This window comes from Melanaphis sacchari, unplaced genomic scaffold (assembly GCF_002803265.2).
Source record: "Melanaphis sacchari strain LSU unplaced genomic scaffold, SCAv2.0 Contig44_pilon_pilon, whole genome shotgun sequence".
In the NCBI taxonomy this organism is placed as follows: Eukaryota; Metazoa; Arthropoda; class Insecta; order Hemiptera; family Aphididae; genus Melanaphis; species Melanaphis sacchari.
In genome coordinates, this window is record NW_020271295.1 from 1276052 (window position 1) to 1393734 (window position 117683).

The 117683-nt window shown below is 26.0% G+C and overlaps 3 protein-coding genes across 7 annotated transcripts; 2 read left to right on the forward strand and 1 right to left on the reverse strand.

Annotated features, from left to right (window-relative positions):
* Positions 1-15511: 15511 nt before the first annotated feature.
* LOC112597916 (putative mediator of RNA polymerase II transcription subunit 26) lies at positions 15512-101053 on the reverse strand. Its single transcript, XM_025344151.1, has 7 exons — positions 99603-101053; positions 93301-93521; positions 71378-71564; positions 63092-63309; positions 56610-56701; positions 16881-17073; positions 15512-16299 (listed from the first exon to the last, which is right to left on the reverse strand). The coding sequence occupies exons 1-7, from the start codon at positions 100385-100387 to the stop codon at positions 16034-16036; spliced, it is 1962 nt and encodes a 653-aa protein (XP_025199936.1). The 5' UTR covers positions 100388-101053; the 3' UTR covers positions 15512-16033.
* LOC112597917 lies at positions 35393-54513 on the forward strand. The gene is made up of 3 exons (XM_025344152.1): positions 35393-35617; positions 50115-50789; positions 53792-54513. The coding sequence occupies exons 2-3, from the start codon at positions 50127-50129 to the stop codon at positions 54323-54325; spliced, it is 1197 nt and encodes a 398-aa protein (XP_025199937.1). The 5' UTR covers positions 35393-35617; positions 50115-50126; the 3' UTR covers positions 54326-54513.
* Positions 101054-105031: 3978 nt separating the features above from the next.
* On the forward strand, positions 105032-112925 carry LOC112597927 (far upstream element-binding protein 3). 5 transcript variants are annotated; one of them, XM_025344172.1, is made up of 16 exons: positions 105032-105488; positions 107319-107421; positions 107497-107679; positions 107759-107888; positions 107958-108078; positions 108143-108316; positions 108383-108436; positions 109042-109128; positions 109814-110020; positions 110110-110248; positions 110321-110478; positions 110541-110712; positions 110995-111131; positions 111678-111929; positions 112142-112430; positions 112569-112925. In XM_025344172.1, exons 1-15 carry the CDS (start codon positions 105405-105407, stop codon positions 112427-112429), a joined length of 2289 nt encoding a protein of 762 aa, XP_025199957.1. In that variant the 5' UTR covers positions 105032-105404; the 3' UTR covers position 112430; positions 112569-112925. The 5 variants fall into 5 exon arrangements, with proteins under 5 accessions (XP_025199957.1, XP_025199956.1, XP_025199959.1 ...); XM_025344171.1 differs by having other exon boundaries at positions 112609-112925; XM_025344174.1 differs by having other exon boundaries at positions 111687-111929; positions 112609-112925.
* Positions 112926-117683: the final 4758 nt, after the last annotated feature.

Below are 117683 nucleotides of genomic sequence, written 5' to 3' on the forward strand. Positions count from 1 at the left end.
TTGATAAATTCAATAATACTAATGCAATACTGTATCAAGAAAAAATAAAATAAATATTCTAAAGTATAAAAATAAGTATGTCTATTTATTATAAATGGTATATTAGATATTATTTTATAGTTTTATTACAATTTTAATTTGATTTCAATTTTTTAAATAATCTTTTAAACAACTTTTAATATTTATTTTATTCTAACAAAAATTGTTTTTTTTTTTAACTATAGCTTTTTAAATATTTATGTTTCATAATTTTAACTACCAGCTGTTTTATTTTTATTTTACTTTCAATTTCTTATTTGTTTTAATTAGTTATAATTTTATTTTATTTTTATATAAAAAAAAAACCCGTATTATCTTCACAGTTATTATTAAAACACATTAATGTAAATTAAAGTGGATTGATTTGAAGTTCAGTGATCTGTGATATTTGGTTTTAATCATTTTAATAATACAATTATATTTACAGTTATGGTATATACACACAGCGTAGAAACACTTTAATATAATATATATATGTATTATATATAGTCTGTCAAAAGAGGGAAAACTCACCAATCATTCCAGTTTGAAAAGAGTACATCAATATAATTATAAAAAGGCCCCGTTCAACCGTGTTCACTTGAATACCTACTAAAAAATCATCAACAATATTGTATATTATTTTTTAACCTGAAAAATAAGAATTTCAGTTGCGGAACATCGATTATGTGCTGGGTTTTACTGTTTAACTTAAGTATTTAAAATTCACAATTATGTATACATAATTAATCGCTTGTTAAGTAAACAATTCAAATACATGTTGATTAATCACATGTTGAAATAAATAATTATGATTTAAAACGTTTCTGTGTAATTAAATAGCCGACTATTTCGTACTTATTGAAAATGTATGTTCACACTTTACTCGTACATATTTTAATAATAAAATATAATAGATTTTAACATTTATAGTAAGCACTTGTGGATTGTAATAATTTGATAATTCATCCAAAGGCGCGACTTAGAACCAATATATATTATATATAAATAGTAAAATCTATAAAAAAAGTTATCAAAAATTTCTTTTTACCGCAATAATGTATTTTAAAAAATTGTTTTTTTATTATTTATCTTAATAGTTATTTATATTTTTAAAGAATTTCAATAATTTTAAGGTTAAAAACTATAGTGAGAAAAATTATTCAATAATGCTAGTTTTTATTGGAAGATTTCATTTTGGGAGCTCTACTAATTTAAATTATTTATAATATGAAAATATTAGATTACTTATAATGGAATAATTACATTTTTCTTATGAATAATTAAAGTTTTTAATAAATAACATACTTAATCATTAGTATATAAAATTATAAATAAAAAATAACTTCAATATTATAGTTGTTTAATATACAATACAAACAATTATTAGAAATCTTAATAAATATCGTAGTTTAATATGATATTTAAAGACGAATTCAATATCAAGCATACCTATACTTATAGAGTTGTGTAGTCAGAGTATTTATAAAAATGTCAAACGTATGTGAGATTAAATAAAGTAGTTAGTATGTAGTATGTTTGTATGTCCAATACATTCATAATCATTATAACTATACCTATTTTTTTTCGCCTTTAAAATGTGTGTATGTGACGACAGTGCCGTGCCTAGGGGAGTGCGAGAGGTGCGTATGCAATGGGCGCCATGACTACCAGGGCGCCAAAATATTTTTATAATTTAAGTAATATTACCTACTGATAGATGAAAGTTAACCATATTAATTTATATTTTTTAACGGTTTCATTATAATAATATCATCCTGATTAGTGGTGTCGATTCATTATTTTGACTGGCGATGAGATAGCGTTTTAAAATGTATTGTAAACAATTATGTAAAAATACCTATTCATGTATGGATATAATTGGTTTTTATTTTTATCTCGAAATAACAACATCATTGATCGTCAATAACAATAATATAGGTACTATAAATATATGTATACTACATTATTATTGTTATTTTATATAATTAATAATAATTTAATAACATAATTTCGACTGGAACAAGTTGTTCGATTTTATTTTGAACCCATCTATGATAATGTTCACATCATTCATTGCAGAATTAGGTACAAATTTATTTTTTATTAGCATTTATTTGAAGATAAGTTATTTTTTATGCAATTGAACAAATTTGATTCGTAATAAAATGATACCGGTTTAGTATGATAAGTTAGGTTACCTAACCTATCTACCAATATTTTTATTCTACGTACCTATACAGTTTAAATACTATATTACTAATCTATTAAATTAAAAATGTGCAAAAAAAGGTAAGTCTAACGAATTACTTTACTCTATTCTTATGTTATCTCTTTATAGGTATAAACATACATGCTAGAAGGAATGAAAGCACTAATAATAATTTTTGACACGGGATTCTAATAATGCTAGGCACGGCACTGTGTGACGACAATAAACATAATGAATAGGCATCTTAGTTTCGGTAGTCGGTAGGTACTACAACGGATTTAATGTTCATCAGATATAAGGTATAAGTGTATAACTATATGTATGTATAAGCAAAAGTATTTAATCGATCTGTGGCAATCATCAAGAATAATATACTATTTATATATTAAGTATATATTATTTTAGTATTTGGGGAGACGATAGTGAATTTAAAAACAGCTATTGCAAGCAGAAGAAATAATGTGTGATTTCTGATAACGGTTGTGTAAAATTCAAAATTAGGGCTTGCATTTGAAAAAAAAAAAATGTTGTTTTACGTTATTTACAATTAAAACGTTATACAAATGTTGTGTTTATCATTATTCAGAATTAAAATTTTTAATTTATTTTATAAATTATAACTATTAAATAATTGGAAATTAATTATTTCATTTAATGATATACTATATTTAACATTTTTCGTTATATTTTGTTTTACGATATATCATATATTTTGTTAATCGTTATATGTCTTGTTTTGTGTTATTTAACTATTTATATTTATCGTTTTCCGTTATTATTACGTTACAAATCTCTATCGTTTTTTTGTCAAATATAACGTTTGCAAGCTCTGATTCAAATACATACTTTATAGTCAGGAACACACTGGCCTTTATCTATATATTATAGAAGACTTGAAGTTCGGGATATGTGCATATTGTGCATAACCAAAACTCGGAATGCTCCAATATAAATAATATGTAATTAACTTTTAATTAGACAAGATTAAAATATAATTTCTACTAATTACATACTAGAGCTAGATAATCAGATAGGTATTGTAACAACATCAGTTGAAATTCAAAACTATATAATATAATGTTCTAACTCAACCTATAAGCTTTGTAAGAGCTAGTTGTGAAGTTATTTTTCTTTCAAGTATCTAGATACTTGATCACATATCAACAATTATTAGTAAAAAAATATCAAACATTGAATCGTGAGTAATTTTAATTTTGAGTTCTATATTGCAAGAGCTAAAAAAATTTATAAATATAATACTTTTTATTTTGCAGTAATTTCCGTTGTCCCAACAGCATTATAAACGTCACAACTACTATTGGTGTGCTCAACTGATAGGTGATAGCGTTATTATTATAGATCCATAAGAATAAATATTTTTGAATTCTATGATTAGCTAAAGAACAGATAACATTTTTAATATCACCACATTAGATCTACGTAAAATTTAAGAAGGTACATAATCAATGAAAAATTTTAAGTTATTACAATTTCTGAGTTTTGGAAAAATAAATCAAAATAAAAAATTAATGTACTGTAAATTTGACAGTTTATCAAAAGATCTTCACAAAACTTTTACAATTTAAAAATACCATCAACAGTGCCTATAATGTTCAATTAGTTGATAAAAGGATGAACATTTCATAGCATTCTTCTTATACATTTTTTATTGCATTGTTCACAATCTAACCTTAAAGGGGGGAGGGTAAATGGGTACTGCTCTTCTGAACAGTAGTAAATGGGAGAGTGATACCAATCTTATTTACAGTAGGTGTCGAGTGAGTTACTGTGATTGATGTGCTAAATTTGAATTTAATGTATATCGCTGAATTCTGAGCAGATATGGTTGAAATGAATAATGTTTTTGCATTATAATAAAATAATTTTTAACCGAAAAGTTATTTTAACTTTAAATTTTTTTGTCATGATTTGATCTTCAAATACTAATTAAAGTAAATTGTGCTTAATATGTATTTTAAATAACTATATATTACAATAAAAACAACTAATGCGGAATCAAATTTTGTGTTAAAAAATTAATACTTTTAATACAGTGAATAATTAAAGTGAACTACAAAAAAAAAAAAAAAAACACTCACATAATAAAATTGTTAAATCAGTACATTCATCGCTCCACTAGGAATCTAGAATATAATCAATGACGGTACTGTATTTCAAAACTATACAGTACTACTATTATTTATAAATATTATGATTTATGACAATATTTATAAGTATGTGATTAAAAACTTTTTATATTTAAAGTTATTAATTTTACTTTTACATGGTTTAAATCATTGTATAAATATATATTTTCAAACTATTACACATTATAATTTGTACCATAGAATGTAATAATTAATAATACGATAATAAAATTATATTATAACATTTTATCATCCACATCTTAAATCTTTTATTCAAATCTTTTTATATATATATATAAAGTGAATAAAAAACTCAGAAAGGGGGGGATATTTTTAATTCATTGACATATTTATGTGGATATAATCTATTCAATTTGATATAAGTACCTATGTGAACACTATTACGAGTATTACATCTAAAATACTGCTAAATTTGAAGTATTCTGAAAAATTTTTTTTAAATATTAAAACTTAAGAAATAACCAGAGTTACCCGGTTGTTAGAACATTGTTTTATCCCCCCAACTTTCAAGCTGCTCAGTGGATGTAATTAATAATCTTTATTATCTATTTCAGTATTTTCTAGTCATTATTTACACCAAATGCTTACAGCTAACACTGTTTATCTTTAAACTTTTGCGATATATATTATAAAATATTATAATGTACATATTTATACAGTACAATTTCACAGAAAATGGTTGATGCTCTAACAGTAAATACAATATTTAAATTTTAAAATATTAAAAAATATCCGTTGGGTAGGTAAATATACAATTTTTTTCAATTAATATACTTTAGTCACATATAAAACAAATTGTATTTAAAGCTCTATAAATTGGATTTATATTAAAATTAAAATAAACAATTTTTGTAAATCATAACGATATTGTTCATTTATTCAAAATATTTTTGAAATTTAATTTTTAATTTTATGTCGTAACTTAACATTATGTACACGATATTATATCAACGTCAAAAACATATCACGACCGTCAACTGACATTCTAAATATATATACAATATAATGCGTAATATATTATACTGCCGAATGTTAAACAAATAATATGGTAAATGCGTGTGGAATTATGGGTTGTAAGGGTTTCAGTTGATATTAAAATAAATATGATTAATATAAATTAATACATATTAATTATTAGCTAATACCTATATGGTTACATGTTTATATGTACTAATATATATTATGAATAATTTACCTATGCAAATACATAGTACTAAGATTGATCCTTTATGCGGTTGTCAATACAGTACATATTATATTCTATTATATCCATATAATAGTATAATATATTTCACTTTATCTCGTGTATAAATCAGCACATAAAACGTAAATGGTATGTACAATGATATATAGTTAGCTTTTCAGGTTTTTGTAAAGACATTTAAACATGAAAACAACTCATTTGATATTATCATTACACGCTTCAGTGTGGATACAGCAATTAATTGATGAAGAAAATTATATCATCACCGAGTTGTCGAACGCTTACGATATTATAAAATTAATTATTTATTATTATTATTACTATGGGATGCGGTTTCGAGACGAAAAGCGAGACAATCCATGAGATATACATTTTTTAAATCATTTTCGTCTTTTATACTGTTTAAATAAATATACGCATATTCCAGCTAACCGATGAACTAAAAACTTTGATAAAATTCAGTTTTTTAAATTACCATTAACGGTAAAATTTATTCTCGCTGAAATACCCGTGACCGATGTTAACGTTTACTATATTTTGTTTATTGCAGAAAAATAATTAAGAATAAAAACTGACGTTTACCAAGAAAACAGTTTTAAACCAAGTGGTTCGTAAATACATAATAATAATAATTATATTGGTCGAGGTAAATTGGACATGCGTAAAATACCTTGTGATCCATTTTCCCGTAGTTACAAACGAGACTCAAAACAACGCAAACGATATTATTTCTTTTATTGTATAAAATAATATAACTGATTCCTTAAAATAATAGAACATCAAATTATTAGATAATTATTATTACATTGATCATTCTGATCAATAAATAAGTAGTTGTAAATAAATGTACCACTATAAATGTTAAATATAATTATAAATTAGTTTCATAGTTATTAGTTTTAACGTATATAATACTATAAACGTAACGTAACTTTAGCGTATTGTATGTAATATATTATTAAATTAAATAACTACTGCAGGATGCATACTTAGTTGATTGCAACTTCCTGAAGTTCTATTAATTTGCATAATATGTGGTACACACTACACATGCAATAAAAATGTTTTGATTATTTCATAAAAATATTTAATGATTTTACGATATTGAAATAAATTGTATTATGTGAATGTGAATAAACTGCAGTCAGTATTATGTTTATTTAATTTAATAATATTAAATATAACATTATTATCATCATATTAGATTGTAATACATTCCCGCACATAAATTTTTACTAAAGTTTACTAACAGACTGATAATTTAATAATAATTTTGCTTCTGGCGACGTTAATAAATTGTTATTCCTCCATATTTTAAATAGTAAAAGAGCTATATTTAATAAACATATATATATATATGCATATCAATATTTTTGGTATAAATATGCATAATATTTTAATGTATGAAATAAAAATACATTATGAAAAGGCCGTTATAAAATCAAAATATAAATATAATCTATAGAACATAAAAACGTCAAATTATCTTTAAAATCTTTACCACACAAGAATTTCATATCCATATTTCATGATATTAGTACAATTACAAATTATAGCACTAAAATAAATTGTCAGTGAATGTTTTAATATCGTTATACCTAATTATGTAGGTATACGATCCGTTTTAAATTTTCAATTCATAAAGGACTATAATATGATATTATAACATGAAATAAGATATAGTAATTAATAGTTAAAGTTAAATCATAAATATGCTTAGTTGATCGATTTAAATTATATTTTAAGTAGAATTGTGTTAATTTAATACCTATCAATCTGAGTTAATCAAAAATAATTTTTATACTGATATCGATACTCCAACATTAATTTTCCATCCACTCGGAAACAATAAACTACTCTCAGTTACTCAAGTAATGTTAAATAATAATTGATAATCGATACGTTTCTAACTTGCAAATGGACTCGGCAGACATTAAGCTCGTAAATCCGTGTCAGCGCAACATCCAAATTTACTCGTCATTACGTTTTTTGTTCTATACAATGGAATATTATTTTAGCCGGCGAGAGCACTAATCGATGTCTAAATTATTCGTTTCACTCCAACGCGATATTATGGTGTACACATAAAAACGAGTTTAGCGTGTTTTGACGAGTCTCACAGTTCAATCACGGAATCGAGTGCATGTCATGCGAAAATTAGTCTGCAGGTCGGGTAAGTGCATAGTAAACGAAACCATCAAACTGCAAAACGTCGTTATTGTGCTGTAGCGCTGCGGTAATATGTTTTTACCGTACGCGATTTGTTTGAAAATATATTGTTTAAATCCCTGTAGGACAAATTGAATTAATTTTAGTTTTCTCTGTTCAAAGACCTGGCCGTATTCGAGCTAATACATATAGATACATCGTAATATATACGTTTATGCATAAATAGTGAACTTGGTGAGTTTAACTAGTTTAATGTGTATGTATATTACCGATAGTAATGAATGCCAGTTTGCAGGAAAAAATCGCAGTGCGTTAGAAGTTAAAATGCATATATACGTTTATAATATTGAAGACGGAATATTATAATATATATTATTGTAGTAGTATTGATAATATTTTGAATCGAAATCCTCAGTACACCAGTTGGCAACGTTATTACGGAAATTTTATTCTTATTTCATTTCCTCCCGTTAGGTTAGGTTAAGTAAACCATAGCCACACATGTAAAAATAAATGAATGTATGATAGTGTATGCATTGGGCTTATTTTAATATATTCCACTTAAATACCGAATTCGAATGAACGAACTAAATACGTTTATCGATCGTCGCACCGTATTGTATTTTATAAAATATTATATAAACGCGTGTTTAGTGTTCCAATAAGCGGCACCGATTTTATTACGATACCTATAAATATATATATATATATATATATATTATACGTATTTATAATAAATCATTTATGCTTTATTTATTTGAAAGAACGCATTAATGCATTATACATTTATACATTGAATTTTGAGTACGATAGCGTTTGCTTTGAAGTATCTTTTATTCTTATGTCATAATATGATAAGTCTATTGACATTTTTCCAAGACACTATAACACATAGGTATAATGTATTTTTTTTTTATAGGTGTAGCTGTATAGATATAAAATATTTTTATTTTTTCAGCAAAAAACTACTATTTTATTTTTATAATTTGTTACGAGCTATTTATATTTCTTTATGACACCATAATAGTGCTTATTTACATTTCAGTATATCTCACAATATAGACACCAGACACTCTTGGTCACCAAAATTTTGTCCGTTATTCGGAGGTGTCCGTTATTTAGAGGAATACATTTTTGAAATTCATAAAGCGTAAAATAAAATTAAATAATGTACATACTATGTATATATGTATGTATGTACTTTTTTACATTTTTGAAAATTATTTTGAACTACATGTAAATATTTAATTATATTTTTTTACAGTCAATAATTACATATTATATATTTTTTAATTAAGTACAAGTATTTTTTAAATTATTTTTATGAGAAATAATCGGTGAGTTTTGCCTGTTTATAATTAAACCGCCTCTGTGCAATATCAATAGTAATATCATTCGCTAAAGTTACAGCAGAAGTGAAAATAGTACTGTATTTTACCTCTACCGATGAAATGACACGTTCTTTACAGCAGATAAAGTGTCCTATACACTTGTTATTTTATAAAGAAACCACCATCATGACTGTTTCATTAATAATCGAATTCGTCGTAATTTTATCGTCCCATAACGAGTTTGTTGTCGTAATTACATTATTATTTATTACGAGAGTACATACGAATGTGAATACATACTGTTTTCAAATAAAGATAAAAATAATGTCGGTTATTAGGAGAGTCCGCTATTTGGAGGTTTTCGTTAGTAGAAGTGTTACTGTATATATTATTCCATGGCGTCTTTGACAAAGCACAATAATAAAATAATATGTTGAACTGTGTATTTGCTATTCTTTTTTCGTCAGGACACCGTTACAAAGATAATAATTATTAACAATATACTAGATAATATACTCGATATAATAATATCGTACCGTTTATACTTTTTATTAACAACATACTTTATAATTTACCTAAATCAAAGCCTATACTTAGAAAAGTTTTTATAGTATTAAAATGTAAACCATAGTTACCCGGGGATAATGAAATAGAGATGGGCAAACTACTTTTGGTGGATAGTAATACGTAACTTCTTTTTCTTACGTAAACCAATATTGCAAGCATAAACTATCGAATGCGTGGTTATAAAATTAATAATCACCATAAATCTAAAGAGATTTTTCAGTTGAGATATTCTCAATTGTTTTTGTCGAAATTGGTCGAGTATTTTTAATGTATAAACTTAAATCATATACTTTAATGCTTATATAATATGTAATAGCTGCTATTCAATTTTAAATTTATATAAAAGGGCTTATTATTACTTTAAACGATAATATTATATAATGTAATACAGACATTTATATCTAATTATAATAATTATTATTGTATTATCTGTAATCAATGATAACCGTAAACAGAGACAAAAAAAAAAAACACTCGATTTTTGTGAGCCGAAACAAAATTCCTGTATAAGCTACCCTGCAGCCTTTATGGGTTAGAAAACGAAGTAAAGTCAAAACTTTGTGAATGAGACATTCAAAGGTATTTAATATCTTTTTAATTGCGACGGAGTTGCGTGAACTAAATTTAAATTAATAAAGGCTTTTGAGAAACGATTATAAATGCACCTATGTACTGCGAGTAAAACAGTTGGCAAGCAGAAAATGTTCTAGTAGTTATTATCAAATCAACACTACAATACGCGAGATATATTATTAAAATTGATTTACAGTATCTCAGATGCCCGGACCGATTCTGTTTGATGTGCAGTAATATTTATTGTAATAATCATATATTATGAAAAGAAACTAGACACTATTAGTTACAAAAAAATATGGATGTTACTTTCTTTGTGATCGTTGTATTGTTATTTACATTTTTTTTTTATATTTTTGAAATATAATATTGTATTATATAATGAGGTTATTGTAATAATTAATACGAGTTATATTAATAATAACGACTGAATATATATATATACATATATTATATTACACGGGAAACTGTTAAATGGAAAACTCGTTAACTTATATGCATTATATATTATGTACTCATAATTTTCTCTTTTATAGACTGTATTATTATAGTTGAAATGTTACATAAGACTTTGATTTTCTTTTGTAATTTTAAACGAGCATATAATATATAATATATTAATATACAATTATTTTCCAGTGAAGCTAAGTATACATTTATTATAATATTATGTAATATTCTATTGATGAAAATCAGTTCTTAATTCTAATTAATATTACGAACCCTTAAAAATTTTCACTTGAAATATTACTCATATGTTTTACGCATGTATGATGTAAAATATTTATTTGTCACTTTCCAATAATAATACTTTTGATCGTATATCATATACTTTTTCCGCATAGACGTCAAAGTTTTAATTTCAGTCTTATTTTCGTAAAAAACAAGAAAAACGTGAGGATGGATTGGCTTAGTAAGCTTATAAAATATTATAATTTTTGACTTTGAGTACCTAATATCTATACATTTTTTGTAATAATTTTACACATAGGTACTTCAATAATTTTATTATATGTTCTATAAGTGTATAGTGAAACGCGCGTAGCGTTGTTTTCCGAGAAAAAAATCCATTATAGGCTTCGAACGGATTTAATAATTTTTAATATAGGATGACTTCACATCGGATGAATATTTTATAGTTATTTTATTTTAGTCTCCATGGTTTTATTGAGCTTAAAAAAAGTATAAAATTAATAAAAAAACAAAAATAAGTACTCCATAAATATTATATTATAACTTTATAAATAATAACACCGTGTGGCGTGCATAGTGCGCTAGTCGTTTAGGCGGTATATATTGTCACCGCACATCGGGACAAGGGAAGAAAAACAAATCTAACGTGTGCACCATCTCTGCGTGCCCGAACTCGTTATAAATTATCCTATATCCGCAAATCCATATATATATAGTATAGCTAGCTGGTTTTACGTGAATGAAAATATAACATTATGTATCCGAGATCCCCATCAGATTTTAGCAGAAAACTCTCAAACGCGACGTTCTGTTTGTAGTTTATTTTTATTTTTTTTTTTTCCCCATCGCCGTAGTGCGTTGACGAAAATTTATTACAGCCGTACATGCGCATATGGGAACATAGAGGTATATAATATGGTTGTAGCGAGGGTGGAGTAGAGGGAAACTTGCCTCCCGCCCTTTAAACTAAATTCTATTTGTCGCGTAAATTTTACTAGAAAATGTGGAAAAAGCAGAAAATATAAAGATCATTAGATAACCTAAGTGCCCTCCTCCCTGCGCTTCACACTAAATTCTATTTCCTATACCAAACGTATAAGTTTTACTAGACAATCAATAAAAGAAAAAGGTTATTCATGTTTTTTTTTTTTTTTTTTAACGAAAGTGCTCGGTGTACAGATTAGCCATCTAATGAGAAAATTTCAAAATTTATTAATTAAATTGTTTTTAGAGATATTTAGTTTTCCGTATATTAACGTAGCGAAGTGCGTTGTTTGCCGTACCTGTACCTACACATCTTTACAACCCCCACTACACCTACGTTAACTGCAGTCTGCAGTACTGTTGCGTCGTCCGGTTGTCGTTGCACACAATCATGACACGTACGTCACGCTAGCCCTCCTTTAAAAAATATGAACATTTTATTATACTATTATTTAGTATAGGTACGTCATTTGTACGAATTTGTACGCAGTGGCCCAAAATTTGTATGTCCAAAAGGAATAAGTTATATGAAAACCCTTCGGGGGAGGGGGGGTGACGTCACACCAGCAACACCCTCACTTGAGAAATTAAAAATTTTTTTTTCAAATTTTTGCGCTCAATTTGAACGTATTTGTATGCGCAATATGAAAATGTCTACACTTTTAGTTTTATAAGGATCATGATATACGTTTTGGAGAAGGGAGGGGTATCAAAAAAATGTATTAATTTTTTTTTTTTATTGTTTTACAAGTAATTCAGACTCTTTGCAGCTTTAATCAAATTTTTTCATCTTTCTCGATCTTCTGAGTCATTAAATCTCTTGATTTTGTCATTTGTCAATCACTGTCATATTATCTTTCACTACCTTGTCCAGCCATCGCTGCAAGGGTCTTTAACGAGGCTATTTTTCAGATAAGATACTTATCATCAGATTTTTTTTTATGATTTTTCCATCTACTTGCCACACATGCCGTCCAGTTCACTTTAGCCTTTCGGCATGTAATATATTTTTGATACTTGGCTTACTATATAATTTTTAAAGATTTTTTTTTTAAAGACTCTCAAAAATAAATTGTTCCAAAAATTGATATTATTATTAAAGTGCAAAGTGTAATTTTTGGATATTTTTTGTTTGACACGCGTGTTTCCAAAATTATTATAAATATTGAGAATCTTTTTTTCTGCTCTTATACATATTTTTCATTATATTGTTTCTAGCTATTCTTAGTGCATAACACAATACAGAGAGCTAGAAATATAAAGCAACTTAACAGATCGAATTAATAAGATTTCAAAGTTCAATAGTAGTTGTTCAAAAGAGAGTGAGTGTGAGAGAGAGAAAAAGATCAACACGTATATTTAATAGTAATATGTGCCACATTTCACAGCAGTTAATTAAGTTTGAAATCAGATCGAATCAGACTCGTATGGATCGCAATTAATATAATAATATAATATTATAGATCTTCATTTAAAACATAATTTGATATCCACTGTAAATTATAACTTTTAATTATAAAATGTAATAATATACAAGAATTTTATAGTGAAATATATAATTACTTACGTGTATATAATATTATGTTATTGGCATAGGTGTACGTGTAATCATATGATCACCTTCATCCCTAATCAATACTTGTGAACCAGACAAGATGACGATAGATGGCATTGTTCAATATTGGTAAGTACTTAAGAATTATGGTTATGGTTTTTTTATTATTATTTAAAAGAAAAAATTACTATTTGTTAAACTCGAGTAAAAAAAAAAAAAAAAATGACAAACAAAACTTCAGAAGTGTATAAGATGTGTACTGTGTAAGTTATTCAATGAATTTTAAATAACGTTAATTCATTATTTTGAATAAATTACTTACAATCATTTAGGTAACTTATTAAAATTTATATTAAAGGTAAACTATTTATAGATATTTTATATTTTCAAAATTTTTTTGCTTGTTTAAAAATCTTTAACATTTGATACCGCGTACCTGTCATATTATAAAAATAGACGTGTAGTTACCAAGCAAAATCAGTGGTGGTCAATCTGAGTTTATAAAATTAAAAAAAAATCTGAAAAAGGAATGAATGGAAGTGTTTATTTAAATAAAACGTATTTTAAGGTTTCATTTCAGGTGCAATATTTGGTTGAAATGAGCATACAGACGTATAAAAAAAATATGCAGCCGATGCATATTTTTTATTTTTTTAATCACTCAATGTGACCACTAATAATATTCAATAACGTTAATTACAAATTAAATACAATTTTTAGAGCTTATTGAAATTGAGATCAAAATCAACCACAGTTATAATGAGAACTATAATACGTTTAATATTAAAAATATACAATGATTAAATAAAATTCGATAATATTGGCTGCAAAAACTCTGTAAAAATAAATTATGAAAATACCATTTGTGATTAGGTGTTTTTTTGCAAATAAATAATTTATGTTTTTTATATTTTATTAATCAGAACAACTTGAAGACACTCGAACTTTGTAAAGAAATAAATAATAACGAAGAAATTGATTATATCAACATAATATTCATAATCTTGTTTTATAGTTATGATAATGTGTATTGTATAAAACTTTTTTGCTTATCTTGATAATGGAAAAACATCGTATGCCTACAAATATAATGTAGTTTTAAAAGAACAACACGGTAAAAATTAAATAAAAACTTTTTTTTTATCATAAACTTATAATATTTGAAGAGTCTTTGACTTTAAAAAGTAAAATATTTCCTTTAGGTAGTTTTTATTCGATTTTATTTTTATTAATACACAAAAAAAATAAATATATATTTGTCATTAAATCATACAATATAATGATAATGTTTGTATTTTAAATTTTAAACACAATAAGAATAGAATAACATGTTATGACATAGGTATTTAGGTTATGGGTAAGGTTTTTAGAATTGTTTTTTATTATTTTTTATAAAAAACATATAATATTTCAATTTAATGTATGTAAGTAATTTGTATTAAACTGAAAAACTTCAAAAATAAAAATATACATATCATAGGTATGTATAATAAAATATTTCATGTAACAATACATTTAAATTGTATAAGTAGAAATGTAGAATATTATTTAACACACAATAATAATACGCGTTACAATTATATGGATAAGTATATAGAAATACTTTCTTTCTTGTTTTATTTATTTCCTTAATTAATCGAATAACAAAATTATACTTAGACTCTTAATAAAAATATCTAATAAATATTTGACTTCAGAAACTAAACCAAATAATAGGCGAGTTATTACAAAGATGATACAAATTAAATACTATATAATGATAGATTTTGCTCCTTTATTGTATATTACTATACGTATATGTATCTGAAAACTACAATAATAAAATAACATATTTATAAAATAATATTCGACCAACACTGTGTTAATTTTAGGAAGAATAAATTTGCTTAATTTTAACAATTATTGTTGTTTGTATAATATTTTTATAATTTATATCAAACGTAATAATATGATTGAATAATTATTTAAATGACATAATGCATATATTATATATATATATAAATATATATTTATAACAATATTATATTATTATCTGGTAAATGATCGATGGAGACTAGAATTGAAATGTTTATGTGTATAATATTATATCACAGGAAAAAATAGAACAGTCAATAAAGAAGGGCGGAGGATTAGTCCCCCCGGCCTTGATAAGATAACAAGGTCCTGGAAGCGTTTTAAAAACATTCGCGTTTTTGTTTCAGTAAGATCGCGAAATTACAAAAATAGTATATCTAGGAATATACCGAAAAAAGTGATAAATGTTTTTACAGCAACAGCCCTTTTGCCAGTCACTTAAAAATAGACCGACGCCCTGTATAAAGTCGGCTTAAATCATCAATCGATAGGCATTTTTTACAAATATCACATGGTTACTAAACCGTATAGTGCCTCACCCACTCCATCCCTGTAAAGAAGTAAGTACAAAGTAAGTCAGGATTGTTTCAGGCGCGTTTATACACAAATAGTTATCATATATATAGTATACGAGAATTTGTAAATTTAAAATAGGAATACAGAAAACTTTGAGTTATTAGTGATATAGTTATTATTCGATTTGATTTAGAGTACGTGAAGGTTTCCGCAAGACTTCGATTTGGAATCGAGTAAACACATTTTCTGCAATATTTCCTTAGCGATATGTAATGATAGTGAAGTTTTCGATCCGTGTATAGCCGTTTTCCGTTGATTCAATTTCTTTTTATCTCTGGTCTCGCGCAGACGGATTTGTTTCAACACACCGACTAACAACTCGTCTACGTTATGTTGAATACCGCTAGAAGTTTCAATAAATTTACATTCCCGTGAGCATGCTAATTGTTTTCCCTCTGAAACGAAAGTATTCATTCATAGTTATTTAATATTTTTAAATTTATTTTGAATTATTCACAAGAATAGAACAATTATTTATTTTTTATTTATATATTATATGATTTTAATACGGACAAAAACAGTTAATGGAGTTCCGGTAGGTATTGATTTTTAAAAAAATCGTGAATTTATTAGAACAGATATTGTGCATTTGTGTCATTCGTAAAGTATCATCAAATGTTAAATAAATTTTTTGCTTTGTTAATATTTATGCTGATAAATAAATACTAAATTGGTTGAGCTTCTAACATTATTTAAAGTAGGTAGGCTGCAATATAAAAACACAAAATATTTTTTTTATCTGTCTCTTATCATTTAAATAAAATTTTACACACCTACGTATAAAGTTGAGAATTTTTCATTCCCCGTCATACCATTAACCCTTATTAATTCTCAACCTTGTGAATAACATGGAAAATTATACTTGTAACCATATAATGTTATGAAACTTAGGGTATGAATTATTATGAAATAGAAAACCATTTCATCTGCAATCGTCAATATATCATCAAGTTTTAACTATTAAAATATTGTTTACCTTCGGTAGTAATACATCTTGCTCTCATTAAGTCTGCTTTGTTTCCAACCACAATGACTGTTTTCTCGCGAGTGTAATTCTCTTGCCAAAGATAGTTTAATATCTCTTCGGCTACTTTCAACGACCCTTTAGATACTACTGAGTAAACCACAATGCAAGCATGTGGTTCATATGTTGCGATTGAATTTTCTACCTGAAATAAACATTTCCATATTTAAATTATTACTGTAAATGCGTTTTGTAATTATATAATAATAATAATAATAATAATAATAATAATAGTTAACACTATCGAGGTTAATATTAAAGTTTATAATGAATGTTTTAAATATAAATCATATTATTCGACATTCAAATTATTTATGGAAATTAGAAAGTATGTACATTGTTGTAGTTTTCAGTATCCTATATTTTATGTATTTAAATTTTAAATATTTACACAATTACAAACAACTCACGTCTCGAAACAATGTAAAATGTATATAGAGTAGATGACGAGGAAATCAAGTAAGAAGCACAAATAATACTTTGATATAATAATTTCAAACAAATAAATATTTTAAAGACAAGTTTTTGAAAAATAATTTTATCCATAAAATTCAAATCAATGTAAAGTAAAATTAAAATTGAAAGTATCATTAATCATCGTTCATAATATCATTAGATATTTTTCTTGTAAGTTGTCAAATCATAAAATTTACTAAAATGTGCATTTATTTCTATGAATCATAAAATAATAAGGAAAATGTTTTATTAAAAATTATTTACTAAATTAATGAATACATTTTATTAGGGACGATAAGTGCAATAAACTGCAGATAAACATTTATTTATCTTATTTTCGAAGCATTGTTATAAAATGGAAAGTTATTATTAAATCGTAAAATATATTTTTATTAAAAAATCTCTCAAAATAAAACTAAACTTTATATATTAAATTCATCTATTTTAAAATTAATTTTGTTCTAATATTATTTCATTGTTTTTTACTGCATTTATATGGAAGTACTGCAACGTTACATTATTTTTAATAGGACTTTCTGGAGTTATTTCTATTATACTTTACGCATTAAATTATATTTAAAAAAATTTGAAATCACTTTATACTGCTTCAAAATGTTATACATAACGCGATGGAATAGCATTGAACAATTTTGCATAGAACCGATTTTTAAACTACAGAACTGTATTTAATGAATTTAAATGTTTTATTATCAAATCGTTAATTTAATGTAGGCACGTAATATAAATAATGGCAAATATATTGTTTTGTTTGGAAACTATGAGAAAATAATTTTTTTCAATAAAACGTATACATTAACAATTACTGAATTACGTATTTAAATAAGGTAAAAATGAAGACAAAAAAATGTCTTTCAGTCAATAAATATGTATTATTATCTAAAACCTTTATATAATGTCTAAATAAATAATATTTTAATTTATTTACTAACTAATGAAAAATAGAAAATTAAATGTAAATAATAAGATATTAGCAATAAAGATATAGGTTAGATACCTGACTTAATAGTTACACTTGTCTATAAAATAGACCTTATACCTATTCTAATTAATAGACTATATTATGGTAGTATATGGTGAGCCCTGTTTTGCGTTATTTAGAATAAAACATTTCATGTACTTGTATAAGAAATAATTTTATTAATGAATTATGTAATAATAATAAAACTATAATACATAAAAACTGTAAAAACTCGTTAGAAAACATATTTCATTTTATAATTTGTAAAATATGTTTTATTTATTTAGCTACACTATTCAAATAAAAGCAATTTATTGTTTGATGAAAAATGTTAATGAATTTGATTAAAAATAATTTTTTTTGTGCGTAATTATTTTGCTACTATTAATAAGAAATTATGCACCTGTCGTACTTACTACCGAACAAAGAACACGTAAATATATTATAAAGTGACAGTAAGCTGTAATCACTTATTTAATAAATTGAATGCACCGGTTAAAAAAAAAATGAGATAAAAATAATAAATGTATATTAGCTACATCAATGCGAATCATACAAGTACTGTCGTATTGATAAGTAAAAAGTTAGTTCTAAACTAATACGTGTTAGATTTTCGGCAACTTTTGAAGCAGTTGAAGCATTGTGTGCTTCAGAGATAACTTTGTTTAAAAGCCATCTTAAGATACCTATTTCGAAATATTCGGATTACCGACGTATAATGTATAACATATGAAACATAACATTTTTATACATATTTCATCAAGTAATAGATCTAAATAATGTAGCTGACTAAAGTGCTAAACATATTATACGATTCACTTGTTTATAAATATATAAACACCTAACATTATCGTAAACATTACTTTAAAATGTATTAGTATAACTTAACTACTACCTAAATATAATATTAAATTTCATTACATATCATAACAAAATAATAATTCTTTATTTTATTTTAGTAAATTAGGTCTAAACAATTTTGGATCTATAAGTTTTTTTTTATTAATTAAATTTGATACAATGATATGTTTTGACATTACGTAGGTACACAACAATAAATACAATAATAACTATTTTAATTTTTTTAATAATCTATAGACAACTTATAGAAAATCATATTTAAGTATATTAGTATATTACACCATTGTTAATTTTTTTAGAGTTAAAATGTTAGTTGAACGATTACCACTTAAATTTGACTTTTGATCAGTACAATCTTTATCATGATTATCACAAAAAGGAGTTTCGATAAGACAAAACATTGTTTGATTTCATAATGACCTGTTAAATAAATTATATTTTGATGATTATTATAGCACGTATCCATCGGGTTTTATTCTATTAAGTTTCCAAAACCGGATTTAAATTTTTTTTCTTATTTGGTCAGCTTTACAATATATTAACCCTAACATTATGTGGTTCTGGTAAAATAGTACCACTTATTGTCACATTACTCGTGTAACAATCATGTTATTTTGCTTAAGTTTTCCAATAAATCTTGCGTTCTTAACGAAACACTGTAGATTTTAAATTCTAAATATATATATTGTACAATAGTTGTATAACTCTAATTTAACGCATGAAATAAAATAAATAACGAGATTTTTTTTTGGTTGGTAAATTTAGTATAGAACCAATGCTCTCAAAAATTAGAAAATAAATAATATACGAATATAACTAAAATCATATTTAAGAGATGATTATAAAATATATATATTTTTATGAACTTACTTTTAAAATAGTTATTTGCATTACAAGAACATTTGTATTGATATATTAAAATAACTTTATGTAATATAAAAAAAAAAAAAAAATCCATAGTAATTTTTGATATTAAATTTATTAAATGAATGTCAAATAATATTAATAATTAATTCATAAATGCCTAATGTTTATTCTAAGAAATGAATAAGAAAGAAAAAAGTCATTTTTCTACTTCATCAACCTTCATAAAAATTAAACTTTCGGTACTGGTGTAGTAAAAAAAAATATTTTATTAATTTAAGAACAAAGATAATGTATAATTTAGAATAGTTTTGAAACATAATGAAATAGAAAATTTGCGATAACAGATAGTTTTATAATGTATTTTTTAAATATTAATTTTAATGGATAAAAAGTTTTATGAGTAATTTCCAAATCAGCTTAAATTGGCTCGAATAGAACAAGAGTTAATAATATTTTTCAACTCTTTCACTTTATCTTCTGATTAAATCATTAATTCACTAAAACTTCTCTTCAAATCTCTATGGGATAACTAGAATTCTATATATAGTATAATATAGTGTTTCTAGATAATAAAGAAAATAATAACCTTTGTTAAAAATACAAGCTCAACGATATGGAAAAATAATATTAACCTTTTTCTGAACCTAACATCATAATGGTTTATTTAATTTCGCTGAAAAACTCGCTACATATATGCTATGAATTGTTATGCGTTCGCGGTTATTATGATAAACTTTATTCTATGCTATAAGTAGGGTCTAAATAATCTGATATCCATATACGAGAATGAAATATTGTGGGATTATTCAAATGATCAGATTATTGGAAATTATAAAAAAAAAATTTTAAATATAAAATTACAATCATAGGCACCAATATAATATTATTGTAATATACAAAAAGAACTAAAGAAGTAACTTTGCTATGAAGTAGGTACTGGTTATGTGTAACTTATTGTATTTAATAATATTTGTATTAAATTTAAATTTATGCATTCATGTATTTTTTGTATAAATAGAGTTACTGTAAAAATAATTCACAAAGAACCCCTTGTATTAAATTTTCAATCAAAGCTAGAAAATTTTAAAATTTCATAAGTTCTTAACTAGTTACGTACAAAATAATTTAAATATTTTTACTTCAAAACATATCATGCCAGGCTCTACTCACATCTAAATCCCCTTAAAACTAGCCTATCCTCTTTTTCAATACCTAGTGATTTCCCGAGATGACTAAAAAGAAAATGGTGTAGAGATCTGCTAATTAATTTAAAAAAAAAAATAAATAAATAATCAACAGATAGTGTCATCACTGGATGGTTTTTTCCTTGATATTTTTTTTCATATTCTTCATTCTATAGCAAATATTCTTATTGTACCCTAAGACACAGATTGTATATAACGTGTAATAATAATAAAAAAAAATAATAAAAAAAAATTTTTATAAGTTCTACTTTAATCAAAGTGTTAACTCCAAATGCTTATGAACAGATCTTACAAGGTTGACATTGTGTTCCTAGTTATACTATTTAAAATGTATGTAATTATGAAAGAAATTTTTTTTTTTTATTTAGTCTTTGATATTTATTATACACTATTTTTTACTTTTTTTATTCAAGGAAAAATTTCATACAAAAACAAATAAAACTTCAAAACAAATTGAATATGTTACATTGTATTTCAATTTTAAATCAATACTCATTTTAAACAAATCATTAATTTATAACCGTTATAAGAATATAAGTACTTCACTAGATACTAAATAAGTACATCTGCACAATTTAACCAGTTTTCAATCTTTTAATTGAATTTCAAAATTATCGCAAATACATATAAAAATAAAAAATAAGTTAAATATATAGCATGTATTTTAAACTATACATCAATATATTTAATAAAATAATATTTTATGCTTTGGAATATTAAATTAAAAATATAACTCGCCATTTAACTACAAATGTAAAATTTGATAAATTGAAGTTAAACGGGGAGAGTAAACCGGTGTGCTGTACAGTAGGTGTCGAGTGTACTTCGTTACTGAGTGTGTCACTGTAATAGTGTAAAACTGTAATGTATGTAATAAATTTGAGTTGAACGATAAATCATTGCATACAAAAAACGATTCCGAGCGAAGACGGTCTAATTTATGTTGCTATTATAGTAATAATTTATTTTACAATTTGTAATACTATGGGTTGAATTAATTTTTTCAAAAAATATTACTTCGTATATTAATAATATTTAATTTGTTTATTATTATAAGTGAATATCTATATGATATATTATATTATTGTAATTCTATTTTTAAGTCAATACTAACTTACCGTAGAACAGTGTGAAAAGGTTCGAGGTATAAATAGATAATAGTTCGAGGTTAGATTAAAAAACTGTATAAAGAATATTTTTTTAAATTAAAATATATCAGTATAATATTAAGAAATAACAAATCGATTTGTAGACATAAACTTAACTAGTGGGTGTAGATACTATCTAATATATTACAATTTATATATTGTAAACATAAATATTAATAATACCATTAAAATATATCAAAATATTATAAATTTATAAAATAAAGATTAAAGTAATCAATAAATAATATTTATAACTTACAAATATAACTGAATGAAATAAATTAATCAAATACTTTATTTAAATATATAATATATATATCTAATACAAAGATTTACCTAATATTATTAATAAATTATTATTACTATATCAATTACTTTCTTTTAGAAAACATACTAATTTACGATTAAAATACGATTAATTTTTATGATTTTAATCTCAGAAAGCTTAATACTGTGGTAGTTTTGTGTTACCGATTGCAAGTTGTTAATTGTTAATCTGAGAAATAATTGACCAATTTCAATGAAAATTATGTCAATACATTCCTTGAGACTCGAAAGTCGTTTTTAACTTCTTCCTGCAACCCGTATATGCTGTTAAAAGATTTCTTACCCATGAATTTAATTTTGGCTCACGAAAATCGAATCCTTTTATTTTGATTGTATGCAATTATTTTCATTGGTTATAGATTATATTATTATCATAACGTGGCTTATTTTTTAATTTATTCTATGCAATGGGAACTGTTATGTACATAATTCGTTTCACGTTTAGATGTTTACACTTGAAAAAATTAATCTTGAATACCAATGGCTCGAAACTTTTTTATCGGAGTTAAATACTTAAACAGATTTTATAAACGTTATCGTTAATGGCATTTACAATATTTTTATTTCGGGATTCGAATATTTAGTAGGTAGCGTGTTGTACCATATACAGCTACTAAATGTATATTTTAAAACTCCTCCCTTCAATTATGATATTCGTTTGTTTGATTGTGTAAAAATAATTTTATCTATTTAAGAAAAATGTTTTATATGCATTGAATAAAATTTGAAGCAAAGTAAAAAATATCCTTGATTTCATTAGTTGTGAGTTTATACCTATTATTTATTCTCGTTTTTTCTTAAGAAAATAAATCTTTATTATAAATCTGCTTGAAATATTTTATTGATAAAATTCATAATTTATTATAAAATGTTATCATATTTTAGATTAACCAATATATGAAATAATATATTCTATTTTTAATTTTTTTTTAAACACTCACTACTTAAAAAAAAATTGAATTCTGATTTGTACCTATTAATGTATCATTGATTTTGTTTTATGGTCACCTATAAGTTTGGGTTGAATTATTTTTTTTAAATATATGAATGAAGTTAAATTTTTTAGGCTATTTTATATGACGCTTCAAAGTGATATAAAATAAATATTAAATTACTTGAATTCGTCACTTGGGATTAAATAAATTATATTATTACCGTATTTAATAAATATTGAAAGTTATTAATCGATTTATCATTTGTAAACTACACATGTAGCAAGATATAGCTAAAAGATCAATCATCAGTGAAGAAGTTGTTGTTTTATTAAAATTTTTTTCGAAAGTAATAAATTTACAAACTAAATTAAAATATAATTATACACAAACCTACGTAAGACGTAAGTATCCTGTTCCTCTTTAAAAAAATTTTCGAGCACGAAAAAAACGAAATTATTTAATTTATAAGTTTTAAATTAAGTAATGCAAGTTCTTTTAAAAATTTATGTATTATTAAAATTACTACACATAAATATGAAAATCAAAGTTTTGACTGTTATTACTTTTTTTTATAATTTAATAATTAGATTGATGGTATTTTTTTATAATTAATATTTAAATTAATCTAGCTTATAATAAATTAATAAATTATATAATATTAAATATTCTATTGAAACTCATATTTTATCAAACGATAATCATGACTCAACTTACAGCAGAAAATTTATTGACTAACTATAATAAATGATTAGAAAAAAAAAAAAAAAAAAGTATGTGTAAATATTGTAAAAATGCAATATAAATAAAATTATATACTTGTTTTTTTTTTTTTTTTTTTTTTTTTTTTATTTAGAAATACTCCTCAACTGCCAGGGTTATTGGCGTTTAAGATATACATGTTACAGTTTAATTATAATTTACTTAATTATATACTTGTATTTTCGTTAATCTACTAAAAAAATATAAAAATAATAAAATAACAATTATAAACTGTAATAAAAATTGACAAACTAATTTAATTACTTTTAAACAATGGATTTGGTTAAAATTTCTTACAGATTATTTATCTAATAATATCCACTTTGACAACAATGCAAGTATAATAATTAATTTACAAAACGCATTCCCTAGAGTAATTAGTAATTAAATTTTCATGAATACCGGTTAGTTTATCGATTACTTATGATAATTGCGTGTATTTAACTTTAAACACAAATTATGATCTATTCAACGGAATTAATTGCCTTGTATATTTGTCCGAAAAATTTATATAAAAAAAACCTATCTAAAACTATATCCAATTATAATAACTATTTTATTATTTATAACCAATAAAAATCCTATACAGACTAATATTCGTTTTTCGTGAGCCAACAAATACATTTGTAGAGTTGGCCTATTAACTTTCCCGTAATGACTAAAAATCTCTACTAATATTTTGTGAGTTAATTCTGAGTATTTCCGTGTTTACTTATAGAATTTTCGAATTAGTCGTTAATGAATTATAGACAAAATAAAAATGATTGGGTCTACTTCGCGTAGCCCATCCGCGTCAATCTAAAATTTCGAAATAAATACAAAAATATGTGTTGAGGTTTTCAAGTTAATTTCAAAATTAGCAAAGCCACCCATTCCCCACAAATTTATTTTTCGTTAGCGAAGTTGTCTTACCCATGTTATCATTCGATCTACTACATATTGGTGACGTGAAACTCAATGAAATTAAGATGTTATGACGTGTAAGGACATATCCAGAGGAAGGGTCTATGGGGTCCGACCCCCTCTCCCTCCGAAATATAATCTATAATATTTTCTTTTATACTTTTATGTATCGAAAAAATTACTCTCATACAAACCAAACTACATAATAACCGCTTGTTTGCGTAGATAAGAATTTACACAATATTAATACCTACATACCTAATGTATAAGATAAATTTATAATATAATAATCATGATTGTCCTTTATCAAATAACTAGATAAAAGTAATACAACCGAATTTGAATGTTCGTTTTCTACTTTAAAAAAAAAATAAAAAAAAATACTTCGAAATCAAATTGGAAATGACCGTTTATTAGGACTGACTCTATTATTCATTCAATAGAAAATATCAGTTTCGCCAAAAATATAATGGCAAAAACCAAAACAAAATTATTATTAATATAACTTGTACCTACATTTTTTATTATTTTATTTATTATTATTTATTAAGCAATAATAATTACTTTTGAATTTTGATACTACAATAATTTGATTTTAACTTCAATAATAAAAATTTTTAAAAATACCTATTCATTTTTTTTTAACTTGACCCTCTCCGAAACAAAATCCTGGTTACGTCCCTGATGTCGTGTTATAAATACTTCTCTATACAACTATTGCACTAATTTTGTCCGAGCTCAAAAAAAGACGATATTATTAATATATGAATTTCTTTTTCAATTTAATGGATATAAACCCTTACAAAGTATTACGAAGTTTATTGTACAAAATTAACTCAATTGTATTACTACGATGAAGAATATAAATAAAAATTTTGATTGTCACTATTTTTTTCATAAAAGAGTTGGTACTCGTACTTACTGTATATAGTAATTATCACTTAATACAAATCGTTAAAAAAAAAAAAAAAAAATAATAAATATTTACAATATAGTTTAGTATATGACTGACAATGAGTTTAATCATTAAAGTTTTATATTATGATGTTTAATAGTACCTATCTCTTATTAATATTATTCAAATATTTCATGTTTCAACATGATGATTAAAATAAAAGGATTTAAGTCGAATCGTATTAAGTATAGGTTTAAATGATTAACATTGGAATATTAATTATTATTGATTTAAAATAAGTACTTATTATACCTAAATTTAATTTTACTATAAAGTTTAAAGACAACACATTTGTATAAACAATTTTAAACATGAAACTGCTTTTTTTCTACTAAAAAATAAACATAAAATATGTTATATTTATTCTAATGATGTGCTTACAGAAAATACTCATTCCAGAGCACTAAGGGATTTTATGATTTCTATATAATATGATATGAAAAAAACACGATAACACTTTTTTATGTTTTAAAAATATATCGTATTATAATGAATGGAATAAAAAAAAAAAATTGATGTAAAATGTATAAAAAAATATTGTCTCCAATATTGAATTTCTAAAATGATTTTTTGTCGTATTAATTATTTTTTTCGATAGCCGTTTAAATTACATTGTATACCTAATATAAACTGTAAAGTAAATTAATACGTTATTGTCACTTAAAAAAAGCAATGTATTTATATCTAGTATATCTAATTAATTTTGAATATAATCTTAATCTACAAAATATTATATCTTTAATGTCTAGACCTAAAACACTGATAGAGCCTCCTTAAAATTCCTGGCTAGTCGCGGACCTCCAGGGTTCCATTGAAGGATCAGATTTTAAGAATTGCTATTATAAAGTATTTTTTATTAATATTATTAACCTAATATGTAAGCATAATATTTATTCAACTACATATCTTATTGCTTTATGATTATGAATTGATAGGTACTATCATAACATCAAATGGATATTAGATAGTCTATAAATATTGTAGTTATATTATTTTTAATATTAAAAATAAATTGTACAATATCTATTCAAGTTGATCTTAAAGATCCATTTAATATTGATAAAACAATATTAAATAAATATTAGAAAATAAATATTGTAGTCATGTTTTTCAATATTAAAAATCATTGTACAATATTGTAAATTCAATATTAAATGAACATTTTTGCCCGGCCAAATAAAGTTGTTGGGATATTGTATAAACATTAAAAAATCTACATGCGATTCACATTCAATATTTATACAATCTGTAGATTGTATAATTAATATTTATTCAATCTTAAGGCAATGTTCTTTTGCTGTCTGGGAAGTCTTTAATCGTTTATTTTCCAAAAAATAAAAAAAAAATAAATTGCTTTTTGAAAAGTAACTGTTGTGAAATAATTATCCCTGAAAACCTCATAATTCACATGCCAATCTCACCTTTAATTTATTCTTTATGTTTATTTAAACTTATATTTACCTAATATAAATATATAATAAACATTAATAGATCATTGTTTCAATTATTCACTGAAATATCTATACACACTACAGTTAAGTATAGAAATATTCTGAAATTTTAACTTAGTATAAATATTTCAAAATTACATGGGTATAAAGTACTTACTAACTTTAGACCTTAGTGTTGTTATACACTTGTAATAAATTTATCTAAACGAAATTCTAAATCTCAGTAGACAATTTATTCTTTAAATTTCAAAATTTGAAGTGAAAACATTAACATTAATATAAACATTTTATCATATTATGGTTTTACTATTAACATCCATCAAAATCAAGTTGAATAATGGACTATGCGCCTATAGTCAGATTGCGATTTACAGAATACCCATTAAACAAGCAACACAACATACCTAAAAGTCATAGATTAAGTATGTATAGTTTTTAATATATGTTGGAAATTACGCAAAATGAAATGCACTAAACGTTTTATCAACAAATATTAATGCATGTTAATATATTAAATTAATTAAATTAATTCAAAGTTAATTTTTACCAAAAAAAGTTTTGTATGATTAAGTTTTGATAGTAATTTTAAGCTTTTATCGAATCTATGAGTATCCTATTAAAGTATAATACTAGAAGACTTTTTTAAACAATAAATACTTATTAATTATCTTAAAAATTATTAACATTTTTACAAATATTTTACTGAACATTTCATTCTACAATGTTAAAATTTTAAAAAGTAGTTAATTAGTTAACTTATACATTTATATTAAAATTATTTTTTTAAATTTTAATGAGCAGAGTAAAGTAAACTAGCATTTTGTGAATAACCCACTATATAACTCCTATAACTCCATCACTCCACTTTTTTGAACTTTAAATACTTATAACTTTATAAGGTTTATAAATAATAAATTTATTAAGACTTGTTAACTCGTTCAAAATTTGATTTTAGATAATTAACTGAAGAATGAATATATTGATTTTACAAAAAAGGTGTTTTATTCTTAAACTTAGTATTTTTTTTTTTTTTTTTTATGCGTATTTAAAGACACTTTATAGTACTAAAAATGTTCCAATCTCCAATCTTGATGTAATTTCTGGTAGAAAATTGGAACTCGTACAAAAAAAAGTAGTATTTTGATCCGCTATAGTCTATCTTACTTGATGAAAAAGTGTACTCGTCGCTTACAACTTACAATAGTTACAATACATAAGACCGATTCGCGTCTTCCCTAGTATTTATATATTGATATTATTATGAAAATCCTTGATTTTGAAATATAAAATTATGCTAAAAAAAAAAAAAATTAAAAATTAAAATAGAAAAAATATTATATTTTTCTCAATGTGATGTGATTTCATAATTTTTCTACAATAAATATGTAAAAAACAATATTTTTAGAAAAGTTAATTTTTTTTGAAACAATGATTGTACCTGTTGTCTGTTAAATCTTATAAGTATCATCTAGTATAAATATTGGCTTTTACTTTCTATTTAAATCCATGATAAAATATTACACATTTGATTTTTAAAAAGTGTCATCAAATTCTCGTCGCCATTTAACGGGCTTTTAAGTTTTATTTCAACCCTTTCCATGCTTATTATTATCATTTAATTTCACTAGAAATATATGTACCTAAGCCTTATTTAATTTTATTATTTATATGTTATAATATTTTAATGTCGCATAAATCAAAATAATACGATGTTGGCGTACATATAATTGAACACACACAGTTAATACACTTGCTTACAATAAATAAATTCATAAATAAATGTACGATTGCTAAAAATAAATTTGTATTGTACCTATAATTTTCTTTTCAAACGATATTTTATCGTCGCAGATATTATTAATAATAATATATAATATTATTTTCACGTTTCACCGTCGTAACGATCGAATTAGACTGATATGAGACTTATATTAGACGTCCCACATAACAGCTCAGTGGGCGCTATATCTCAGCGGACGCGGAATATTCGCTATAATTTTCGAAGCGTGTGCATTATACGCGTATAATATTATTGTTGTACAATCGGGACTGCAGCGTAGTCATGTAAACATAACTGTGTACAGCTCGATCGCAACGTTAATAATAGGACGGGACATGTGAACACTCGATAACATCAATAATAACAGGGGCGAAAAATTTCGCGTGCAGCAGAAAACTAGCTTTTTCGAGATAACGAAAACCATCGCTCCTGCGGTCAATGGGATAGTTATATAAAAATATAATAATTATTATTATTATTATTCTAATATTATATAATTATGCACGTGGTATAATAAATAATAAATATTAAGTAAATATAAATATTTTAACTTGTGATACGATGCGTGTAACTGTGTAAGTGTATATAAATTATTAATATCATATTTATATGCCTACCAACCTACCTATCTGTAAAAAATATCATTCATTTTTTTTTTTTTTTTTTTAAGAGGAGAGGCTGTCGAGTGGTGTGTGACAATTACAATAGTATCTGCATCCTCCATAAAAAAAAAAACTTCAGAAAACCATGACATGACGTCATGACGGCTAAATAACATTAATAACATTAATGCACGATTGACGTTTTTACATTTAAATACTGAAAATGTTTTTGTGATGATTGAATTAATCTTATTTTGTCTAGCTAAAATTGTATAAAATATACATTTACTTGAAATTGTGGAAAACATAAAAGTTTATCGGTTGAACTTTGAATTACGTTCAATCGTTAAAATTTACACTTTCTTTACAAACCTAGCACGTAAGTACTATAAATAGAAGTTCGTTTATTTGTCGTCATTAAATAAACTGTAAAAATTATCGTATATTAGAATTTAGAAGCTACAATAAACAGCAGTGGTCAGTGACCGTTAGCTCGTCATCGTTATCATTATCGGTAAAATTATCGCACTAAAAGATATTATTAAAATAAATGGTTTCATGCCCTGACACCACTGATGCACTTTGGAAACCAGCAGTCTTTAACAATATTATAGCAACGCGCTCTAAATATTTTAAGAACTCAATAATTATCAATAATAAATTTCTTTAATGTATTTTAATAATATCATACTTTGTAATTTAAATCTATATTATATTATAAATAGTATTATTGACATACTATGAACAATTTTGTTTCGTCAATGAAAATACTTGTCAAATTAAATAACTATATTGACAACTTATCTATTGGACGATTGGAGACTACAGTATTTATTAAAAAAACAGTTAAAACAGCATTTCGATAGCAATTTATATTAATGAGTATGCAATTTTACCTAAAAAAAATGTGATTTATCTTACTCTTATTTATCTAACATTTTTCTATTTTGCATTATCTTAGTGGGTAAAAAGTATTGAATTAGAATTAAAAAAATAATAAGTTGAAATTACTTACACATATATTAAGTTAGGGTAACTTATTGTATTCCATTGTAAACATATAATGGTTATAATTAATTCTTCGACGCGCTTTTCGTTAAAAATCATTACTATAAGGCTACAAGGGGAACTATAATGGTATGAATACTACTGCAATACTTGTATAAATAAAGGCTCAAGAAAACCACCATCTTTTAAAATGAACAGAAAACGATGTTAAGCTCCAGTAAAGCGTGTAAAGTTATGTGGGATACTGAACTGCAGAATTATTAGAAGTCTACATTCACACACTTAGTCCTTAGATAATACAAAATATTATTGGAAGTCCTACTATATAAGCTCTTTAAAATCTTAAATGCCAATAGGTTCTATTCTACACGCGTATTTGACAATTTAAGCATGATCATTTACTAGAATCGACAATAATCACTTTTTACAAAATAGATAGCAAAAATTAAATACCAGTAATTCATCAAGTACGCTCACTCTCGTTTTTTCCTATACCTATCAGTAATAATTGTGTTCAAATTTTTATTTATGAAATTATAAAATAAACTAAAGAAAATATTTTAAATTATTGAAACTTTCTATAAAAGGTATTTAAAAAATATCCTGAATTGATACAAATTTCTGTTTACCAAATAAGAAGCCCCCTCCTTACTGTAAATTATTTAGTGTATATTGTTTTTGAAAATTTTGATTTAATTAATTCGAAAATTGAATGGGTAGTTTTTTTAGTTATTAAAATGCATGTATAGTAAGAATAATATTACAATAGTCCTTAAAATAGTTTTACGCAGAAATATTAAATCAATTTAACATAAGATTCAATATTCATTATACTTGAACCGTTTTTATAAATAATAAATGTCGATAAATTAATATTAATTATTAAAATCCCTAAAATTACCATAGCCTCCAAATGTTTCGAACTCACTATCATTGATCTATTATCCTTAGTACACAAAATTAAATAGCTCAAAAACTAAATAGGTATTCGTCCGAATTTTGATTTCAATACATCGAAATTATTATAAAAATTATACGCTTAATAATTTATAGTAGATGAAATGGGTTTTCTGATTTTACCTAAAAAAACAGATTTCTTTTATCTTAGCAGCCACTCTTTAGGTTAGGCGGTATAAAAAATACCAAAAAATAATGAAAATCCGGTCTTTAAGAATATTTAAAAATTACAAATATCAATTTTTGAACAGCTACATTATTGAAAAAAAAAAGTTATACTGCTTAATGAATCACCCTGTGGAATACGATAAATATTATTCCGTACGCGCTGTATAAAAATGTGTAAATATCATAATAGTCTTCGATCCAGGCACGCGCGTCCGCCGCGGTGTAGTATATTATGTAGGTACAAGAAGTATCAACCGTAGAAGAAAAGAATGTAATAACGACTTTTAACGTTCGTTTTTTGTTTTGTTTTGTGGACGATAATACGATGTCTATCGCCACTCCCTTCGTTAAACCACCGGTTGCCGGAGTAGTAGTAGTAGTAGCATCGCTAACGGCCAAGGAACATAGAATATTAATATTATTATATATTATTATATGGTAGGTGCCTACATGTTTACGGTCTCCCCTGCGCACATGCATCGACTAGCGTTTCCTTCCGACACTCATTACCCCCTCCGAACACCTCCCCACGACAAGCCCCGGTCGGGGGTCGCCAGAGCGTAACAAAAGGAACGCGGCAGCTGCCGATGCGCGTATATATTTTGTAACGACGTTATGTGTGTTGCCCGTTGGCCGATTGCTTTTTGCCGTTGTACTGTATAGGCGCAGTCGGCTAGGCGGCTGAGGCCGCGGAGGGGACGATATATATAATATTGCGTATACTCGCGCGCGCCACAAGTCTAACGGTCGATGGCGCGGGGATGAAAATTTACCACCCCCCAGTCGCCACTAACACCGGACCGAAATAAATATACATATATAATGTTAAGTTATACTGTACGACTGTATAAAGTCGGAAGGAAATCGTAAAGTCATAATAAATAATGTATCGCGAAGACGGAGATTTCATTTTTACCGTTGATTTAAAAATAAAACTCTTCGAGTGTTCTGCTTTGTGAGGGAAGAGTACGGACATTTTTTGACGTGCTTGTAGTAGGTACCTACATAAAAAAGTCTGTGGAATTATATTATAAGGTTCAATATACAGTATACCGTACGACATTTTTAATTGTGTACCTTATACTATATATTATTAGTCAGTGGTTAGTACCTACACACTGGCACACTGAACATCACCGTTTCGTTAGATAAATCTGCACAGTATTTTTTTTTAATGTTTATTTAAAATTTACAATCCATAAAGATTTATTTACAGTAAACATATTTTATATGGATAGTTAGATACGAATGATAAAAATGAACAAGTATAATAAATAGGCGAAGTTAAATTTTGATCGACGTACCAATATGTATACGATTTATGCGTTCCTGCGACAGTCTGCGGTAATCGACGAACAGCGACTATATACTTTCACGAAACAAGAAAAAACGATAATTAATGACTATAGCTAGGGACTTGTAGGAATTTGATTTTTTTCAATTATTATTCAAAACCTAGTTCATCACATTAAAGAAATTTGTTTCAAAGTACTAGAAGCTTAAAGCAATCATTTTTATTTTGCATATTTTGCATATCTGCTCTTTTTTTCGTTCTAAGTGCATATTTTGTTATATATTTTATATTTTAAGTGCATATTTTGTTATATATTTTGTTAAAAAAAAAAAATTAAAACAGCATGAGACCAAGAGAATAATATTTTATACGTATTTTACAATATTTAATATTAATTTTCTAGAAATTGAAAAAAAAAACGAATTAAATATAAATTATTAAATAATTTATCTACCGCGTATTTTCCTAATTATTTATGTGCCATATTAAACATAAATTTGGTCAATAAGGAAAACGCCAAGTCTGTTGGTATCGTATGTTTTCATCTATCGTTAATATTGTTAGTATAATATTCTAGACTAAGTAGGATTTTTTGTTATGAAAATTATATTAAAGATACCTTATTTAATAATTAATACATTTAAATTTTTGGTTTTTTAATGAAAAATAAATTATTTTTAAAAGCATATTTTAGTATTTTTGCATATATTATTTTTAGAACAAATATGATAATTTTTAAGGGCATTAATGCTTGCATATTTTGAAGTTTTTTTAGAGTACAAAGTCCTTAGCCATATTAATGACTATTACCGTAACACTTCATTACCGCTATTCTCCGGTATATCTGTAGCTTGCCCTGCAGTGTCTGAATATTTCGCCAACGCGGTCCCAAATCCCAATCACACACATGCCGTTTATTATTCGCGTAATATTATACTATTATTAGTTTCGACCTGCAGACGACAATATCGTGATTTAATTAGTTTTTCGCGAGGATCCCTCTCGTCCCAAACGTAAATGTATACAAATATTCGCTCAATGTATCGTGTATTATAATGCATATAATATTATGCTGCAGAAGTTCGACGAGAGCGAGCATCCTTATTGTACACGCGCACGTGACCATAAAACTATTAAGACATTAATTTCTCGAGGAGAATTTGTCGTATTAATCTACGAATTTTCAGTTCCACGCCGCGGTTTGGCCTATATTGTTATACATATAATAACGCACAATAATATCGTGTTATTTGCGAACCTATATTCACGAAGAAGACGCTTGCAAAAAAAAACCATTTTGACCGCCGCTCCGCCACTCGCGGTCAACTCGCTCGTTTTTTCGCGCCAATAACGATCGTTGCAAAAGGGTTTTTGCAACCATAATAATCCTTTTCAATTTACGGTCGTATTATATTAATATAATATTATTGTGTATGCGTCTCTACATAGGTCTACTGCGCCGCCCGCATATAACCGTAAACACAATACTCGTACGATACGCGTACAGTAAGAGTATACCTACCTATACACACACACATACACAAACACCCTCTTATGCACGACATATATATACAAATTTAGGTATAGATACACACACACACTCTCTTATAGGTGTAAGTACACACACACACACACACACTCACTCATGTACATGTGCACAAAATTATTCGGTTTGCAGCTGTCACCGGCGGTCGCGTGCCCAAACATCTGCTCCCGCGCTTCGTCAAAACACATGGCCCGCCTCCAGCCCGCCGCCAAACGCGACCGGTTGTGTGCGTCGTAGCCGACTGCCGACAGTCAATCGTTGTCGTCATCGCGAGCACACGCCAGGAGACCGTATCGCGACAATAATAATAATAATAATAATAATAATAACAATAATATCGCTACCGTCGCGAGTCGTCTCGATCATCGCCCGTGGTGGCGCCGCCCGCCGGACGAAGAATTTTCCAGAAAGCTCCAGACGATATTTAAACACCAACGTACACACACACACATATATATATATAAATATATAGCGAATTACGTCAACAGGTCAGTTTTTCCACTTTTAGTTTTACGACATATTATAATACCAAAAAAAAAACCCCCCTCGCACACGGCGCTCTAATAATAATCATATATTATATTATATTAAAACAAATGTATACTGGTGGTGGTTTTCGCATTTCGAGCAGTTTGGTAATGATGCGAGACGGCGTCGTTAAAGATTCGGTCGGGGGTGCAAAGTTATCTGTTAAGTTTTCGTAACAGACCTTAACGCAAGTTTCTACAGGTTATTCTATTTCTATACAACTGACGCGATTGCAAACAGACGTTGTGCGAACTCCAACCTAACCGTCGAACTCAGTTTCGCAGGTATTGGCACATTTTCCGCCGAGTGTAGCACAGTTGCATACCTTTTTACTTGTAAAATTTCCTAATTTATCTACCCGAGGTAAAAAGTATACTGTTGATTCGGTTAAAACCTCTAAATTTCGTTTTTTCAATTTTTACCCATGCATAAAATAGTTAGTTATACTGTATAAGTCAATAAAACATTTTAATTTAATTCATTCAATATGAACCTATATAATACGATAAGTAAATTATGGATAGTTATTTTTTTCGTTTGAATAAAAATGTATTATTTGTTATAAAAAATATATTTTTTGATAAGCACAAATACATAATACTATATTTATTATTATTTTAAATTAAGTAGGTGTAAACTGAAATTTTACAACTTATAATCATAAAAAAGAGTTTCAGCTACCAGTAAATCAGTACTTTGATATTTTGATATTATTTTATAACACCTAATGCTTTTTTTTTCAACACCGATTATTAGTAAGGATAATTATAATGAATTTATTTTGGTTGGTGTAGTATCGTATTGTGGTTAGTTTAAATATAAAAGGCAAAAACGTACAGTCGGACAATTACGACGCATTAATTGTCTTATTTATCTATCGTTATCCATCTAAAACCATTTTAATCACTTTTAAATTATGTGTATGTCCATGAATCTGATACCTTATCTCTTTTTCTTTTGGAAATGTGATAAATACTTTTACGTACTGACTTGAACACAGTAGACTACTCGACTTAAATAGAATGAAAACGTTTTTATATTCCGAGAAACATGCATTTCTCGACAATTAGCGTTTAATATAAGAAAATTTAATTTCTGTACACCGACCATACTGAGATAATTACTTTTTATTTAAATAAAAATCTTAAGACATATCTCAAGTCAGTGAGGTGACACGAGTGATATACTGGGGTTTTTTGGTACCTAATTAATAAAAAAAGACAATTAATAAATAATTTAAATTTAACCAAAAAGTAACATCAGCCATCCTTGCACCAAGCTACATAATCATACTACACAATCCATTATAACACCAGCTGCCACAATCGCGTTTATCATCCATCTTGGTCGTATATAAATTAAATCTATACTTTTATTCTATTTGTAAGTTCCACGCAACTTATGAACGTTATAGGTGCTACAATGATTATTTTTGAACATAAAATGTAGTTGCTGTAAAGTAAAACCTTTTTTCCTTTTGGTAATAATATAATTTATTATTCGTTAAATATTATTAAAAAAAAATCAAACTCAACGTCCTACAGTGTATTAAAATGGTTTATAAATAATTTGTAATGAATAATCATATATTTTATTTTTCTTATGGTTTATAATAATATTATGAAACAATATTTAAAGTTTAAAAATATACTAATTTTCCTTCTTCTGATATTATAATAATAAAAGCTAAACAGCTAATGAATTTACATTATTTTTTTTTTTACGGTTAAGAGTAACTCTATCCTTTTCCCATGGGTTTGTGTGTTACAAATAATAAGAGTACAGTATATATTAGATCACGAGAAAAACTATTGTTCAACACCCATTTTAATTATATAAGCTTACTATCATTAATTTTTTTTCTATTTTTATTTGACATAAACATTTTATATAAATTAGAATAATAAGTTTTTATGATATTACTACGAGAGTAATATATATTATATAACATGAAAAATATGATTAAAGTATACTACCCGCTAACTCTTGGCTAGCAATTAGTTTTTAATTATTATTATTTTTTATTATATATATATATATATTTGGGTCGTTAGATATTAAAGTTTTGAAAAAGGTTACAGCACCACTTACTTTTTGCCTGCTTGCAATTAGGATTTCTTATAAGTGTAAGAATGAAAAGATCTTATATAAGAAGGCTAGGATAAGTTTGAATTCATCTATGGAAGCGTGTGTAAAAGATAAGCTCTTTTTCATCAATTGTTCGCATATGGAAGTCATTATGAAAAGTTAAATTATAGACATAGGATGGAGCATAGATAGTCGTTGGGGTGATATATTTTGGAACGTTTGAATTCTATTAATGTTAGATTTTTCTGCCACATTCCATAGTTAAAATCCTTATGTCCAGATCTATTTGAGTAGACCTTAATAGAAAAATAGTTTGATCCTTTGAGTGAAACATTAATTTCTGATTAAGAGAGGTCTCAATATACGATTATTTAAAGTTAATTATTTAATTTCGAAAATGTTTATTTCAAGTTAGTCTTTTATTAAGTATTAATTCTAAGTATTCAGACAGTACCAGTAGTAAGAATCGGTACGTTATTTAGGGTAATGTTTGGGCATCTGCTCATTGTGAATGTTACACTTTTATATAGACTTTTTGGTTTATTTTGAAACACCATTTTTCATATCACTGAGGAAAATTATTAAGATGCATTTATAAATCTGATAAGACAGCTAATGCAACTTTATATTGCAATCCTTTATTCCCTACTCGGTCAAAGGCTTATGAAACATCTACAGAAACCACAAGTGCATTACAATTTTTTTCTAGAGATGAAGGAATAGCAAGTGTAGGTTATTAACCTAACCTAACCATTTGATGTGCTTGATATATCGTACTATATGGTTTACGGAACCCGGAATGAGTGTTTGGGAGTATACTATTAGTGGTAGTATACGGTATTAAAGTTTCAAGATAATTCTTTCTAAAATTTTTGATAAGAAGAGAAATAGAGTATAATAAGTAATTTTTCAGGCTAAACGAAAAAAATTATTTTAGAAAGTTTCTATAAGTTTAGAAAGCACGAGAGTCTGAGTAAAGCATTAAATATGTAAGTTATAAGTACTATAGATTTTTTTGGAAAGGCACTTAGCTACTTATACGGTAATTATATTAAAGATGGTTGATTTTTTTTCGATAAGTATTTTTGAGTTTTTTTTTTATTTCATTTCGTTTGGAGTGAAGTATCTTTTTTTCATTATTAACTATTACATTTTTAAAATAAGTTTATTAATAATATATTGGCTAGTATTTTTAATTTTAATTAAATGAACAATTTTTGAATAACTACCTTATTTTAAATAATAAAATAATAAACTTGTATTAAACTATCTCCAGAATTGTATATAATTTTCAAGAACTGCTAGGGTTCTTGTTCTAATGTATTTTTTTTTCGAGATTTTTCATTTATATTTCTACTACAGCCATATAATTCAGTAAAAAACAAAGTAATTTGTCATTGACGTTTATAGGATTTATATTTCTCTAATAATGAAATGGTTCAACCTCAAAAATAAATTTCTTTATCTTACATCTATATGTATAATATTTTTTTGTGTTTTTGATAATTTTTTAAACAAGATATTATTTATTTTTAATATTAAAAAATATAATAATAAAACCATAATGTAATACAGTTTATAATTGTAAATATAATTCCTAGATTTTTAGTTAATTTAATAACTTATGTCTTAACCTAACCTAATAGCAAATAATTTGGCCGATAATACTTATCTAATTTAAAATAATTCAAAATTTAACTGATTAGTATTACAATAATTCAATTGACACAAATAAAAGTTAAATTATTCAATATTTCGTAGAAAACTATGTGCGTACTTAAATTAGATAGATTAGTAGTGTAGGACTATTCATTAGGTGATTTGATAAAATGAAAAATAACTACAAGAATATGATATTTTGATATATATATATATATATTACCTATGTGTGTGTGTGACTTTTAAAAGTTTAAACGGTACACGAGATATGACTATGATCTTTTATTTAACTATAAAAACAATTCAAAAAAGACAATAAACCTAGTTTGAAAACCTTTCCAAAAATACGAAATTCAGCGCTTTTACAAACGAATAAAATGAATGAAAACAATAATCATTATCTAATACCACAACCCAAAAACGCGTAGAAAATGTATAAAACTTAGAACGCGAATGCCTTCCAAATTCGTTATCCCTTCATCTCAAATTAAAACTTTATCTCATATACTAGTTTTCCACTCGATCGATAATGTAAGAAATGCGGTTCACGTTGCTTATCATATTATGATGGAAGGATTATTTTTATACCACGAAAACTTATGAAATAGCTAATGGTATCAATACATCATATAATTCAATGTCATTACTTATAATTCGTTTTTCATTGAAAATATTTAAAAATGAAAAGTGAAAACCTTACATTGATTATTTTGTTTAGATGAATGGAACTAAGACTAAGTACTTAAGAGTATATTTGTATTAACTTAGAAACTTCAAATTATATACTTTAGTATAAACGTTTAATACATAATCGTTAACTAGTTTAATTTTTACTAAAATACCGAATTTATAATATGGAATTAATAATTTTATTTTTTTTTGTTTTATTTAATAATTAATATATTTTCTTTCAATATTTCTACTAGTGACAAACACACATAGAATCCTAAGAGTGTTTTATAAATATTTATAAACAAAATATTGTATGCATAATTAAAAAAAACCATTTTACATAGATATTTTTAGATTTTCATTCATATCACGTTCATTAATATGGAAATGGACTAAGCTAATTCACTATTAAAGTATATTTAGTATAAAACTAGAATATTTCTTTTGTTTTTATTTAAAAATGTTACTGCACAAAATAAATATATAATATTATTTAGTTTTGTGTTAAAATAATAATATCAAACATATGTAGGGATTATAAAAATATATAATTTAAGTCAAAAACCAAACATTAAAACTGTCAACTTGATAAATGATAGAAGTTTTATTAAAATCTGTTGCACAAAGTTCACTTTTTTTATGTATATAAAATATTTATGGATCTCATTTCGAAAAAAAAATGATGATTCTAAAAAATGTGTAAATCGTTATAAATAAATTATGAAAATAATCATGTCAAAGAACCAAAAAAACCAAATTAGTTAATGATTACAATATTGGATCAATGGTCGATTCACTCTTCCACCCCAGCTATATATTTAGGTATATAACTATAAAGTAAAGCATGAAAATCCTTTACGTTTGTTTCCAATTAAAAATATAAAAGCATTCAAATATACATCTTCAATACCTGCAGTTATATTGACTAATTTAGTTTAATCATTACGATCAATTAAAAAAAAAAAAAACTTAATTCACAGTTATTTATAAAAGAAAAACATAATATAACGGTAAAATGTTGAGAAAAAATTGTTTAGAAATTAATCATTATAGTTTTAATCCTACCTATAAATACAATTTAAGCAAATACATTTCTTGGACAAAAATGTTTGTAAACGATTAAAATTAATTATTCCAAACTTGTATTCAAGGTATTTTATTTATTTAAAACTTAAAAGACTCATATAATTAATTAAAAAAACAAATAGAAAAAAATCTTAGCTCCACAAATAAGTGTATTTAATTCAGTTAAATTTATTTTTTAAAGTTTTGTTTAGCAGTTTGGTATGAATCACAACAAATGTATTTTAATTTCATTAAAAAAAAAACTTAAGTAAATCTATCAAGTACTCTAGCAAATTTTTCATACAAACTTAATTATTATTATATAATATAATCAATAAAACTATATTTTTTTCTTATTCAATACAAATATATATAAATATTTATATACTTTATCTTAGTAATTGAAACTTTTTGATTGGTATAATTAAAAATATAATTATTATTACTAATATTTTTTAAAGTATCTGATACTCCATCTTTTGTCAAGATTTACTTTTGGGTCTCATTTTTATTTTTTATACACATATATATTATATATTTATAGATTATAAACTTAAATAAGTATATTTTTTATTTTACAAAACAAATATTTAATTTATACAGTTATTGGTGTATTGATTACTTAAGTTCAACTTGGTATTGAATATCTCAATTTTTTATAATACCATAGCAGATTTCATGATGAGAGTACAATTTATTTGATTTTGAATTAAATTCAAACTTTTCGAAGTAGGTATAAAAATTTGTATAAGAAAATAATATTTAATGTTGAAATGAGTTATGGGAAAATTCCATTTTTGGACAGAGAGCGATAAAAATTATTGGCAACAGGCATATGGAACACACAGGATCTTGATATTTGGTTATAATATAGAACAAACAAATGTATCATAATGAATTAAATACCATTCAGATTGAAGAGCAATGTAATCTAATACAGTAATACCTTGATTTAATACAAATAAAGAGAGAACAACAAGTGTGTGGAATTTATTATCATTATTATTAAGGCTTGGTTCCCAAAATTATAACAAACAGCGATAGAAAAGCATCGCAGGAGGTCGCTACCGCCATTTTAGATTGATTAATGAAGACAACTTTGTGCAAACAGCACTCGTACACATACATCAATATTAATTTATACACAGACAAACAAACATTAAACAACAGAAGAAATTTTGTTACAGTTTTGCTGGAACTTGGAAGATATGACAAGTAGATAAAGCAAAAATTTCCCTATAAATTGAGAATTAGAAATATTTATGGTTTGTTTGTAATAAAGTCAACCGATTTTCGACAAACTAACTAGTAAGCAAATGTATTGAACGTTATTAATGTTTATAATATTATCGAGGAGCTAATAAACATATTATTGACAGTGATTAGAGATATTATGTAATGATTAAATAAATAAACTTAATAAACCCATGTTCCGACAGAATACGTATAATTCATTATTATAGTATTACAGTCTTGAGTAATGTGTAATAAACTGAAGTAATATGTTATGTAGAAATTTCGCATCAAAGGTGCGAGTTTCTCTATTATTATTATCCGTCATTAATATTAATCATTTCATATAGAATAGATAGGACGTAGTATTGAATTAACGGAAGCGTGATTACCAATACCTATGGATAGATTTGTATCTGCACATAATTGTAGGCACAGTAATCAATAAGTTGTGTTTAATTTTCTACCAGAATAATTGTCCATAGACTATGGGGTAATATTATGGTTCAAACATATTCCATATTCTTAAAAAAAAAGCACATAACTGTATAATACATATCATTACAAATATAACAATAAATGGTGAGTGTAGATAATATATAATATAAAAGATATTAAAATATTTATGATCATTTCAATACGTGATAAATATCTCACGTAAAATGTGTATGATAATCAATAACACATTACAACACTATTAAATATGTGAGAAACGTAATAATAATGTCGATTGTATACAGTACAGGTAATCAAAATAATATAATAGTTAAAAAAAATATTTGTAAATTACAAACGGATTTTCGATACTGTCTTTAGTATTGTACTTTTTCGCTGCCCACTGAACTATTGTAATAAGATTCGTTTCAAAGCTACACGTATGATATGTATACAGCGTTTTCAATTCACACGATTGACATTTTTTTTAAGTTCATAATATATAATAACTAACTTATAAATGTATATATGACTTCCATAAAAAATTCCATACTTTATTTAAAAAAAAAAAACTACATGCAAGTATATTTATTATAGACTATAATATCCAAACGTGTTGCGTTTTGGGACATTATAGTCAAACGTGTTTTAAGCTAAAAATCGACAAACGACCTTCCCAAAAGGGTATTTTAATGAACATCTTTAAATCTGTTGCTTTTATATTACACAACAAATGCGTTGAATGTGTACCTTATAAGTATACGTATGTAAGTAAGTAGGTACTAGGTACGTATTGCAGCGTCTTCGTTTGTCTGCTCTATGCAATAATAAGACGAAGCAAGTTTTATCCAAATTAATTATTGACGAAATAAATGCCTCTGAAATCTTAAGTCAACTTACTAATATAAAGTCCTTGCACTTAGGTCTAGAAACCTTTACTCGTTTTGTATCTTTTTATAACCATTCGGTCAATCGTCTTTTATTATAATGATGAAACTATCGTTACTTAGTATTTCATGTGGTTAATAATTATTAACCACGTGTATCTTTTTCGTAAATATTAAATGTGTGTAGACTAAATAAATATCATGACGTAATGTTATTAATATATTCGAATATTTGGAAATGTAGTTATAGATAGCATGTTTATGTTATTGGCCTCGTTTCGCATTTAATCCGCGTTTATTTATACATAAATAAATGATGTATTAATTTCACTAATATTTAACTATCGTCTTACAAAATATTTATCTATAGGTGTTTTAATACATCAGTAGTTTTGTATATTTGAATAATAATGATTGTATAAAAGCACCGTATAAATAATTTCCTCTCTCTTCTACAAGGTATCTGAAAACATGTATACAGTGTATTTACCTTCAGGAAATCCTCGGGAAATTTTTGACGAGTTTGTCTCCTATCAGCGGTTTTTTTTTTCAAAGTCCATCGCAATTGGACATTCTTGGCCAGTTTTCCTGTTATCGTTTTCGAGTGCTTAAAGTTTTATGCGTTGCGACCGCGACAAAATTCCGACGAAACGAGTTTATGGTCATAAATAAATATTAATTTCATACATTTAATTGTTAGCTCTAATCAATTGTTGTGCGACCAAACGCATCGCCTGTTTCCGGAGTATTACGTAATGCAGGCAGTGCGACGTTTCAAGGTAAGACGTCCATCAGTTATTTATGTGTATTATTCACATTTTTTTCGTGTTAGAACGTCTGGAAGACTGTTTTTTATAATTTACTATGGTTTCAACTAATATTATAGTGTACACAATAGCAATATACATATATATTTATATGTTTATTTATTTTTATTACATATGTTACATACAAAGTCCGGAATTGTACACTTCGGGATTTGTACAGTGATTTTTGTACACATTGCGAAGTGTACAATGTTGATGTATAAAGTAACTAAATTTTACAAGTTGTGTTATACAATTCGCGATGTGTACAATAATCACTGTACAAATCCCGAAGTGTACAATCTATAATAAGAGTATTTATATCATCTGTTATAGTTTTATGAGTTGTGTAACTAGTAAACGTATAATACAATAAAAATGATAAATTTTATCTAATTGACTTTACGATACTGTCGTTCAGAAATATAATTTAAACAGATTTTAGTACAGACTAGTACATTGTATGCGAAACTGCTCCGATATATTAGTGTGATTATAGTATTATACAATTAGGCAAAATGAGTGAAAATGAAAATAATCTTAATTTTAAAAATTTGTTTAACGAAAAAATTAAAAATATTAATTTAAGTGTAAATTCAATGGCCATAGCCAATGAAGAAAATTACAAAAAAATAATAAATGAAGTACTTGAAGCTAAACATAGGAAAAATAAGACTTCATTAGACTACAGACGTTTGAATCACTACGATATTATAAAAGTAGGTAAAGTTAATAAATTAATAATTCCATTACACAAATCAGAAAATAATGAAGTTAAATACTATTTACATAACGACGAAATATATGTAGTTTTATAATAATATTTTTTTTATTTGAAAAATTCTTATTTTTATAATATATTTTTAAATTTTGTGATTTGTACAGTGATTATTGTACACATCGCGAATTGTATAACACAACTTGTAAAATTTAGTTACTTTATACATCAACATTGTACACTTCGCAATGTGTACAAAAATCACTGTACAAATCCCGAAGTGTACAATTCCGAACTTTGTATGTAACATATATATATATATATATGTATTATAGATTTTAGAATCCAAATAAGACCCCGGATAAAATAGTCGTATGATCGCTATGTTTTGATATACCATTAACTAAACAAATGATCTTTAGACTTTGAACACATTTAATAATAATTCTAAAAAATCAAAATTTGAATAAAATGCAAAATTTAACGATAAAAAAGTGTTCAGAACAAATCATCTTGTACTATTGCATCATGGATGGTGTAGACAAGAGATGCATTTAGTAGTATCGCTAAGAGATAGAGCAGTCATTTCGGTTGTCATTATTTATTATAACACACGTTAAACTTTATTTAATTAAAACATAAAATATCTCCTTCTTTATATATGTCTTTGCAAATCATGTTGTTAGTAAATAAAAAAATGTTCGTTGTAAATATTAGAGAAAAATTATCTTAATTATAGAATACATGCAAGGTAGCAAGAGTAATTTGATAAAAATGTAAGAAGAATCGTAGTTGTGAGCATTAAGAGTGGATTTTTTTTTAAGTTAACTATTTGAACCGGTCTAAACTTTTACTCTTTTTATTGAAGACCAAAATGATGCCACTGATTCTAAATACATCTCTATATACCATGGCACGTCGACACAAATGATGAAATATATGTTTCTCCGTCTCAGATTGACTGTTATTATTTGAAGAAATATTAACAATACCAATTAACGACGTTTGAAAACGTAAATCGGTCGGATTTTATATAGCGGTAGACAAACAATTAACGTTCATACCGCAGTATGTGACAGCAGATATCCATTATCATTTGACCATCGGGTGTATATATTTTATCATGGCCTTTGCAGTTCATTTCCGTTAAGCCTTTTTATTACGACTATAAATAACACTTTCAATGCTTATCAAAGTGTGGCATTTGTCAACGCGATTCAGGAAATCGGCTTATTCAATCTTTGGTCCGTACTCTCCCTGATTCGGTTATTTATGTATATATATGTGTGTGTATGTGTGTATGCAAGTAAATACATTTTCTGAGCATCTACTGTTCTGAAGTACCATTTATCGTAAATTTAATACGGTTAGATACAAATACTTATATAAGGTAGAATAACCTTCACTTACGTAGATTCAAATGTACCGACTATCGATTTCTAATTTTGCGAATCTCAAAAAAACGTAACGTCAAGTTAATAATTATTTGCAATTTGCTGTTTGTTATGTTTTGATAATGAGAGTTATAATATACAATAATATATTATACAAGCACAAAAAGTAATTAAATTTTATTAAATCATTATTATGAAAAATAATAAAAAATACTCTATGTTTTTCAATTTTATCAAAAACCTTCACAGTGTATTTTAATATCAGCAAAATATTCATTGAACAAATTAATTTAAAACTGTTTCAACATTTTAATTAGTTTGGTTGTTTTTTGCTTAATGAATTAATGTTAAATAGTTATTGGTATAATATATAATTAAATTAAGAATCAAACATTACCAGAGAAAAATGAGGAGGATATGTTGCTGATGAGTGGATTTGGGTGGCTTAACAATTTAACGTGGAAACGTTTATACTGGTTTTCAGCAAGTTCGTTGGCGGGGGGTATTTTAGGGTCTTTATGAAGTGATTCATTAGTAATAAACCATGGAGCTCCGGTTATTATTCTATAGGTAATAAATTGGAAGGCTTGGATAAGACGTATATTAAATGGCTTTGCAGGAACCTAAAACTATATGCCACAAGACCAAATTGGTCTAATTATGACTTTATATATAAGAGTTTTAAATTTGAGCTGAATTTTGGATTTTATAAGTGGCCTAAGTAAGTGAAGTCGTGTATTTGCCTGTTTACGTTTGGATTTTGTATGTTGGTCCCACGTGAGACGCTTGTCAAGTATGATTTCTAAGTATTTTGTGGAGGGCTAAATTAGGATTGGTTTGTTGTTTATTTGAAGTTAAGTGCATTCTTTAGAACTTAAAGAGAATTTTACTTGGAGTCTTATCTTCAATGATTTTTATTTTCTATTTTTTAGCTCACGAGTTTATTTTATTTAGGTGTGGCTGAAGTTAAAAAGTTACTAAAATAAAGCTAATTTCGTAAATTATACAAGACGCTTAAAAATACAATAACAAAGTAATTTTATTCAATAAACTATATTATTATACAAGCTATGAGTGTTTATATTTTACAAGTCAATAAAATATATTTAAACATGTAGATAATGAGTTTTAGCTTGGATAATATTAAAACAATAATTTAATATTAAAGAAAATTTACCATAAGATTTAAACGAATACCTTATGAAATTGTAACGATTTCAAAATTCTATTATCTTTGGAAGAACTTTGATTGAGTAAAATAAGAAATTAATACCTTATACTAGTGAACGAAATAACAGTTTTTGAAGGGATCGATTTTGATAGAGTTATATATAAGTAAAACATATACATAAAGCTGTGAAAATGAAAAATAAATTGGATAGAAATATATAAAGGAGACAAAAGAAAATGCTTTGATAGAAATGAAAGGAAAGTAATAAAAGCCATAACTCCGAGTTCGCTCAAATATCTTTAATCTCAGGAACGTCAGAAAATTCAAAAAGCTAGAGATTGTATATTAAGATTTCTGAAATGTCCTGTAAATCATACTATACAATAATAAGCAGCATAAAAATTCATAAGAATTATTTTAGCCCTGTTATTATGAAAACAATTTTTATCGTGAAGTATTGTGTAAATAACCATTGGTTGTGTAATTGTGCATGTAAACATTCGTTTTCTTTTAATTTTGACAAATGTTTATTAATAGAGAATGATAATCTACACGATGTAGATTAATGTACTCGAATAAGTCTAATTTCCAAAACATAATTACATAAACTGTATACTAGATTAATTTTAAAATTAAATGATTTAATTTTACCTACTAGTTACTGTGTAAGCAAATAGAATTTACTCAATTTTGATTGAGGACATTTGTGTAACCACGTCCAATGTCTATATTTAAGCAAGCTAAAATAATAAATTATATTTTAAATGTATGTACCTATGTAATACATCACATAATGTTGACATGTATGTAATATGTTAATATATAATTTATACTAATATTTACCAACCAGATGATGGACAGGTAAATACTTACAATATATATTTAAAATAGTTGAGCCTATATAACCTTTTAGTGATATTAGTTATATTATTTTAGTTATACTTCTTTATAATATTGTGAAATTAATAACACATTATAATTTATCTAGTATTAAAATAAATATTAATCATAGTTTTAAGAAATTATGTTAATAGTAGGTATACTTGTATATATTATATATATATATATATATAATATATATGTATTAAACGTAAAATTAAACTATCTATTTAAACATATAAAGTGATTCATTTGAAACTAAAATAGTTATTTCAATATTTCAACACGTATTTATAACAATATCTATGTACTTTGTTTCACTGATGGTAAAGATTTTTTTGGTATGCGTCAATTTTTCAGAAATATAATAATATTACACCCTCAACGAAAGGTTAGGTTATATACGTATGATATCGGTAAATATTAATTATTTGTAAAATTGCTAAAAGCAGAGGGAAAAACGGGTAATTTTTTTTATCATACTACTACCTAATATTTAAGAGTATTTTACCACAGTATACAATATTATGATGTAACTAAGAAGGATCAGAAGATGCGAGTGCCTTCGAACTTGTTTGCTTAGGGGGCCTAAAGTAATAAAATATTTTTCTGGTAATAATTTATTTATTTTTTAAATTATCAATTTTTTTTTAATAATTCAAAATTATTATACAATTTTTGAATCGATAAAACATGCAGTAATATTTTTTTTTTCAATTATAAAATAATTTTAGTAAGACAAATGCGTCCTTTCCCCTTAAACCTCCATATATAAAGTCTGAATAAAGGGTGTTAAAAATTTCGCTCCATGTCCCAAAATGAAATTTAAATTGTGCCAATATATATTCGCTCTATACAGCATCTATACATGATAATATATATTATAATCAATTATCATGTCAAATATTTTACAATGTGAGCGCTGTGTTTTAGCGTTCACGTGTTAGGTTTTAGTTTGTAAAATGTACAGAGTATGTAATAAGGCTGAAACAATCTTTGACATTTTTGTTTGTTTAGTTTGTTATTCAGTCAGAAACGAAATGACGCTACAACAATAAGATAATAACAATAATAATTGTCTATTAATATTTTTTAAACTTAATTTTTAATATTCCATCTCGGATTATTAGTTCGACTGAAAATTGTCCGCTTCCTTCTTGCCTTACTAATTACAAACGAACTTAATGAACACCACCTCATTTTTATGTCATTATTTCTTCCTTATGTTTTTAAAATGTTTTCCTATTGTACTTTATTAAATCTTTCTATAATATCCTCGTCTTTTATTTATTTATTTATTTATTTTTTTCATAAAGCTGTTTTCATTATTGTTGAACTCGTTCTAATAACTTAGTGAAATACTATAAGGTCTATCTGATGAAATTCAATGTAGGCACGCAAGCCTATTTCTCGTAAATAAATAAATAAATGATAATATTGTATATTTTAGCGAAGCAGCGCCATGTCGCGCGGCTACTACAACGGTGGTTACAACCACGCGTGCGAAGTGGACCAACACCGGTACGAGGAGATACCGGACATCGACCCGTCAATGGACTTCCTGCAAGCCGACGACACGTCCACTACGTTCTACTACATGGAGTCGCCAACGCGGCTGCGCAGGCCTTCGGACACCGCAGACCCGGCCGAACGGACGTTGCTGTTGCGCGCGCAGCAGCACAACCACTACCAACAGCTGCAACAACTGCAGATGAACGGATGTCCGCCGCCGCTACCGGCCACCCGGGCTAGGCGCAACACGCCGCCGTCCGCGGCCGGCGGCGACCGGTCCGTGGCGGCCGTGACGCCGTGCAAGGCCAGGCGCCGGTTGGACGTGTACGGCGACGAGTCGGGCGGCACCGTCAGCCTGCCGTCCACACCGTCCGGCGGCCGGACCGCCGACGTGTTCGCGCCGATGATGGCGCAGACGGCGTCCAGACCGGTCACCGTGCGCCGGGCCCGGTCGTCGGCCGCCCTCTACAACAAGCACAAGCGGCCGCCAGAGTTCCTGTCCGAATACAATCTGGACACGTGCGTGCCGGTCACCGGCGTCCAGTACGACCGGCCCAGGAACACGGCCGTCATACAACCCATCTACAAGGCGCCACTGCCGTCCGTGTTTCAGGTAACCGACATTTTGCAATAATTATTGAACGATAAGCGACCGCGGTTGTTGTCGTTTAACACCGATAACACGACCAATTCGACCGCGTGACATCACGAAATATAATATTATTGTTTATTATGCTCATTACTCGTGGTGCTTCGCAACACATGCGTACGCATACCTTGATTTTGCAGCGGGGGGGGAGCAGAAATTTTGATCGATTATTATTGAATTTTTGAAGGCGATTTATTTACATCGGTCAAGATTCAAGATAAAAGATTGCTTGAAATGTCTATACCTATTTGGATAAAAAAAATGTCGTCCACTTATAAGGGACATCTGGGCCACTCCGTCGCGTCTATGACTTGTAGTAAAAGTTGAACTGACTAATTGCCGATGACGATTTCATAACGACTCAGAGTCTGTCGTACGATATCACATCGGCGAGAAACTTTTTTTTTTTTTTTTTTGATCTACATAATATATGCCTGCAATTTGTTTGATCGGAAGAACCGTAAACACGATTAGGGGTCTTAGAAGAAATTGGTTTTCAAAATTTCGTTCTTTATTATGTTACATCGTGAATTACGCGAATCATATTTCAACTTTTCAATCAAATTATATGAATAAATTGTTTTTCTTCGAAGTCGTGTATAAAGATATAAAGAATAAACCTATAACAACAAAATTGAAAATACTGTTGCGTTTATTGAAAATTTTAATAAAGTATGCTCATAGATAATAAAAAATTGAATTTTACTGATAAATGTATAATTATATTTCATTATTACGTGTATTGTGTATAATAATCGAATAATGTTTTTCTTAGTGTATTGAAGTTATGAACACATAAAACCGTGGTTTTTTTTATTTGTTTTTCATTTAACTTAAAATAAGTATAATAATACTATTAATTTTTTAATAAAATTCCCAAAACATTTAACCTAAGAATCGCGGCTAAAAATTATTATCCGAGAATATTTCGTTTTAATTAATTTTTTTTTTCAAACGCCAATTGTATTTTCATCGGTAAGGGAAATTCGTGGATTTTAATTATTCTTTTGATTGATGCAAAACAATTGTTTCATGGCGGTTATTAAAGCTAATATAGATGCCGCGCCGGCTCCGAAATAATAATAGTATGTCACGCTAATTATTGTAAGCCAAAGCCAAACGTAATTTCATATAAATAATACGAGGAGCTTTTACGGGTTTTCACTTGGCAACGTGACACGAAAATCCCAAATGGCTGAATAATTTGTACGTGTGCTTTCCGCTAGGACGATTTGTGATGTCTGCCGACAAATTTTCAACAAAGCGAAAATAGCTACCTAGTCAAACGTCCACATACAAACATCGTATACCTTTATCGTAATTACACGTATAGTATTATAGGAAATATCTAACCATTTCTGTCCGCACACCATTATATTATTATAATAAAGACCATGCACTTTTACAGCCAAGCGAACGAATGACATCAAATCCGATTTAGCGATTTACTTTGGTATATTGAATATTGAATTTTACTATACAATATTACATAATTTACGAACTATGCATCAGAAGCCGTTACTTTTAGATGATATGATGAAATAGTGATGTGACCTATATATATATATATAGATGCACATAATAATATGTAGCGAGCGAGCGACTTTCACTGTGTTCTATCTTCTATCTTTCGGAGTTTCCAATGTTTTTCTTAAAAAGTTTCACGTTAAAAGCGATATACATGTGTATAATAATAACAATATTACATGGCTTGGGTACCGTTTACGGATAGACGTGTAATATATGAGTAATAAATAGTATTATTATATATGTAAAGGTGTACTCCTCACTAATCGTTGTGTGCAAATGCGCGTATTGTTGTCAAAACTTCATAAAAGTTTTCGGTATTTTGATTGCTGCTGCAGACGGCGAGCCGCTGTAATAGTTAACGTACACGTCAAATAAAATAATTTACGCTCTTAACGCGCCCTTTGCTTATGAAGTAATTTCCGATTGTTTCTCAATTAATAAGCCAACCAAAATACACACGCACACACACACACACACACACTGCTTAACATCAAGTAAATTTTCAATTATCTTTTGCTGCACGGAAAAGTCAACTCCCGAATCGCATATAATATTATATATATGATTATATTAGTTTCGGCGCGGTTCGCCGGCGGCAGCGAGTTTGAGATTTCGTTTCGAGTATATTACGCATCACAAGACCTGTACCGGTTGACGAAACCACGGTATTATATCATAACGTTCATGAATAATAAATACGCGGTACTGAAGAGCTCAAACAAGGTTGTTGAACCGAAATCGAGCCGTTGTATATTATATCAAAAGTGTAGTTGACTGACAGATTTGCGAGTAGGTATACATATTTAAATAACTTACGAGATAAATCAACAAAAAATAAAATGTTTTGAAAAGATTAACATCAAACTTGGATATATTTTTGAACATTTTCTTAGTACTAGACATGTATAACGTTATCGACGAATGTTTGTCGCCCTTTAATTTTTTCTGACATCTCATGATGAAGAATGATAAAGACCATGTGTCACACACGTAATAATTGGATTTTTTTCTCGTAAATATAATACTTTAAGCATTGTAGTTGATCTATACAAGGTGCCATATCAAAAACGTAGTAACACACAAACAACACTTATCTGTTGGTATTCGGAAAAAGCATCAGTATCATTTTAACAACTGTCCAAAAGAAAATTTTAGAGATGTGGTTATATAAAAAAAAAAAAAATGTCGATTGAAATCGTCCAATCAGCAAAAAACAATAAAAATCAGTAAAACCGTGCAAAAAAAACCTGCAGAACTGTGCCAAAAATAAACCACTATAAAGTTCGTTTCTGAACTCTTTTTTTTTTTTTTTAGCCTGAACGGAATTCGTAGATTACTCGGCTAAATAATTTCAAGTTCTAACAACAAAATATACGAATACCATACAAGCGCCAAGCCCTGACAACAAATGTTGACGTTTTTGTGTTTTTTTACAGGTGGAAGAGAAAACGACGCCGCATAATATGACCGAGTCGCCCGCCAAGCCGTCGTGGTCGCGGACTCCCCCAGCCCGGACGTCCGTCCAGTCGCTGCCCGTGTGCACCCTGTGGTCGGCCGCCATGGTACTGGTGGTGTCCGGCACGGCCAGCTGCATGCTGTGCTTCTACCTGATGTCCCGGCGTGGCCGGCTGTACTACTTGAACGCCGGGCTGCTGGCGGCCGCAGTGTGCCTAGTGCTGGGTTTTCCCGGGTTCCGGTCGCAGCAGTGGCGGTGGCTGCCCAACCGTAACTACGTGACCGGTTACATACTGGTGGCCATGTTCAGCGCCCTGGAGACGTGCGCGCTGTGGCTTATGTGTCAGAGCACCGTGCTGGACCCGGCGCTCAACGACATCGGCGCCGGCGTCGTGTGCGGCATATCCGCGCTGTCCGTCACGCTCGCCTGTCTAGGGGTCAGCACGTCGTACTGTTGCCGGTACCCGCCACCCGACAACAGGGTCGCGCACGCCGTCGAGGGGTTCGTAGTGTAGACCACCACCCGCCTTACCCACCTGCTCAAGATTAATTATAAATATCTATTACGTCGTAGCCCCGACTAATGGTACCCATATCCGCTGCGTTTCGAGCTCTCGTGCGTTGCGCGAATGTATAGTTTTTAATATATTATGCATAATTTCATAAAATTTGTATCAAAATGAATACCCAATGAATACAATTTTAACATATGTGTAAATAGTATATAAATGTGAAAAAGTAAATCTCTGTCATGTATATTATTCTTTAAAACTACTCATCCAATTATATTGATTAAAAAAAAAAAAAACACGAAATAGTACATCGCGGAATAGGTTTAAAGCCTATTTCTGATTTTATAAGTCAATGAATTATGCGTACATACAACAGATTAATATCAAATTTATAGTATTAATGATTACTGTAAATTAATATAAATTACGATACCTTCTACAAATTCGATGCAATACGCTCATCAATTAAGTCAAATATTTATACTTTATATTCTGTATAATTTTTAAATTGAATAGAAGTATTAAAAAAACACGTAGCTTAAATAAAATATTCCAACTTTTTTTTTTTCAAAAATCAAAACGATGATTGTTTTTTTTGTTTTTTGGTTTGTATTTCTATAAATCTAATCTGACACATAAAATGTAAAATCTAAAATTAAAAAAAAAAACAAATATCATGAAAGTTAAACTTCAGTACAAAAGATAACGTAATAATCCTTAGTGTGTGACTTTATAATCAATCTAAAGTATATTAATATTTCATAGAGCGAATATATTTTATTGTCTAAATAATAAATTATTAGAAATATTTTCAAATATAATTGAATATTTATCAAATGTATGTAATATGTACATAGTCATAACTCATATTGGATAATAAATAAATCATATAAATGTAATTAGTACTTATATATAATAGAAGCATATTATTATAAGTATTAATAATACAATTAAATTTAAAAAAAAATATGTATTGTATGTTTACTTACGTTAAAATAAATAATTATATAAATAAACTATTATTATAAGTTATTTAAATACACTAATTTAAGTATATGAATATACGTATATCAAAATATATTTAGAAAATAATACCTAGTTATTTCGATTTGAAAATGTTATGTATAAAACAAATGTAAAAACAAATTTTAATATTTTTGAAAATTGTTCAATTTTGTATTGTTTATATTTTTCAATTTGTAATTGTATTCTTTACTTAATACTATTTAATGACGTAAATTATGTAAATAGATTAAAGAGAACTCATAACTATAAACTTTTTATGAGAGTTATTACTTAAAAATGTAACTTTTAGTATTATTAGATATCCGTTTTTATTTAGAGTTGTTGAGATTAAATTTCAATAAGTTAGTGAAATAAGAAATGAAATGTTTATTATATTTGTTCAGTAATGTTTCAATGTTTATTTATTACACACGCGTTTATATTATTTACACAGTCTTCATATTGATTTTTAAAATAAACCCCTGGTTCAAAAAATAATAAATTAATAACATTTAATTAAATTATATTAAAGATTAACTTAATGTATGATTAGTGTGAACTTGACACACATTTTTGGTGAAAAAAAATAGTCTATAATTTACGTTGGTAAAATTATATGATATGATATGATATGATATTATATGGTATTTTGTGAGTTCTAAATCTTAAACAATCTTTCTAAGAAATTATTTACGAACTGCAAATAATATATCACGAGGCAAGTAATTATATTATTATAAAAATTAAGTAGGTAGGTGCCTATATAAGCATAACTTTGTTAAACTTTGTGTATTTTACTATTTTATAATGTTTTTAATCGAATAAAATAAAATCATAATAACCTAAATTGTTTTAATAAAATAATTCGAATCTATAATATTATAATTAATAATAAGAGATTAGCATCCGACAAATTGAATAATATTTTTGAATACCTATAGTGAAATCATTACTTTGAAAAAATGAAAAAATTATTTCATTTCTTTTTAATTTAAATATAATATATAACCCTATACATATTTTAGTAGAATTCTTTATAAACACATTATAAAAATACTGAGAATAATGATAAAATGTTTCTGAGAATCCTTTTGAGTTAAAAATACTAAAAGTATTACATTAAAATACCTTAAACGCATTATACATATATAAAAAAAAAATATATCTACCTATACACACATAAAAAATAAAACAAAATATGATATACATGATCGGTTTTTTTTAGATATTAAAGGTATACACAATCTTCTTTGGTAAGTAAACAAATTGTACATGTACTTACCGACATCTCGATGCTAGGGTGATCAATGAACACCATTTCAGACTCTTCACCATCCAGTAGTATGGAAACGGTTTTTTCACCAAACTCGTCATCTGCAAACGTAATTGACAATTTACCATAAAAAGGTATACATTGTGCGTTTCTACTATGTAATAATACATTATTCATTCAATGCTTTTATTAAATCCATTTCAAGACAGAAAATAAAATTTATCGAAGTTTCTATTCTCCATTCCAAAGAACTTCATTATACCATAAAATAACATAGTTACACTATATATAGTCGTCGTTCAAAGGCTAACTTGTGTATAGTGGACGTATACCTTCGAGTTTACGTCACTTCAAAAACAATTCAAAAAAAATAAATAAATACCAATAGTTGGGATAAAGTGGATTGGAACGATTTTATTGATAACTTGACATCAACTCGAGTGTTTTTATTGAGTATGTCATTTGCAATAACACAAGGGATTTTGTATGCTTTTAAGCGAACCTTGGCTATTTTTAAGTTTATAAACAAATAAAAATGACCAATATTGTAATGATTTACGTGACGTTGAAATGTACCTATAAAATATCTAATAACACGTGTTATTACATATTACAGTGCTGTTTGTTAAATAGGAAAATAATAAGTATTATAATATTATTCGATAAATTTTAAATTTTAGGTAATTGAAAATAATTTAGTGTGATAATCATTTTTTTTAAAGTGAACATATTTAATTAAAATTAATATATAGGTAGGTATAATTTATTATAAATAATAAGAAAAAAGACATAGTTCTTGTAAAGTAACCCAATATTTTTTGAAATAATAAATGTTCACTATTAAAAATATCACATGATTTTAACTCTACAAAGTCAACTGAAAAATTATAGGTATTTCATACGAAAAAATTTAATGCAATCATGGTTTTCTTTTTCGTTTTTATTATCTAAATCTTTATGTATAAAACTTAAGCATACAACGGGTTTGCATTCAATGAATTCCAAACTACATAACCGATTTTTATTTTGATTTTACTCATGTGTGTGATTTTATCAAACTTAAAACATAAGTAAGATAGTTAATATTTCGATTAAATATATACTAGAGAGAAAAAAAGAAGAAAAAATAACTTGTTTAATTTTAAGATAATGCATCTAAATGCTGTGTTATAAATTATAATTAAAATTATAACTCTAAAAATATCTTTAAGATGTTAATCGATAATATTTATTTGAAGTAACAAATGATAACAAGCGATGAGTAAAAAATAACATGGATAACATTATAATTTTTATAATTGAAAATAATGAAAATAATTACTAAAAATAGTTAAAAATTAACGTTATATATCTCACTTATAAAATTAAATTTTCAAGTTATCAATTAAGAACTTTATAAATAGTTTAGTATAGCATTAATTCAACGAATTATAACAGCCACAGCAACGCATGGCTGGGTAAGCAAGTAGTAAATAAAAATTTAATCATTGAATCATGAGGTAGATACTGTAATTCTTAATTATTGTTTTTCTTAGTGTATATATAAATTATAATATTGGAATTTTTAGTAATGATTTTTAGATAAAAAATTATTCTAATCATTGAATTATATTCTGGAGATTAATTAACACAACATTTAAATATATTCATTTTTTAGAATTTTAATTTAATTTTAATAATTATTATACTATTGTCAAAAATGATCATCTGATTTTCGTTTTATTTAATTTGTAAAAATTAAGGTATTATTATAAATACTATAAAAAAAATTAAATGTAAAATTAATAACGATGAATTAACTCAACCAATAATAGCCGTAATAATATGATTACTATATTAATTATAGCATTAAACACAAAAGCGGCTTATTTTTGCAGTCTGATATTATAGTGATTGGATCAATAAACTATATATATATATATAAATCATTGAATTTTAAGCAGTGTGATAGTTTATCTAAGTTGAACTTCAATAGTTATTTCAAGGTATAAGTTTATTTATAGTTGCAATATAAATGGCTGTACTTTAATAACATTTTACCTATTATTGTCGCAGTAGACAAAACTACATAAGAACATATTTATGTAGTATATTGTACCTTATGTCCTTCCAAGTTAAACCCATTTTTATCCAACAATAATTTATCAAAATAATGTTAGATAACAATCATAACATGATTAATTAAATTGAATTAAAACAAAAGCCGAAATTCACTATAATATTCTTCTTACAACAAAACTTGCATGTTATAGGTAAATATTTTGTATTGCCAACTTGTTATTTGTGGACCCAATAATTAATTCCGTGTAATTATTTTACACGCCAGAGATTACTAGAAAGTTGAAATGGGTTTATTATTATTGTTTTACCTAATATACTGCTAACATAATTTAATTTGAAAAAATGTAGGTATTTATTATCATTTTATTATATTATACACTACCTAATTGTTAAGGTAACTACTCGTAAAAAAAAAAAAAAAAACTATCAATCAACCAATCCTAATGTAGTATATTATGATATATTAACTTAGTTACTTTATACAAAACTTAATTAATTAAGTTTTAAATTTAAATTTTATGCACTTACTTCTTATTACTATATAGGTTTATAAAATGAATCTACTGTAGGTTTCTAAAGGTCTTATAACTATAAAGACCAACTACGCATTGATAATAATAATAAAAAAAAAGTATGATAGTCTGATATTTGTAAAATAGTATAAAATAACTATAGTTTCATCAATTTTACATACATATAGATATAAGTTATAAACCCTATAAAAAAATCCAAATAAAAATATATAAGAAAATCAATTAAAAATGCATGTCAAATTATTATTGTTAACAATGTTAACCACAATAGTTTGGAAAAAAATCTTATTTAATATTTGTTTTTTAATTTTTTGAATTTTAAATATTCCATTAATCATAATACTTAGACTCTGTAAAGTCTATATTCAAATCAACGGTTATCTTACCGTTGGTTACTAATTTACTATGTAGTCGAACAATGTAATTTATCTTAATATCTAACAGTATACAAGTGATCTTTTAGTAAGGGACACAATAACAACATTGTATGGTAGTTTCACACTTCCACATATTATCGGAAATTTGAAAAACTTGATAAACATAACGCCAAAAAATACAAAGTAATCGTGGAGATAAAGACATCATGCTTTAGTTTAAAAAAATATTCATACTACCGAACTATATAGGTAGGTAACATATCGAAATATCGAAGATCACAATTTTATTTACATCAGTCAATCAGTGTCAATTTTCCTAAAGAGGAAATAGTGAATCAAGATTCATTTTTTTGACAAGAGTTGCTTATCTAGTGTAATACAGATAATTTTATTTCACCTTATAAATATTATAACAAGTATTATTCATTATCATAATGCACTGACCGAATATGAAAAGCAATCGCAAAAACCTTCCTTTTTTAATTAGAAAGTGTTTTCTTAGTACTTTTATAAAATTACATTCATAAACACTTGTAAATAATTTATACTCAAGTACGCCTATGCAGGTTTAAAATTAATAAATAGTTTATTAAATACTTTTTTAATGTATTGATACTTGAATCATTTTTAAAAATAACTTTCATGATATTGAATTTTAAGGCAAAAAAAAACAAAACACAGTAAATTAGATTTCACATGATGTGTAATTTTAACTTAATGTGGGGTTAAAACAATATTAACCATTCGGCACTCAATATTATAAGTATAAATTAATTAATTAATACATTAATAATCAGATTTAAAATTGTATAACTTTATTTAGTGGTAATATTATTTTGTAGATAGGCTATTCCAATTATTCTAAAAATTTTTACACTTTTCAATCTTTGAGGATTTATTTAATTCTAAGCCTAAAAGATTCTAAAAAATACAGGTGATTTAATAATAAAATTTACTAACCTTTTAAAATGTACCCAAAATGTATATCTTTGTAATTTTATCTTTCGTTTATATAAATTATATATTTTGATTGTTATAAAATTGTAATAAATAGTATTGTTAGAAAAATCAGCTCTATAATTCAAATTACTTATTTTTATTAATTGTATGTATAATTTTTAATTGATCAGTGAACAAATACTTATTGAAGTACATACTACGCACATTATAAGTAGGAACCCATAGAGTTCCCACAAAAAGACAGAGTACAAGGACCCGAATTTTTAGGGGCTTGCTAAAATGAGTTTGTAATTTTTTATATATCTATTACCTATAAGGACTATACGTTAAACATTTTATGGTTATATACGACGTATATATAATTTTATTTTTACTTGTGAAAAATGTCTTACAATGCCCGATATCTAGAAATTATCATGTTTGATACGCCGTAGTATTGTAATTTTTATAGCTCCTTAGCCAGATTTAATCAATATTGTCAAATACAAATAACAAACATATTACATATTTGCTACCGTTAATTTTATTCGTTATATTGTATTATATTATTTTATTGCATTCTTCGTTCATTTTAACACAAATAATATAATGATATATAATCGGGTGCTCTAAAACGAAGAAAAAAAATTATTAAAAAAAATAGCAAAAAGCAAAGAGTGATTTTATCACACAAATTTTTTAATTAATTTTGGAGACTGATATGCGTGTTACTAAAAATTTAACAGTGCCAGATACAGACCCTGTGATTATCGCTGACATGGATGAGACTAATATTGTTTTCCTGCGTAATATTAATTCTAATTTACGTAAAAACGAAAAAGAAACATTAATTGCACCGACATTGGTGATATCCATAAATTTAAAGGACTCGTTAATGTGACCAATTTCCAGTAAATCTCTTACTAACTTTATGGTTTATTCGAAATCATCAAATAATCGCCTATAATTTCTTCGAAATAAGTTAATATAAAGTAAAAAGTAAAAAAGTAAATCTTTATACTATTTTCCTTGTAATATATTCATTATTCGACAAAGTAAAATCAAAAAACACTTTTTTTTCCTTTATTTTTTTAATATAAATTATACTAATACATTCAAAATGCTTATTATTTTTTATTTTTAATAATTAAATAAATATTAACATAAATATTAATTTGAACAATGTCTTATCTGATATTTCACCTTCGAAATAAAATAAAGTATGGTATCAAGCATATATTTTATGAACACATTATTTTAATTTTCTAAACCTATGTTTATAATACCCAACTAAAATATATACAATATACATATATATTTTTTTCAACATTATGTTTACGATAACCTATTTTAAACTTGCTGATAACTTTACTGTAGCTCATAAACCTATGTGGCTGTGTCTGGTAATTTTCAATTTGTTTTCCTTGTACTGAGTGGGTCAATGCCTTTCAGGATCCCAGTTTACTTGTTTTAGCTGTATAATGGTTTACCAAGACAAAATATCATAACCCACACTATGTATACTAATTTAATATCAATGTATTTATCTTTGAATACAAGGAAAGTAGGAAATAGTATTAAATTAGATTAAATCTTTCATCTTAGTTTTCTTAAATTACAAAGAAAAAATTATTAATTTTTTCTTTTATTAAATAAAATAGTTCAATTTTAAAGTACATATTATATACAAATAAATCATTTACTGATAAAAAATCGTTATCCAAATATATTAATGTATTTTTAAATTTAATTTTATTAATAACTTAATTTTGTTACTTAAAATTTAATTTTCTATAATAAAATAAATGTATAATATAAGTCTATAAATAAAAAAAAATATGCTAGTTAGTTTATTTATTTATAACTGTAAAAAATTCAGTCATATAGAAAAATTAATTTTAAAGAGAGTTTCTAGACATGCCAACACTATGAAATCTAATTAATGATATTTAAAGTTTTTGAACAATGGAAATTTTGTTATACTTTGGAAAAAACCCCATAAAAAAAAGGCACGTGGTGAATTAAATTAGGAATGATTACCTTAACTGAAAATTAAATGGACCATAGCACTTTACATACCTAACCAAAAATCGTATGTTTATATACATTGAATATTGTCTACCTGAATAAAATATACTAAAAATCATACATTGATAAATTTATGCCGAAAAATATTTAAGTATTTAGAATTCGCTGTAATATTGTGCATTTAATTTTATTTTGAAAACCATCACGTGAAACTAACTTACAGCAGTGGTAATATTACATTTTAATACCATATTTTGACCTTCTATTATTTTGTTTATTAAATTTAAAAATATAAATTTTTATTACTGTTCACTTTTGCTTATTATGATGAGTAATAATATTTAACGATCTTGAGCATATACAAAAAAACTCAAAAATATACGATAAAAATATAAATAATCGAATTACTATACTTTAGTATAGTAATGGACGACGCCCTAAAATAGGATTGAAAAAAAAATCATAACTTTTGGCAAAAATTAGAATTATTTTAGTTTCGGTCATAAGAAATTATCTTTAGGTAAATTTATAATAAAAACTCTAATGCACTTACCTAAAGATGCGTCGTACGTATTCATGTATTCAGATGTCATGAACTGTGAAACTAACGCCGTTTTTCCGACGCCAGACTCGCCAAGAAGCACCACTCTGTACTTGGGTATCTCTTCAGCGACGCTAGACTCTCCAGAACTTAGATCGTTATAACTGCTATTTCCACCACAACACGAACCGTCAAAAGGTGATATTCCGCTCAGGTTACTAGGACTATGTCTAAAAATAAAATCATAATTGGTTAAGAAAAATAAAAATTAACAGATTTTTAATGTCGAGCGCAAGTCATAATCGTGTCAATCAATTGTGTATACGAAAATATTCAATATGTAATATATTTCATAAATTTCATGAAATATATCAAAAAGAAATTGCAAGCGTCTCGACTACTTCTTTCATGCGTATAACGTACGTATATTATCAGTTATCACTATAATCCTATATCTCCTGAAACACCAGAAACACCCATGGGAATTTTACATCTCTACACCATATAATATATATATTATATATACGCCGCGTGTTGCGATTACGTTACTGTGGTTGAACGAAATTGATTAATGTACGTTTATGTTGATTACCACATATTACATTTTTTCTTGGCGCTGGTTTTATTTGGAACTAATTAAGATATTGTCAATACAGTAATTATTACATTTTTTTTAATACAAAAAATGTTAACCAACATAAAATTTGTATTTTTATAATTTACAAAAACCCTAAAATAAAATTGTTGTCATTAAATATGGTGAAACAAACGAACCGTTTAAGAAGCATCTCCGCGATTCAAGAATTATGGATAAAAGTTAATTTCGATCTTTTATGCCATATAACCTATTTGATTAAACTATATTACATTATACACACACATAATAATATATGAAGTGTTGACAGTTAATAATATGTAATAATATGATAAATAAAAAATCATTTGAATACATCAATACGTATAATTATAGTATCCAAAGGGGAATGAAATTACATTTTCAGTATGTTTGGTAATAGGATTTTATAAAATAATAATTCATCTATAGGCACTCCCACGGATATATACATTATAAAATAATTTAAAATTATTAATTACATTAAAAAATAATCAATTATTTAATATATTCTAGGTACCTTTAAATAAACAATTAATAATAAAAACAAAATATTTATTTTCAAGTAAATATAATATAAACATGTAAAATATTTTAATTTTTGATTCAATTAATACTTTAGTAAATTCATATCATAAAAGTTATTACCTTTTAAAATATTATGGTATAGTGTTTATTTATAAATTGTAAAATAGCAAGAATATTAAAGTGAACAATATAAACCTTTCTGATAGATTAAATTTTAAAAAATATTACCTATTATAATATGTATTAGTATCATCATAAAAAATAAAATAAAACTTAGCACTTCAAAAATATTTTCTACTCAATAAATTTTAAAATTTTTAACTAACACTATTTAGCCCCATCTTTAGTATAATATTAAAAATACCAATATGAATATTGTAAGTAATATTAATTATAATTTATACTTAGAAATCAATGATATAATTTTTGTTAACATATAATTTCCATTACTAATATATTATATATAGTATCAAAAAATCAATGTTAAGTATATTGTATTATTGAAAATAAAGTTTTATTTTTAAAATTCAGTTTGAAAGCTTTTTCTTTAATTTAATAATTAATTTAAAATAATATGTACTAATGTATATAATTTTTAATTAAAATTTAAATGTATCAACAGCAAAAAATCATTTTTTGTATAACTATGTGTATTTAATCTCTATAATATAATTAAAATTCTATAATATATTTAAATAACAACCCATCTCCTCAAATAAATTAATAAATCGCTTTAAAAAAATGTATAATACTATAAAACTGTAACTTCTGTTATATCGAGACCAGAACAATATATAAGAAAAACTGTAAAAGTATTTATACATATTTTGTCAGTATATTAATGCTTCTTTTACCATTTTATTATTTTTAATCAATATCTTTTATAGTTAACCATTTATAAGAAATATTTCCCATAATAAATTATCTGTACTTAAGAAGTCTTTTTTATCGATTAATAATCAATTTAATCTTATTTTCAAAAATTATACAGTACTTAATAACTTAAGATTTTTTTTATTTTCAATTTAAATAATCTGCGGCTCAGTAACCATTAGATAATATTCATGAGGTTTAATTATACATATGTATAACATCTAAATGTAAGAATGCACAAATTATAATCAAAAATTTATTTAAAATTTAAATACTAGATAATACGTCGGTAAAAGTTATATTTTGTTGAGTAGATTAGCGACGATGATGAATTTGATCGAGGCTGAAATATAGTTGTGGCCCTGTTTGAATGATAAAATAAGTGATTTAGGAAGCATCCATCCAGATTTTACATTGTATGAAAAATTAAAAACTAGTGTGTGTTCGAAATCCATGTATCGCGAGTTGATAGCGATCGTTTTACTTCGTATTCGAATGCGATGTATGGAAACCACTTACTTCTCTTTACTTTATATTATTTTATATTATTTTAAAATGCCTAAAATATAATTTAATTTTCGTATTTGTTAATACACATTTAAGTTGCTTATTATTTATTAAGCAATATAATTAATTCATCAATTATCAATTAATATTAATTTTCAGTTAATTTTAATATTTTAGCATTTTTATATGTTGTATTATGGACTTAAAAAAAAAAAAAAAATGTTTAGCTGCATTATATATTTTGATATTTTAGTAATTTTAATTGCATATTTACAAATCTATTTTAAAGATTTTTAATGCAACAAGTTCTAATCCCTAAATTTATTACCGTATATACTATTTAATTAATATGATTTATTAAACAAATTTTATGATAACATTTTGATAATGATATTTTAAAGCAATATTAACTTATTTAAGCTGTTGAAAGTTATTTTTAATTTTTAAGCTATTACAAATTATTTTATTCGTTTGTAATAAATTGTATTGGTTTTCTGATGTAATATATTTATATATGTTATACGAGTATTACAATATCAGTCAATTTACAAAATGTTTTTCCTTATTTTAAGCTTTTTAGGTCAATCGTTACTTCTTCCACTATGCCTCTTCATGCAGTCTTTTCCATGATTTGTTCACTGTTCTCTATCTCTTAATTCTAGGAGTTTGAGGTATTCCCAGACTCAGCACTCCACCGTTTCTGAATTGTTCTCTTGGTATTTTTTTGTCTAGTTTGAGACATTGTTAGCCCTCCACTCTCCAAAGATGTATCTGATTTAGCTTATATTTATATTTTAGTAACTCCTATCACGTGTAGCTTATAAAATATGGTCTTTAGCTCTGCATTTATTCCTTATTCATCATTTGATGTATTTTTTTCTTTAGTAACAATAGAGTTTAACGTAACATTTTTTCTTTCAAATACCATTAATTTATTTTCACCCAAATTTAATGATGCCTACGTTCTACGTACATACAATACAAATGAGCACTTTACATAGTTTTATTTTCATTATTTTGGATAGTAACAACTTTGACATAAATAATGGCATTAGTGAAAAATAGCCTCTATTTTATACCGTTAATTTCTTCGAAGCTATTTGTTTGTTGATTAATATTAATTCCGGGGTATTTACAATTAGATACCTTTTTAAAGGTAAAGTCTCCAACTGCTTAAAATACTTGTAAATACATTTTTCCTTTGATTTATTTTTAAAAATTTGATTTTTTGGTCATTAACTAGCAAGCTTCCAATATTTTTGTCCACTTTATATTTATTTTTCAGCTATTTATCTTTAAAAATTATTCAGTTTCTTATAAATTTGGAAATACTACCAAGAAATATTTTTTTGAACAAATATTGTTATAAAAATTGAAATATTTTAAAATGGTTACCTGCAATATTTTATGAAACCATAATAATTGAAAACCATTAATGGAAGTCGTTGTAAAAACTTATGTAAATAATTTCAGATTTTAGTTTTGGTAATGTATTGATAATGGTTGACCGCATCCTATTATACTAGACATACTGTATCTAAACATTTCAGAAATTATTTTAGAACAGCTAAAATACAATATACCACGTATTAATAATATGCCGAGGTTATGAAATATATGATAGGATATGAAAAAAAATATAAATATGTAATATTATATATCACTCCTGCTCATATCTTGTGAAAATATTTAATTACCACAGAATGAACACAACTATGCTTAACGGTGGTGTAATTAATAATATAATATAATTTTAATTACATGAATAAAAGCTGTGATATTGCGCTACAGTTCCTGTAAACCGGCAAGTTTATTATGTTGGATTTGACACAGGATTTTAACTTTTAATTAAATATATTCAGTTATATGCATACATGTTAATACTAATTACGAATACATTCGCTTATTCCAACTATCAATCAAACCTAAGACATAATAATTTAATAGTAGGAGAGCTGACAGTAAATTAATGCAATTGCTTAAACTGTCAGAATCGGTTTAAGGGAAAAATGTCTGATGTTTATCGTCTAAAGCAAAACTACAGAAAAAAAGAAAAATGCAAGAAAAAGGAGTTTTAGAAAGAGCTTAATGTTGCACGTTTCTATTTCATCTAATAAAACAAATTGTTTTGTTCAATCTATTAGAAAGAATTTCAGCAACATAATGAAGACATTTCTTCAACATTAACACGCAAATTAATAGAGTAATACTCGACCGATGCGATATTCAACATAAATTTAAAGTAATTTGACATAGTATTATAAAAATATTTTTTAATAAAAAAAAAAAAAAAAAAATCTTAGGAATAAAATTAAATGACATTTACTAATAATAAGTATATAAGTACTCGTATTAGTAAAAAATTTAAATAATTAGAGAAAACTATTTAAAAAAATATAATCAATAAAAAGTAAAGTTATGAAGTTAAAAAGGAAAAAGTATTTAAAAAAATCTACTTTTGTATGACTAAACATACAAATGCAAAACATAAATATAATAGTGTTATAAATTAAAATATTATTCACCTTACTATGCAACTCTGTGTAATAAACATAAAATAGAAATCGACCGTTACGGTTACAAAATATATATTTTTCTTATAATTTTATTGTCAATTACAAACAAATAACATAAAATATATTATTTCAAAAATTAAATTTGTACACACAGTAGAACCTCGTTTAATCATCACTCAATTGACCGTCACTCTCTGTTATCCGTCATCGGTCACCGTCGAAAAACAATCTTAGAAACGCCAATTAACTACTCAGAAGCAGAAGCAATGTTATCATTGATTGGTTTGAAGTGCAAAAGGAGGCAAATACAACGTAGGTCTTACTTCGTAAAATACGATACATGTCCGCTTAAAAAGCTCGTGCCGTAAAAAAATTACATAATATTATATATTATTAGTATATATTTTTTATAACATATTATTATTGTCTACGAATCACATTTTAAAATATATACGTTTATTGAAAAATTTCTGTTAACTGTCTATTCGATTAACCGTCATTGTCCCGGCCCCGACACTGACAGTTAAACGAGTTTCTACTGGAATTGTTTTTAATACATTATTTAATTCTGAAAACATATTATTAATTTCATTTTTATGATAACATTATACTCATACACTTTAGTATTCATGGATTATAACTTATAATATATACTCGTATTATTTAATAAATTATTATTAATAAAAATATTTTTATTATTAAAAAATATACCCAATTAATTGGCTCAGAACAGTTATTTTAGAAAAATTTACAAACAAAAATAAAATATGTAACAACATATGCTTAACTAAAACTTACATTTAATAGATATTGATACATCTAAATAAATGATTATAACCTGAATAAATTTTCATTTAAAAAATTTATGTTTTTTATTGAATTACCTAAGATTAACATTACATTAATCGAAGCGAATAGACTATAATTTTGACGATAAATAGGTGTATAAAACATATAAAACACACGAATATTAGTTTGGAGAATGTTAGAAGGTATTTGACTAAATAATTCATGACATATAATTAAGGGATTAAGTAACTTGTATAGCCAAGTCACATCAAATAGTTCCCTTTTTTTAAAAAAACCCTTGATACTATATTCTCTAGCTAGCTGCTCAAGTGTAACGTTGGTCTTGTTGGTCCTAAAAGCAAGTACTCTCAACAATCGATTTGAACTCATTCAATTTTATTCATTAATCTAGTTTGATGAGAATTCCATATAAATGAACCATACTTCAAGTTAGAATGAACTAGGGTGGAATATAATATTTTGAAACATTTAGGATTTTTAAATTCTGATTAATTACGTCTTATAAAACCGAATACTCGAAAAGCTTTATTACACATCATAATTATGTAGACATGTAATTATTAAAATATAAATCATTAGACAGTAAAATACCTATATTATTAATTAATTTAGGTTACAGTAGTTAAATCTGAATTATTAATTTTATATTAAAAGTACATATTTGATTAACGTTGTGAAAATGAAAAAGTTCAAAAATATGATCTATCAAAAACATTTCACTTTTCATTTAATTTTAACTAGGCCGTTCAAATTTTCTGATTACAAAATTATACAGGCTTATAATTATATTTTGAATCCCATTATTCTTTGAAATATCTAATAAAAATATTCTATATATCTATAGTTCTAATATAAAAAATGCTTTGAGATTAAAGGTTTTGTGTACCGAGGTTATTAATCTCTGAGGATAAAAATATTCTACTATTATGAAAAAAAAAATATATATTACAAATTATTTTTATATCATTGTATTAATAAAATGTGTATACAATAATATGGTATATTAAACATAATAATTATAATAAATTCCTTATTTATAACTTTTGACATTTCTGGAATCTTTCGCATGACATGCTTAAGACATACTAGTCATAACTAGTAGTAACAGTATAATTGAAAAAGATTTTTCATCAAACCATTCACTTTGAAAAAATTCTATATCAATTTAAATATAGCTCTAACCCTTTTAATAAGATTCTATATTATATGGTACCATTTCAAAATAGAATTAATACATTCTATAACTGTAAAATATTTACTTTTTAATTCGCTTTTGAATAGTTATTGATTCCTTAAAATGCAATCAAAACTTAACAAAATTACAGTATATAACTTTCTTAAATAAATAAATCAAATTATATATAGTACCAAATTATTTAAAATTTTTGAATTTAATAATGCGTCTCATCATTTTATAATCAATATCCCAACCGATATATAAGTAGAACCATTTCATTCTCTAGTTCATGCAGACTCGTGAGAAATCATTTCTGGGATTATCATTCAGTATTATTCTAATAAATTTCTGAATACTACCAAAAACCGAAACAAAAGCAATAACGTTAGAGGCACACATGGTTATAATAAATACTATTAAGTCGTAATAAATTATATAGAATATTCAATTGTATTTACGTATATTAGTCTATATAATATAGAATTTATATCAAAATAGCGTTTTTATTACAAAAACATAAATATTGAACAGAAAAAACACTTATACGTTATCTGATATATTTATAATAATTCTAAGGTATTATTGATTGTATAATATTAAATTTACTTACCTGCAATGGAAAATCAAATCAAGTTGTAGAAAATAGATTAGAAACAACCAATATAGTATATCAATGAAAAAAATAAATGGGTTTTGACTGTGATAACATTATTAATGATTATATAGAAACAAATCGTTATTATTTCCGACAATACAAACGATATGCAACGTTGCGTATGAAAAAAAATGCTGTGATTTCGTTATGCTTCGCTTCTCACGAGTTGCCTTACTTAAATCTATCAATAATAAAACATTGCTAGAAAATTTGTAGTTATTACAATGTGTTTCATTTATAATTAAAAATAAATTATTTTAAGTTTTAATTTTGAAGGATTTGATAATATCTACTGTAATTTTTTTTTTACCTTTCCTTCGATACTATTTTAAATTTATATTAAAAATATACACCTTAAAATCTATCATAGTAGGAATTAAGATTTTTAATCTATGAACTACACCTGTTAGACAATTCTATTATTTATATAACTATAACCATATTCATACATTCTATAAGTTTCAAAGTTCATTACTATAATTACTACTAAATAGCCATTATAGTTCTGCTCTACCAATATAGACACTTATTTTAATAATGAATTAAAATTATTAAAATTATTAGATTATAATTTAAACTATATCATAATTTAAAATATATATATAGATATAATATTCACTTGCTAGTTGTTGAATTGACGCTGGTATTACTTCTGGATCTTCTGTTTATAATACTATCTCCACAATTTACCACACCTCCTTTGTTAGTTATACTAAAAGTACGAAGTCGATACAACTCATCTCCAAATCTTGGATTGTATGGTTTTTCTGGAAGACTGCAAACACGGGGCCTTACATGATCCGGAACTGAAAAAATTAGTATTATTTATCATTATATTACATTAATATCATCATGATTTAAGATTAAAATAAACACAACCAATGACTAATGTAATATAAATACATTAATCTTCTTTAGTATATTAATATTGCAACTAAAATATTTAACTTTAGTACGACACCGATATCTTTTTTATCCCATTATTTAATTTACTCAGTAAAATCCATGTCAGTTAGCTATGTAAAGAGAAAAAATATGTTGATGTATGATGTTCATAAATAACTTAAAAGTGTGTATAAATTCTATTGCGTCTTACTGTCAAAACTAAATGAGAAATAAGTACACTATCTCAAAAATTATTATTTTAAAAGAATATTTTCAAGAAAAAAAAAATGAATTTTATGTATTTAACATTCACGTTTTACGTGTACTAGCTGGTATTTAGTACTTCATATAATACGTGAAATTAGAAAAAAATTTTACTTTGTATAAATCGTAAAAATTAAACAAATTAAATATTTTAAAGAAGAAAATTGATCTTTTTTTTTTTAATTTATTTTAAGAAGTGTAAAGTGATCCAATATTTTTGACATAAGGGTTTTGCCGTCTAATAATTATTCTAATACCTGTGGATTTAGATCATACCTATAAACATAATGACAATAATCCTCTTAAACGTTTAATAAATATATATTATCATCAAACTGTATTCAATAATTAAATTATTTTGTATGATAGTATTCAAAATAAAAATAAATAATGAGAAAAAATACTTAAATACGTTTTTGTCAAGAAATTATAACTTTTTAAACGTAAGAAAGTATTCTTATTAATTTTAAAATAATTTTACTATCTTTAGTATTGTTTTATGTTTAAAGAAATGAAAATGCCGCTTAGTTAACAACAAACGCAGCATTATAATAGGAATGATAGATATTCTATAGTTTGAGCTAAATTATAATATGCTATATTCCGTACTATCTATTTTTATTATTTTTATACAATAAAATATTTCCAACTTGGACTATCTAAATATAATAAATCAAGCTCTCTAATACATTACATTACTAGTACCCTTTTCCTAAACTGAAGATTTTAAAATTAACCATTGTCCTTATTGTCGTTTTCGTAAGTACATAAAAAAATGGCAATATATTAAGTTATTTAATATTTCATCAAGTAAGTTTAAGGTTTCTTTTGATATTCCACAAGGCGGAATTCATCCCCACTATTATTTAATTTTTTTGTTAACTCAATCTTCGGAAATGTCCCATCGGTTCATTTATTTCTTTATGCTGATGATGCGAAGTTGTTCTCCCGTATATCTTTCAATATTTGATTATGACCTCTTTCAATCATCGTTCAATAATTTTGTTAACATGCAGGTGTCACGCAATCGGCCTTACTCTCAACTCTGATAAGTGTAAAATCATATCATTCTCTATATTATGGACTCTCATTGATTTTATTTATACTTATAATGACTCGCTCTTAAATTGAATCTCCAAAGTAAAAAATCTAGGTATAATATATACTTCTATACTTTCTTTCAGACCTCATATTGGCTATATCCCTTGGATCTTACGTCTTCCAAGGTTTCTACGTCGCCATACAAAAAACTTAAATTCAGCACCTTGTTTAAAAATGCTTTATTACGCTCTTATACGTACAACTCTTGACTATGGCTTGATCATTTGGAATCCTTATCTTCGAACTGAAATAAAACTAGTTGAACGTGTACTTAATTGTTTTCTTAGCTATGCTGACTTTCTATTAAAAATTGATCATTCCCAACATTTTTATCAACCAGTCATGTATGCTCTGAATCTCTTCTATCTTGAGGACAGGCGTCTAAGGGCCGATCATATCTTCTTACCAAAATGTATTCAAAGTAAAATGTATGCACCACGACTCCTTGAACGTAAAAGCCTTAAATTGGTGTTTACATCAATAAAATAAAATAGATAGGTGAGTTCGTAAAAATAAAAACCAATTACAGTACCTATGCAATACTTTTTTTTTATCAACACTGGCATTTTATTTATCTACGAGTACAATTTAACAACAAAAATCTAAATAAAATTTGTCTTCAAAGTTTAAAATATAAAAAAATTTAATGCGAAATGCACTAAAAGTCATGTGAACGAAATTGTAATTGAACTTTATTATCTTTTCATCTATATATGAAAAAAAAAATAATAATAAACAAACAAATACATCAAAATTACTGTCTTATTGAAAATTAAAAATTACTAATGAAATTATCATTATGTATGATTGATTCTATTAAAATGTGATTTAGCATAAATAAATATATTGAACATAATAGCAAAATATTAATTTTTATGCTCTATTTAAATAAAAATTCTTCTTTTTTTGTATTAATTAAAGCTGGCATTTTATTTTAGAGAATATTATTTAGAATATATAAACACGAGAAAACCGATATCATTTAATAGTCGTTAAAGTCAGATTAACATATTTGGTTACAAATTAATACACACTTAAACATATTTGTTATAATTTTAAGTAATAATAACAATGCAATGGATCTATCCTAATATAAAAACATTAAATAATAATAATATACTATATTAATGTAAGTATATGAATAAAACAAGCAAATAATAATAATAATAATAATAAACATAAATTATAAGCTACATTATTATTATTAACCCTCTAACAAAACTGAATTCTAAGAAATTTTTTTCTGTGAATATATAAATTGTAAATAATATTATATTTCCTAATAATATATTTATAGCATGAATTTAACCTACATTACGGCTCACGAGTCATGGTGACCTACGTACATAATGTATCCTTGAGAAAATAACTATTATCAGTGTAAATAGAAATTACTCTATGATTTACACGACAGAACATATTTTACAGGTTTATCAGATATTATATTGTCAATACACGAAAAAACATATATATTAAGAATATATTTAATGTTTTTTTTTAGTTGAAACGTATGCATCTATTAAATTAAAGAAGACTCGTGAATTAGCTACTTAGCTTAGCACTCAAATTTATAAGCTTTTTAATAACGACTCTTGGGTTTCACAAGTTATATTTAATTATTGACGACGATCTGAAATTATAATATTTTGTGTGTGAGTCTAAACGATTTAATAGTTCAATACAATAAAATCTTTTTCTTTATTTGTAAGCTTCTTAAATATATACAAAAATATGTACATTCATCGTTCAGAGATAATGAAATAATAGATTAATAAAATAATTTGAACTATTAAGCTAAAATCTGTTTTGTCAAAAACAATCGATATTAATACTAGAAAAGTAGATAGTTATTCTTTTTTGTTGAGTTTTAAACGTGTTAGCTTCAAAAATGACTCTGCAAACAGGAAAAATTCACGAAACTTTTTTTGTTTGATTTCAGAGTTACTTTTTATGGTGGCCAAATATAAATTAATATGTTTTAAATATTTAAAACTTAATTAAAGTCGATTTTTAATCACACATCATATAGATGTTGTAATACATATACTAACATGATCTTATTATTATCATTCAAATGGGTTTTCGTATAATATTTGTTTTTCGACGGCTACTTATCAGTATTTGGCAGTATTGCGACTATAAAAAAAACTAGTGTGTATGTAGATTACCGGGTTCGGAATAATATAAAAATGATATGATGTGTATAGATACATTATGATAAATAAAATACTAAATTATAGTAGACGTCTCTACAATAATAATAAATGATATTTTTCGGTAGAAAATAACGCAAAAAAATATATTTTTCCAAAATTATGATAATAAACACAGATACAAGTTACGATAGTGATTATACTGACTAGGTCACTGGGACACGAATATAATAATAATAAAATATTACCGGGATACTGGCTGACTAATAACACAGTTAGGTGTCGATTGACGGTGGTGAAGACTTCCAAACGGGTCGGTGGGGTGTACGTCACTATGTCACACGCGACAATGCGTCAAAACGGACGAAACGAAATAGCGAAGCGCTCGCATAAATACTACGAAGGTAGTTTCGGCATCGAAAGGTGTTTATCATATCGATAGCCAAACGATGATCTCACGACTCGGCCCTCTCAATCCGAATTCCAGACCTTTAAAATAAAGTAGTCTACACACAGAATGAACAAATTTGAGCGGACGAGTGTGTAACAAAAAACAGCCACACGTGAGACAAAAAGAACCGTACGAATTTCCGGGATGACCGCGGACGTGGACTCGACGACGAACGACACTCACCAGTATCTCGTATGATAATGAACCGGACGGACACCGTCAGCGGTAGCCACCAACAGTCACAGCCAATAACACGGAAAGCTGTCAACAAATCGCGTGTGCGAGTCGTAAACAATATGGTTTATTATAGTACATGATCATTGATCATATCTACCAATTTGTGCTGTAAATAATATACTAGTAATAAACGTTACACAATATCGAATTATACATTTATACTAGACATCAAACATTAATGACTCATATCGTTCGATCGAAATAGGATTTGTTGAGATTATGTAATAATAATTTAAGTTATACTATGTAATTTACCAATTCACGAGTACAAAGGTAATAATGCATGAATAAAATTTAAACTGTTTTTAAATTATATTAACTATTAATACGTAAAATGTATATGCAAAATACTTATAAAAGTTTCAGCTAGTAGGTACCTAATCAGTATTGATTATAAATATATTACATTTAAAGATAAATGACATATTTAAAAATTCTGACTCAACAATTGAGATACAATTTATTTTATGAAATTATTATGTAGATTTTGTAATCAAAATTTATAAATACGTATAATGTATAAAATAAAATACTTAATAAGTTATAAAATAGTTTTATAAACTAAAAATTAATATTATTATAACAGCGTTCTTTATGATAATGAATATATTTATTCTAACGAATTTTCGCTGATTTTATAAATATTTTTGTGAAGAACCGTTGACATTATAATAAAATTATAACTTTAAAACAAGAATAAAATTAGCATTGGCTAAGTCTTAAAAAGTTTACTTTTAAAACAAATATAAACTAATGACTATGATATCCACAGCACACCAACGTAATATTATTCTAACATTTAGTCAAATTTTACATTTTAACAAATTAATCTAATCTCTCATTTTTTTGAATTCATGAAAACAAAATAATATAGGTAAAATAATATTCAGATAATCATACCATAATGTTTATTCAAAATATAATATATCATTCATAAGTTTGATACTTCAAGTACATTTTTATAAATCAACAAGACATCATAGGAAATTGTGTTTGAATAATATTGTACAATCTTAAGTCATGGGACATTAAACTCAAACAATAATCATCCATATATAGTATGCGATAAACCATAATATTACAAAATGCATAGGTGCTGTACCAAAAGCAAACAGTTTTGAGTTTATAAACATATTTTTCTCAATATTATAGTTTATATTACCCTATATTAATATTAATTTTTATATAACGAAATACCTTAAATAGTTAAGTACATTGAGTAAAATATAAGCGACTGATTTTTTTTTTCGAAGGTAAATAAAATATTAAGACAAATTCTTGGACATAATAACTCAAGTGGGATTTTCTTTTATGTTATCACTAACTCGTATTTTACTTGTGAGATGTTCTATACGAGCGACTACCATGATTCATTTTTATACAACAAAAGAAAACGGACCTTCGAAACACAAACGTTTATAACTCGTCATCCCAGGGTTTTATGTTTTTGTTCAAGAAAATAGTTTACAGGTGTTGTGGTTACACGGATTCCATAAAAAAAACTACATAAAATTCTCGGAGAAAAAAATAAAGAGAATCGCTTAAAAAACAGCTCTTGAAATACTGAGTTTCTCTTCGTAAAATTAAAATCAATATTAGTTTAACTCTACACCACAGCAGTTTAATATATGTATTAATGTATTACTGTAGTTATGTGAAAAACTGCAATTGAAAATAGTTTTTGTTTCTTAATACTGTTTAGGTGATGATAATTATTAAATATATTATTAAGTTACTATTGAAGTTGAGAAATTCTTGAATTATTTTTAGTCTTTAATAATTTGAAAATAAACTTACTACCTACTTGTGAATGTGATATGAATTTAATCATAGATACATTTTTCTGTTAGATTATGAGTACAGTCACATTAAAATAAATATAATATATGATTCATAATTAAAATGATGATTTAAACGGTTATAACAATACTGACTGACTAAATACAGCGCAGATGTACGAAATAAATAGTATACATATATGTGTGCATACATAATTGTAAATATACGCCCATAATTCCATTATTACAGTATTATTATGCACACTGAACATAACCGTATATTACGCAAAAATTGTGCAGTCATAAAAAAATATCTGTAAGGATGAAACGATTTAACGGTAGTGACCTATTATCTCGTCATTTAATTACCATTGTTACAAATTACCAAAAAGTTAATTACCAAAGGCCTAAATAACACACAAAGGCAGCATTTTCCATTTCGAATACAATGATACATTTATGTTTTGACAATATTATATTAACTATTATTCGAGCTAAATAGTAGGTACGGTACCTACCAACAAAACATAACTATTTGATAATATCGTTTAAATACCATTGATTTATTAATATGATTAATAATCAATGATTCATCATATTTTAGTAATAATAATATGTTTATTAACACCCATTTAAGGATAATAGAGTGTACATATTGATTATCATATCATGAACTTATACACAAAAATATATAATTTACAAATTATTTAATATCGCAAAATGATTAGTTTTAACAAAAATTGATTAATTATTATAATGAGAAAAACTTACTAATCAAAATTTAAATAAAGATACCAAATTTAAGACTCATTATCAAAATTACTAAAGCTATTATAGACCTGAATACGGCTTTTAGGTTCATTAATATTTAAAACTATACCATTGCGTGTGGAATAATTCATTTTAAGCAATCTTAGACCTGGTGTAATTATACAGCATATAATACGTATATAAATTTATTACAAATTATATTATTTATAAGTAAAGTTAGTGTAGTAAATGTACCTATATTACTTATTACTAGTAACACACACGGAATAAAATCATTTTCTGAAATACCTAAACGTATAATATAAAAATAATATAACATACAATGAATAAAAATCCATCAAATATAATGTTTCTTTTCTGATATTTTAATGATTAACTTTTAGCAATAAAAATAAATGCATTACGCGCAATATCAAAATATTATGCGAACGCGTTTATTTTTTCAATGTATAGGTATATAGGAAAAAGAAATAACGGGAAATTATATAAAATAAACTCCTATAAAAGTAACAATAAAGTACTAAAAGGGTAGATAGACATGTGATATTACTTATTAACCACTGATATAATAATACATAGATTGTAAATTATCGATAAATAATATTAAAGTAAGTTTATCAACACAGATAGATCTATTTTACGCAAAAAAAGAATCGTGAAATTATGGTAATAACAGTAATAATACGAACCTTTCCTTTAGAATTGTTTTAATAACTATACATCGTTTTATCACTAATATTTAACGTACAACATACCTAAACAATTTTAATTTCGTTGATAGTTTTTTATACGTTCCGAAAATGTATAGGTATGTGAATTATATAATTAACTGTACAACATATATGAAAATGAACAACTCATTTGTAAAATATACTCAAACGCATGAAAGTATTTGTCATAAGCTACATTGTATAACATTACTGCAATGGGAGTAGTTATTATTTTACATAATATATATAATTTATAATTATCCAGGTACATTAGATAAACAATAAATTGTTATAATGAAGATAATAGTTACTTGTATTAGAATTGTTTTTTTATCATCGATCTAAATAATTCAATAAAATCTACAAAACATTGTTATGCATTGAAAATAAAATTATTTTAACCTTTGCAGGTAATTTTAGTTATGAATTTTTTATCCGAAATCTGCGAATACATTGATTACTGATTTTTACGAAACTCCTAGATTGGTAGTGACGTGAAGAGAATTAAAAAGACATCAACATCATCACTAAAGATATGTGACTATAACACGAAGTTAATTTAACAGAAGAAAAAAATTATACTTATATTTATGTGAACTAATAAGATTTAGTGTTCATAATAGAAAATAATATTTTTATCAAAAAAAGATGTAAATAAATGAGAAATTTTGATCTGTGATATAATCTCTCAATAATAGTTATAATATAATTACACATTAAAAAAATAATAATAACCTCTATTAATAAAAAAATAAAAAACATTGCCAAATTATACCTTGATTCAAAATAATATCTCATGTTAATGAAAATGTGGTCATTTTATTAAAGTTAAGTGATGGTATTAATTCATGCATATCAAAATATACATTAAATTATTTATACAAGTATGAAAACCTCCAAGTATACTAGACCGTGCGTTTAACGTATTATATTAATTAAACCACGTCCAGTGTTTACGCCTAAAAGGTTTAACGTTATATAAGGTTCACTCTTGCAAGTACACAATAAACATCAAACACTAAGTTCAAAATGTCTATAAAACCAATAGCTCCTAACTAGTTTGGAGAACATATGACTTACAAAATTTTAACCTGACGCCCACAATAACGAGCACGAAATTTTCAGATAGTAAACGATACAAAATTAATTTACCATATTAAGCTAAACGACCTCGATGATAAGCGCGAAATAGATTCAAAGCATATGATAGACGTTAAGTCAATATCGATCACCCTAAGAAGAACATTTGGTTTCAAAAATAAACAAACTCTTACTCATCACTGTCTTATCGTAAGACTATCCTCTTTTCTCGTCAACTAAGTTCTATACATGTATATTATCCCTTCACTAATATTTAACGTCTCTTAAATTCTAATTCACTTCCCATACATTATCATCAAACACTAACATTATTTCCTTTATTCAATCAATTTACTTTCATATTTAACTACTTAAATAATAATTGTAAGCTTTAAAATCATATTTTTAGTATAGGTACTGTTTAGTACTTAATATATTTTTCAATAAATGGAAGTAAGTTTAAAACTAAAATAAAAAACATGTTTAAATAAAAACACAAATTAATTTGGATTTCTACATCAATGATCATATCTAACAAATCAGCTGATTGAAGCAATGTTACACAAGCTACGCCACTCGAGTCATTTGTTATTTTTTAAATAATACTACATGTTTTTTGTATTGGTTCATTTACTTCATACCATCATTTTTAATTATACTAATATGTTTAATTCCATATTTATTTATACGGCAGGTTAGATTATCACGTTTTTCTGTAGAATTATCACATGGCGTGAGTATATAAAAACGTGAGAAAATGAATTAGTACACTCTATAAAATATACATATATATATATATATATATACCTATATAATATTATATATCCTTCACGAGAAGGATTTGGGAAAATGAACAAAGAAACGCAATCATATTATTTAACGGTTGGCACAATTAATACGGTCGAGAAGCTTACAACGCAATATGTAATATACGTATCATAGAAACCTACCGTAAATTATCTCGACTAAATGCGAGTCAGTCAAAAGACGCAGGCACGATACGATCGGTGGGAGACTATTTCCGGTCCTATGGATTTTCAGTGGCTTAAAATGCGCAGTCAAGTTGGAAAACATAGCAAACTAATGGTCAAAATAAATGCGTAGATAGGATGTGGTTATACGATAATTGAATACAAACGCACAGCAGATATAATATCACAACTACAACCCCAATTTTGATTGTAAGACATTTTTTGTTCACATTTTTATTGATAGCGTAGAAACAAATTTCATTTGTTTAGGTACGTTATCAGCATTTTTGTTACAAAGACACGTTATTTTTCAAAGGAACTTAATTTTTAGACGAAACGTATCGTTCTCTACCTCTCTTAACAGCAGAAACAATAACAAAAATAGCAATAGGAAATAATTATAAAATTTTTAAAAATCAATTAAACCACACTATAAGTATAGTTAGCAATGACTACATAATAATCTAGTGCTTGTTTATATTTATGTGTATGTGTCGTATTCATAACTCTAAAATTCAATATACAAGTAATCTTATTGCCAAAAATATGCTCTCTTTGAAGTCAATTTTTTTTTGATTTAGCATTTTAAAAAAGGGGATCACAAAAACGATTTTTTTTTTTTTTGTTTATATAAAGTTACCATTGATTACAAAATATAAAATAAGTATTCTAATTATAAATAATTTTAGACTTGGATTTTTTATTTTGTCAAAGTTATCCAAATTATTGCATTAAAAATATGCATAGTTTACATTTAACGGAATTTAAGACATGGCAAATCCACTAGCATTATTTAATTTGTCATTGACAACACCGTAAGGATCAGCTATTATGTACTGTACACTATACAATATATCAATATATATAAATGAACTTAAGTTTTATACACATAGACGCATATTATATATATATAAATGTATATAATATTATATAGTTGGGGTATATACATATATTTATATAGTATATAGTATATTATATACCTAGGCGAGCTATGTTTTCTTTGGCATATAGTATAATAATAATAATGGTTATGATAATGATAATAGTAGTACCACGTCGTCTAATGTCACGGCGATGTTTAATGTGTATCGATTACATAACAGCGTATATAAATAATATATAACAATATATGTACGCGATAGTGGCTGCAACATTCCATCAAATCTCCTTGGTCGAGAGCGAACGCAGTAACGGATAAAACACATTAATGAATATTCATTACGATCATAAAGCGTTCGTCATCGTTATCCTTACTTTATACTTATCGCGATCGCTCGTCGTCCGTACACCACAAAAGATATACATATATAAAATGAAGTGCATACAATTTAAACACCGGTACGTAATATATATATATATTGCATATTTTATACCGCGGTCGTCGGTGATGTGAACACTCGACAGAGGCACACTACGGAATTCAGGGAATGGTCTCACAAATATACGTATACAACACTATAATGCACACGCGATGAGAAATGTTCAAAGATGCCATTATTTCGCTTCAAAAGGGGGAGTCGGTGAAACATTTATCTATAGCCTCTCCACCGTCGCTTGCCGAAGTTTAGCGGGTACCCACCCATTATTGCTGTAGTAAAATGACGTCGCAAGAATACTGCCGCCGCGTGTGAGCGTGTACGCGATGATCTCAATAATAATTTATGTACACGACACTTGGTGTATGTTATTGTTGTACTACTGATATAATGTAATATAATATATTATAATTTACTGTATAGCTGATCCTGAATGGCATAGTCCGAAACAAATTAAATAATTCTAATGGATTTACCCTGTCTTAAACTCCATTAAATGCAAACTTCTAAGCACACATAAACACACATTTAACACAATAATTTATGTGGTTTTGACCAAATATAAAATACAGGTCTAAAATTATATACGGTCAAAACAACTATTTTATGTTTTGTAACCAATGACAACCCTAAACCAACAAAAAAGTATTCGTTTTTCATAAGTCAACAAATCCTTATGTGAGCCCTTCCCTTGTCTTTAAAATACGAAATTTTAAAAATTCACTTCGATACACACATCCTATGCTATAGGATTACCTGTGTACCAAATTTCAGAACCTGAAGTGCAAAAGAATTGACTGTGGGTCTCTTACATATACACAAACAAACATTGCCTTTTATATTAATATACATATATGTGAGACAGCATGTTTGTATGTGATATGCCAATGCATTCATGTACTTAATAAATAATGCAGATGAAAGTAGGAAATAAACTTACGAGTACATCGTTTCATACTACACGAGTACATAACAGAAAATGCAATGCTACACTATATCACACTAAAAAGTACGCGCATTTTTCGATCGATTAATTACACACAGTAACAAAAAATCATCATACTATGTTAACATAATTATTTATCTGTCGACGTCCAATGACTTATATAATATACAAATATATGATATAAAAACACCATATAAAAAATAGGTATTTTAATAATTAAGAATCATCAACGGTAAAATTATATAAAAAATTAATTTATTATACATTAATTAAAATATAATTGTATTTTATTGATATTTATAATTGAGTTTCAAATGAAAAAAATAAAAAAATATGTCATTGAAATAACGCTAAAAAATAGAAAAAACAAATTCACATAAAAAAAAAATGTTTCTTTTAATGAAGAGAACGTTAGAAGTTCTTTTCAAAAGAATTAAAAACTAAAGGAACTGTAAAAAGTCCCTTTAAATTTAAGCAACATCAATATTTGGATTATTGCAAGATGCAACATAATCTATGTACCTAAGTATAATAAATTATTTTGTGTATTTCAATATCTACTAAATATTTTTCAAACTAGCATTAAACTTATATGGCTTATATGGTATATACTTTAAACAGTTTAAATATGAATTAAACATAAAGAAACTGTAGCTTATTACCCTTTTTCAAAGTTTTAAAATAAACCAAAAATAAATAATATTTGAATATACGATCGTAATATCACCAATTATTATTAATACATTATTAATTTAAAAAATATTAATGAAAAAATTTATAATCAATAATTAAATCTCATTAAATTCTAATTTATATATGAAATAAATCAATTCTATAAGTATTCTAACCACTTCAAAATACTTACAAAAAATATAACACATATATATAATTTTTTAAATAGTACTGCTATTAGTTTTACTGTATTTTTCGTTTGTTATTCGTAATAAATTCCAAAGCACTTAAAAATATTATTTTTCATTTAAATATATATAAAATATAATATTTCAAAAACCTACTTTAGAACACTTTTACTACAAAAATATAGTATTTTTAAACAAAAATAACTTCATTCCTGTCATCAATACGTTCTAACACTAGAAAATCATCAGTATGTGATGTAAACCCTAATTTAAAATTATACATTGTAAGAACACACGTATAACATAACAAAATTTTAAATTTCAATCCATTGCAGCGATACGATTAATTCAGGTTTTATTTTCCAAATTATCTTGTTTAACATGGCTGCAAATAATTCCCACTCGCAATTACGTTTGTGTACAATGAAATACGTATCGCTTTATATTGTACGCTTCGCAAAAAGTCCAGCTGTTATTGGATATCGTTATCGTGAACGTATACAGTGTACTTATATATATATCATGAGCCTTTTTTTCAACTCGAAGACGACGGCGGCACGACGGGCGCCGGCGTCCCCTCGACTACAGTCGATTTTTTTCCAGCAGAATGCTTCACATGGATAGGCCGTTGAATGTAAGCCATAAAACCAGACGCGATCGTCTCATGATATATATATATATATACATGTACAATATGCATACAGGATGCTCCTTAACGTAAGACACCCGTTATTTTAAAAACAAATAACATTCATAAAAATAGTTTTTTTTACATTATTTTAAATTATTTTTTCATTTATTGACTTTTAGTATTATCGGTAGCATAACTTTAAGATTTTGAGCGAAACGATGATTGTGTTTTTTTCAAAGATAAGTATTTATTTTTTTCATTTTTTATGTATATAAATTTTTTTTGAAGCAGTTAAAATACTTTTATTTTCAAAACTGAGGATGGTTCCTGATATCAAATTGAATCTAGTTGGGATTTTGACTTTTGAGGGGGTCAAAAGGAATTCTTAAAATTAAATTTTATAATTGGGAAAAACAAAAAAAAAATTAAGGAAAAAAGAAGATTTTATTACAAAACAAATTTTTGACAAGAACAATTTTTTGTTGTATTTAAAAAAAAAAATAAAAGTAGATATTTGATATTTTCACCAAATGTTTATACTATCGTTTTAATCATATTATAATATTTTCAAAAAATTTTAACTCGTTTTAAGCTATTTATAAGTTTAACAAGTTTTCAATATTTTTAATTTTTATTCTATGATTCTTAATAAAAAAATTATTCACTGGATCAAAATTCTTGAAAATTTAATATAAGACTCCACATAAGTTGTTGTTATACATAATTTATTTTTAATATGTATTTTAAGATAAATTTTTGATGAAATTTTTCAAAATCGCAAAAAATTACTAACAACTTTGCAGTTAGGAATGCATAAAAATGTTTTGCTTCATATCTAAATTTTGAAAATTGAATACAAAATGCCTTTTCATAATGAAACCACAAAATCTAATAAATATATAAAGACAATTATTTTTTTTAGACATTTTAAGTTAAAGTCTAGACGAAATGACTTATTTAAACTTTGAAGATAACTAGCGACATTAGTTATTTTATTATAATTTAAAAATGTTATTTGTGGAAATATTTTATTTCAAAATATATTATGAAATATTTCAATTTATAAAAATAAAATTTTGAACAAGTATTTAAAAGTATTTATTATTTAAATGGAATTGAGTAAGTGGTATCTTTGTACATTGTTCTATAATGATTAATGACTTAAAAATATATGAAAGAAATATTTTCAAAAACTTTAATGTTGTTTAAAATAATGAGTATTTTATATTAAATGGATTATGTAAATGGTCTGTGTGTGTGTACGTATGTGTACATTTAATACATAAATTACTTGATGATGAATGACTTTAAAGGTGATTTTAATCATTACAGCTGTTTATATATTAAGTGTTTGCTGGTAAATAAAAAATTGTGTGGTGTGTTTTTTGAATCTATATTAAGGTTTTTTAATTCTTTTGTTTCCAAGGATATCTGTCACCTATTTGTTTTGAATATAAAATATTTCATCACAAAAACAATAAGAAATCCCATAAGTATAAATCATACGTATATTTTATTATATCATTATATAAATTTATAAAACCTAAAATATTAGTTTATTTATTTGTAAGACATTTTATATTATAATATTATGGTAGTATATTTTTTACATTATTATTTATGAAAAACTATGTTACCTAAATGCTCATTATATGTGGTGCATAATGCTATATAAAAAATAAACAAGTTATTGGAGATGGGTGGAAATGCCTGTTTCCCTCAAACTCATCAAATACACTATAACAATACAGCCTGCCGCTATGGCAGCTGTGCACTAACTCGAAATCACCAGATACTCATATATTATATTATAGTTCCGACAACGCGAACGCACCTAAATTGCATACCCTACACCCCGTCTCAACAATATTAATATTAATTTATATTTTAGCCGAAACTCGATACTTATATATTATTATTGTATCATAGGGAATAATCCAAATAATATAGACAGAATTTTTTTTCAATCTACCAAACAACCCTTTAATAATATATAACGTCAATTTTATTACTCAGCTACATATTTTCTAAAAATGTATTTTTAAATACATTAATTTTTTGATTAGAAAGCAGTTTACCATTAAAACATAAAATATTAAATTATAAAAAAAAAAAATAAAAAAATGTAATATTAAGTTAAAGATATTAGATATAATGTTATGGAATAACAGCGGGTAGCTATACCCATTAGACTATACTACAATATGCAAATAAAATACTGTATTATATAAAATATTCGAGTACCGATTATTATTATTAAAGCTAGGATTTAAATTCCCTAAAAAATACAAAAAATACACTAAAATACACTAAAAAATCTAAAAATATAACTTTAAAAAGATCAAAAAATGTAGTCAAATGAATAAAAAAAATTTAATTTTAAAATTATAATTATTATTAATTATTATTCATTTCACTTTTATATTACACAAAATAGGTAAAAAAAATTTAAGAATTAAATTAAACAAATATGTATATTCAAATTTGAGTTAACAATTAATTATATTAATTTTTCAATATCAATGCACTAGAGTAAGTAATTTGAATTACTTATACGACACATATTAAAAAAAGTTTAAAATAAACAAAAATAAGTTTAAATACAAAAAATTAACGGAATATTTATAAAAATTACCTTAAAAATGCAATAAAATACATTTAACACAAACAAGCAAAAAATTCAAAGTAAAAATTACACGTTTTAAATGTTAAATAACGAAGCAAATTTGTTTTTGGTTAGAACTGTATAGCGTTTAAAGAAAAAAATATGCAAGTCTTCAAAATTCTAGTTCTGATTATTATTATTATTATTTTAAACGCCCACTAAAATTAATACCAATATATTATTTATTTTCATCGTATAACGTCATTTCTACTACGGATAAATTTTCATAGATAACCAATATCAAATTAATTCGTTTGGATGAATAGCGAAACGCCTGCGTTTCTAAAGTCAATACAACTATCATACTGTATGATATTCAGATAATGTAATACCTATTTATAGTGGTTATAATATCGTGTACAATACAATTCTAAGCAATAAAGCATATAATGTATTGCTTTTAGTCTTTTTTTTTACTTAAACGGCTTTATCGACTACCTACATATATTTTTTCCATTTATAATTTTATTATGGCACACTCATATGATAGCGCCACAAACAAATAAATCTATGACAATAATGATTTTAAATTCTAATAAATTGTTTTGATGAAATTTTTAATACATGTTTTAAATTTAATCACTATACTATTGTTATTATGTTATTAATATTATTATTAAATAGACCTAATGATAAAACTTATATGGATATAATTTAGTTTACAGTTTATAAATAAAAACTACTGTATAGTCATAATACTCATAATATATGATATGGGAAGCAATAATAATGAACATTACATAATATGTTTATGTCTGAAACTATACGAGTTCAACTTAATACATAGACGCAACTCGTTCTAGTGGCAATTTAATTGAACATTTTTCTAGGATAAAATAAAAGATGAATATAGCTACTAAAATATCTTGTAAGAATAAATATTTGTATAAATCTATTTTCAAAAACTATAATTATTTATGAGGCATTAAAATAATGTTGTTCAATGCACATTGCCAATAGTCCATTACTCGTTTACTCTATCCTATCTAAATTATATTTATATTTTTAATTTTTAATACAATACAATAATGGCGCAGCTAAAGTCAAGTTTAAATTAAATTAAAAATATTTCAAACAAAGTTAATATATTTTATAAAGGTAAAAAACCTTAACACATTAATGCGTATACCTAATCGATTATCACATTACTTTTTTCACAAATCTAATTTTGTTCGAATGACTAAATACTACTCACACATGGTATTTATTTAATGAAGATATTTACTGAGATGTTATTTTTTTACTATCTGTAATTCGATTTCATCTTTCAAATTAAATTAGAAAACAAATTATTAATTTTCAATGCTTTTATACATTGAAAAAATGATAGGTTAGGTAAATTGGTATTTAACTAAAGGACTTCTTAATTCAAATACAGTATCTTCAAATAAATTTAAAATATAAATTAAGTGTTTCTCAATCAATTATAAAACAATATTTATCTTTGTTATTTTTATCAAAAAAATAGAGTTCTTAACAATGTTGAGTTAATTTTTAACGATTTATTCATTATTGTTTGTGATAATTTTTATTTTTATTTCCATTTTTATCATTATCCTTTTTTTTTTTTTATAATATATACAGAATAATATTTATTAAATATTATGTAAATTCTTAATATTTGAAAATAAATATTTAATATTACTTGAATGATTTTAGACTTAAATATTTATCAAAAATGTTTAAATCGGAAATTGTTTACGCAAAAATAACTATAAATTACAGATACCTGACCTATATGTATTTATATATATATATAAAATGTATCATTGAAATGTTCTAATGAAATTATTTTTGGTTAAACAACACACATTATACAAGTGATTTGTTCAAATTAACTCTTTTTAACATTTTAACTCCCACAATAATAATTCACTTTACTCGCCACGAATTTACATTTTTTAAATTTAAAATAAAACAAAAAATATGATCTTTAAATATCTTATATAATAATATGCTAATAATAAAATATATGTTCTATATAGTACTCACTTGAAACTTTGAAAAATATAATAAATACATTTTTTTGTAATTAAATTATTAATAATTAAAAAAAAAAAAATTACAATTTAGATTATAAAATTAAAATTAAATATTATTTTAAAACACTGAAATACAATAAAAATATATTATTATAAAATGTTTCTATTATTTTATTTTTTTTCATTTAATTAATGTAGGTACATAGAAATTTGAATAAATGTAAACTCAATAAATTATTTATATTTACCAATTATATTAATATACTTATATATAATACATATTATATAAGATGATATATATATATAATGGTTGAAATAAAATAAATTATTATTACTATTTTTATTTATAACTTCATAAGTTATAATTATCTCTATTATTATAGCCTACTAGGTACATTCCGATATGAAACACTAATATTATTAAAGTCCATTTAGAAATAATTTTCAGTTATCATAAATTATCAACAACACAAATATTCGTAGATAAACTTTAAAATATATAACATTTACTTATTTATTTTCAAGAATATTTTACGTTTAAAACTTTTTATCAACCAATTATCATATTTTCATAAGCATAGGTAGTTAAATAATTGTTATATTCCTCCATCCTCATTTTTCAAAGTATGTTAATGTTGTGACCGTGTTATCATAATATGTTTCTTAGTTCGTAAACAATTTCGTTTAAAACTTTACCACTTTTTATTCACTTATGTATATATTTTAATCTAAAAGCAGAGCAATTTTCACTAAAACTTTAAACTAAGCATAATAAACTTTACTAATTTTACTATCTTATGACAATGACAACATACATCAGATGTCAAATGTGTCATGAAATAATACTCTGTTTCACCAACTTATGCGAATCTAGCAAAAAAAATTTACAACTTAAAGTTAAAAATAATAAATTTAGCACTATTTAGTTTTTCTTTAAAATTGCATGTCAAACACAAACATATTTATTATAAATGGAAAATATAATCATGTTTAATATCCAAACGATGTTACTTTTACATAATATTACGTATCGAACCAATCAACCCACTTCTATCATTATATATAGTTATTTGTTTGATTAAAGTTGTGACGTTAATATTATATAAAACACTATTATTATTATTTATTTTTTTTATTAGTAATAAAAAATATTATAAATTTACTAACAATAATAACAATAAATCATAAATTATTATCGAATTATATTAATCTAACATAATAATTTACTGAAAAGTATTTTCGTTAAAATCTATTTATTTTATATTAAATGGAAGAGAAAATAAATAGAATATATTTAAAATGGAATTTTTATTTTTGATCGTAGACCAATAATATTTATTTATATATATATATTCAAGTAATGATAATTTGACTTTAATGATTGTTAAAGATTTGTTATGTTTTTTTTATTACATTTAATAAATAATATTATTTTATCTTTCTTATGAATTTCATCACTTATTTATTGACTATCTCAATTGTCCTATTATAGACCTATAAAGGTTGTACTACTTGTAAATTAATGAAAGAACTCGGGAATATTGAATTTGACTCTATAATAGCTACCATTTGTCTGCATTCGTCTAGAATGTATTTACTGTTAATTAAACTCCACAGGTTGAACATTTAGTTTGATCTTTTTTGCTCATGAATAACCATGTATATACCCCTACTGTATGTCATCATGTATTCCCTACTATATTAAATATGTTAAAATTATCTCTTCAGAAATGAATTAATTTTTATTCAATAACTAAAATTAGTCTGCGTTATTTTAAATAATAATTGAATACATAATCTTCAACTAAATTAATAATTTTTTTCAATAAAATAATTTTTACGTTATTTATTATTTTTTTACGAACATGAAGTACCTACATACAATTACTTTTCTTAGTAAATATTTCAAACAATAATAATTATACCTATACAACTTTTGTAATGTTTTTTTTTTCTACTTGGAAAATTATATCAATGATTCTTTATCACTGTGCAAAAAAATATATTTTCAACTACATAACTTGATTATCTTCATTAATTACATAACGTTACTCACATATCATTAACCTTTAGGCAACGCATACATTTAATACTGTATTAAGCAATGAACTTAAATAATATTCTCATAGAACCCTATCTAAATTATATTAGTCCATACAATAAATTGCTATAGATTTTATTTGCATGTGACAATATATTATGTATTATGGTATTTATACGTCTGTATAAACTGATTTTTAATATTATTTTAAATCGTAGTTTATACAAAATAGAATATTCTTCAATAAATATAAAGTACAAATTATTTCAACTACAAATTTGTGTTATAAGTCTCGGACTAACACATTTTTAAATAATAAAAAAAAAATATATTTTATTTTTACGATATGATACATATTTAATAAAAAATAGTTTATTAAAATGTTTTATGTAAAATACATTTAGGTATTCTACAAGTAAATTAGTTAAAGGGTTTAAAAGCGGTTATTAACTTGTTAAATATAATAATTTAAATAACATTCAACATAGTATTATGTTGATATAATCAATGAAAATATTTTAAACTTTCGTTAATGAATTATTTGAAGTAGGCATAAAACAATTAAAAGATACCCAAACTGCAAATATTTAAAAGGGGTAAATAATCTTTTAATTAATATTTTTTAAAAATAAGATGATTAATTAATAATTAATATAATAAAATTAACAAATATTTATATTAAACTGTTTGATTATTTATAAATTTTTAGACTAATTCACATTTTTTATTTAGTTTATAGATTTATTGCATTTTAAATGTGTCAATATGTACTATTATAAGTACCTATAAGAGGATAAATACACTTTACCTTATAAATATCGTCAAACATTTACAAAAAAAAAATTACTAATGTGTTTTAATTCAAGTGTTAACAGAAATACTGAAAATGCAGAATTCAGTTAATTAAGAATTTTATCATACTAGGAATTAGAATGTTTGTTGGAACTTATCATTTACGGCGGTAAAAAAATAATAAGGGTAGAGCAGAAATAATTCAACTGAAAAACACAATTTATAAATGTACCTACAATGCAAAATATTTAGGTGTTCATTGTTTGAAAGATCAAACTTTTTTTTCTTTGAGTTAAATTATTTAAAAAGAAATACTAACGTTATTCGGAAGCTGGTCAAATATCTCAAAGCATCATGGCTTTAACATATATTTAATAAATATCGCATAATTTAATAATCCATTTTAAAATATATGCATTAACATGAAAAATATCAATTTGCGTGTTAAACATGAAGTAGGTATTAACCGTAAGACAAATTGCAACGATATATATAGTTAGTTTTCATCATGATAAATCTTGTTCTTTAAACCTTAGAGGTACCTAGCTAATACTATTAAGAAGTTGAAATCATTTTTTCCTCACATAATTATAAATGTAGTTGTTTTTTTTTTTTTTTTTTGTGACAACTATTTAAAATAAACGAAGTTTTCCGAAAATTTCTTGTAATCTATTTGTCAGTTAATTTTAAATTAAAATAATTTATTTTTGAATGCTTTGAACTACATATTATTAATAATTAACTATCAAATATCAGACAATTTTTTATAGACAGAACAAATTGATTGACAATTATCTGATACCCAACGATATATATATTATATATAATCTCGTTCAGATTTTCAATTATTTTAAAATTTCTAACATCTTAGAATTTTTTAATAAATAATAATTGATAAATATAATTACCTGGAAGTTCCAAAAAATTAGATGTTCTTCTTTGTCTCCCGCGAGCTGTGGCATTAAAGTTAAGCGGTGCTAATTCTTCATTGGAAAATTGAGAATCACGACTACTTCGACGTGACGCTAAATAAGCTAGTCCTCGGCCTCTAGGTGACGATGGTCTAGAAACCGACGCTGGCATCGTGGATATATCCTCTTCCGTGCACTCAGTTAAATCAGACGCTGACCTAAAATAAATTAGAAGTAAGTATTAATTAATAAACATTTACAATATTATTGATACTTTTACAACGTGTATAAATATAATTTTTTTTAATAAAACTGTCTAATGTCGCATAAAATATTACATTATTATTATTATTTGTATACATATAATTGTTTATGTTTAATATGAATGAACAAATTAAAACAAATATTAGAATATAATATGTGTACAGCAATTGAAATAAATCGCACAAAAATCATCTATACTTATTATTATTACATATAATTGGCTTCATTTAAAAAAGTATATATTTCACTACCCATTAAAACTTTTTACTTGAGAAATACCAATCTATGATCAAAATTGATAAATATTGATATTATATCTAATTTGGTTTCAAAACTAAAAATATAAACTTTCTTATTTTTAATATAAGTACATATATGTAAATAGTTACCTACCAATAAACTATATATCATTTTTATTATTAATAGTAATTGTATACATCTATATTAAGTTGCATATACTAAATAGGTATTAAATCAATAAATGAATTAACATAGTTAGCGAATCAAAAATTAACTCTTAATTTGAAAATGTTGTTACTAAGAATGTTCACAATACGTTTATATTAACATTTTTTATACATAATTTTTAATGTCTGTACTTTTTTTAAGCTATTTATAAACTTTAGAAATAGTCTTATTTTGATTTCAAGCGAAGCGATGAAAGTAATGGTTTTACAATAACATATTTATTAATTATTTTTTTGTCCATCATCATTTTTTGAAGCATTAAACTCGTAAAAATGCTTCAATTTTGAAGATGGTTTTTTACTGGAGTTTTAAAATATTACATAGCGTCTAATATTTATCATATTTATCATATTTATTATAACTATTATTATTATTATAATTACTAATTTTTTTTTATTTTTTTTTTTTAATTAAAATCACATTAATTGTGGGAACTTGAAACTTTTTTCCATTATTATTATTTTCTATACACAATGTAAAAGCATTTATAGATATTTTTACCACTTTTGATCTATTCACACCAATCCACTTTATGTCAGTATTATGTTTTAAGTTATAAGTGTATAACAATAATAAATTACAATAGCACATTGTTTACAAATAGAATCAAAAGTAATGTAAAGAAATTATATAATATACTTGAAATAGAAGCTGACACAACTGTATTTGCTCATATGTACCTAATTATTTATCATTGAAATCAAATCCAACACATCCATTACAATGATCTACTCAATGGCAATAAGTTACACTCTAAACATTCAAAACAGTATACAGCTACAAAACGTTATAACAACTGTTTTTATCATTAATTCACTAACAATTAATATACAGAGTAATTCCCCAAATAAAAGTTTTTGAATTTTAAGATTTTTTTATTCCAGTGTAGAAGTGTTTATCAGCAAAAACAACTTCTTTTTTGTACAAAAAATAACCATCCTTTTTTTTTTTTTACTGTACATTATTCAAAAAATAACTTTTTTGGTAATGTGATATACTTAAATTTTAAATCGAAATTCAAACCATTAGTTTTTGATTTATTTAACTTTGTATACTAAACATAAAATAGTACTAGCTATAAGATTTGGAAGATAAAGGACGTATATTTGCACACTCCTAAATTTTACTTCTAAAACTTACAATATGTAAAAACAAATAATCGTGAAAATACATGATATAAATGCATGTAGATATAAAATCAATGGCGATTCCGAAAATTTTAGCCATTAGTATTAAATACTAATAATCTATCAACAATTTATAATTTGTAAAAATTGTTCAAACCACAGATATATACAATGCATAGTATTTGTGATTCAAACATAATAAGTACTAAATTAAATATAACATCTACTTACTTTATATTTTTGTAAAAATATTTTTAAGAATTATTATCCACGTAATATATTATATACATTATACATTTTAACAACCCAAAAACTAGCGACTTTCAAAAAAATCATCTGTTCGTCAATTTACAACAAAAAAAGTTGGTTTTCATTTTATAGAAAAATGTTGGTATCACCGATAAAATCAGGTTGTCCACTCTAAGTATCGACGTAAAAATAATCTTTAATAATGGCTTATACTTAAAAACTTCAATAATCTAAATTTGAACACATTAATTACTAAAAAAAAAAATCGGTGTAAGCATACTTGGTAAATTGCACTTTGTATTCGTTTAATTTAAATACAAATCATTGAATAAATAATATAATTTTTACAACTTAATGAAAACTTAAATTCCAGAGTCGAGAACAAACCAAAAAAAAAAAATACCAAAAATACCACATTACCGTTTTTTTTTTAATTTAAAAAGAGCTTGGGCAAAAATAAAATACTGATTCCATTATATTTATTATTTTTATTAGTTAAATGAAGTAATTCAGCACTCTATAGTTATAAAAATAAGATAAAAGCATCATCTTCTATGTCTACAATTGATAAATTACCTATACTTGAATATTTTAATGGCATCGTTAACAACTTTTTGTCATTCTCGAGAATGCTATAAAATATAAAAAATCTAGTATTATTTTTAAGTGGAGATAATTATTTAATAGCATTACCTACCGTGAAGTTTCCAATTTACACTAAATCATTTTAACTGTCGCCTAGGTATAATAATATCTATATTAAATTTTAATTTAGTATACTACTGCATACATAATATATACAGCTTAACAGATTATTCTAATTTACATAAATATTAAACCAAGACACTATCAACAAACTGTACCTAATATTACTATTAAGTCTATTCAAGACTTAGGTATCTACCTGGCCATCTATACCTGCAATTATACTTACTAATCCAAAATTCAAACCATTATAGTATCAGTCTCTGATAAGTATATGATAAAAATGAAATTTAAATACAAGTTATTTACTTATAGTTCATTAAAAGTAAGGTTTATTTTTAAATCATCTCGATGTAATCGTGTATCATTCAACAAAATATTATTATATCTAGATTTTTAATCACGGATAGTTAAGATATATTAACTTCTATAAATTAAAGTTCATTTCTTTCCTTAATAACTTTATAATATTACAACAACATATTATGAATTACTCAATTACAGCTATTATAACTATTATGAACAGGACCATAATGGTATAACATTATAATATAAAAAATATAGATAATGGATATAAATTATATACCTTTAATGTATTACGTATATATTTAAGTAATAAATTATTAAATATATTAAGTAAGTTACTTTGTTAAGTATTTTGTGAAAACTATTTTTTCAATTTTAAAAACTTTTAAATTTTAAGTATTACTGTATTTAGTTAATAGCTTATATATTATCGAAACAATTTTAACATATTTAACCAAATAAGCTTTTAATGCGTAGGCACCTATACATCGAGATAAAACTAAAATTAATCAGACTAGTAATCTGTAATACCTACTTAATTTAAATATGATAATTTAAGTTAATCAATAATTCTAACCTTATAGTTATTCAAATATTTACATCGTTTAAAAATTTATATATTTTTGTATAAAAATGTTCAATTAAATCTTCTAAAAAAAAATTCAAAAATGGATTCAAAACTTTTATAAGCTATAAATTTTATTTTAAACATACATAAATCAAAAGTTAAAATACTTATAGATTATTTTCTCAAACGACTTTTAATAAATGAAATAAACCTCATCTCTTAAATAACTTTCGAAAATAATTTTAGGATATTTTTTTTAGTAAGTAATATGCAATGTAATTCACCAAACATGCTTATCGCCATTTCTATACCAAGTAAGATGACTAAGGATTATCCTCTGGTAATAAAAACTTTTTTTTAGAATGAAAATTAATTGTTTTTAATGCAAATTATTAAGGAAATAATTTAAATTTTAAGTTTTAATAATGTATCTAAATCAAAAAAATTTAAAAGAGTAATTTCTAAATTATTGAAATATACTATAAGAATAATGTTCCTTAAAAATTTTTTTATAAAAATATGAAATGTGTATGTAATAATATGATATTAATTCTAGTATTAATAAAACTAAGATAAATTTTACAAATTATAAAATGGTAATCGATACTTATTATAATAATTACTATAATTTTTTATTTCATCAAATTTAATCCATATCCTTCATTTATATCACAGCCACATTATCATTAGAACATAAAGTTAAATTACTCAAATATTAAAATTAAATTTCGAATCAGATGTATAAAAATTTGTAAAAATATCATCTGCTTAACAATTCATAAAAAAAGTGCGATAAATTAATGCGTATCGCCCAAGGATATTACCTATTACTGATAATATTATAATGTTAACTTAAATTACTTGAAAATTCCAATTATTAAAGGAAAAATATAGATGATTATACTTAGTGAATCGCTGTGTATATTATTTTATAGGTAAAGCAACCTAATAAATTTCGAAGACATTTTTAAATTAAACAAACAAATTAATATGTACGTGTACGTAACTATAATAATATTATTATTATATACTTAAGATCGTACTATAAAAAAATAACAATATTAACACTCCAAAGTTAGGTATATAATTATATTCCAACATGTTTAAGTTAGAATATAATATTATTAACTTATTTGTCACTGCGTGTTTAGTCATTTATATTTTATTCACATTAAAATAATTGATACCTATAGTATCTATACACAAATCGCATAAAAATAAAAAAATATCGGGAGTACCATTAACTTTACTTAAAACAATGTTTAAGAAGCTGCTCGATAAGTATACATTATCCATTTATACGTACCTATAAATATTATATATTTAGGTTTATCAGTCATCACTCATTATAAAACAATAAATGAGTAAAATTATCTGTAACTTTAATGCTTTTAAGAGTAGAATCCATCCCCATAAATGGAATAGTTATATTAATTTAAAAAAAAAAAGCATATTATATTAATCAAATAAACTTATTTTTGTTTGAAAATTAAATTCCAATAAAATATGAAGAGGAAAGATGTTTTTCCGCTCAGTAACATGAGAAAAAAGTTCATACATAAACCTATTTTTACCTGTCATATAAAAATAATAGATAGAATATTAAATTTAAAAATGTGGACTAGTGGATACCGCTCTTCTGTGCATTTGGAATCGAGTAAATCATTGTAATGAATGTGTTTAATTTTATTTCAATAAAATCTGTCATATAGTAATGACAAACGATTCTGAGAAAAGGCGGTCTGTAAGCCTAAATATCACCAAAAATATTTCATTATATTATGTTAGTAATTCTATAAAAATAATTTATTTTACAATTAGTAATACGGTTGGTTGAATTAATTTTGTGTATAAATTAGGGATTAATTTTATGCAGGCATATTATTCTTTTGGACATTAGACATTTATTTTTAGTTATTAGGTACACAGTATAGATATTATGTAAAACTTCAGATAATATTATATAATTTATTGAACTTGTTATATTAACGTATAAAACCATTTTTTTAATAACTTTTTAAATACATGTGTTGATTTACTATCTAAAATACCGACTAATGCCTTGTTAATTACTAACACCATACTTTAATGGTATTAATTAATTAGAGTTATTATTCAATTTTATTTGTACAATATGTTATAATTTTTACGTTTATATTTAATCATTTAATTTTTAAATAATTATTTAAGGAATTTACTGTATAATAAAAAAGTTTAACCTTGAGTACCTACTTAGAATGCTTTAAATAACTGTTCTGATTAAAAGGTTTTTTATAGTCACATAATATTTTATAATTTGAGCATGATTTTTTTTTATGCAGGCACCAAGTAATTAGTAAAAAATATCGAAGTATGCAACGGCAGCAGTGCCAGTATTATTTTTTAAAAAAAAATATACATTTCATCATGTCCTACGCATACAGTAAAAAATTCAATATTTAAAAATTCGAAATAATGCCCTTGAAGTATAAATCTCAATGATCTACAAATCTCCGCGCTCGACCGGCAGGTACAGTATCTAGCGCAAGTATACTCATATATAATTTACAACAGTTATTACGTGCATATAACGGAACACGTTCAACGACAATAAGGGATGACGTGACACTTACCTGTGAGTGTTGCACGCGCTGTCGCTGTTCGTGTTGTACGACGTGGTGGTAGCGGCGCTGCCGGTGGACGGACTCCTGGGCAGCGTCCTCGGCGTATTCGGGTTTGTGCCGCCGCTGCGGCCGTAATGGTGGACGACGGCCGAGCCGCCGGACGACGAAGAGGCGGGGTTCGCGAAACCCGCGGACGGCGGGAACTTGAACACTCCGGCGGACGACGGGGTCGTGGGGCTGCGGCGCGGCGGCCCGTCGGTCGGAGTGGTCACGCTCAGCGACGGACTCCTCGGCGGCGTGTAATACGACGTGGACGACGAACCGGCGCCCGGCGGCGTCTTGTGGTGCATGTTGTGGTGCGCGTCCGGGAACGAGTTTACGTGTCCCAGGTCCCGGCGGACGACGGGTCGCGGCTTGTTGGCCGCCTTGGCGCTGGACTTTTTTTTTTTTTTTTTTTTGTGGTACGCGACCGCCGGCGGTTGTTGCGCCGACTGCTGCTTAAAGCTGTTGTTATTGTGGTTGTTGTTGTTGTTGTTGTTGTTGTGGCTGTTGTGGTTGATGTGATTGATCCCAGATGACATCGAACCCGACCCGCCGACCACGCTACTTCCCGGATCCGCTGCGACGGCGGCCACGCCACCGCCGCTGGACACGTTAACGGATGACTTGGACCGGGGCGAGCACAACGCGAAATACGGTTGAGACCGTTCGGAGAACGAAGTCTCGGACGATCCGATCTCGCTGGCCGAATCGGAACTCCGGAACGTCCGCATGGAGCTGCTGTGCGATGACATGGCACAGCGTGCGAGGATCGGACTGCCGCTCCTGCTCCTACGGCCGAAGTCGCCGATGCGCCTCTAATGCCGCTGCTGCCGAAGCGGTACTGGCAACAGGTGGATGGTCACGAAGTCAAAACGTGCGGACTGCGAACGCCGGCTGCACCGCCACCGTCGCGCTCGCTGCAGATTGGTCGCTGAGACGGCGCGCGGTGCAGCTCGTCACAACCTGTGCGATGTTATTCACCTCCGGGACAGACGTCAGTTTTTGGGAAAAAATATTTCTATTTTCGCCGGAAATTCGGATTTTTTCTGTACAGATTCGGTTTTTTGGACACGACCGAACGAGACAGCGAGAAACAAACTAGCCAGTGCGTGTGTGACGGGTATGTTTTTCGTGCGAGCACGCGATAAAGATAATGACAATTAAAACGATATTTAAACAAATTACGATCGAATACCAGAAAAAAAAATTTTAAAAATAAAATTAGTGATTGGAAGTTACAATGCATAAAATCGCGTGGATTCGCGTATATTGAGGGCGGCACGCAGCAACACGTGTCCCGGTCGCCCCGCAGCTTTCGCGGATGAAGCCGTTCGGTACACTGAACTGAACGACGATACACGAAGGGAGGGTCTACGCGTCTTTAAACAGAATTGCGGCCGTAGCAGTAGCGGCGTGCCGTTGATGTGAACTGCACTACAACAGTCTACAAGTTGGGGGCGACACGAACTCGTTCGTGAAATGTCTAACGCTATCTAGCAGTCGTCGACGAGCAATAATGCGGTGCGACTACGATTTATTGTTTAAAAATAATATATCCAAAACCCAACAGAAAACCAATAGTGTCCAATAACACACTCAAAATGAGAATATGCCGCGGTCTAGTAAAGTGTTTGAATAAAACTATTTTTACTTTTTTTGTATCCAAATAATATTTTTAAAACATTTTTAAAAAAATATTCAAATACTGAACACTTTTGTTTGTATTTTTTTATTCGTTAAAAAATACTTTTTTTTTGAACCAGAAAAATAGTTTTTAATTTGTAACAAGACATTGTTCTATTATTATTGGACAAATTATAAATCACGAATATTAGTTTTATTCATTAAACGAAATATAATGCAATAACCATTATATTACATTGATGTGTTATAGATTATTATGTTTGTATTAATTATTATCTATAACTGTTAATTCCCGACCATTTCAAAACTGCAGATAAAAACTAGCAGAAAAAAAATATTCTTATAATATTCAAATACTATTTCAAATATTCGAGTATGTATTCTGAATACTTTAATTCTCATTTATTCGAATACGTATTCCGTATAAAAAATAAAAGTATTCTTTACAACACTAAAGTATAGAACGATCCATATAGTTTATCCATACCATTATACTTTACTAGCTTTTACGACTCACATTAATAAGTATAGGTATTATTATAGCTCAATGGTTGTAACGGATAATCTCCAGTCTTCACCATCGACCATCACCATATTCATTCGATAATTATTGATTAATGGATGGTAAAAAATATTACTCGCTTAATTTTTAATGAATAGAAAAATAAAAATCTAAGTTTGTAATTTCACATAAGAGAAAAATTGAAAAATTGAAATCATTATATACTTTTATGTTTGAATAGATTCAATAATACTTTAACCAAAAAATGTAATAGTTTCCTATATTATATTCTTTTAATATTGAACTCGTACATGAACCTTTTTTTTTAAGTAAAGAAACATAGAATGAATATATTCCTTTTCTATACGAACTTTTTAACGACTTAATAATGTATTCATAAATAATGTGGTCAGTTTGGGTAATATATTATAATATATATCATAATTCGTTAAACAAAAGCACTTTATGGTTTATTGTTATTATTCACTGTACTACAGTGTCGGGCTAGATGCTAATGTATATTATAAAAGAGCAATTTATAGACTTTTCTATGATTCTAGAACAAAAAAAAATCTATAATATACAATTTACTATAAAACATTTAAACATTGTCTATAAATAACAAAAAATTATCATATGAATCAATAATTTTCAAATTTTTTTTTAGTAAAAATTTTAATTTTAACTATTATGATTTATATTACGTATAATAATTTTATATTTAAAATATATTTACATTTTAAAGTTTCATATAGTGTATCAGTATTTATATTGTTGATTTCTGTTGTACAATTACTAAAGTTTAGTGATAAAGAAAAATTGCATGTTTTATCAATTTTAGGATTCATAGGTTTAAATGAAATTTTATACGTTATGATATAAACTATAAGTTAGGACAGTGCTCTCAGATTAGTTAACGTGTACTTATGATTAAAAATCTTTGAATTTAATTTACGTTTAATTAATTGGTAAATCAAGGATATTTATTTCATGTGTATTTAAAATATAATAATATTTATTAAACTTATTAAATTATAATACATAATACTAACAATTAAAGTATGTTAATAATTGCTACAAAAATTAAAAATTATAAATATCTTTAACTATAATAATCTAAAAATAAATGTTTCATAAACAGTATTATTATTTATCATAAAAAGGCTAATTTCTGGTTCAAAATAAATAACTGATCAGTAATTATCGATCACCACTGTGTAAAAACTATAAATCATTGGAATATAATAAATATATTTAAAATTAAATTCCATATGTAATAATAAACGTATATATTAATAAAAATATTTACGTGAAAATGTGAAATAAATTCACAAACTCGTGTCGTGTGAGAGACCTCTAATAAAAATTAATGTTAGGTTAGGTATATTTTAATTTATAGCATAGCACGCCTAATTTGGATATTTTACTGTAATAATATTAAACTCAATGATTCGATAAACGTATGAATGCATAATAATGTTCATGTATAGCTAGCTATAGGCCAATCATTAATTAGATAATATCTGATAAATATATTAAATATCAAATAAATTATAATCAAATGTATAAGTATGAATGTTGACATTTGTGATTTTCCACACATTCATCAAACATGATATTCCTAAAAATTAAATTATAATATTTTATATTATCAAAATGTTAAAATTGAATCTCAGTTAATATGACTGATATAGTTAATAATTATTATTGAAATGTGCAGATGATTCTGCTGAGATTTTGTTTAAGTAGGTAGGTAAGTAGGTAAGTAGATAACATATATGTTGTTTCTATTTATTACATTTACACATACTTATAAACATACAATGACTATACAGGAATTAAAAGATTCACATATATTAAAATTTCAACATGTAACATAATACACTTTTAAATGTATATTATTTGTTTAATTATCCCGGAAAGACAATGAAATTGTGAAATATTCCTACATGCTGGAAACGAGGTTTTAAGTGCTTGTGCCTTGCATTAATGCACTAGGTATCTATGTAATAACGTATTTAATATTTAAATGCCTAATAGTAATAACTAGGTAATAAACTAATAAGTAATAATTGTTATTATGAAATTCAAAAACATTTTGTAGTCATGATAGCCGATAGGGTAATGAGCAATCGATTACAGTTGGGTATATTTACTCATATCAACTAGAACGAAACAAATTCATCTAAAGAAAATTTACTTGGTAAGTTCGTAATCATAGTTCAATTTTGTACTCGTATTCAAATATCTACACGTTACATTGCAATCGGATTCATCGATTTTTAGCCATTTTAGTGTTATTAGTTATTATTGACTTTGGCCACCAAATAAAATCATCGTCAACCGCAGTGATAAATTACCCAATGGCCAATATTTTATGAAAAACTATGCTATTTGAGCTTTAATAAAATACATCAATATGTAATAAATTCTGACTAAATAGATGCAATTGTACATTAATGCTGGATTGGTTACGATAGTAATTAAGATATTTAACTTATTATTGCAACTGCCGAAGAATAATTTAAAAATGAAATTATGAATTGCGAATTTGTCGTTTGAAGAGATATTACTACACGATAGGCACTATTTAGTTTTTTAATTTAAAATACAATTATACATAGCACGTTCGTATTACATCAATACATCATAGATTTCTATCCGCATAGCTAAGATTGAGGGAGAGCTCTTAAAGTTGATTAAAACCCACATTTTTGAAAATAGCACCTTCATATATGTATCCATTTGTGAACTAACTAAGAAATAAAGGGCTTTAGCAACCCCAGATTTTCCATTGAAATTGCGCCTAAACTGACTGTTCAATATTCGCTAAACATTTTATCCTACAAGTTTCTAGCGTTTAGAAATCGGTGAGTATTACGTTATAACCTGTTGCTGAGTGTTGCCCGTGTCCTGCAAAATTTACGTACTACATAATATTATTACGTGATATAGATTTTTTCGCGTTTCGGGCCACTGTGGCGCAGCGCTGTCGCGGTCGAGAAATCACGCGCTGCTGTTGATTCTTCCATGGCTAAACACTCGATCGTATATCGAACGTCCTTGTCCGGCGGTGGTAATCACGTTTCGCTTGGTTTTTTCTCCCGGCTGTCCCTTCCACCCCCCGCCAACCGTAAACATTCGACGCAGACAGAGCGCAACGTGCGCCGCTGTTGGTGTGACAGAGACGACCACTACACGTATTGTATTGTCGTTTCTCCTGCGCCTGCCCGCCACCCGCCCACCCATTTCGTCGCCGACGGACGCCGTTCGCTGTTCGTAGTTCGTACACACACGACAAGTACACAACATACGTGCGACCACCGAACGGTCTTTAATCTTTAAACCAAACGGCAGCTTGTTGTTAAGCACGGTTCGAGCGTGTCTTGTTTGTTTAGGTGTAATAACAAATCCATCGTCTACGTGCGGCGCACAGAACAAACTTTTTTTTTCCATCTCTCTATCACTCTCGCTCGTCCGACGCACGGCTCGCTGTCCGCACATTCCGTACGTTGCTCGCACCACCGACCTACTACCCCGGACACGCGCGCGCCAAACGGCCCAAGCACTACTTCAGCGGGAAGCATCCATTTCGTCAGCGATAATATTCTTCATGTTTCACAATGAGTGATTATTCAGCGGTGAATCCGCCAACGGAAAAGAATCAGAGTCAAGCATTCGCGGCGGCTTTACAACGCGCTAAAGAGGTACGTTGCACACACGCAGAAGATACGGGCGGCCTTGCCCGGCGCCGCATACACGCGTGCCCGCGTTTTAAAACCACACCGGCTGGCCGGATTTTCGTTGCGGTTGCGTCCACACCCGGCGATTCGCGCCGTGGCCGCCGCTCCGTTGCTAGCGATTGTTGCACGATTATTGTCATTATTACTACTGTCTGCGCGTGCCGCTAAGCGCGACTACACCTGTGCTCACATCGTACGTGGTTAAATTCCACTCGTTGACAGCGCGTGTTTGTTGGGCGCGCGTTACGGTTTCTGACCATTTTTAGGGGGGGCACTGCACACCTACCACCCATCTAACCCGCATATCCACTCGTCCGTCGCTTTTCTTGTCTAATGGCAAGAAGTGAAGAAAAAATATTGTTTTTTTTATAAACAGTGAGTCACGGTGCTCCATCTCAGAAGCTTTTGGTCCCGTATTACTCCATAATTGTTGACCATGACAAGAACTGCAGACGTCCATTCTGTTTTGTCGACGATTGTTTTCCCGTATTAACTTTTGAACGTCGATTAATTCTATTTGTATATCATTTTCTTTTCTCTCTTTTGTGTGTTTTAAACGTCAAGTAAAGTGTTATAATGTCGTTGGTGCCTTCAGATCTCGCTTCAGATGATGAAAGTGTTGAAAACGTAACTTTTGATTAGAAAATCTTAGACTTGTTGATTAGAATTAAGTTTTTCTTACTAATAATATCATAATATCTAAACATAAGCAGTAATCGTCTATAGTTGTTCCTCTGGTTATTATTTTTAATAATCTTTAATGACTAATAGATAAATTTTTTATAAACCTTACATTTTCCGTGAGATAAATACACCTAACTTTTAGTTATCAATACTGTTGTTTATTTTAAATCATTATCAATTAAATTTATTAAAAAATATTTAATTTTTATCTCGCACTATTTTATTGGACAATTTCATAAGCTAATAATTGTAAAATTCAATTCTGTTTGACTTGGATAAATGTTGTCTATTATAGATACTTAGTTTAACCTATAAATATTATAATTTTTTTAATGTAAAAAAAAAAAAACTATCACTTTAATCATACTTTAAACTATATACCCATTTCTGTATTTTTAGTACATTGATATTTTGATTTCAAACGTTTTCTGTGGAAAGTACCTATTTATTTATTATGCCTTTTCTTGTTTTTTTATTCATTTTAAGATATTCAATGATTAATGAAATAATAAAATCGATATGACTTTGTAAAAGCATGATCCTATCATAAATATAAGTACCAATTATATTATTATATCATGTTTATTTAATATGCATTGTCTGCGTTATAAATCATAATTACTATCAAAGGGTGACTACTTCCGTCAAATAATTTATGTATATGAATACATTTTTTAAACTTGCTTACAAATAAATTTTAAACACCTTGTAGAAATACCTAAAAAAAAAAAAAAATTGTTGTGAAATTAGTAAAAGAATTTAAAAATTTATACTTATGATCATATTCTTCTTAAATATATAGACTTGGTCTCAATATTGTTTTTTCTAAAAATAAATTTAAAGTTTCGTATTTAGGTATACTTTCTATTTTTTTTTTTTTTTATAGATTGTCAATAACCTATGCATATATGTTATAGAATCCTTCTTCAATTCTCATATATATTTTTCTAATTTGTTAGGTATACCTAGCTGTTCTTTGATAGCCTCTTTTATCTGCTTTACCCCTTTATTGATTATTGGACTCACCTTTAGGTCTCTTTTCAGTTTGTTGCTATTATTCTTTGTGCCCTGTCTTTATGTTTCATTTCTAAGTTTTGTTTATGTATTTAGATAGCAGCTAAAATCCAACCATCTTCCAAAGCTAGTTCAACAACAGGATCTATATCACCAGAAACACATAAAAGGCCTTCAGAAGATTATTGTAACTCTTCAGGTATATTAATATTAAATCAATAGTGTATCTAGAAAATATAGGTATATTAAATAAAATATTTATTGATCTATTTAGAGCCAGATAGAAAAAAGCTAGCAACATCTCCGGTGGCTTTAGCCGCCGCGCAAGCAGCAGCCGTGGCCGCCAGAGTGGCAGCAGCAGCAGCAGCCGGTATCCAAGGCATCGGTGGGCCTGGATCACAATTTGGCAACGTTATCAACGAAGAAATAAAAGTACCTGATAAAATGGTCGGACTCAGTAAGTATAAATTATTCATGCTTTTCATCCATAGCTAGTAGCAAATTTGATGTACTATGTGCGTTAACCCTTTGCAAAGTTATAGGCCGCGGTGGAGGACAAATAAGTCGACTACAGGCCGAAACTGGGTGTAAAATTCAAATGGCGCCAGATAGTCCTGGCTTATTAGAGCGATCCTGTACACTTACAGGAAATGCTCAAAGCATAACGTATGTTTTCAATTATAATTATTTTCTTTCTTTCTTAAAACTTACAGATATTCATAACTCCAAATCTAGGTTAGCTAAAGAGCTCATACAAAACATAGTTCAAAATAAAGTATCTGTTGAAGGAACAGGTGGCGCAAAAATTGAAGGACTCAATATATCCTCCCCACCTTCACAGCCAGCTTTTATTCAAGTAAAGATGATTTAATAATATTTCAAATAACATTATTTTACAAAAATGTATTAACTTATTATAGGCCCAAATAATGATACCTGGAGCCAAGGTAGGACTTATTATTGGAAAAGGTGGTGAAACTATTAAAATGTTACAAGAAAGTTCAGGAGCAAAAATGATAGTTATTCAAGATGGCCCTAATAGTCAAGAAAATGAAAAACCTTTAAGGATATCTGGTGAAACGTCAAAAGTTGAGGTAAATTCAATTTAAAACAAAATTATCTTAGATATCAATATTTACATTTTATCTACTTGTTTTCAGCATGCCAAAAAGTTAGTTTATGATATGCTAGGAGGAGGTGAAAAGGATGGATCGGTAAATATATTTTTTCATTAATATATTATAATCAATTATATAACCGATTACTTTTCTTAAAATGATTAACAAATCAAATTTTAGTAATTTAAAGTTAATTTCTCATATATTAAATAAATAATTGTAATGATAAAAAAAATCATTATTTTAAACAATAATTTAAATTCCAATTAGAAACCTTAAAAGGTATATTTTAATTTATATAAAGTCTTGAGTTGAATGTTAAGATTATAAATATAATATTAATATTATTAGTATATAATTATGTTTAAATTGTAACTACTAAGTATAACAAATGTCTATTGTTATATTAATTTTCTTATTTCTATACTTTAAATTAGTTTTTAATTAAAAAATTTCTTTTATTAAACCACATTTATGGTTAACATTAAGAACTAAAGTTAAAATACTTTTAGAAAAAGAGTAAAACAAAACATTAATCAATAGTTTATAATAATAATACCTAGATTAAACCACCTCCTATATATAATTTTCATTCAATAAAAGTTAAAATTTGTTTTAAAAAAAGAAAATAATCCATCATTTTGTAATCATATCTTTGATTTGAATGTTCATAACAGTATTTTTTTTTTTAATAATTCTAGTCCAATTTTGATCAGAACGGGTCAAATTGGAATGGTTCAAATAGTGGCGATTACAGTATGCATTCTGGTTATGGTGGCAAAGTTGAGGTAATTATATTAAAATCAAGAATATTCAACAATGTTATAATATCCAACATTTAATATTAGTCTTGATTATCTAATAATATCTTACATTTATTCAACTTTCGATAATTAAATAAATTTAAAAAAAAAAACATCTTATTATTTTATACTATTTGAAATTGATTTAATCTGGTATTGTGTATTAAATTTACCTATAATATCTGTCTAATAGTTCTATATTTTTAGGCATACATTTAAATCAAAATACAAAAAATTTATTAATAGACCAATATTATTTAAATTGAAAATGTATGTTTATATAAATTTAAATTGTTATATCCAATTTATATATGCATAACCCTATGTACACATGTATTGTATTTTGTACAATAGACAATGTATTAGCTACATAAATTCAAACATACGTGATAAATTACTTATTACTTTTTAATGTTGTATACAATTTAAATCTAATTAAAATGTATTAGAATTTTATATAAATATTACACATTTTTATGACTGTATTATGGATTTAAGTTCTTATTTACATATACAACAATTGATTAATAACCAACATCAGTTGGTACCTGAAAACAGATATTCCCAGTGTAATGTTTATATTTAAATTTTAATTATGTATTAATGTACATTACAACTAGATAAGTTTTCTTCATAAATTATATTATTTATGTGTCTTTATAATATTTAGGTTGGTGTACCAAAACAAGTAGTAGGATTAGTTATAGGAAAAGGTGGTGATATGATTAAAAAGATTCAAGCTGATACCGGTGCCAAAGTCCAGTTTATTAACCTTAATGAAGATACACCTGATGATAGAAGATGTTTAATTACTGGTAATCCTGATCAAGTAGCTGAAGCTAAACAGAGAATAGAATCCTTAGTCGATAGCGCTTTAGTGAGTAATTTATAATTATGTATCTAATAAATATGACTTTTTAGATTATTAAATATAAGTTATTAAAATAAATAATTTTAATGTATTAGAATCGTAGTGGAAATCGACAGAGTGGTGGTGGTAACTTTAATAGAAATCAAAGTTGGGGTAACAGTGGTCAAACACAACCATTAAATGAAACAACGTTTACTGTACCGTCTGCCAAATGTGGAGTTATTATTGGAAAAGGTATACCTTTTGAATTAATTCCTCTGTGCTAAATGTTTTTTTAATTAATTTTATTTTTATTTTTATTTTTAGGTGGTGAAACAATCAAACAAATCAACATGCAAACTGGTGCACATTGTGAAATTGATAGACGGCATAATAATACAGGTTCTGAAAAAACTTTTGTTATACGTGGAACAACAGAGCAAATCGAAAATGCTAAACGCATGATAAATGAAAAATTGGGTTTTGTATGTATTTTTTAATATATTTTTGATTGAATATGTTTGTTTTACTTGTATTTTATTAACAGGATCCTAATGGCGGTTCTCAAAACTATAGTAACATGAACCAACAACAGCAACAGCCTCCATATGGTTCTCAAATGGGTTGGGGTGGACAAGATGGACAAATGAATGCATATGGTCAAGGTTGGAATCCAAGCATGCAACAACAGCAACAACCACAACAACCAACTGATCAGAGTAAATATTCTTAAGAAATTATTAAATAAACTTTTATTATTGAAAATAATAAAAGTGCTCAAAGTTGTTTAATTGTATTAAGTTATGATAAGTGTGTTTTGCTGTAAAACTTAACAATTACATCACTATATCCCTAAGATGTACATGTCACAAGTAACCAACAACATTTGACAGTTTTACAAAAAATACTGTCAAAAAAACATGCCTATTTTTTATTTTTATAATGGTGTAAAAATATGAATATTTTTAATCTTCTAATATATTAAATTTGTGTCATTTTAGGTAATGCAAATCCTATGGCTAATGCTAATGGTGCCCAAGGGGGTTCAGATTTCAGTGCTCAATGGATACAGTATTATAGATCTATGGGAATGCACAGAGAAGCTGAATTTATTGAACAGCAAGCCAAACAAATGAAGGTATGTGCACAGATATATATTTAATAATGTATAATTTTAATATAATAGTCCAATAAATAAATAATTGCTAATTTTTAAACAAAAATATCAATGGGAACAGCAGAAGAATTATAGAAAAATACTGAACAGATGTAGAACCCACTTGTTATACACTTCTTGGTACATTAGCTATTTGTATTTATAATATAAGGTAGCTAACTACAGTATCAAGTATTATTAAATAATATTTCTTTAAATTTGGTTTTCAGAAAAATACTTTTTAATTTACTAATGACAAAAAAAAAAATATTTGAATATTTTCAATATATATGAAGTATAAATAAACATGTAAAATAAAAATTTTCTTTCTTATAGTCAGAAAAATTAATTAAAAGCATGTTGATATTTCTAAATTTGATGCTTTATACCACATTACTGTATTTATTACTAAGAGAGTATTACATTTTTACAAACTGTTAAATTGCTGAGATTTTCATAATGATAAATTATCCTCACTTTACTTGTCATGTTCTTTTTATTGGATGAGCCAAGACCTAATTTTTTCAGTTTAATCAGATGAATGGAACAAGTGCAGTACCTAATCCTGCCAATGTCCAACCCCAACCTCATGCAATTCCTCCAAATGGAGCTGCTGGTGTTATGCCAGTTGCTGCAATTTCTGCCAATGGCGCTGGAAGTGGTGCTGGAGGAAGTGCTGGAGCAGGGACTCCTGATTACAGTGCACAGTGGATAGAGTATTATAGATCAATTGGAAAAAATAAAGAAGCTGATATGGTTGAACAACAAGTTAAAGCTAGAGTAAGTAGACTTGAAATACTTTTTTATGAACTTGCATGTTTTTTGTGAGTGGTGGATGATTAATATTTTTAGTATTATACTAATTTGTCATTTGTAAAATACAAAAAATATTTGACTCAGCATATTTCATCATCACATTTGAGGAAAAATGTATATTAATTCATTGTTTAAGTTTTATCAATTAAAAAATTATCTAATAATAATAATTGCAGCAAATGGGTCTGCCAACTCAAACTAATGGTCAACCAAGTGGATCAGAACAATCACCTCAACAGCAGCAACAACCTAATGCCTCAAGCCCTCAATCTGGACAACCCCAAACATTAAATGATGTATCAATGTATGGTGCACAGTATGGTATGGCTTATGGAGCTGGTGGTTACTATGGAGCACAAAATCCTGGTGCTGCGCCTACCGGATATGGTGCTTATCCTGCGGCTGGAAATGCTTACGCAGGTTATCAGCAAGTTCCACAACAAGATCCACCACAACAACAATGAGGTAATAAATTAATAAAAAAAAAAAACCTTATATATATGCTTTAAATTACTAAGATAATACTTTTGCATATTTTTAATTTAAAAAGCGAGCATCGTTTTTTTTCTATACATGAATAATTTGCTTAACCTGCCATTTCAGGATTTAAGTCAAAAATATACTATTAACTGTGTTATTACAGAACGTCCAGATACCAGGGATATCCTCGCTATGGTCAGGTCCATTCATATTAAATCAATAAACAAATAGTTTTGTCTTCTCTACGCATTTTATTTTTTTTTTCTATTAGTATATTTAATTATGTTTAATTATGTACTATACTTAATTGTAAAGACATTTTGTAGCGCAAAAAAAAAAAATATGAAAAAAACCATATTGTTTATTTAATAGTTTTGGCGATTGGTATATATATTTAGGTAAAATCGCCATAATATACCTGAAGCTAAGGTTATAACGGTATAATCATGTTACTTTTGATAATAACGGTATTCATTATTACTATTTTATAAAATGTGTTTATTAAGTTTTCTTATCTCCATTTAAACACATAATATGCTATTACATATACATTTTATTACATTGTGAGTTATTTCAAGTAAGAATGAAATTATGGAAAATTTCAAGTTTGGATTAGTATAGCATAATATTCATTAGGTTCACAGCATTGATAAAACAATTTTTTCATTTGACAATTTATCAAATTGGCATTTAGGACCTTATAATATAGTTAAGTGAAATGTTCTAAAATTTAAATATTACCAAGTTTTGTCTAGAATTGTATATTAAATAAATAGGTGATTTTTGTTAATTTGTATTTTCTTTTGTTAAAAAGAATATATAGTTACTTAATTTGTATAAAAAATATATTAAATATATATTTATATAACATACTGAGACTACGCTTGTTTTTAGTTATACTTTCGTTGGTTTGTTAGGCTAGATTTTCAATATTAATTTGTTTTTTTTCTGGCACAAAACTTGGTAATAACTTTCAAAACCACTATAATTTTAATATCTTATATTATAATAAAATTACATTTGTTTAACTAAATAATTTATCTTAGAAAAAAATACATTTATAAATAATATAACTAAAATTTGTCATGTGTGAAATGTTTGTTTAATTTATTTTTACCTTGTTCACAGCATGTGGCACCAACAATTACCAGGTTTGTACTGAGTTAAGGGTTTATAATTATACCAATGTCCAAATAAATTAAAATCTATTATATAATTTTACTGTCATAAATATTTTTGTGTTGTTGTCTTGTGGAAATGTGTTTAATTTTATAAATTTCAGTGGGAAATGTCTGGTGTCTTGAGCTGAAGCCTGACATTGGGAAAGGTAATTTTCTAGTAATTTTTCCTAAAAAAAAAAAAATAATTATTATTGATAAAAAATAACTAACATTATTTAATATCTATACATTTGTCAAATATTATATTTATAAATTCATATATGTATATATGTACACTCACTTGTATCTACAATTTATAATAGATGTTTTCTTCCGAAATTTGTTAACATATCCTTATTAAATAATTATTTATATTTGATGATTTTGAAAAATTGTTTCTGACATACTTCTGTTGCTTGTTTCAGATCACGCGACAAATTACGCGCATTTAGACACTATTACTTGCTTTAATAATTTACATGTTGTGCAATTTACTAATGTTGTATGTACATATTGTAATATTATTAAAGTGTATTTAACATTTGATTTATAAAGTTCCAAATATAATGAAAAGATGAAATATTTTACATTATTTTTTATTTTTATGATACATTAGTGAATTAATCATAGCTTTTTTTTATTAGTAATAACCATTGGACATTGGTATCTGTGTTATTAATGTTGGTAATAAAACATTTTAAGTGATCTTACCCATAAATATTTGAATAAAACTAAGTGTTTATAATTAAACAATAATATTATTAATAAATAGGTTAGGTTTTAATTAATAATAATTTTCTTTTAAAAAAAAAAAAATAAATAAATAAACCATTTCTGTTTGTAAGAAATTTTAGTTTTATCATTAAGTGTTAAACTTTAAATATTCTTATGCATAATAGAATATAATGTATAGTTCTAAAGATATTTGAAATGTTTCTATGGTTCTGCCTCTTTTAAATGAATCCAAATGACTAAAAGATATTTCATTATTCCATTAAAATACTTTCAGAAAACTTTTTAAACATTTTCCAACAAGGTATACTAATAAGTTGGTTAAATAAATTCAAACTGAACTCGTATTTTATTAACACATTTAATTTACCAACTAATATATTGTTATTTAAACACATATGCTATGTCAAACAACATTTGGTTGTCTTTATCTTAAAATTTGGTTTAGAAAAATATGTATTTCTATTAAAAAAATAACAAATGTGTTAATATTTGGTTATTTTCTTTTAATTAGGTATATGGTGTAAAAGATTCTAATAATTTAAGCTGCTGACATTTAATATACTTCCCATTTTTTCAGATTTAATACTTAAAATTTAAATTATACTATTTTTCAATTATTTAAATTTAAAAAAAAAAAAAACAGATAATATTAAATATTTATTGACAATTAGATAGGTGAAAACCAACCTACATTATTTAACAAATGATACTAAGTTAGAAATTAGTAAATTATTATTATTTAAGCTCCATAAAATTAATTGAAATTATTATTTTAGGATAGTCGATTATAACAATAAATTTGTGTCAATTTAAAGAAAAAAATATTTTAGTTTTCAACTTATAATTATAATAAATCTGAAATTAATTTTTTGTATCAATAAAAACTTTTGATAGAGTTAAAGATTTATTACAGGTAGAATAAATTCTAACTATGTATATAAGTAATAATATATATTTCTTTAAAAAAAAACTTCCCCATTTTAAACTTTTATTATTATTATATATCATTTAAGATACTTAATTATTTTGAACAATATTTTTCAAAATCTTTTTCTTGTTATCCAATCATTTCTTCATAACTATACAAAAACATTTGTTAATATAATTTTATTATTGACAAGTATTTATTACATCTTTAAAGAATATGGTTTTATTTAAATTGTTATTTATTTATTTTTATTCATAACAAACATTTGCTTTTAGGAGAAACATAATGTGTTGTGTTGTTTAGTGTTGGTTTTAAAAACACAACATAGTTACAGAATTATTGTACGTTTAGAACAATATTTAACTTAGATTATTTTTAATGTTGAATCATTTTTAATTGATCCATTTTTTCAAATTTAATGGGTAGGTAAACTATTATCTAACGCCCTACATAGAATTTTTTTTGTGTTAACTTCTTAATATATTATGTGTAGTAAGACAAAGACCATACATACTGTTATAAGTTTTCTTAAGTAGCATTTATTTCCATAATAATCATTTTTATTACCAGATTTTCCAATTTTTTTTCAAGCTGAAAATAAAATTATCTTATATTTATTAAAATTGTACTAACAATAGCTTCCTATACAATTATATTTTTTGCCAACTTTTTATTAAATTTTCATACACAATCAATATTACATTTTTACTATTCAAATTATGTATATTCTTGCATTATTTTAATATTTATATATAAAAGAAAGTGTATATCCCATTGTTTTTGTGTTAAAAGGAAATTAGTCGAATGGTAATGTAAATTTATATATTATGTATATATATATATATACTATATTAGTACTCATTAACTATTGCCATTTTTATTATTTTTTGTATTTTGTATATTGTTTAATTAGGTATAAACATATCACATATGCTATATGCAGTCAATTGTCTTGTCAATTAGAAAATATACATACATTTATTTTACAATTTTTATATGAGTACAGTTAAATAACAATAGTACATTGAAAAAAATAAAAATAATTTTGATAAAATATCGATTAACTATGCTTTCAATGCTCTTAATATTAATTTAGACAATAAATTATGTCAGAGAGCAGTAAATAGGTACCTATTTATAGACTATTGTTTGCTATTTTTTTTATAGTGAGTTAATTTATATTATTTATTTTTTCTATGCGAAATTAATTTTGATCGTAAATTTAAAATTATAATAATCTTTAACTAATTACAAATTGAACAAAATATTTTATACTCGGTTAATTTGTGGACCAACTTTGCACAACTATACAGTTTATTGTAACTTCAAATATTACCATTTTTCCCAAAAATGTATTTAACAAATCAACCTATAGTATTAATTATGTGAATGTGTGTACATCAAGTTAAATTTTACTATTTCATTAAATTGGAAACTGCTCAAATTTAAGATAAACAGAAAGTAAAAATTGTCTGAGTATGTTATTATTTGTTATACCTGAATTTCCAATAAACTAAAGAACCGACTGTATTTTTTTTTCAGTTAATAACTGCATAAATATAAATTAAAAGTTAGGTATTAATATTACATTTTTTTTTATAGTTTAAAATTATACTTCATTTATGTTATAATAGATACATTAAATGTTTTGGCTTGGTGATATTACTGTTAGACGTTAGTTATCATTTATAATACGTTAGGCGTTGTACAATAATATTATGTATAAATTTTGTAGTTGTGTTTCTATTTAAAATAATTATTTTCAATATATTTCTACTATTAAAATTTCTCAAAAAACGGTATTTTATTATATTATGCTTACTCGCTCCAAGTCCTTCAGATCAAAAACTCTCAACTTTGTCTCATCGTCGAAGGAATAGCCAAAAGTCTTGTAAAGATATAAAGTGTATTTTTTAACGTTGGTTCTGTTTATAAGATAACTTACCGGTGTAAATCAAACATTGATCGTGCCTGCAGGTGCTTTTATTAAAAAAAAAAAATTAAATGAGGTGATCAAAAACTGTTAGTCAGATGTGTACTTCGATATATGTACGATTATACTCCCTTCGTGTTTTCAGAGTCGTAACAATAATTATCAAGTTCATAGATGATACGAAAAATAATTAACCGTGCTAATGTATTTTAAAAACAGGCCAGTATATTCACAAAATGCCATTACGTATTTACGTGCATTAAATTGTTATGACTTAAATACTATATATTTCATACTTTCAAACATCGTTTATACTCATGATTTATAACTTTCAATATTTATCTGTATCCCACAATGTGTATTGAGGTGCGTGATTCTAGGATTTCAGGTAAGTACTTATCTACATTAGTATATAATCTATTGTTATTTCAATCAAGGGGGTTACCCATTTGCGACGACTTTACCTGTGTAAACATTTTATA

Coding starts and splice junctions, on each gene's coding strand:
- LOC112597927 (XM_025344172.1), top strand. CDS start 105,405: ATGAGTGATTATTCAGCGGTGAATCCGCCAACGGAAAAGAATCAGAGT. Junction 107,680..107,758: donor TGATAAAATGGTCGGACTCA/GTAAGTATAAAT, acceptor CCCTTTGCAAAG/TTATAGGCCGCGGTGGAGGA. Junction 108,317..108,382: donor GTGAAACGTCAAAAGTTGAG/GTAAATTCAATT, acceptor ACTTGTTTTCAG/CATGCCAAAAAGTTAGTTTA.
- LOC112597916 (XM_025344151.1), bottom strand. CDS start 100,387: ATGTCATCGCACAGCAGCTCCATGCGGACGTTCCGGAGTTCCGATTCG. Junction 93,522..99,602: donor AGCGCGTGCAACACTCACAG/GTAAGTGTCACG, acceptor AATTTATTTTAG/GTCAGCGTCTGATTTAACTG. Junction 56,702..63,091: donor TACGTACGACGCATCTTTAG/GTAAGTGCATTA, acceptor TTACGTTTGCAG/ATGACGAGTTTGGTGAAAAA.
- LOC112597917 (XM_025344152.1), top strand. CDS start 50,127: ATGTCGCGCGGCTACTACAACGGTGGTTACAACCACGCGTGCGAAGTG. Junction 50,790..53,791: donor CACTGCCGTCCGTGTTTCAG/GTAACCGACATT, acceptor GTTTTTTTACAG/GTGGAAGAGAAAACGACGCC.